Below are 144179 nucleotides of genomic sequence, written 5' to 3' on the forward strand. Positions count from 1 at the left end.
ATAATGTGCAAAACTGATTTCCCTTCCTCATCTTTGTAGTTTTCACAAATGAATTTAATAAGTATTCTATGGACCACAAGGATGGTCATATATCTCCCACCACTTGGATGGCAAATTGGCATGGAAAACTAGGTATCTCTTAGAGAGAGCATGGTACTGGTCTTCCAAGTGAATCATCACATTATTGCCCAATGAAGGCAAGAGGCATAGCATGACTAAACTCATGACCATGAAAAACCCTTATAAGGTCACTAAGAAGAAGTCAAAATCAAAGCTGTGTGCTGAAGAAATCTTAGCCAGGTCCCATCATAGTCATTCTTAAATTTAGAGCTAAATGAGAATCACACCAATTAGCTATTAAACTAACAAATTCCCAAGTCTAGCCTGCAACCATGTTGGAAGAGTCAAAAATAGCTTTTGTTCTTTTTAATTCATGCCACCCTTTCTTCCCCACAGTGTTTTTTTGCTTTTTTTAAAAAAATTTCACTTCCAAGATGATTATTAATAATGGCTTTTAAGTATTTCTATGAGTGATACTGATTCTGATAGTTTGAAATTTAGTTCTGAATATAGAGTGGAGATCCTATTTGGGGCCAATTATTTTCAAGTGCTCACACTATTTTTGATGATGTATGCTATATGACAGGTGACATATGTTGACATATGGGCACAGATTTCATAGGCATCAATTAAATATAATGCTCAGGATATGAGTTTTGCTTAGTTGAAATTCCACATTAACTGAAGTTATTCTGCAATATCTTGTGTACTATTAAGAACTATATGAAAAAAAAGAACTATATGAAAACTAATATTTGTCCCCTTTTTTGCCTTAGCAAACGTAGTTACTGTTAGTGATGCCTGAAGATCTTACAGAACTTTAGAGAGAGCATGAAAAGATTTGTGATTTATGTTGCAGAAAGAAATGAGAGATTGGTCTGAATGTGTATTTACTGATCCTTTACTTATTTCTGTGACTTAATCTGTAATTTTCTCTGCATGCTTGAGACAATTTCAGGTTAATCAATACTTTTCTCTACACAAAATTTTATATATATATTTATATATATACACAAACACAAATACATATATACATACGTACACACATATAAATGTGTATATATATTCTTATTATGTTGCTACATGATCATAGTTTCTATAAGAATCACAAATTCTCATTAAAAATTAATCAATTACTCTGTCAGTTATCCCATGTGATTTTTAAATTTATCTTATAAAACACAAGTCCTCCCAAATTTGAATACTTGAACTCACATATATTTTTGTGTTTGTGTTCACACAATCATGAGAATTCCGTTATGAAAGATTGGTGGAATCTGAGAGGTATGCAGATCAGTGTTCAATTAGAGTTGTTTTTGTTTGTTTGTTTCTCTTCTTAATTTCTTATCCAAGGCTTTAAGAGATTTTGCATCCCCTCCCCTTTTTGTAGAATTACTCACAGAACATTTCTCATACTGTAGTTAAGGGGATGATTTGGGGATAAATTTTTGTGTAGGTAGCACTAAGAGAACTCACAAGTGAGAGTTGAGGGATAAGAAGTGAGAAAAAATTAAATTTGTAGCTTGACTGACTAGAAGAGTGCTGTTGAATAAGATGGGAAACATAGGGAGGTGCAAGTTTTTTTGGTAAAATTTTATTTCCAAATTTCTAAAAGGAACTAGAAAACATTAAAAAAGATTACTGACAAATTTTTATCATATTCCTTGAAAATACTTACAAATTAAACAAAAGCGATGACCTTTCAATATTCCATGTTCTCAAGCTATTCAACTCTCTCTTTCTCCCTTTCTCTCTCCCTTTCTCTCTCTCCCCACCCACAAACATACACAACTAAATTTTTCTCATTGACAGCCCACTACTTGCAAACTTAACATCACAATCTTGACTCTCATAATAGCTTGTGATCCCCAAAAAGAATACAGTTACATGTTTGGTATGAGAAGAGAGTAAAATCAAAATCCAAAAAAAGAAGATATAGAGAAGGCAACATGAAAAACAGAGAGGTTTACCTACTCTATTCCCAGTTAAGAATTGCTATGCAGAAAAACCAAGGGGTCTCTATGTTAATCATTAGAATTCACTCTGGGTATTTCTTCAATATCAATGTAAAAATTCACAGTGACACGTTTTACTCCGTGTAAAGATATTATTTCCACAAGGAGCACAGCAGAGATCCTCAGCAAATTTGCATCCAGTCTACTCTTGGCCAACATTTTAGCACACTGAATATAGTGAGGGCTAAGTGGTGAATAATCTCTTACGTAAATATTTGGTGGGGTTTTGCATTGCAACCAATAACTCCTTCAAAAATAGCCTACAGAAATCAAAGGTACTCACTCTGAAATTCTTTGATGTTTGTAGAGTGTTCATGTTTCCTTCCTAATTCCTCTGAAGATGCACTGTCAGTTCTTAATCAATAAATGAAACTAAATTTTGTTTTTCAATCATCGAGTGCAACTGACCTTTTGTTTGCAATTTTCAACATTATCCCATGTGCTCTGACTGCAGCATATTATCTGTTGGATACTAACTAGTTGGTTCATAGGGTTGTTGCTATATTTAATTAGGTAAACTTAATCAACTCATTTATTTTGGTATAAACCTGTGGCTACCCTCTGGATAATATTGTTGGTTCATGCAAAAGTATAAAGAAAGCTATCTATGAAAAAGCAGATTGCTTCACTGGAAAAAAAGTTAGAAATGTTGTACAAAATATGTTCACTTTATAAAAATGCTTAAAACTTGTTTTAGTTTTTCATTGCTCTATAAGATGAAACCTTTTTACTTTATACATGCTACTTAATTATTAGATCACAAACTTTCCCCCAATAGTTTGCAAATTAAGAAGCATATATTCTTAATTTCTTTTTCAAAACACTGCTTTGTACTCCAGCAGGGGGAGATTTAGTAGAAGCCCCATATAAAGAAAGTATATACAAGAAATTTTAGAAAAATTATGATGGTTGTATATTGGTAAATAAATGAAAAATCTATTCTCCTTGCCATTTTTTATCACTTATATAATATGCTTGCTTGTTTGCTAAATTTAGTATTGATTATTTCTTATCACTTAATAAATATATTTATTTTTATTTAATCAAAGGTTATTAAAGTTATTTAAACTTTTAACTAATTCTCTTTTTCTTTTTTCTCTCCCCAGAAAGGATGGCATAATGAATCCAGTCTGTTAAATTTCCTCTTCTCAATTTTAAACTTTGGTTGCTTAAGACTGAAGCAATTATGGTGAACCTGAGGAAGGCAGTGCACTCGTTCCTGTAAGGATGTTATTACCTATTATTTTTTTAAAATAACTTTTCATAGTAGTTTGCTCAAAAATGTTAAAAAGGTTTTTATATGATTATTCAGCTATATTTGCCTCAATCTGTATAAATGACTTGCATTCCAATAGACTAATATTACTGGTGTTTTCTATTCAAAAACAATAAATGGGAAAAAAACCAATAACTTGAACTCCAATTAAACACAACCACTCATATGTTCAAACAAGTAATATCATTCAAAAATAATTCTGATACTTGTGGTTCCTTTCTGTATGGTTAAAATGTAGAAATAAGAAAGGTTCTTTCCTCTTCCTTCCTGCATGAACTAAACAGCCAAGAGAATAAATGTCTTTACAAGTCTCTGGTTCTATGAAAAATAGTTAAGGTTGCAAAAGAATGAGCGAGAGGTCAGGGAATAGGGGCTGGAGGATGTAGCTGGACAGGATGTAGCCTTGAAACAATGAACCAGTAGTTAAAGTCAATAGAATATAACATAAAAGTGATAAGGAAAGCGTTGAATTCAAGCACTAAGCAATTCAAAACATGATCTAATCCAGGTATATCTTCTTTTTAACTTAGTAAAAGGTTGGGTTGCTTTCTTCTAAACCTACTCTTTGAGGAATGGGGGCATGGAAAACAAGATCCAGGGCTCTGTAAACTCTGATCAGTACAACTGAGAAGCCTTGAATCACCTTGCTCCTGCACAATCTCCTCTGTGATTTCTATAAAAGTGCTCACTGAGGAAACAGTTTACAGAGCAGTGTAGATATAAAGTACATCAGCACTGGATCCTCTGCAATATGCACCATTATAGTCCATCTTGGATGTCATTGTATATTGTAGTGATGATAGTCTCAAGGATACGTGGTTCCAAGAAAACTAGAGCAGAGAGGAAAAGGAAAGGGTGAAGGACAGTGATAAAGAAGGGAAAAAAAGAGCCAGGTCTGGGAAAATGAAAGGACAACTTAGTATATAGGCCTTGATCCATATACCAAATGCAGGGCTACCTTAAAGAGTACCAAATTATTCTGCTATGGAATTAAAGAATTCACATAGAAGTTTTTCCATTACATTAAGAGAAACAAGGGATCATTCATCTCTTCTAATAATGCCCGTTGTCATATGCCATGCAAAAACTCAGTAGATTTAAAATGTACTCAGACTTTTAAATCAAATTATAATTTTGTTTATCGACTAAAAATGTCAGATATTTTCATTCAAAACTTAGTAGCAATTAATAAGTTATTTCAATTGTTCAGATAGAAATTGTGATTTTTGTGCACGTATTTTATGAGACTTCTGTGGGCTTAATAGCAATCAGCATAAGCTTTAGAAACAAGACCTAGATTACTCCTCTTCTGTAAAAGGACTGTATGTTTTCTACTGAACATGTAAATGTTACAAATTAGGTTTAATTAGAATACAGCCAATTCTTGATTATAATACTGTAGAAAATAGGACTGACTGCAGTAAAAATCATACTAATTTGCTCATAAGTAGTGCTCAATAGGAATTTATTAAATTGAATTGAATTGAAACCAGGAAACTGAAGTAAAAACTCTGTCAGGATTTTTCCCAACACCATTACTTTATTTAATAATTCACAAAAGATATATTTAGATTCTACAAGCTTCCTCAATAATTCAGTATTTGTTTCATGGACTCTTTAATAAAAAGTAAAAATATATTTGACCAGCAGAGGTAGGCAAGATGAATGTTTTAAGTGGTTTTCTACCCCAAAGTTCTAAGATACTCAAATCATAAAATTCATAATTGGACATAGTTTTTCGTGTACTTTTGTTATATACAATTTTATTTTGTATTCTTCTACTATTTTTACAGAAATGTGAAAGGATTTAGATGTTTTCACAATTTACTGAGAAAATTTGAAGTTGCATTGCATATCCTGTTAGGACCATATTATCTAGGCTTAAGAATAAATATATTTGTGATTCTGCAACTGAAAATTGAAGATGCAGCATATCACTGTGAGCATAAAGTCTTGTGGGACTACTTGAAATGATCATCAACTAATTTAAACCAGAATTTTTTTTTAATTTCAGAAGAACATGTTTTTCAACAGCTAGGCCAGAAAAGACCTTGGATTTAAAATTACTATCTGAGCCAGTTCTGCATAAATAAGTACCTACTTAAAGTAAAACCAGGACTTAAATTCTTGACAAATTTTGAAGTACATTTAGGATATAGCTACCACAAAATACTTCTGTTTAACTTTGAAGGCAGAAAGAAGGTAAGCTCCAACATTTACTGAGGGCCTATTACGACAAAAGTATTATTTTGAGACTTTACATGTATCATTTAATTTTCACAACAATAATGTGATCATCCTCATTGTAAAGATGAGGAAATTGATCTTCTGAGAGGTTAAGTGACTGGTCAAAAAAAATCATTTAGGTCAAGTAGCCAGGACATTAGCCACATGCCAAATACAACAAATACAGTGACAGAGTAATCAAAGCTGAAAGCAAATACCTTGCTTCTATTTATTTGGTCCTTTATTTCAATAATTTCTATTCACTTTAATCACAAATTAATTATGATACAGATTTTTTGAATCACATATTATTTTAGCTTATTTTTTATGTCTCAGGAAAAAAGAATACATCCAGCATTGGAAAGAATTTAATGATTACTTCTCATGATTTGAAGAAAATTACTATGTATGTCTCCCACCGACATGATGCTTAGGATATCAGGCAGCTTTGACTAATGAGGAAGTAGTTTTAAGCTAAATGTCCGAAGTACTAGTTTTCATCCCTTGTAGAATGAGAAAGTCAAAATATTTTCATGATTTCTTCATTACGTTAAAATACATAAAGTATATTAACAAGGTATTAAGAGAAATAATTTTTAAATGTGGTAGAAAATTATTATAATATTTTACTTAAGTTTAAATAAGGCCAATAATTTTTCAGGTTCAGTGTTCCAGTTCTGGTTCAGAAAGTATGGTGTGTGTGTGTGTGTGTGTGTGTGTGTGTGTGTGTGTGTGTGTGTGTGTGTGTGTGTGTGTGTGTGTGTGTGTATATAATATTATAGATACAATTATGATAATCATAATCATCTAGTGTTACTACTGCAAGTTTCTCTGATGATTGATAATAAGTGATAGTCAATCTAACCACACATATATTTTCCCTGTAGAAATAATATTTTTAGCTCAAAGAACAAGTGAATGAGATAATGAAATCAAAACTTTTACATGGAGAACTCATAGACTCTGGATTTTGTAATGTCATGTGTTCCATCCCCCATGCAATTTTCTTGCATAGAGAATTGGTTAGCACATATTGTACCAGTAGAGGAAATTTTCTTCTCTATAAATAATATCAGGGTTTAACAACTAGTACATATAGTATAGTTGTTGCTTAGTATTCATTAAATAACTATTACTGAACATAGAATACACATAAGACAGTCATTCACAGATAATTCTTGCTTTTAAGCAGGAAATATTGAATATACTTATCTTTCTTGTTTATCTTATTAAGGAAAATAAATATTAGTTTCATGAGACAATTTAGGGACTTACATTAATGTATGAAACCTGAATAAATCTCATATCACCATCAGGGGAAATTAATTTGGAATGTACAAAACATAACCACGTCTGTCTCTTTTGCATTAGTCTGCCACTTGGCCTGAAATTCCTACCAGTAAAAATCTACATAAGTACCATCATGAGAGGTGTACATTTTAAATGACTTAAGAGATTTCTTTTCCAGCATAGGAAAGCAGCAAACCCACAAGAGTTAATTATCACCACAAATCATTTTCTAACCTAGAACAACACCAGAAAACATAGGACAGAAATGGGGAGAGTGTCAGGTAGAAGGAAAATTTACAGGACAGATATTAAGAAATTATGGGCCAGCATAAAGTCACTTAGCAAGTCAAACAATACTGTGGTTTCAGATTGAGTGTAGAGAGTAAAAGTCTAAAACACAGGCTTTGAATTCAACGGGACTTGAGTACGGACCCTGCCCCTGCTACTTACTGCCTATATTTCCTTGAGAAAGTTACTTAACTTCTCTGAACCTCAGTCTCTCCTTATACATAATAGATATAAATCAGTACTGACTTCATGAGGATGCTATATGAGATCAAATGAGATTATACACATATATTTCAGTAAACTAAGTGCCTGACTCATATTAAGCATTCAATAAAAGTATTTGGGGGAGAGAAAGAAGGATACTGAGGTTTAATTGAGAGTAGAAATGATGATGATGATAATAATGATTGTTAAAGGAAAAGCAGTTGATTTATATAAGTAATTTATTAGGTACAAGCAATATAATATATACCTGATTATTTTTTTCTTAATTTTCAGTGTGCACCTGATTGGCCTATTGGTTTGGCAATGTGATATTTCTGTGAGCCCAGTAGCAGCCATAGTAACTGACATTTTCAATACCTCCGATGGTGGACGCTTCAAATTCCCAGACGGGGTACAAAACTGGCCAGCACTTTCAATCGTCATAATAATAATCTTGACAATAGGTGGCAACATTCTCGTTATCATGGCAGTAAGCTTGGAAAAGAAACTGCACAATGCCACCAATTATTTCTTAATGTCCCTAGCCATTGCTGATATGCTAGTGGGACTACTTGTCATGCCACTGTCTCTGCTTGCAATCCTTTATGGTAAGTACAAATTTATTAGTATTTTGATCTCAGATCATGTCATAAATCTGTGGCAGGTATCGTAAAAAATCAGAAAGTTAATTATTCTACTTGTATCATTTGGAAAATAAACAGAAAAGAAAATTGTGTGACAGAAGAAATTGGATGTGTGTATATTTATTAAATAAATCAGTAGCAGACTCTTGAAAAAGCAAAACAAATGTTTTATAATATATTAAAATCATATATAGATACTCTATTGCTCAGTGTCATTTGTAAACAATGACAATTGCCTTCCAATATACAGATTGTGACAGTGAAAGAAACATGTGCCTACCCCTAGGTTCTGGGCAGTACACATACCTAGTACCAGCTTTTATACAAAGAAGATGAAAGAAGTTCATCATCTTCATTTTTTTTTAACATCTTTATTGGAGTATAATTGATTTACAATGGTGTGTTAGTTTCTGCTGTATAACAAAGTGAATCAGATATATGTATAATATATCCCCATATCCCCTCCCTCTTGTGTCTCCCTCCCACTCTCCCTATCCCACCCCTCTAGGTGGTCAAAAAGCACCGAGCTGATCTCCCTGTGCTATGCAGCTGCTTCCCACTAGCTTTCTATTTTACATGTGGTAGATATATACATGTAAAATAGATAGTTATCTATTTTACATGTATACATGTCAATACTACTCTCACTTCGCCCCAGCTTACCCTTCTCCCTCACTGTGTCCTCAAGTCCATTCACTACATCTGTGTCTTTATTCCTGTCCTGCCCCTAGGTTCATCAGAACTTTTTGTTTTTTTAGATTCCATATATATGTGTTAGGATACGGTATTTGTTTTTCTCTTTCTGACTTACTTCACTCTGTATGACAGACTCTAGGTCCATTCAACTCACTACAAATAACTCAATTTTGTTCCTTTTTATGGCTGAGTAATATTCCATTGTATATATGTGTCACATCTTCTTTATCCATTCATCTGTTGATGGATACTTAGGTTACTTCCATGTCCTGGCTATTGTAAATAGAACTGCATGAACATTGTGGTACATGACACTTTTTTGAATTATGGTTTTCTGAGGGTATACGTCCAGTAGTGGGATTGCTGGGTCATATGGTAGTTCTATTTTTAGATTTTTAAGGAACCCCCATACTGTTCTCCATAGTGGCTGTATCAATTTACATTCCCACCAACAGTGCAAGAGTGTTCCCTTTTCTCCACACCCTGTCCAGCATTTATTGTTTCTAGATTTTTTGATGATGGCCATTCTGACTGGTATGAGGTGATACCTCATTGTAGTTTTGACTTACATTTCTCTAATGATTAGTAATGCTGAGCATCCTTGCATGTGTTTGTTGGTAATCTGTATACCTTCTTTGGAGAAATGCCTATTTAGGTCTTCTGCCCATTTTTGGATTGGGTTGTTTTTTGATATTGAGCTGCATGAGCTGACTGTATATTTTGGAGATTAATTCTTTGTCAGTTGCTTCACCTGCAAATATTTTCTCCCATTCTGACAGTTGTCTTTTCATCTTGTTTATGGTTTCCTTTGCTGTGCAAAAGCTTTTAGGTTTCCTTAGGTCCCATTAGTATATTTTTGTTTATATTTCCATTTCTCAATGGATCTTGCTGTGATTTATGTCATAGAGTGTTCTGCCTAATGTTTTCCTCTAAGAGTTTTATAGTGTCTGTCCTTACATTTAGGTCTTTAATCCATTTTGACTTTATTTTTGTATACGGTCTTAGTAAGTGTTCTAATATCATTCTTTAACATGTAGCTGTCCAGTTTTCCCAGTGCCACTTATTGAAGACACTGTCTTTTCTCCATTGTATATTCTTGCCTCCTTTAACAAAGATAAGGTGGCCATATGTGCGTGGGTTTATCTCTGGGAGGTCTATCCTGTTCCATTGATCTATATTTCTGTTTTTGTGCCAGTACCATACTGTCTTGATTACTGTAGCTTTGTAGTATAGTCTGAAGTGTGGGAGCCTGATTCCTCCAGCTCCGTTTTTCTTTCCCAAGATTGCTTTGCCTATTAGGGGTCTTTTGTGTTTCCATACAAATTGTAAAATTTTTGTTCCAGTTCTGTGAAAAATGCCATTGGTAATTTGATAGGGATTGCACTGAATCTGTAGATTGCTTTGGGTAGTATGGTCATTTTCACAATGTTGATTCTTCCAATCCAAGAACATGGTATGTCTCTCCATTTGTTTGTATCATCTTTGATATTTTCATCAGTGTCTTATACTTTTCTGCATACAGGTCTTTTGCCACCTTAGGTAGGTTTATTCCTAGGTATTTTATTCTTTTTGTTGCAAGAGTAAATGTGAGTGTTTCCCTCATTTTCTCTTTCAGATTTTTCATCATTAGTGTATAGGAAGGCAACAGATTTCTGTGCATTAATTTTGTATCCTGCTACTTTACCAAATTCATTGATTAGCTCTAGTAGTTTTCTGGTAGCATCTTAGGATTCTCTATGTATAGTATCATATAAACTGCAAACAGTGACAGTTTTACTTCTTTTCCAACTTGGATTCCTTTTATTTCTTTTTCTTCTCCGAGTGTTGTGGCTAAAACTTCCAAAACTATGATGAATAATAGCAGTGAGAGCAGGCAACCTTGTCTTGTTCCTGATCTTAGAGGAAATGGTTTCAGTTTTTCACCTTTGAGAACAATGTTGGCTGTGTGTTTGTCATATATGGGCTTTATTATGTTAAGGTAAGTTCCCTCTATGTCTACTTTCTGGAGAGTTTTTATCATAAATGGGTGTTGAATTTTGTCAAAAACTTTTTCTGCATCTACTGAGATTATCATATGGTTTTTATCCTTCAATTTGTTAATACGGTGTATCACATTGATTGAATTGTGTATAATGAAGAATCCTTGCATTCCTGGGATAAACTCCACTTGATCATGGTGTATGATCCTTTTAATGTGCTGTTGGATTCTCTTTGCTAGTATTTTGTTGAGAATTTTTGCATCTATGTTCATCAGTGATGTTGACCTGTAGCTTTCATTTTTTATGGCATCTTTGTCTGGTTTTGGTATCAGGGTGATGGTGGCCTCATAGAATGAGTTTGGGAGTGTTCCTTCCTCCGCAACTTTTTGGAAGAGTCTGAGAAGTAGGTGTTCGCTCTTCTCTAAATGCTTGATAGAATTCTCCTGTGAAGCCATCTGGTCCTGGGCTTTTGTTTGTTGGAAGATTTTTAATCACAGTCTCAATTTCAGTGCTTGTGATTGGTCTGTTTATATTTTCTGTTTCTTCCTGGTTCAGTCTCAGAATGTTGTGTTTTTCTAAGAATTTTTCCATTTCCTCCAGGTTGTGCATTTTTTTGGCATATAATTGCTTGTAGCAATCTCTCATGATCCTTTATATTTCTGCAGTGTCAGTTGTTACTTCTCCTTTTTCAGTTCTAATTCTGTTGATTTGAGTCTTCTCCCATTTTTTCTTGATGAGTCTGGTTGTTTATCAGTTTTGTTTATCTTCTCAAAGAACAAGCTTTTGGTTTTATTGATCTTTGCTATTGTTTCCTTCATTTCTTTTACATTTATTTCTGATCTGATCTTTATGATTTCTTTCCTTCTGCTAATTTTGGAGTTTTTTGTTCTTCTTTCTCTAATTGCTTTAGGTGTAAGGTTAGGTTGTTTCTTTGAGATGTTTCTTGTTTCTTGAGGTAGGATTGTATTGCTATAAACATCCCTCTTAGAACTGCTTTTGCTGCATCTCATAGGTTTTGGGTCACCGTGTTTTCATTGTCATTTGTTTCTAGGTATTTTTTGATTTCTTCTTTGATTTCTTCAGTGATCTCTTGGTTATTTAGTAGCATACTGTTTAGACTCCACGTGTTTGTATTTTTTACAGTTTTTTTTCCTGTAATTGATATCTAGTCTCATAGCGTTGTGGTTGGAAAAGATGCTTGATATGATTTCAATTTTCTTAAATTTACCAAGGCTTGATTTGTGACCCAAGATATAATCTTTCCTGGAGAATGTTCCATAAGCACTTGAGAAGAAAGTATATTCTGTTGTTTTTGGATGGAATGTCCTATAAATATCAATTAAGTCTATCTTGTTTAATGTGTCATTTAAAGCTTGTGCTTCCTTATTTATTTTCATTTTGGATAATCTGTCCATTGATGAAAGTGGGGTGTTAAAGTCCCCTACTATTATTGTGTTACTGTTGATTTCCCATTTTATGGCTTTTAGCATTGCCTTATGAATTGAGGTACTCCTATGTTGGGTGCATAAATATTTACAATTCTATATCTTCTTGGATTGATCCCTTGATCATTATGTAGTGTCCTTCTTTGTCTCTTGTAATAGTCTTTATTTTAAAGTCTATTTTGTCTGATATAAGAATTGCTACTCCAGCCTTCTTTTGATTTCCATTTGCATGGAATATCTTTTTCCATCCCCTCACTTTCAGTCTGTATGTGTACCCAAGTCTGAAGTGAGTCCCTTGTAGACAGCTTATATACGAGTCTTGTTTTGTATCCATTCAGCCAGTCTATATCGTTTGGTTGGAGCATTTAAACCATTTACATTTAAGGTAATTATTGATATGTATGTTCCTATTACCATTTTCTTAATTGTTTTGGGTTTGTTTTTGTAGGTCTTTTCCTTCTCTTGTGTTTCCTGCCTAGAGAAATTCCTTTAGCATTTGTTGTAAAGCCAATTTGGTGGTGCTGAATTCTCTTAACTTTTGCTTGTCTTTAATGATTTTAATTTCTCCATCAAATCTGAACGAGATCCTTGGTGGGTAGAGTAATCTTGGTTGTAGGTTTTTCCCTTTTGTCACTTTAACTATGGCCTGCCACTCCTTTCTGGCTTGCAGAGTTTCTGCTGAAAGTTCAGCTGTTAACCTTATGGGAATTCTCCTGTATATTATTTGTTGCTTTTCCCTTGCTGCTTTGAAAATTTTTTCTTTGTACTTAATTTTTGATAGTTTGATTAATATGTGTCTTGGCATGTTTCTCCTTGGATTTATCCTGTCTGGGATTCTCTGTGCTTCCTGGACGTGATTGACTGTTTCCTTTCCCATGTCAGGGAAGTTTTCAACTATAATCTCTTCAAATATTTTCTCAGTCCCTTTTTTTCTCTTTTCTTCTGGAACCCCTATGATTTGAATGTTGATGCCTTTAATATTGTCCCAGAAGTCTCTGAGACTATCTTCAATTCTTTTCATTCTTTTTTCTTTATTCTGCTCTGCAGTAGTTATTTCCACTTTTTTATCTTCCAGGTCACTTATCCGTTCTTCTACCTCATTTATTCTGCTATTGATTCCTTCTAGAGAATTTTTAATTTCATTTACTGTGTTGTTCATCATTGTTTCGTCTTTAGTTCTTCTAGGTCCTTGTTAAACGTTGCTTGTATTTTCTCCATTCTATTTCCAAGACTTTGGATCATCTTTACTATCATTACTCTGAATTCTTTTTCAGGTAGACTGCCTATTTCCTCTTCATTTGTTTGGTCTATTGGGTTTTTACCTTGCTCCTTCATGCTGCATATTTCTCTGTCTTCTCATTTTGTTTAAAATACTGTGTTTGGGGTCTCTTTTTTGCAGGCTCCAGGTTCATAGTTCCCACTGTTTTTGTTGTCTGCCCCCAGTGGGTGAGGTTGTTTCAGTGGCTTGTGTAGGCTTCCTGGTGGAGGGGACTGGTGCCTGTGTTCTGGTGGGTGGGGCTGGATCTTGTCTTTCTGGTGGTCAGGGCTGCATCTGGCAGTGTGTTTTGGGGTGTCTGTGAACTTAGTATGATTTTAGGCAGCCTCTTTGCTAATGGGTGTGGTTGTGTTCCTGTCTTGCTAGTTTTTTGGCATGGCGCATAAAGCACTGGAGCTTGCTGGCCCTTGGGGTGAGCTGGGTCTTAGTGTTGAGATGGAGACCTCTGGGAGAACTCTCGCCAACTGATATTATGTGGGGCTGGGACGTCTCTGGTGGTCCAATGCCCTGAACTCGGCTGTCCCCCCTCAGAGGCTCAGGCCTGACACCAGGCCAGACCACCAAGACCCTGTCAGACACACAGCTCAGAAGAAAAGGGAGAAAAAAAGAAAAAAATAATAATAATAAATAAATAAATAATTATTAAAATAAAATAATAATTTAAAAAAAGAGAGCAACCTAACCACTAAGCAAATCCACCAATGATAACAAGCACTCAGAACTATACTACGATAAACATAAGAAATCAGAAACAAATCAGTCACAGCCAGCAAACCCCAAGTCTACAATTGCTCCCAAAGTCCACCGCCTCAATTTTGGGATGATTCATTGTCCATTCAGGTATTCCACAGATGCAGGGTACATCAAGTTGATTGTGGAGATTTAATCCACTGCTCCTGAGGTTGTACAGAGAAATTTTCCTTTCTCTTCTTTGTTCGCACAGCTCCTGGGGTTTAGCTTTGGTTTTGGCTCCACCTCTGCATGTAGGTCGCCCTCAGCATCTGTTCTGGCCCAGACAGGATGGGGTTAAAGCAGCAGCCTATTAGGGGGCTCTGGCTCACTCATGCCGGGGGGGGTGGGAGGGGTACAGTAGTTATAATTGGAATGTGGGGCAAGCCTGTGGCAGCAGAGGCTGACATGATGTTGCAACAGCCTGAGGCATACCGTGTGTTCTCCCAGGGAAGTTTTCCTTGGATCAGAGGACCCTGGCAGTGGTGGGCTGCACAGGCTCCCAGGGGGCTATGGATAGTGACCTGTGTTTGTACACAGGATTCTTGTTCACTACAGCAGCAGCATTAACGTTTCATGCTGGTCTCCGGGGTCCAAGCTGATACCCACGGCTTGCACCTGTCTCTGGAGCTCGTTTAGGTGGTGCTCTGCCTTCTGTGGGCAGAAAGGGAAAGAATCCCCTCTCCTCGCACATCCTGAAACAATGAATGGTCTCTTGCCTCTTAGGCAGGTCCAGACTTTTTCCCGGACTCCCTCCCGGCTAGCTGTGGTGCACTAGCCCCCTTCAGGCTGTCTTCATGCAGCAAACCCCCGTCCTCTCCCTGGGATCTGACCTCCGAAACCTGAGCCTCAGCTCCCAGCCCCCACCCGCCCCAGCGGGTGAGCAGACAAGCCTCTCAGTCTGGTGTATGTTGGTCAGCACCGATCCTCTGTGCAGGAATCTCTCCACTTTGCCCTCTGCACCCCTGTTGCTGTGCTCTCCTCCATGGCTCCAAAGCTTCCCCCTGCCCACCCACTGTGTCTCCCAGTGAAGGGGCTTCCTAGTGTGTGGAAGCTTTTCCTCCTTCACAGCTCCCTCCCAGAGGTGCAGGTCCCATCCCTATTCTTTTGTCTCTGTTTTTTCTTTTTTCTTTTGCCCTACCCAGGTACACGGGGAGTTTCTTGCCTTTTGGGAAGTCTGAGGTCTTCTGCCAGCGTTCAGTAGGTGTTCTGTAGGACGTGTTCCACATGTAGATGTATTTTTGATGTATCTGTGGGGAGGAAGGTGATCTCCTCGTCTTACTCCTCTGCCATCTTGAAGGTCCCCAAGGCTCATCATCTTTAAAAACATATTTTAAGTAATCTTCTTAAATATTGACAAACTAAGTGCTTGGCACATAATAAGCACTCAATAACAGCTATTCTTCTTCCTAGAGTCTATAATTCATGTTTTTAAAAGGAGACAGTGATAAAAATTAATTACTAATTATATAAGTTCAAGGTCATATTATCACAATAAAAATTCAAGCATTGAAAGTTTTGATATATGACTTTAGAGAGCTTTTAATTTTTCTTTTGGTTTTCTGCCATATCTTTGCCATATTCGTTTTAACCTAACTTTTGTTTCTAGCTAATATTTATTAAGAACAATCAAAACCACTTATACTACACTGCAAAGTTTCTTTCCTAGGGAGTTGGAGAACCCAGTTTGAATTTCATTGCCGATATGCTCATCTCACAAGGCAGTGAAATAGATTCCCTTTTCCCTGGAGTGTATAATGGAATTAGACTGGAAGGACTAATACTGAAAGTGTATCTAGTTCTCAAGTCCTAAAGGAAGATTACTGCATCTAGAAAATAATCTCTCATGGAACTTACAAATTAATTATCCTGTTCTAAATACACAGTGGTAATAAATTGTCTCAATAGGCATTTTATAGTGTTCTCAGGAAATATGCTTTCCTTATATTTACTGAGTTTGAATGATGCATTAATTTCAAAGTATAAGTATTTTACCTTCACTGTGAGCATTTTACCACACTATAGCTCCAAATTATGTAAGAAAAGGTCACTGGAATGAATGTGCTTTAGAAGGTATACTTTGTCTTGTGGTGTCTATTTCATTTTGCCAGTTTCTCCCTTAAAAATATATGAGTGGTCAAAAAATGGCATCAGCCTAAATCCAAATGTCCTAACACATCCATCACCACACCCCCAAGCAATAAAGAACAACAAAAACAAATAAAACTACACAATACCACCACCTAATTTGGAGAACATTCAAATTCCAAATTATCTGTAAGCAGAAAATAAATAAGAGATCACAATGAGCTCTCTATTAGGCTTCCGCCATGTGCTGTTGTGAAGAGGAAGGGCAGTCCAGTAAACACTAGATGAAAGAGAGAGGAGGAAAGCTAGTAGGAAGCCTAAGATTGATCTAAAATCATCATAAGAAAGAAAGTCTACCCCAAGTATGAAAATTCTGAGAAACTTCTCTGGAAGCTCACCCTTTAGAGAATTGACTTAGAAGTGTACATAGGACTCAAGAAAGCAATGTTGGAGAGGAACTCTTTGGAGGTAGAAAAGGGTTAAAAGGGAGAGGTGATTTTTGAAAAAAAATGCACAGTGAAGGTAAAAAGAAACAAGAGGGGAAATTTCATCAACTTACAAGACAAAAAAATGTCAACATGTAAGAACCCATCAACCCTCCCCCCACTGCCCTCCACTGTACCCCAAAAGTCCTCCAATAAAGAAATCATACTTTGTTACATGAAGAGAAAAGGGTGCTCCAGAGCTTGGAATCTTGGAAACTACCCACAAACCACTAGCCATGGAAACCACCCACAAACTGCTAGCCATGTTCATACAAATTCAAAGATGCAACCAACTTTCATCTATACCAAGCTACTATAAAAAGAAAGCAGAACATGAGAATAAAAAAAGCCATTTGATGAAAGTTCCCACAAATAAAGAATGATCAAAAAACAAAAAAGCTGTAGCAAAATACTTCAAGATAAACTAAATTCTCTCAAACATTTAAAGATATATCTATTAAAAAAAAAACCTTGAAGTAGAAATCTAAAAACTAAGAAAAGAAATGGATAAAAAAATTGGTCAACATAAAGCAAAAGTTGATTGAACCCAGGAGAATAAAATAGGAGAAAAAGATAAAATCATATTGGAATGAACATTAAATTAAAAGTGCCTAAAGAAGAATAGATTAATATGAAAACTTAATAAGGGGCACTAAAGAAAAACACGGAAACAACAGAAAGAATGAAAATGAGATGAAGAAAGAAGTAAAAGAGGTCAAAAAGAAAGTGTTTGAGATGGAAGACCATCAAATAAAAGAGCCAATGTGTGTATAATGAGAATCCTTGAAAAGAAAAAAATATAATGGAACAGAATTAATATTTAGAACTATAATCCTGGAAAGTTTTCCAGAAATAAAAGAGGGTCTCAATGTACATATTGATAGGGCCAACCCAGTACCAAAAATTTGACCTGGAACAGTCAACTCTGAGATATATCTGAGACATTAGGTGTTAAATAGAAAGAAAAATCTTCAGGAAAAAATAATTTACAAAAGCAAGAGAATTAGACTGGCTTCATAATTTTAAAAAATAACAAAACAAAGCAACACTGAAGCAATATTTTTATAAAAGTCAACCTCTTATATGATATTCTTTCAAAAGTAAATCTATAAAGACAGAAAACAGATCATTAGTTTCCAGGGTCTGAACATGCAATGCTGACTCCAAAGGGGCATTTACTTTGGTAGTATGGAACTGTTCTATATCTTGATGGTGGTAGTGGTTGTATATATATTTCTCAAATTTTAAAAACTATATATTCTAGTATGCAGTTTTAAAAGGGTGAATTTTACTGTATGTAAGTTATACCTGAAATTTAAAAAAGAAAAATACTCAAAGTTTCAAATCAAGATTTTGTATCCAGACAAGTTGGCCATCAAGCTGTAAAAAGTTTAATATTTTTTAAACCCAGAGAATTCTGAACCCATAAGCCCTTCTTAAGAAATTGAATAATGGATAAGATTCATCTAACAAAGGGATGATTGGGAACTTTTCCTCAAAAAGATGGATCATGAGTGTTTAATATATTTAATTTTAGAGCTAAGACAGAAATAAAGGTGGTATAAGGGAATAAGAATACTGTCATATCTTATATGATATATATTATTTGTTATATAGTCTAACAACTTAGAAGCAATGCACCTAAAAATTGGGAAGAAAAGAGAAAGGGAAAGAGAAAGAAGAAAGTAGAATAATTTCAATGATTTTTCTATAAACAAAAGATGGGTGTTAAGTTATATGACTCCAAAAAATGGCAAGCCAGAAAAACTAGATTTCATAAGAAAACAGAGGTCTAAGAGTATTAAACAGGATGTAAAGAAAACATGATATAAACATGATATAAGGTTAACCACTAGAACAAAAAGACAAACCTATCTAAAACCAAAAGAAATGCAATTAATAGAAGAGTAAAAAAAAAAAAGTCAAGTAGAGGAAGAAACACAAGAAAATAAAACAATACTCTCAACATTGTACCATGATACAATAACAGAGTTGAAAACAAACATACCAGTAATAGCAATACACTTGTATGAACCTAACTTACCATTAAAAATAAAAGATTTTCAAGTTGGCTTACAACAAATTACCCAACTATACTCTCTATATTTAGTGGAACTCATAAACCAGTGAATCACAATGGTTAAAATAAAGGGATGGGCAAAGGTATAGTAAGCAAATAGAAACACTAAGAAAACAGAAATTGTGATGTTGATATCTGACAAAGTAAATTTTAAACAAAAAATTAAAAAACCAGTAAGAGTAAAAAAAAATGATGCTTTTTTTCCCCAAAAGGATGTTAATTATGATTAAAAGCTGTAATTAACAAGTATATAGCAGTTAAGAATATCTATGCCCCCAATAACACAGCAATGCTCTTTTAAAAGCAAAAACTAAAGAACATGGAAGGATAAATTTATGGATACATTCTACTAATGGGAGACTTTAAATATCATACTCAGTACAAAAAAATCGGACGTGTAGGTCTTATGGATGTATATTAAACTTTATACCCTTATCATAGAAAGTATATTTTCTTCACGAGTTCATGGAACACTCACAAAAATTAATTATCCATTAGGCCACAAAGAAAATGTTAGAAAAGTAAAACTATTATGAAAAATACTTTCTGATAAGAACACAATAACGCTTGAAAGTATTAACAACAAAAGTTTAAAGACCATCTGATCTTGACGTTATAACAAATTTTAAACAACTGTTGGTCAAAAGGACAAATGAAAACTGAAATTACAGACTACTTTAGAAATATGATAGAATACACACTACATATCAAAATCTATAGAAGATACTTAAGCAATGATCAAAGGAAAATTCATAGCCCTCATCACCTTTATAAGTAAAAATGAAGGTATACAAATGAATTAAATTCCTAGAAAGCAACCTTGAAAAAGAAGTGCAAAGTAACTCAAAAGAAAGCACAAAGAAACAAACTAAAGATAAAAGCAGAAATTAATTAGGTAGAGAATAGAAAAACAATATACCTAATTAATAAATCAAAATCCTGCTTTTTTAAAAAGCAACTTTTAAACAAAATAAAAGCACTAGCTAACTGAAACAAGGAAAAAGGAAGAAACAAAAATATTCAAAATAAGAAATAACAAGGAAAATAACCATTGAAGCAAAGTAAATTTTAAAAATTAGATTACTTTGTAGGTTTATATGCAAATCAATTGAGAACATAAAAAAAAAAACAGGTAGTTTCCCAGGGAAAATCAGGTTAGCAAAATTAACCTCGTTAGATATAGAAAGAAAGAGAACAATTTCAGTAGAAGAAATAAAGTTATCAAGGACCTACCACACAAAAAAAACATCAGATACAGATAGTTTCACTGGGGAATTCTTTAAAATGTTTGAAGACCAGATAGTTGTAATATTCCATAAATTGTTTAAGACCATTGAATAATTTTTTAAAAACCTTCCTAATTCTTATACAAAGCAAGCATAGGTTTAACACATAAACCAAATAAAGACAAAGCACAAAGAAGGAATATTATAGACTAACATCACTTATGACAAAAATTCTTTATAAACAATTGGCAAACAGAATCCAATGTCACATTAAAAAATATTATACAATGAACTGGGATTAATTCCAGTAACACTATGTTGGCCCAATATTAGGGAATCACTTAATAAAACATATTAATATATAATATCAACATTATTACTAATATTTATTAATAGTTAAAGGTAAAAATATTATCAATATTGATACAATTATAATATTAACACAGCATTATATTTATAACATTAACATTAAAATATAATTTTTAAAGTATGTGATTTAACTCTAAAGACGTTGAGTGAAAAAGCCTTTATCCTAAAACATTCTAGAAAAGCTAGAGTTAATGGAAATAAACATGTGATAAATAGAATCTTTCTGATTTCTTTGAATTGGTTAACAAATAGTAGAAGATAATCTTCTCATGTACCTAACATATATCCAAAATTTGCATACCTGGAGTTCATTCTCAAAATGAAACAATTTTCTTATTTGTGTAAAGGTGGTACCACATTCCTAGATAAATGATGTACTAGGCTCTAGGACATTGGTACTTAGTGTTCACCGAAACCAGATGCCACTATCTTGTAGCTCTTTATCTGACTTCTGCCTGCAGGTGAGTTTTGTTGTACCCTAACCAATGATTTTTTTTTTTTTTTTTTTTTTTTTTGCGGTACACGGGCCTCTCACTGCTGTGGCCTCTCCCGTTGTGGAGCACAGGCTCCGGACGCGCAGGCTCAGCGGCCATGGCTCACGGGCCCAGCCGCTCTGCGGCATGTGGGATCTTCCCGGACCGGGGCACGAACCTGTGTCCCCTGCATCGGCAGGTGGATTCTCAACCACTGCGCCACTAGGGAAGCCCCTAACCAATGATTTTTGAACTTTGTAAATTGAATATCTTTTATTCAATTGTGTATGTGTTCCAACTTTGCTGTGTTTCTACTACTCCCCATTTTCTTACACCTCGCTGCCTTACTCACTGATTATAAACCTACCTTGTCCCTAAAAGCATTTAAGTTTGTGACAGGACTCACAGCTTGTGGGCACAAAAGAAACAACCTTGATATCAATACCCTAAATTCACTGGCTTATTATCCCCATGTGCTAACAAAGTTACTCCAATCCTCTAGAAAGATACACACCTTCCCTCCAAATACTTCTAGAAGTCCCCAAGAGTTATCTCACATGTGATCATGAATAAATCAATTTGCATCACTCACTGTTGCAACCGTTCTGGGCTTTCATCGAGCACGTATGTATCCACCGTCACCTGCCACCATTCACTATATCTGCTGATAATCCAACATCTCTCACTGATCATCCATCATCGCCCACTGGGCATCCATCATCATTTGCTGGGCATCTGCTGAGTACCGCCCTGTCTGTTGGGAATCCACAATCTCCCACCAGGCATTGTGGTCTCTGCTGATGCTCTGCCATTTCACCACCCGTGACTTCCATGAGAATGCTGCTTTACCTGTCTTGGGTACTGTCACCTGGTATAGCCAAACCTACAAACCCTCAAGATACCACATGGTGCTGCATTTGCTTCAGTATTAGTGTTCCCTGCAAAAATTAGGAATATGTAGCACACTTCGTTATCTAAACATGGAAAAAGCAATGCTTGTCCTTGCCCTCTTCACAAAATCCCTCTGTAAAACAACTCTTTTTTTTTTCTTTTTTACTTACTGTAGTTTCCTCAGGGCTTACATTCTATAGGACTGATCTAGAGTATATTTGCTGATGCCTTAATTTCTGTCCTCAAGCATCCACATAAAAACTTCTCCCTGAAAGGCTAAGCAGTGATCTTCTCAGTCTTGTAACCCAGCATTTATCCCTGTATCTGGTATTTTTTAATGGATAAATGAAGGTTTCTTTCCCTCTTGCAAATTAATTCATGAGGTTAGATACTTGGGATAGCCCAGCCCTACACATCTAGAACTGTGAATCTTTACTTTTTGGTTTAAATGTCTACTCCCAATATCCCCTGTCCCAATCCACATAGTCATTTCACTACAGGCTCTTTATCCTGGGGTGAAAATTTTCTTTACCAAGTAAATTTTAATTCCAAGTGTAAACGGGAAGAATGGCATTCAGTATATTTACAGAAAATTACAGTGACATATATTAAAGAACACAGTCCAGAGGTCCTGATTGTTGTTCTTACCTCTAGAGTCTGCTATCTCTAGTAATTCTTTGTACTTTCTTCTTTCCTCCTTAGAACAACTTTTGTAGATTACTTCTTTTATTCTCCAACAAATTCATAATGTAGTTTTAGTTAACATTCCAGTTCTACTTGCAAAAATCACTTCACTTACAGACAGATAGGCAGCACTAAGCTCACTAATAAGTAACACCTGAGTGCTGGCTCAGTGTTGGCCCCTATTCGAAGTGCTATACATTTACTATCCCCATTTAACAGGTAGGGAGATCAAAGCACCAAGAATTTAAGTACTACCAATGATCTATTGCCAAGTTGGGAAAAATCCCCCTATATTTTCTACATTAACAGGAAACTCTCTTCTATCTTCTCAAGTTGGGTTTGGGTTTCCTGGTAGAGTACCCATTGCTGATGTTCTGAAGATTCACTTCATTTTATCCTTTACTTCTATTTGGCTAATCCCAAACACGATTCCTGATATAGGTATTTTTTGAGTTTGGAAAATCTCATTGTTTTTCATGGAAACGTTCACTGGCTTTATATCATGTTATGATGTGCCAATTCCTAGAAAGCTAAATTCTCAGCTCTTATTTCCAAAGACTCTTTCCCCTAATCCGGTATGTGTGATCCAAGAGCCTTTTAACTTGGTTCCATGATGATGTTAAAGAAGATGATGATAACAATAATTATTATAGCTAACTTTAATTGAGCACTGTATGGGAAGGAAAACTTGTCTGGGGTCCTGCAAATTAAATTGACAAAAGCCAGTTTAACAGGAGAAAGGGTTTATTACTTATGCATACTGAGTTCTTCATAGAAAAGAAGTGAAAACCCAAAGAAGCAGTTAGACTCCAAGGGTGTATGTATCATTTTAACAAAGAGCAATAAATTGTGGAGAAGTGACAAGACAAAGGAAAAGCAGTTTGGGCTTCTAGGGGTGGTAAATTGTGGGAAGGTAAATATATGTGGAAAACTAATGGAAGATAAGGGTTACGTTTGTAAGGTTTGTTATGAAGCCTCAATCTTGTGTAGTATGGGGTGATAAGTGTGTCTCCAGTGATTGAGTCATTCTCCTCTTCCTGGTAGAGGTGGGGATGCGGACACCTTCACAAAGGGAAATTTATAACCTGACTTTAGGCAGAAACGGGGAGGGTCAGGAGCTTTTCCTATATTGGCTGTTTCTCATTTGCCTTCAGCTCAAAAGAATCCTTATGCCAAAGCAGCATATTTGGGGGATGGTATAGGTAGAACTTTACATTTTCGCCACTTTACAGATGAGGAAAACTAAAGCACACAATTTACCTGATTTTAGGGCCACGAAAGGCTAATATCCATTCTCACTTAGATCAATGACATTAAGGGCCCCATTCCCCCTGCTACTCAGACTGATATTTTTGCCACTCATCCATGGAAATGTGGAACTTGCTATATCTTCCTGAAAAACCAAATGCTGATTCTTGCTTCTGTCTTGATACAGCTTTAGACACACAGAGTACCATAACTAAGAAAATAATCTCTTGTATATCCAGGAGTAATTTCTCCAAGCCCTACAATGATAACAATAGTTCACAGTTCTTTTACACATATCAGTGCTATACACCATTTTAGCTGATAGACACTCTTTTAGAAACATAGCTTTGCTCAAAGTAATTTCTGTTCAGTACATTTTAGACTCTATTAACATCCCCTTCAGACACAGAGTTTGAAGGCCCAGGTTTCAATACCTTTGTTGCCATGTGATTAGAAAATAGAATTAAGGGGGTGTGGGGGAGGGGCATAATATATCTTCAAATAGTTGAAGGCTCTTCATGGCTCCAAAAGGTAAAACCAAAATAAATGGTAAAAGATACAGAAGGAAGCAGATTAGGGTTCATTAAAATGTTCTTTATCAATGAAAAGTTCTATCTTTCAAAGAAAGGAACCACTCCATTACCGAGGTTATATAAGGAACTTCTGCTTTGAATAGGAAGTTACACTAGATACTTTCTGTGTTTCCTCCTATGTTTTCAGATTGTATCATTAAGTTTCCTACTGATGTCACTTTGAATGAGTTACTTGGAGTCTGAAATTATCATTACGGAAGTAGAAGGAATGACAGGGAGATGAAAAGAAGAATTACTATTTCATACAACAGGGTTACATTTCACATGTGCTTTTAAGAGACCCTGGATGAAAAACCTACTCATTAATTATATATTATTTTAACAACTCAGAAGACATTTTATCTCTTGTTGCCATCTAAGTGAACATAAAAGAAAATTTGCTTAGAATGAATGGACTGTATATCCAAAACCCTCACTTTTAAACATTATGAGATGAATAAGAATAGCCTACTTAGGCTTTATCTCAAAGGGCAGTAATTCAATCTTGAAAGCTGTGTTTCATATGTTAAATAGAATCGCTTACAACGATGAATCTGAATTGTTCTCATTTATATCTATGTATTCCTAACACAGTGCTTGAACTGTGTAGTATCCGGGTTCTTGGACTAATTGTTAAAAGTTGATTTCTTTCTTTTCCTCCTTAGTCAAACTAAATTTCTATATTCTGCAAGTGCTAAAATTTGTTTCATGTTCCAAGTAAAAGATGAGAAATATAAAATCTTTGCACTCTAATTTTCTTTTTTTTTTTTTTTGCGGTACGTGGGCCTCTCACTGCTGTGGCCTCTCCCGTTGCGGAGCACAGGCTCCGGACGCGCAGGCTCAGCGGCCATGGCTCACGGGCCCAGCCGCTCCGCGGCATGTGGGATCCTCCCGGACCGGGGCACGAACCCTTGTCCCCTGCATCGGCAGGCGGACTCTCAACCACTGTGCCACCAGGGAAGCCCTGCACTCTAATTTTTCTGCATTCAAAATATAGCAAATGCAAGCTACTCACCCATTATTCACATAACACTAAGTTCCAAAAATATACTTCATAAATTGTTTTTCCATGACTTGATGCCACTGTTTCTTTTTAATAAGAATATCACCAAGACAGTCAAGGTTAAATGAGATTTTTTTCTAGTATGGATCTTCTCACTGAGAAATATTTCATAAAATAGGTAGTGAAAGCAGAATTTTAATTACCAGCCTATGTATCTTTATTTTTATTCTTTAATTACATGGCAAGAGATATTTGAGGGTCTTTATGGAAGTATACAATTTCAAATGAGCCCAAACCATTGTAGATTATTTATCACTGTTTACTATATAATTATAAGATCAAAGCTACTGTGGATTTTTAACTCTATTCAGAATGAAGCAGGAAAGGAAGTATTCTGAATTAGTAGGTACACATGAGATAACTACATCAGGACACCTTCTGTAGAGCAAAAGTATTCCTTATTCTAGATCAAGATCACTTTGGAGCCCAAAAGAATTCACTAGCTAATAAAAAAAAAAGTTTCTCCTCAAAATTATGTAGCAAAAACCTTGAAGGGGAACTAAAAGAAAGGCATTTAATATTTATTAGGCACTTATTCATTTTTCTATTTTATTTTAACCCCATCTTATATACTCTCAGCTTAAAATTTCCATATTTGTAGGCAGAAAGGACTTTTCTGAGTTTCCTATTTTAGGAACAAGTACAGAAGAGGAAGTTAAATGTGCGCTATTGGACTAATATAGATGAAGCTAACTTTCATGTATTTCATTTCAAATGGAAAATATACTCAAAACAGAGCACAGATAAATAATGAAAAGTAAAATCCTTATGTTCTTTGAAGTATTTCTCATGATGGGAGAGAATGAAGTCTCTAATTTTCAATTCCTCAAAAACCTAGGATTATAATCTCTGTATATACATGAATTTCTCCAGTGGGTGGCATATAAACCATTGTAATCAACCAGGGTGTTCTCTAGGAGGGAAATTGGAGTAAAAAATAAAGATAATTATTTCAAAGATTTGAATTATATTTTGCTTAGTTACCAATAAAAAGGAAACGGTTTAATAGAAAAATTATACAAAAGCCGAACATGAATATAAGTTAATCATATACGTATTTGAATTTTGATAGTTTTATATCCTTAGCTCCAATATTGCCTAAGAAATATTGTGTTTTAACTATATCTTTTTGATCAAATGACTCCAATAATGCCATATTAATATTGTGACTATGAGCAAATCAGTGGATATCTCTAAGAATTAGATTCTCCTTTATGAATGATTAGTTTTTATTGTGTACCTATCATGCTAAGTATTTTAACCTACATTACGTCACTTAGCATATACTTTACAGGTACTTATAACTATTAAAGACCAAAAGTGAAATTATTTAGTGAACTGTAAGCCTCTACACAATTTTAAGATATTATTATTTTTAGTATTACATTAAACCAAGCCTCTATCTAAATTTAAATATAATGTGCATATGAAAATATAAACTATGTATTTCCACATCTACCAAAACAAATGTTCTGGAAGTATTTTCTTGGTTTAACTATAATATAATATAAAATATAAATTTTCTGTTTAATTATAATGAAGTAAGTAAGCTTCTTGTAGTTTAATTAGAGTAGGAAAATTAAAGGATCAGTTAGCCAAAACTTACTTCATTAAAAAATACAAGGCAGGGCTTCCCTGGTGGCACAGTGGTTGGGGGTCTGCCTGCCGATGCAGGGGACGTGGGTTCGTGCCCCGGTCCAGGAGGATCCCGCGTGCCATGGGGTGGCTGGGCCCGTGAGCCATGGCTGCTGAGCCTGTGCGTCTGGAGCCTGTGCTCTGCAACAGGAGAGGCCACAGCGGTGAGAGGTCCGTGTATCGCAAAAAAAAAAAAAAAATACAAGGCAAATTTTGAAGACCAATATTTCATAAATAATTTTTTTAGCATGCAATACTATGACAAATTACTCAATTAACTTTTACCATGGCTTACTCACCTAAAAGTTTAATTTTAGATTAGTCACAATATTATTTTACACGATTAGTGAACTCTAATTAAATTAGTTATATAAATGACTGAACAAAAGAGGGGAAATATAGTGAGAGAATCTGACTGTATTTAATTCTGATGTAAAATATTGTAACACTGTAATTAAGAACTACCCTATTTTTACTGTGAAACAAACAAAAAATGAGTAAAAATATTACACTTGTAGCCTACCTGATGTTCTCTTAGAATTTGTTTTTCAGACGTGTTAGGATTACTTGAAAAAAAAGAGACAATTTAAACAGTACACAAAGGTGATAGTAGAAAAAATAAAAGAATACAGAAAGTAAAAGTGGTAGGTAGACTCACGTTGCTTTCTTACCTATTGCTTTTTTTTAATTCATGCCTAATAAGGCAGAGCTATGGCCTAAGGAAATCATTATATGCTAACAAAACAATAACACAAGTAAGACCAATAATAGTGATAGCTATGTCTATATTGGGGCCCAGCTATATGCCAAGCACTTTATTCAAATCTTATGATTTAACCTAAAAATATTACATAATGTAGGTGTTACAATTCATCTTTTACAGATGAGGAAATCTAGGTTCAGGTTGAACAACTGATTCAACCTCAAAGTTTATGCTCTTTTCAGTCTGCTTTGCTGTGTCACACAAATAATAGTAGTTTCTCAGATTTAATATTTCTACTTATATTATGCACTAAAACATCAAAACAGTCTTTTGTTACAGGTATCATTATCTATACTTAAAGCTGGGGAGAAAAAAAAATGAGTTTGTAGTGATTTCAAAACAGTGTGCTAATAAGTAAAAATTATACAAGTAGTTTAATCATTTTTTCCCTTAAAGAAGAAGCCAACCCCCTCACATATACCACATAAGGAATGACACATATGGAAAAACGTCCAGGTCATTATTTTTCTGCTCAATTTCTTACCACTATGACAATATTTTTCTGGATTTTGAAAGACCAACTACTGCTAGTCACAAAAGATTCTTAATTATCTTTTACCCTTGTCAACTAAATGGAAATGATAGAGATATTTTTTATTGTATCATTTAACTTACTTTGTTGAATTTTTCTACTATGTTTTTTGAATTTTCTTAGAGGTTGCTCCAGGTCTTATAATATGCATCTCTTTATTTTCATTCCTCTTAAAAAATTGAGATATAATTCATATGCCATAAAATTCACCTTTTGAAAGTATACAATTCAGTGGTTTTTAGTATATTCACAAAATTGGGCATTCATCATTATCTAATTCCAGAATATTTTCATCACCTCAAAAAGATGCCCCATACAAATTAGCAGTCACTCCCTATAATATGCATTTTAGCTCAAAGCAATCTTGTTAAGATTAATATTGAATTTCAATAGTATATAGAAACTTTGTGCCAATATACTTCCATTCCTTCCCCCTTCTTTGTGCTATTATTGTCATACATATTGCATCTTATACATTATAACACATCAAAATAGTTTTGTAGTTATTGTTTTATGTAGTTGTCTTTTACATAATTTTTCATGTCTTTCACATTTAGGAGAAAAGTGTTTTAATTCATATGAATTCAAGTTACCATCTAGCCTTTCAATTCACCTGGAGGATTCACTTTAATAGGTATTGTAAGTCAAATATGCTGATGACAAATTCAATTTCTGTTTATCTAGAAATGTCTTTATTTTTCCTTCATATTTGAAGGATAGTTTTACTGGATATAGAATTCTTGGTTGACAGTCTTTTTCTGTCAACACTTTGAATATGTCATCCCAATGCCTTCTGGACTTGTTGGTTTCCAATGAGAAGTCAGCTGTTTATCTTTTTTGGGTCATTTTACATATGTTGAGTCATTTACTTCTTGCTGTATTTAGAATTTGCTCCTTGTCTTTGTCTTTTGACTTTGACTATGAAGTGTCTAGATGTCTTTCTCTAAGTTTATCCTAACTGGTGTTCCTTGAGCTTCTTAGATGTGTAAATTAATGTTTTCCATCAAATTTTCAGCCATTATTGCTTCAAAATTTTTTTCTGCCTTTCTCTCCATCCTCTCCTTCCACATACCTATTCCCATTATGCATACATTTGATGGTGTCCCACAGGCTCTGTTCATTTTTCTTATTCTTTTTTCTTTCTGTTCTTCAGACTGGATAATCTCTTTTGACTTATCTTCAAGTCCACTGATCTTTTCTTCTGCCTGCTAAAATTCACTGTTAAATCCATCTAAAGAATTTATAATTTCAGTTATTATACCTTTTAACTCCAGAATTTCTATTTGTTTTTGGTTTTGTTTTAAATATTAGACTAATTTGTATCCCTCTATTGATTTTCTCTATTTGGTGAGACATTATCATCATAGTTTCCTTTAATTCTTTAAGTATAGTCTCCTTTACTTCTTTAAATATATTTTTATAGTTGATTTAAACACTTTGTCCAATAAGTCCAACAACTGAACCCCCTCCTGGATACTAGAAAATGACTGCTTTTATTCCTGCCTATGGGCCATACCTTCCTATTTCTTTGCTATCTTGTATTTTCTTGTTGAAAACTGGACATTTTAAATAATATATTGTAACAACTTTGGAATTAGACCCCTTGCCTTCTGGTGTTTTCTGTTTTTTTTCTCATTCCTGCTTGCTTTAGTGACTTTCCTAGATTAATCTTATAGATTCTATATTCCTTGCAATGTATGGTTGCTATTTTTTCTGGTGGGTTTTTTTTTTTTAATTCTTGTTGTTATTTTTAAGCCTGGCTTCTTAGGAGTCACCCCTGAATCTGCATAGTGTCTGATCAATGATTGGTCAGAATATTTCATTAAATGTTTTAAGCCAGTTATACTTCCACCCTTTTCCATGGGGATTTTTTGTGTGTGAAGTCATACCTTCAAATTTCTGGGGGGTTACAAGTCAGTGAAGACTTTTACTTTTACTTCTTACTTGAGAAGAGAATCAAGGAAAGCAAGAGATGAACTAGCAGGGGTCCTCTCCAGGCTTTCTTGGGCATATGCACAGCCATGCATGTATGCAGCCTCTTTAGGTCTCCTAGAATATGTTGGAGCTTTTTAAAGTCCTTTATATTTGTCATATTCCTATTACAAAGGCATTCCTTCTAAACTTTTAGCCAGGTTCTTATTTGTTCCAACTGAATTCACAGCCTTACACAACTACAGTGTTGTTGAATCCAACTTATTGCTATTGTTTCAATAATACCCAAGGTATAGGACTTTTTCTGAGGGACTGAATTCAGAGTCATATCAAATAGCCACATGCCCTGGGAATAGAGTGTTTCAAGGAAACTACTGTAAATATTATAAAAATATGTACAGTGCTATGGGGATGGAAATTTACAAGGAACTCCAAAACAAGTCAGGCCCCATTCCACTGGCAGCTGCTCTTCATGGCTACTATGCTCCACTGTTGAGCTGGGAGGAGAATAGGAGCAACCTCAAGGGAAACACAGATGCCACTGTTCTTACCAAATGTAAGTAGGTTGGTTTTGAATGAATGTCTTTTAGGTCAGTTCTGTGCCTTTGTTTAAGAATACAATATCTCACAAGTCAGCTTACAAGTGGAAGTGCCCTACAGCTTTGTGAGTAGGATTTGATTAGCACTTTTGTGTGCAGCATATATGTCTTGGTGGAGTGGGAAATGATCATACATACTTTGTTTTCCCATTCATATATATATCTTTGTTGCCATTTCCATGTTTAAAAAAAAAGTTTGTATCTGTCATTATGAAAACAGAGCCACCTAGATGAAGCTTCCTATATAAGAGACAGTGACGGACCGTCTGGGACATAGATGGAGGGTTGGCTGTATAATAAGGAATCTTTGCTCTCCCACGTCAGGCATGGAAAACTTTAACTTCCAGGCTGGTCATCCAGTTCCCATCCTGATTCTCTTTACTATCTCTTCAAACTCCACATAAACAAAAAAAAGAAAAATGGAGAATAAAAAATATATAGGGCTAAATAATCAAAGAGAATATTAAAAGTTTTGTGTATAAATCCTATATCCTTAATCACAGACTGACTAACCTCCCCAGCATTCCATTTCCAAAGACATTTGATAGAAGATAAAATTGCCTCCTGTTGCAACATTAATTTCCAGTTGTCTACATAGGCCTTTGAGGTAGGGAAGAGTGCACAGGCCCAACACTGGTTCAGTGCTTTGGGTAACTTATGAGGACAGTTGAAGCATAAGCAGCAGAGGTATGTTATCTTGGGTGGAAGACTATAGTTGCTATCTTAAATATTTAACCCATTCATACACATTATTTTTATTTATTCTCAAACAACTTACAAAGTAGATAAAACAGGTAATGTTCTTGAGTTTTCAGAAGGGAAAAAAATCCAACTAAATCCCAAAGTGGATACACACTTATAGATAGTATGTGACAAAGCAAATCTTCTTCCTCCCTTCCTCATTAGAACCATACTCATTAGAACCATAGAATGTTTTCTCCTGTGCCCTGCAGGTTGGAAGGAGAGTTAAGCACCTATTAACAGTAATGCGTAATATCTCCAATGCAGCTTCTTATTTTAGGCAAAAATCCTTTAAACTCAAGCAGGATCACTGCTTCACATGGACAGTGGGGCCCTGAGCTCTTTCAGACTCACAATGCACTACTCTGGAAAGCCACTGGAGGGGCGGGGGTGTCATACTCAAAGATTAGCAGCTATCTCAAATGATAACTCTACATTTCAATAAAAATCTCTCTAGTTCAGAGCTTAGTTTCCCTTTGTGGGACCTCAACTTATTTGTAGGGGAAGTGGAGGCATTAGGTACAAGATGAGACTTTATAAGGTTATTTAGCAATGAGTTCTGTTTTCTGAAATATGGCAGTCTAAGTTTGTTTGAACAACACTACCCAGCAAATATAAGTAAGGAATTATCAAGGCAAAATTTTAGTCAAGAGTGGAACCCAGACATAGGCTCAGGATGTTTACTCTGCAGAAATCTGCTTAAAAAGGAAGCTTGAGAGTATGCAGACAAGAACTCAAGCAGAAGATCATTCCCATTTTAAGCTGGCACCCTAAATGACTATACCTTAATATAAGGGTGATCCAGAGGTAAACCAGAACCACACCCTCACCCCTACGGTCTGCCAGGAAAAGTGACTTGGAATTGAGGGGCAGAGGGAACCTGTCCCTGATAATTTTTAACCATAAGCCAGAACTCACATTTTCAGTGGTCCAAAAAATTCAAGCTATAAATTTAGCTGATAATATTCTTGGAATATAGTGCCCCTGTGCATCAATAAGGAAATAGCAAACAATGCAATTGACAAAAAGACAAAATTGAGGAGGTACTTCACAAAAGAAGTCCAAATGGCCAATAAACATATGTAAAGATGCTCAGGCTTATCAGTAATCAGGGAAATTAAAACTACAATTAAGTACTGGTAAATACTCACCAGATCGGCAAAAATTAAAGTGTGACTATACTTGTGCTGGCAAGCATATGGAACAACATGAAGTCATACACTTGTGATGGGAATGTAAATTGACACAGCTATAATTAAAAACAATATAGCATTATATAGCAATACTAGAAAAGTGTGTACCCTATGATCCAGAAGGTCCATTGCTGGGTATATAGTATAGAGAGAGGCTTACTCCTGAGCATCAAGATATGTGTAAAAGAATTATTTGTAGCAGCATTGCTTGTAATTACCCCAAACTAAAAGGAACTAAATTGTATAAGCAATAATAAAATGGATACTTAAGTTGCTGCCTTTGGTAATATAACCAAATACTATACAGATGAGGAAGCTTAGGCACAGAGAGGTGCAGCTATTTACCCCAAATCACACAAATTTTAAGTGACAGAGTTGGGGTTTGCCTCCACGCAATCTAACCCTAAAGTCTTCAGCTATTACACTATGCTGCCTCTGTTAAATTTGTTTTGCAGGAAATGAATACTATTAGGTTGAACTATATGAAACTGGCATTTTTGCAAGTCAAGAGTTGAGTATTAGCAAATTCATATGGTTCAGCCTAATAGCTCTCCTAAATTCTAAGCCCAGTTGGCCTGAAATCACCTTGCTCGATGTATCAGCCTACTTCTCCTTAGCTCTGTCACTCAAAATGACTTTCTAAGATGTCGTTTATCCGTGAAAAAAGTTTCCTTTGTTCTTTTCCTCTAAAAGCCTTCATTGCTAAAGGGCTGTGGTTGATTCTTTCTTCCAGTTCTCATTTTGTTAAGTGACTGTGGGGCAAAACAATCTGATTAACCATGGGGGATGGAAATGATGAAAGCAATAACAACTGTCAATATCTGCCGAGAAAAACAGTCTTTGGCATACATTTGTACTAGTCATCCACTTCTGGGCAACAGAGTCTTTCCTAACTTAAAAACTCATAAGAATCTTTCTCTGGGTCACCCTATACACAGAATGAGAGTAAACCATCTGTCCCTGCACCTCGTCCCCTAGAGGAGTCTATACAACACAAGCCCACCAAGTTTGAAATATCCTTCCAAAATTTCATGGAAGCAAATAAGAAAACATAATGCATCAATTTATACACACAGAGAAATTTCTCTCAGAATTATAGTTCAAGGTTTTAAGAAGACAGCAGAAGATAAAGGAAGATGACAAGCAAGTCATGAAAAATTTGGTCACAAGAAAGTCTTTATGATTTCACAGACCAGAAATATCTATTTGTTGGTTATGGAAAAAATGAATTAAAATTCACAAATGCTTGAGACAACTTGTCTTAAGTATAAGAGATTGAATTAAATTAAATAATCTGGAAAAAGAAAGCTATAAAATGACAATGTAACTTTGGCCTAAAAGGTAGACCTTTTTCTAATGATTCAAAGCTGGGGTTTTCTTTTCATGCAGAAATAAACACACCAAAGCTAAATTTTAAAATCCCCAAATATTCCCTACAATAATGAGGAAATTCATTTTTATATATATTTTGTGTTTAGGAGGATGAGAACACTCTGTTGAATTTCATAAAAATGAAATTCATTTTTATATATATTTTGTGTTTAGGAGGATGAGAACACTCTATATTTTGTGTTTAGGAGGATGAGAACACTCTGTTAATTAGTCCTGCATTATTCATCCAATAGTATTAATAAAACTAGGAAAAACTAAGGAATTCCCTGTCTCTGCCCTTCCACCCCTTTGCCCCTACCTCCAGACTAGCTGTAAGTCTTTATTAACTAGATAAATTTCAGATTCTAATGAGGTTTTATGCTTCATCAATATAACCTTCCCAATTCAGATGAAATCAGGTTCAGAAATTAGGACAGTGTCAGGGACATTTTGGGAAATTTGTTGTTATATCTCAAATCCAAGTTTTTGTCTTCCTACTTTAACTTATGTCTGGGGAGGAAATGACTTTATTAATGTCAGTCTCCTCAAAGTACACTTGCTCTGGTCTATTCTTAGAAGAAGCATTAGAAAAACTGCAGTTCTCAAGAAAGCTGAGACCTCCCCCCCACTTAGTGATACCAGCTCAAGAAGAAAATAATTTGCTTCAAACTTTTGGCCCAGGGAGAGTTTTGAAGGAAAGATTTTGAAACAGTTTAATTACCCTTTTGTGTTAATCAGAATGGAAAACTGTTTGAGATTCTAATTGTGTCGCAGAATGCCAAGCATTTTGGTGTAGTCATTATTTTGTTACTGTACAAGAGAATTATGATTCATGCTTTACCTTACTTTACACTTACAAGGAACCAAATACCCCAGCATTTCTCATTAATTTCAGGCATACACGCTATACAATGTTGAGTCAAATCCTCCCAGTGCTGCAGCTTCTCATTGGAAATTAAAGCCTTTAAAAATGTCACTTAAGGCTTCCGTGGTGGCGCAGTGGTTGAGAGTCCGCCTGCCGATGCAGGGGACATGGGTTCGAGCCCCGGTCCGGGAAGATCCCACATGCCGCGGAGAGGCTGGGCCCGTGAGCCATGACCGCTGAGCCTGCGCGTCCGGAGCCCGTGCTCTGCAATGGGAGAGGCCACAACAGTGAGAGGCCCGCGTACCGCAAAAAAAAAAAAAAGTCATTTAATTCTTTCTCAGTTGATTCCTGAAAGTAAGCTAACCTTTTACAGGCCTTTCTCAGAAAGAAAATAATTACCAGTAATTATAATTACTAGTGATCTTAATTAGAAGTTATCCTAAATATTAAGGTAAAAAGAAAATTGCCAAGGACCTCTAATAACTCGAAAAGTGAGCTTTGAGCTTAGCAAAAGCATGGAGGCCACAAATGGGAAATACTGCTAACACACGCACAACCAAGGACAATATTGATAAGAAGGGGAAAAAGTAAGAAAGTCTTCTCTTATGTTTAGACAAGAGTTTGGAGGATGAGAAAATGGCTCAGATATACTCCAAATTCCTTATCCATAAAATGGGGATGATAATAGTAAGTACTTTACATGATTTGAGGACTAAGTAAGGTAATAAATAAAACTCCTAGAATAGGGCCTGGTGCATAGTAAGCAACATGTATTACTTACTATTGCTGTAAATAATATGTTTAGTATTCTAAGGATTTTGCTTCCTACCAAGTCTTTATATTATCTATAGGCCCTTAGAGTATCTTTTGAACAATGCTGAGTTATGTTTGTGCATCTAAGTACTTATATTTTGGCTACATTTTGCATAAAATAAATTGCTTTGTTTATTCTAAATAGACAATAACAGATTGGTTGGTCTGTGAAGGACATTACTGCATTTTTTTTGTTCTTTAGTCATGTTTAAAAAAATATCTAAAAATATCTATATAGTACATGTAGTTAGATGTCTGTCCCATTCTTCAAGATATCTAGGAACAAAGATCCTACTATTCTTTTTCAGGATAATCAAAGCCCTCATGATATTCAAAAAAAATTTCCACAATAGGTGTAAATGTGAATATTTACTTCTATGTCTTTCCAAGCCCTTATTTTTTCCACTGGTTCTACTGTCTTAATAATCTATTTGAGATGCAATTGCTTTCCTATCAAATGGATATGTTTAGTAGCATGAATCTCCATAAGTACTGAATTAACTGTTTGAGGCAAATAAAGTCCAAAAGTACCATTATGTTGAAATGTTTTACAAAAACAAAATGATTTCTGAATCTCAGCCAATGAACCACTTAGGTTAGACAATATCAGTTCTTTATAGAAAAAATAATTTTCTGTTTTATGGGAATTCATTGTGATAAGATATATAAAAGATAGATAGATATTCTACTGTACTTATAAAATTTCATTTTAGAAGCTAAGTTGAAAAATAAGCACTCAAACCAATATACATTTTTATTAGAGATATAGAGTAGAAAATGATAACCCTTTCCTTTCTCCAACTTAGAATATAGCACTGCTCACCTTCCCATAAATATATTGTTCTCTATCAAGAGCTCACTGTTCTCGGGACTTCCCCAGCAGTGCAGTAGTTAAGAATCCGCCTGCCAATGCAGGGGACGTGGGTTCAAGCCCTGGTCTGGGAAGATCCCACATGCCACAGAGCAACTAAGCCCGTGCACCACAACTACTGAGCCTGTGCTCTAGAGCCCGCAAGCCACAACTACTGAGCCCACGCACCACAACTACTGAAGCCCGCGCACCTAGAGCCCGTGCTTTGCAACAAGAGAAGCCACCGCAATGAGAAGCCCACACACCGCAACAAAGAGTAGCCCCCACTCGCCGCAACTAGAGAAAGCCTGCGCACAGCAACAAACACCCAACTCAACGAAGAAAAAAGATCTCTCTCACTGTTCTCTATCAAGATCTTTCTTTCAGAAAGACAGTTTCTGCTACTAAGCCCTGTGGTCCGTCCAGACATATGAGAGCAGCAGCACAATAATTTTCTAAGGGTCATTCTGCCTTTTTATCTTCTTGACCAAAGTCCCATACAATAATATATTGACCTCAGCCAATGCAGAGGGAGAGAGAGTATTTGCACAATCTTTAAAAAAAAAACTTATTATTTAACAGTGAGTCTCTTAGGAAGATAGTGATTTTTTGTTTTTTGTTTTTTTCTGTTTTGTTTTGTTTTTTTTTGCGGTACGCGGGCCTCTCACTGCTGTGGCCTCTCCCGTCGCGGAGCACAGGCTCCGGACGTGCAGGTGCAGCGGCCATGGCTCACGGGCCCAGCCGCTCTGCGGCATGTGGGATCATCCCGGACCGGGGCATGAACCCGTGTCCCCTGCATCGGCAGGTGGACTCTCAACCACCGCGCCACCAGGGAAGCCCCGGAAGATAGTGATGTTTAACTGACCTAATCTTTACACTTCCAAATATTGAAGCTAGGTATCACTGGCTTCTCATTGTCCCTTGGACTTAGGACAATTAACGTTTGATAGGAAAAGTTACTTTATAAATCAATAGTCTTCAAATAATCTTCAAAGAATAATCTTTTCATTACACACATTACCTGTACTACCCATGTTCACCTTTCTGTAAGGGGACATTATGGATTTTCATAGTTATCTTTCTCTTCTATTGATCAGCCTCAAGCATGGTGTAATAAAGAGAGTACAGGATTGAAAGTCAGGAGATTTAGGTTCCAGGGCTGGCTGTACTACAGAGCTCAGCTCTGTCTGACTCCAAAGCGTGAGCTCTTTACGCCATTTCATAAGCACAGTGACACAAAGAGGTAGATGGCTGAAGCACTATCATTATTCTCATGTATCAAGATATGGTGGAGAATTGAGTGCCACGTCTGCAACCAAGTGTGTTTTTTTTTTTTCATTCTATTGACAACCAGAGAAGGTGATATGCTTATGACAGTAATTGTTAACACTGGAACCACAAATCATGTGTCACCCTTGACCCTGTTTTCTTTCCACTATACCATTCTTTCTGCCAAATTGTGGCCCTCTTAACTCCAATCCACCTGTAGTTGGCCTAAGGTAAATTCTGGTGAAGGCCATTTAATGTAAGGTTTTCTAATTATTAAGAGTTCAGTTTCACTGATTAGGCAACACTGCGTTTTGAGTTTTTAACCTAAGCTATAGTATATATAAGTTAACCATCCATGGGCATAAAAGTGCCTACAGATTTTACTTCTTACCCTTAAATTAATTAAAGAAGCAATTAGTTGTTGTGCTACCAGGATTAAGTAGTGTTAGTGGCTATAAAAGATCCCATTGTTCCATAAGTGTTCTCACTTGGGAAGTTGGCAATAAGGCTTAATCAAACTAAAGAAAATTTTGCCAAGGCGGACACTGTGTAGCTGAAATACCCCTAGTCAGACTGGATGAGGTCTGTTCTCATAAATGGAGCATCTGGCTGTAGCCCAGAACAGCATATATGAAAAGGGATTTATTTCTGGGATATGGGGACTGAATCATCATCAGTTAGAGAAAGGGAACAAGCAATGTCCCATTGAGACACAGTAGTAAGATTAACCTTGTACTTGTCACCTATACGAGATGTTATGGTATGCATGTGCTAAGATAGGGGTCTTTGGAAATCACATATATGAAATAGCCAAATTTCAGTAAGAATATTTGCTTCCTTCATGTGATTTCACACAGCTCTGAGTGTTAATCTTGCTGTAAATTAATTATATTAGTATTAACATTGTCCTGTTAATATGATTTCAATAAGCCTGAAAGAATGGCTTGGCCATCTCTATATTCCCCAGATAATTAGGAAGACAACCTACTAGTTTATACCCAGAGTCTGAGGACTAAAAGAGACCTTAAAATTCAAACATCTCAGCTTCCCTCCTTTTACTGACTTGGAAACTAAGGTTCAGTGTGGTTAACTGATTACTCTAGACACAAAGGTAAGTAGTTTCAGAGGCAGTAGTAGAGTCTATTGAACCAGACTGCAGTCCTTTAAAACCAAGAGAGCCCTAGGCACTTAGAGCTTCCCAGGCATACCTGGCCTTGGTTACACCAGGAACTGATTAATCTGACCCAGTCACAGTGCTTGGGGTTTTAATGTCAGGAAATGACCTAATTCTTTACTTTTCCTAGTATTTGTGTATTTCAACATGGCCCTTCAATGACTAAAAACTTCACTGCATATTATAATTTTATTAAATGGGAATGTGAACAGAAGGATGCATAACTTAAGGAATTTGACTGATGTGTCAGAACAGTAATATGTTGCCGACACACAAAGAACTTTCAAGTAATGCTTATATTCTTCAGATTACAATTAAAACCCATCATATTTTCTATACAAAGTTAAATATGTTGCGGCATTAGTTATCACATAAAAACACTGCTTAACCGTAATATGCTGTTGTTGGTCATAGTAAAGACAGTGTATTATCATAGCACTAAAAACAACTTTCTCACTGTACATATTTACCTTTTATTTCTAAATCCTTGACTCTGAAAACATTAAGAAACATCTCCTGTGAGTTCCATGGTTAATTATTGAACAAACTATTTTGAGAGTTATTTACATAAAATTAAATAGCCCATAGTAGTGTGTAAATATATATATTATATACAGTATATATGTATTTCTCCCCACAAAAGGAGAACATTGCTCAAGTCTTCAGCACTATATAGCATTGAATTAATTATATTTAAAATTATCTCTTCATTCTAAATTTCAATATTGTCTATATAGTCTAAATTTTACTTAAACTTTGACCATACCAGTTTATGACTATTTCCTTGCTATTAAAAACACAACAGAGAGACAGAGAGAGAGAGCCCCCCCCAATTATTTTCATTCTCCTCCCCTTCAAATGTTTATGTACCTAGGCTCAAGTGACAAAGAGATACAAGACATGATCTCTACCCTTGATGTTTATAGAAAGAGATAAAAAACAATGCAAAGCAGTTTAGACCAAGTGACACATACACAATGTGTCATGTGAGGTGAGAAAAGGGAGGGATGACTAAGGATTAACAGTCAGAGAGGGACTCATTGAGACAATATCAAACTCAAATGATATTTTCTTGAACCTCAAAGTTACTATTAGTGAATTTCAAGGGCTAGAAAACTTTAGTTTCAATGTGTTAATTTCTCCAAGACGATATTCTTGGATAAAGAAGATATGGTATATATATATACAATGGAATGTTACTCAGCTATAAAGAAGAATGAAATAATGCCATTTGCAGCAACATGGATGAATCTAGAGATTATCATATCAAGTGAAGTAAGTCAGACAGAGAAAGACAAATATCATATGGTATCACTTATATGTGGAATCTAAAAAATGATACAAATGAACTTATTTACAAAATAGAAACTTACTTACAAAACAGATATAGAAAACAAACTTATGGTTACCAAAGGGGAATCGGGGAGGAGAGGGGGAGAGGGATAAAGTAGGAGTTTGGGATTATCAGATACAAAATACTATATATAAAATAAACAACAAGGTCCTACTGTATAGCACAGAGAACTATACTCAATATCTTGCAATAACCTATAATGCAAAAGAATCTGAAAAAGAATATATATATTATTCAGTTATTTATATATATATATATATATATATATATATCAGTCACTTTGCTGTACACCAGAAACTAACACAACATTGTAAATCAACTATACTTCAATAAAAAAAAAGATGATATTTTTCAGGTAAACAGTCTCCGCACAGCTCTCTAGTAAGGAATGCCACTCAGAATAATAAAGTGACAATAAGGCAAATTGAAATATTATGCATTCTTTGGCATTTATTAGCATGATTTATATCACCACTCGTGAGTTACAAATGGTTGGCAGGAGCCATAAGGTCAAGAGTCACTCAAAATCCCTCCTCCCTTAAGAATAAAAAGATTTATTTTAATTACAAAGATTCTTTCTTCTTTTTTTGAGGGATATTTGGAAATTTTAGTACATATTCTTTCCCACAATGGGCAGAAAAATGAACTCTTCAATATCTAAAAACAGACTACAAAAAATTCATTAAATGAAAAGATATAACAAGTATTATAGACTTGAATTTATCAGTCATTAAACAAGTTAATACCAAGTATGACACTTACTTTGTATTTTATATATATATATATATATACACACACACACACACACACACACCTGGACATATTTATATATGCACTACGTGAAAGTTTTTTGTGTGTAGGCAACATACTACTGTTCTGACACATCAGTCAAATCCCTTAAGTTATGCATCCTTCTGTTCACATTCCCATTTAATAAAATTATAATATGCAATGAAGTTTTTAGTCATTGAAGAGCCATGTTGAAATACACAAGTACTAGGAAAAGTATATATTTATATATTTATAAATATATCCATATGTTTATATACATTCCACTATGATAATATTTCATAGATGCTAAATTAGAAGTATATACAAACTTCCGATAGGAATATATCAGCTCAGAAGTTTCATTCACTAATTCATTCATTAATTCATTCATTTATTCAATGACTAGTATTCACTCAGGATCTACTGTGTATGAAGCACTATTCCATATGCTGGCCAAGAGAGTTCTTAAAATATGGGATTTTGACAGGCAGAGAAGGAGTAGGGCTTGACATTGTAAGTAGTGGGAATGACATAAAAATGAGTGGTAAATAAGAATACATGATGTGATCAGGGAAGTTAACCCTGTGTGGTAAGAATACTGGGTGTGTCAACATTAGAGTAAGCTAGAAAAGCACCCATTCCATAGGAACAAGTTTTTGTGGCAGTTTATTTAGCCCTCCTATGACTGAGGCAACTCTCACTTCATTATAAGATATGGCTCAATAAGCCTTTCCGTGTGTGTGTCAGCTCATGCTAGTCACAGAGGGACTCAAGGCAGCCTTTCAAGCAGTGGGGAACATAATGCAACAGTAAAGAACACAGGGAGCCCCTATTAGGTAGTTGAGAATGTTCAGCTGTCTTTATTAGGCAGTGGAGAAGAGAAGAGCAGACCTACACATTAACACAGATACCAAGCCCTAATTTATGATTTTTTTCCCTCAAGTGTCATTTCCAGTGTTAATTTTTTCCTCTGGCTTTCCTATGTTGCCCAGACATACAACATTAACCAATAAGCATTTGAAGACATCTGCCTAGATCACAGTAGAGATTCCACTCAGAATCATACAGGCTCTCCCCAAAGTTCATCATCAATGCATCCAAGAAAAAGCAATTTACATGGAATCTAGGATAGAAAGGAATGCAAGATCATTTGTTGCTATGGATAGATGTGATGCCTAGATGCAGTAAAATGAGCTCCAATCAAGATTAGCTTTTCTGCCCTGTTCTTTGCCATCATGGTGACATATTTGCCTCCATGCTAGCAAGGCATACTTTACTTAGATTCGCCTAATTTTATGAGTTAGTTCCTACCAAGTTAAACATCCACTCTCTGATAGAATCTGAGCATTTATGGACAACTATAACCCCTTTGACAAGTTCTAACTGTGCAAAGAACTTTATCATCAGGAAAACCTGGTTGTATACATATATATATATATATATATATATATTTATTCAAATGAATGATTTTAATTTTAAAAGACTACTGCAGTTTCCCTAAATTTGGATGCATTTTCTAAGTCACAAAGCATCTTTGATGAAAGTAGTAGTGCAATGAGGTATAGAGACAATAAAGAATTTCCCCTATTCCAAAAAGGTCCATTTATGAAACTTTTACCATATTCCTGAGAGCCTAATAACTTATTTTAAATTGAGGCATTGTAATTTTGGAATCAGCAATCAGGGATTCTGCAGTAGAATTATGGGAGCTATCTAGTGAATATTTAGCACCAGCTATGAGGTATTCATATACAATTTTATGGAGCTGCATAAAGTTCCAAATACAAGATAATGAGCTTTCTCATCTATCCCTTTTACTTGAGCAAATAGGAGTCTCTATGGAAGCCAACTTCAAAGTCTGGTCTAATGATACTATTAAACACAGAGATGGGAAATCATAGAGTGAGGTCAGGAGCTTTTGCACGGAGTTTCTGTGCTATTTCCTGACACTTCCATTAGGAATATGAGCTAATTAAATACAAAAGGGGGGCAGTCATCTTAGAATGTGCCATAGAGTTTCACAATTTACCTTCTCAGAAATATGCTCCATTATTTCCAAAGAGCCAAATTAATTTCTAGAAACTCCTCTGTCTCCCTAACCAGATGACAATTATTATGTAGCCCATGATGACAATCAGAGATTTTGTTGATAAGGGTCTCTACTTACTTCATCGAGTTTTGCTCAGGATAATGCCTTTTAGCTTTACATTTTCTGGTCTTATTTTACTGACACAGTGTACTTAGGTTCTTTTTATCTACATAGCTGAAAAAAGGTTACCATCCTTCTCTTTTCATTCTTCCTGTAAGAAAAAGATAAATCAAGCCACTTGAGTATTGTCTATTCATCTGTCTTTTCAAACATTAAAAGGAGCACCTACACGTGCTGAGCTCTATGTTGAATAAACATATTCCTTTGCCTGTTAGGAGTCGTAATGAAGGAAACTGACACAGCAGCTGATAATTTTAATACACGGTGGTATAAATGTCAAGTTAGATCTATGTCAGTTTCTTGAGAAGACAAAAAGAAACTAGCTAATGGCTTCATGGAGGTGGTGACACCTAAGCTAGTGAAATTGTGTCTCACACTCAGGTTTGTCTAGTTTCAAAGTCTGTGTTCATTTCACGATAGTGTAAGAGCAGAGGTTGTACAATGCTGAACTAGCAATTAAATGTTGCTGAATCTAAGAATAGCATGCTTTTATTTTATATAAGGTTGTTGAGATAAGAAGAATAAAAATCATTAAGAAATAATTGCTGCCAAAATGATGTAATGTTAAAATTGTATATAATAACTTTCTGATTTTGTAAAACTTTGCAATATCCAAAAGACATTAAAGTGATCAAAAGGAATAAAATAAAAATTTAGAAGCCTTCAGCTTTAGTATATGGATTCTGGAGTAAGCTTTTGTAATCTACATTTTAGAAGGAGAAAATCAGCCTGCAACTGGTATTTCTAGGGACTTGTTGCAGTACCATAATTTCAGGTAAAAAGTAATTCAAAAAGCTATCAAAGTCTTTGGTCCGGTGTCTACTTCCCCTACAGTCTTTCCCTGGACAACACATCTACTTTCATATTCTCAGCTACCATCTGCCGATGACACCCAAATCTAAAATCCAGGCCGCAAGCTTTTTCACCACTTTGAGCTTTTTATCTTCAGATCTTATGAATATTTTTATGCCAAGAGGAAAGCTTATCTGTTTGTGAAAAAGCCATGCCAAAGCAAAAGGAAGCTGATCAGAATCCAGGGAATAAAACATAAAGGTTGAAAGTTAGGAATGTAGCCAGATAGTACATTTAATCTGAGGGAAACAGGCAGGACAAGAACTGGGATTCACCAATGGGTTAAAGGAGACTTTTCCCTGTTTATCCTGCTGAGTCCCATGGGGTGCCGCAATTGCTCCATTTTACTTTCCAGCCATTTCTTCTTGCCTTTTTTCCCTTTTTTTCCCCCTGCCTATCTGATTTTCATACTTTAAAAGATTCATCTATTCCTCAAGGTGTAGACATAACAGCTTCATTTCCTGATTAACCTTTGTTGCCTCCTTAACCAGGGCTCAGGGCCTTCTCTTGTCATATGGTTTCACCATCCATCCACTATTTTCATCCCTGTAACTGTCTCAACACCTTTTCTTTTGCCATTTCATGTCTTCAATTTCAATTTTGAACCAAGACTTTCATCACACACACAAAAAAAGAAAAATTCTTATACTTCACCCCAAAGTGATTATATGATAGTGATGGTTCAGCTAAAATGTATAGTTTCTGTTTTTAAAAACCAATTTATAAAAATATTTTATATATTATATTGAATATTAATCAATAACAGATAAAATGTGACATAGTTAGACTAACAAACTGCTTATATCATAGATAGAATGGCTAAGTGTGTTCTTGGAATTCTTAGAACTTCAGAGTAAGCCTCTTATCAGGTGTAGTTTGAGGGACACTGAGAAAGTTGCTTTGTCCTCCCACACCAGCCAAAATTGTTCCCTGTCACTTTGCCTTCCCTACAATGCCAATCATAGAAATCTAATTTATATTCAAATTGCTTAATTAAAATATAGGTACTATAAATGGGAAAAAGAGGTTTGAAAGTAATGAAAGTGTCCAAGGACCAATTTCATCTTTTCATAATTTTCCCCAGACCCCCCCACTACATATTTTTTAGAGGATTAATATGCTAATGTTTATAGAATCCTTTAAAGTCTTTGGATAATGACATATATTTAAGTAGTACAATGACAATAGAAATATAGCAAAATATCCAAAGAACATACAGATGTCACATATAAATATGGAATACTCATACTGGGGAAAACCTTACATATTTCCTCTTTACCTTTACATGACATTTCTCGTCACTTTAATCATGACAATATCTGCCTTATGGAAAAAAAAGTCATGATAATATTCCCATTGCAGGCATTCATTACGAAGGCTTAATTCACTGAGAAATATATTAGCATATTAAATCTACAGTTTGTCTCTCAAGGCTAAATGTTTTATGTCACTATATTTCTAAATGCATAGTCTGAATAGAAGATAGGAGAGGAGCTATTGCAGGAAGCTTCTTCATGGGAACATTTTTGCTTTCTGGAAAGCTACTACTTGCTCCCAGCATGAGCCTTCATTAGTCATTTACATGGAATCTATTTATTAACAACCACCGGTTCATGCTCCAAACATTCAAGGTTCCTCATGGCAAAACAACCATTTCTTCCTAGGGTCACTTTTTTTCCTACTGTCTCTATGCAGCCACAATTTTGGAGATATTTTTAGTCCCACTACCTTCTCTTATGTCCCTTAGTATTCTGTGAATGGTTATTTACTCACCTAAACTGCTTTTCTGTAGAAATCATTATCTAGAGTGGTAGCCACCCCGAAACTCTATGACTCCTTCCTTGGTTACCCCAATTTTGTTCTCCATCCCTTATATGGGTTATACACTTAACAAACCTACATTATGAAAACCGGGCCATATTCTATGAAGACATTGTCTAGTAGCTAAGATGGATCCAGAATGTTTAAAGAGAATGATGAAAATGCCATCTTAAGCCCAAATAAACTGTTAGTGAATTGAAGTAGCTGATACTAATTTCCAAACTTCCCAAGTAATGCTGGCTTATAAATTGAATTATTATGCTAAAGAGTGGATATTTTGTTAAATAAAAGTAAAAAGCAACAAACAGTATAATAAGTATTTGAATATTTTTACCAGACAAAATGTCCTTTGATATTTAAGTTTATGATTAACTTTTTTAAACATACTGCAGACTTAGGTAGTCAAAAAGGTCTTTATAGTTTCATCTAATTAAATTCTTTGCACTCATAAAAAGTCATGCCACCCCGTAGATGAAAATCTACCCAAAATCCATCATACACATCCAAAATATATTTCACGATCTCCTTTATTAATGCATGCAAACATTAAAACTACAACCTCAATGATTAAATAATGTCAGAAACAGACTCAAGAAATAAGGATTTCGAGAGGGCTCGCGCCAGGGGGTGCTTCCCAGAGCTTCTGCTGCTAGTGTCCTTGTCCTCGCGGTGGGACACAGTCACCGCCCCCCCCCCCCGCCTCTGCAGAACCTCCAACACTAGCAGGAAGCTTACAAGTTCACTACCAGCTAAGCAAGGAAGAAACCCATGTATTCACCATTTATACAGAGAACTTTGCCAAGAGAAGACTGCACCACCTGAAGATTAACTGAGAGGGCAGAGGGCTTACCATTCAGATGGATCAGCAACTCTGACTCAGTTATAACTTCTCCTCAGAGGTTGAGTTCAGGGCTATCAGGTCCCTCACCTTGGGCAAAGTCACAGAGAATCTTGGATTGGATTCTGAAGTTGCTAAAGCAAACACTCTGGGTTTTGTTAGCTGTCTGGCTTCAGTCCAATACAACCACATAGCACCACTGAAGGCAGCCCTGTGCCATGCCACCACCGCACCTGTAACCATCCAAGGGATCTTGACAGAATCCAGCTGTGGCTCAATGATGGATTCGGATGTGAATGCAGTGACCATGGTGCATTCTTCATCAGATCTTTTTGAGAAGACAGATGAACCACCAATGCAGTGCAAAGTGACTCGGCTCTCATCGGAGGAGTAATAGCAGTGGTGATATTCATCATCTTCTCCATCATCGGCACCATGAGCTGCTTCCTTTACCAGCATAAGCAGTCACATCATACCAACCAGATGAAGGACAAGGAATATCCGGAAAATTTGGACAGTTCCTTTAGAAGTGACACTGATTTTCAAAACACAGTGAGCGAGTGTAAGCGGGAATATTTCATCTGAACACCTGCAGGGCCACCTCATACTCTTTCTTTGTTGTTCATTTTTGGTTTCTCCTTCTCCTCTTTCTCCTATTTTTTCATTTTGCTCATTCTCTTTCTCTGTTTTCCTTTTATTTTTGGAACATACCTGCATTCACCACAGCATCTATCCCCTCGAACCAGCCCAGAATACCAGGCAGCTATGGCCACTGCCTTCCTCTGTGACAAACTTATCATGGTGAAAGTGATCGTTCAAGAGACTGATTACTTTATACAAGGAAGAGATACATGTGTGCACATGTCCATATTCAGTTCCGTACTTCCACTTTCTAAGATGCAGCCTTCAGTTCTGCAACCATTCAGTCTTGCAGGCTTTACCTTGAACCTGAGCTCTGTGACTTCAGCATGAAATGGTCATCCTCAACACCCTCCCCCATTTCATGTCCACCCCGACCAGGGAACTCAGGGTACCAAAAGAAGATGCTAGGGCCTGGTTTGTGTCAGTGGCACTTTAAAAGGAACAAGAGAGGTTTGTTGTGTATTAATTTCCCCCCCACAGGAAGCCCATTACCCTAACTCATCATCATCGTTCACTCTAACTCATCCCCTGAGTATTTTCAAATATAGGATTCCTGATAGTCGTGAGCTATTGCTTTGTTCCTTTCTTACCACTCTCTCCCAGGGCTGACACGTTAGAGCAGCACACAATAGCATAAACCTAGGGGAAGCATGGAAAATAGTCACTTGAAACTAGGAGGTAAAAAGAAAGCTGCTAGGAAGTCGAAGTTCTATAACTTAAAAAATGCCTCTTCCAGTTTTGTGGGAAATGCTAGCTAGGTTATTCCTGGGATTATTATACATATATGTATATATATATATATCATTTTATAAATATATATATATATTATAATATATATTATTATACAGTATATACAGTATATATACAGTTCCACACAGAAAATTATATAATAAATAGTATTGTTTTGTAAACAGTCCTTTCCCTAACTAAAATAAAGTTTTACTTATCCTTGCCAGGTTTTCCAGAGAATACAGTCAGCCCTTTGTATCTGCAGGTTCTTCATCTACAGATTCAACCAACCACAGGTCAAAAATTAAAAAAAAAAAAATTCCAGAAAATTCCAAAAAGCAAAACTTGAATTTGCCACACAGCTGCAACTAGTTACATAGCAATTACATTGTACTTATAACTATTTACATAGCAATTACATTGTACTAGGTATTATAAGTAAACTAGATATGATTTATGCATTCGGGAGGATTATATGCAAACACTACACCATTTTATGTAAAGGACTTGAGCATCTACCCAGAGTCCTGGAACCAATCTGAACCCCACCCCCAATACCGAGGGATGACTGTGTTAACTAGCAGAGTGTTTTTCTATAAGTCTTTCATTTTTATCTGCTTCTACTTAATAGCACTGCCCTATTTTGGGCTATTTGACCATAAATTTCCATTCTGTCTCCTTTCAAAATCAATATGTAATGTTTAGGAGGGCTAAAGAGATATTCGGATGATGACTTGAAAAAGATATTCTACATCAGACAATCAGGCTCACCTTTCCCCTTGATACTTTTCCTCAACCCTAAGCTAAAACTAAAAGAATAGCTTTTACCTTAAAGTACCTTAAAGTATCAGAATATGTAAAAATGCTGGAAACTGGTCTTAGCATTTCACACAAGTCCTATAAAATCAAACAAAAAGAAATCTAAAACCCCAGCAGAAATCAATAAAGAGTATTGGATGCATGGCAGAACTTTTAAATGTTTATAAAAACCAGAATGATGTGACTAGAATGAGAAACAATACTAAAGTTTGTCAACCCAAAGGACCACAAACTATAAAGAGTCCAAAAGGTAGTTTATTTGGGGTCTTAGAATTGCTATTCTGGGAACACAGATTCCAGAGGAACACAGAATAGTGTCCCATCAGAGGAAATGGATAGGGGTTTTTACGGGAAAAAGCGGGAAGCTCATGCAGGCTTAGAAAAGTTGTTTCCCAAGAATTTGGATTGGAGGATAAATTTGTTCTATAAATACAATTGGGTTATTGAGCATATCTCATTTGTTACTACGGAAAGGTATGTTTTCTCTAGTTCAGAAAAAGTACAGTTCTCAGCATTTTTTTTTTCCTTTTGGCAACTCAGCAACTATTCAGCAGTTTTATTTAGACTGTTCAGCAAAAGTTCAGCACAAGCAGTGAACATGGAGTTCCTCAGGGCACGTCTCAGTCATTACTGACCTTGCTCCTTTCACATGTTCAACCTAAGTTCTATCTCCTCGGTTAGGATGGAAAAGTGGTAAAAGGAGATCTTGACTCACTCTCAGTCTTGCTTTCCAACTTCCTGATATGACAAGGGAAGCTGGAAGACTAGAAAATCTGCATTAATCTAAAAAACTGGCAGTAGAGAAAGTATAGAATACTATATAGTTGGCGTATATACGCCAAATGTGGGAATAAACATTTTTTAAAGCACGTTACTGTAAATTCACAGAGCCACATAATTTTTATAGCTACTCTTATAATTTGACAAAAATTAAGAGCGGGTCTACTGTAATCAACTTCCTACATCTCAATATAAAGTTCTTCCTTCCAGCCCTTTAACTCCTTCATTCACAAATATTGTGTTCTATGACATCATTGCAGATCTCCTTGACTTTTGTCCAACTCTCTTGCTTCCTCCAAACTTTACTTTCTTCCCTTTCCAGCTTTCTCTGAGAAGACTTATCTTATAAACCTGGGGAGAGTTAAGTTTATCATACTCAGTATTTCCAGAATATCATGTGCACTACCTCTGTCATGGCACTTAACTCATTGTAGGGAAATTTTTGTTTGCATGTTTGTCTCTCCATTATACAGTGAATCCCTAGTTATTAACATAGAAAAATTTTCAATGAAACACAATACAAATTGAATTAACAGGGTGAAGTCATGGCTTTTAATATGTATATTCAAATCCAAATTATCAACTGCATCACTTTCAGTGTTAATATCACCAAACTTCAGGGGTTTTGGGCTTTGATCTGTAACTAATTTATGAGGTTACTGTGATGCATAAATGACATAATCTGTAAAGTTTCCTGGAAAAAAAATATACCTAACTAATGCTAGTTTCTTTTTATCTAATGAATTTAAGGATTTTTAAACATATTATGAAATATATAAATATGGCATTGTGATAGGTTAAACACAATAAACTATAATTAATCCTGGTAGAGCCTGAAAATCATTTAATAAACTTCAATGCATATTTCTAATAAACATTTTTCAAAGACGGAAATAGAAAAGTCATTTCTTAATATATTCTAAGTCAACAGCCAGTATAATAACAATGTGTGGATGTAGGATTAAACATATAAAAACATTTTTTAAAAAGTTAAAAGTACAGCAATAGGTCATACTATTTATGATAGATGAGACATCAAAATCAATGATAAAAGAAAACATGTTAGATAAATTTAGACTCTTGGCCTCATTTCACACACGAAAATAAATTCTAGGAAGATTAAAAAGTTGACTATTTAAAACCTATCCAAGTAAACACAAGAAGAAATTGAAAAGGATATTTAGCCAACTATTGGATATTTACCTAACATCTAAGATGAAGAAACCATAGGTGATTACACAAATGAGAAGACTGAGAGATTTGGCTACATAAAAATATAACATTTCTGACTACAGAAACATTTTTTTAAAATGTAAAGTAGAACATAACTAATTATCAGAGAAATGCAAATCAAAACTACAAGCAGGTATCACCTCACACTGGTCAGAATGGCTATCATCAAAAAGACTACAAACAATAAATGCTGGAGAGGGTGTGGAGAAAAGGGAACCCTCTTGCACTGTTGCTGGGAATGTAAATTGGTACAACCACTAGGGAGAACAGTATGGAGGTTCCTTTAAAAACTAAAAATAGAACTACCATATGACCCAGCAATCCCAATCCTGGGCAGATATCCGGAGAAACCATAAATCGAAAAGATACATGCACCCCAATGTTCACTGCAGCACTATTTACAATAGCCAAGGCATGGTAGCAAACTAAATGTCCTTTGCCAGAGGAATGGATAAAGATGTGGTGTATATATATATATATATATATATATACAATTGAATATTCCTCAGCCATAAAAAAAGAACAGAATAATGCCATTTGCAGCAACATAGATAGACCTAGAGATTATCATATTAAGTGAAGTCAGAAAATGACAAATATATATCAATCATATGTGGAATCTAATTTTAAAAATGATACAAATGAACTTATTTACAAAAGAGAAACAGACTTACAGATATCAAAAACAAACTTAGGCTTACCAAAAGGGAAACATCGTGGGGGGGGGGATAAATCAGGAGCTTGGGATTAACATACACACACCACTATATAAGATAGATAAGGAACAAGGAGCTACTGTATAGCACAAGGAACTATACTCAATATTCTGTGATAACCTATATGAGAAAAGAATATGAAAAAGAATGGATATATGTATAACTGAATCACTTTGCTGTACATTTGAAACTAACACATTGTAAATCAACTATACTCCAATAAAATTTTTTAAAAAACGTAAAGTAGACTGGGATAAAATAATTGCAGCAAGAAACAAACATAAGCAAAATTACAAGATAAAGCAATGACTGACATAAAATATTTGTCTCAAATATTTAACAATTGTGTTAAAATACTATATTATAAAATATACCTATAGGTTTATTTAGAAGAACAGTGTATAATGCATCCCCTAGATACTGGGAAATGAATATGAACATGATGTTTCCATATTCTCATTCATACTTCTGTTCAAAATCACCATTTCCATTCTGTATATTAGTAATACGATCTCAGTGTGCAAAATTTTCTACAATTTCTAAACTGTGTGAGATTATAAAATTTTAAGATGTGTTTACAACACAAAAATTATATGTGGATATAAGTCTTTAGTCCTTCCAAAATTCTCTCTTCCTTAAAAGCAACAAGAAATTTTACAAAAATTGTCAGAATCAACTAATTCAGGACTCTGGAAGTTACTTAAAAGCTCAAAGCAATCCAGGGAGTGTTTATTCAAAAAAATGACTGAATTTTGCTAAGAGCAGCAGTCTCTGTAGCATTTTAACTTGCCCTATTTCATTACCCGTCTCAGGCTCCGGGGTAGCCTTGAAAACCAAGAGCCTGCAATCTCAGTGCAAACTAGCAGCCCAATACCTACCAGAGGGAACAGAGTTAGCACACTCCTTCAGAGCCTCATTTCCAGAGAATTTTCATTATTTGACATGTCTGGTGGTCCCCTGGAAGAATTAACACCAATTCTTCAAAAACTTTTTCAAAAAATTTTTTTAAAAAGAGGAATTCTTCCCTACTCTTTGTATGAGACTGATAATATCCTGATACCAAAACCAGACAAAAATAGCATAAGGGAAAAAATATATAAATCAATATCCTGTATGAATATAGATGCAAACATCCTTAACGAAATACTAGCAAATATATGAAAAAGGTTGGACACCAATATAATGGGTATTATCCCAGAAATGCAAAGTTGGGGCAAGCCGCTCAGGCGGTCCTGCGGATCTGTCTTTTGCTTCAACAGTGTTGGGGCAAAACAGACCGAGGGACGCCCCTTGCTCCAGCCTCCAACCACCCTCCAACCTTTTTTCCAGTCGCAACTTTCGGAATCAGCCACTCAGCCACCCTCAGCTTTCGGGACCAGCCAACGCCATTTTTTGAGCTTAACTCCGTATTACCGATCAACCATGAGCTCCCAGATTCCTCAGAATTATTCCACTGAGGTAGAGGCTGCCATCAACCGCCCAGTTGACATGCATCTGGGTCCTCCTACACCTACCTCTCTCTGGGCTTCTATTTCCACCGCGAGGATGTGGCTCTGGAGAACGTGGGCCACTTTTTCTGTGAATTGGCCAAGGAGAAGCACGAGGGCGCCCAACGTCTCTTGAAGATGCAAAACCAGTGCAGCAGCCGCACCCTCCTCCAGGAGCACAGAAGCCGTCCCAAGATGAGTGGGGTAAAACCCAGGATGCTATGGAAACCGCCATTCTCATGGAGAAGAACCTGAGCCAGGCCCTTGCGGACCCGCAGGCCCTGGGTTCTGCCCGCGCAGACACGCACCCCTGTGACTTCCTGGAGAGCCGCTTCCTGCAGGAGCAGCTGAAACTCATCAAGCAGATGGCGACCACCCGACTAACCTCCACAGGCTGGCTGGTCCCAGGCTGGGCTCAGCCAGTATCTCTTTGAAAGGATCACCCTCAAGCACAACTAGGAGCCTCCAGAGCCCAGAAGCCTTTGAGGAGCCCCCCTGGTGTCAGGGCTTCTGCCTGAAGCCCGTCTCTGCAGCCACTAGGGCTTTGTAACCGCCCTGGGGCCCTCTCCCAAGCCTTGAACCAAATGGAAACAATAAAGCTTTTGGCAGCAAAAAAAAAAAAAGCAAAGTTGGTTCAACCTGTGAAAATCAATCAATATAATGCCCCTTATTAACAGAATAAAGGGAAAAACACTACCTGATTACCTTAATAGACTCAAAAAAGCATTTGACAAAATCCAACCCCTTTTGTGATAAAAACAGATATGTGGAATCTAGAATGATGGTACAGATGAACCGGTTTGCAAGGCAGAAATAGAGACACAGATGTAGAGAACAAATGTATGGACACCAAGGGGGGAAAGCTGGATGGGCGGGGAGCGTTGATGGGATGAATTGGGAGATCGGGATTGACATATATACACTAACACGTATAAAATACATAACTAATAAGAACCTGCTGTATAAAAAAAAAATAAAATTCAAAAAAGTATTTAGCTCTGAAACAAAAAAATGATATTTTAAGAATAAAGTTGTATTACTAAAAAAAAAAATACTGAATCATCTCCATCAACCCTCAACCACACCTCAGTTCCCCCTTCCTAGCCCTTGAGGTCAGGTGTTGGCTAACTACATCCATGTGCCAAATCCTGGTGACTACTGATATTGATAAATAAAGTTTTCTCGGAATACAGTCACACCCATTCTTTCAAGGATCGCCTATGGCTGCTTTCAACCTACAAAAGTAGAGTTGAGTAGCTGCGAAGACTAAAATATATATTACTTAGCCCTTTACAGAAAATGTTTGCCATTCTCTGGTTTAAGATGCCGTTTGAAAATCCCAAGTTTTTCCTTGTTTGTTTTTTGGTTTTGTTTTGTTTTTCCATTGGCTTTCTTCTTTCTTAATTGCTGCATGTGAAAAAAAATAAAATGCCCTTCTACTCCATGTGTGCTTTTCTTTTGTCCAGTTAATTTATTTAATTAGTTTTTCATCTTATAATATTTCTCACTATACTATAAAATCATGAGAACAAGTATAATGTTTGCCTTCTGTATCATTATCTCCATCTACCTACTATATATTAAGAACTTAATATTTATTAAATACATAAATCAATGCCACATCAGTAAAACACCTTAAACTTATTTTGGAACAAGGAAGAGAATAAATCCATAAATTAATAAAATATACCAATTCTCCTAAAATTCATTTCAATATATTTCTATCATATTAACAATTCATACTAATAATTTGAGTAATGTATTACTCTGAAAAGAACATGCCTATTATACAATGTAGTAGTTACTTCAATACTTGGCTCCTGAAACATATTGTCACTGGTTTTGTGGGGTTTTTTGTTTTGTTTATTTTTACATTTAACCTAATTTTATTCATGCTTGCCTTGGGATGGGGAATAGGTCATTCAGTAAAAACATACAATAGAAACAAAATATGTCTTATCATGTACAACTTTTAAACTACAATAATTATGTACCTTAATTACTTCCATGCACACATGTCGAACATTACAGTTTTCTTTTTAAATAAACACAATTAAGACTTCTAGGAGCATTTTATAATAAAGTAATTCCTAATTTTTCTTTGTAGATAGATCAAGTACCTCCAAAATGCAAATTCCTATACACAGTGAGCGCTTTACTTAAAATGAATACTTAAGTAAATTAAGTACATGGACAGCCTTAGGATAAGCTGACATATATTCAGCTAAGTAGACAACAAACCATAGTGCCAAATGGAAAAAGTGTATTTGCAAATAAATTTCAAAAACTAAGTTAACTTTTTAGAATTAAATACAGAAAATATATTGATTTGCTAAAATAAATAAGATGTGATGTAGTAACACTTCACTATAAAGAATGCATACCAGAACATTTATAAACGGTGAGTGAATCTTATTAAGAATACTGCAATAAACGCTGGCTAAATAGAAGTGCATATTGTGAAGCACTATGGGTAGTATATGTTTTGCCACATACTTCTGTTACCTTGAGGTAGATAACACATGTGTACCAAATTCGTCATTCATTTTCAGTTGCTGCTGGTATCATGTGTTTTGAAGAAATGTGTACAGTAGGAAAAACTTGGAAATACTCAAGAATGAAAAATATTTTAAGAAAAAAATATATATTTTCATGCAATTATGTAGTCTCACTGTGTAAATTTCAAGGCAAGATTTTTGTTTCCTGTAAAACAGATCATTGTTCTATGAGAGAATGTTTTTTACTTGTCTTAGTGCATTTCTTTTGTCTCCTCCCGCATTGCATTATTTTGCTCTATTCTTTATTTTTGTGTGCAAATGACATGCCAGTTAAAATGAAAACCATCTCACATGTAGAAAAAAAGTCTGGATTTTAAAAACCAAGAAAAAAATGCTTTCTAAATGACACCATCTGATTCAAGTAAAAAACTGACTTAAACACTAGTAATAACAAAGACAAAACACATTTCATGAAGAATACAAAAAGAAATGCCTGCTGAGTGTTTTAGTTCAGATGTTTCAGAATGCTGCTGTATGTTTTATGAGAAATCTGAGGGGAAGATTTCATAGCAGGAGGTGTTAATGTGGCCTGCATTGACTTAAGTGGTGATCCAGCTGGACTGTGAAACTGTGGGATGCCTATGGATTCAAGCTGCTTGTTAAAGAGGAACTCCCCACTGTTGTTCAGAAATCCTTCCTCACTTCCTCTCTCCTCAAGCTTCCCATCCTCTACCGGCTCAGTTTCTAGCATTTCAATATCTTCTTCCTTGCTAAAGAACTTGTCCAGGTAACTGGGGTAAGTGTTTTCCTTTTCAATTTGCTCATCCTTCCTTACCTCACAACAAAACTGACTTATGAGAAAACAGTCCTCCCCATCACCCACAAACTGGCTATCCCAAGAAGACTGGTACAAGCCTTCTAACTGAGCCAAATTGGCCATTCTTTTTTCCTGTTTTTCTCGGCTTACTGACTTTGATATCAAACTTTTCAATTCTAGTTGGGACACTGAGCTATTCAAGTCATTCAATTTGTCATCAACAGCAGTAGGCTCATGTTGTGAATTAAGTTGAATAGTTCCTGCAATAAAGGAATCAAAATCAAATCCCTGATTCTTTTCCCTTTCTTTTTCAGCAAGTTGCTGTGATGCTATTGGACTTTAACCAATCCATTCCTTTCACATTTTGACTTGCCTTTCTTATCAGATTTTTCTTTGCTTTGTTCTTTCCAATAAGTGTGGGTTCATAGTAATGATTAACTTCACTCTCTCTCCAAACCAAGTTATCTAAGTATGATGATGACCTCGTTTTGTAGTTACCAGTATGGCTACACTCCAGATCACAATATTTGTTTTCATGATGATCTGGGTATTGCCAACAAGGCTCAGTAGAGTAATTGGTCTCAAAAGCAGGATCCTCCAAATACTTTTCACTATCTCCATCCAAATATTTTCGAGATCAACTTGTACTTCTTCTTCATCAGTGACATCAGACAGAGCTCTTGGGTCAAGCTGAACTTCATCAGTATCAAAGTTGTTATGTATAGGCCAATCATGCTCTGAAAATTGACAATCATGGTACCTTTCCCAGTTATAAATGTGACTATGAGTTTCATCCATAAGCAAAATATCATCAACTTCATCTTTAATATGAAAAGGATGACCTGAAATTGGCTCATCCATTGGAAAAGAATAAATGCTCATGTAAGGATGAGAAAGCACTTCTTCTGCTGTCAACCAATCCATGGGGCTAAATGTCAAAATTTGTTCCAGGAAATCCAGTGCTTCTCGACTGATTCCGGGGAGCAGCTGAGTTAAGGGTTTGTGTGGCTCAGTCATGTCATTTCTAATGTAAACTGGAATTATGCTGAGAAGCCCCTGTCAATCTTCCTCATGTACAATAGGAATAGACTCTAAAATCAGCTGCATCTGTTCAAGTTCATGTGCACCTGCAAAGAGGGTTTTACCAGGCAGCATGTCAGCAAAGATGCAGCCTGCAGCCCACATGTCAATGGCTTTAGTATATGTATTAGGACAAAGTAAAAGAGGTGGGGATCTGTACCATTTAGGAACCAATCCTTCAGAAAGATGACCTTAATGGGAATAATGGGGATCCATGATCCATGCAAGACCAAAGTCACCTATCTTCAGCACCAAGTCTTCAGTATTAATGAAAAGATTAGCTGGTTTCAGATCTCTGTGCAGTACGTTTGCTGAGTGAATATATTTGAGCCCACGTAGCAGCTGATACATGAAAAGCCTGGCATGCTCTTCCAGTAACGGGCCCTGCTCCAGCACATTAGCCAAGTCTGCCTCCATGTACTCCTGAACAATGTAAACACTGTTCAATTTGGTAAGAGAGCCCACATCATCTGTTAACAGGCTACCACTAGGACCAAGAATTTCAAACACCTTCACAATGTTATCATGGTCAAGTCTAAGAATTTTGATTTCACGTAGAGCATGTTTGACACTCTGGGGATCAGTAAGGACAATTTTCTTGATGGCTACTCTTTTGTCACAGTCATTGTCTACAGCAGAAAAAACCAAGCCATTGCCTCCACAACCCAATGGTTTTAAGTCCATATAACTAGAGCCCAGATTTCATGAGACTTTTAAATTTCTCTGCCATTTTGAAACCCTTACTATTGCCTCTTCCTTTCAAATTGTTGAACTTGTGTAAATAAGGAAGAAAATTGGCATCAAAAGGAAAGATCTTTCAAAAAGGTAGAAAAAATAATAATTTTGCTTCCACAGCAAGGTGGTTTCATTGCATATGCCAACCAGGCCTGTTGAGTTCCCCTTAGATTTAAAGCTCAAAAAGCTCTACTCATACTGAGAATTAAAAAGATTGCAGTACTCATAGGTGAAGAAAGGGGCAGCAACTCTGTAGACATTTAAAGAAAACACTCAAGAAACTCAAACGGAATGAAGTGACATTCAGATTTACTGTGCTGAAGGATTTAACATTTAACAAAAATGTGAATAAATATGCATACAACAGGCTTCTATGAACATTCTCCTCACAGTGCAGATACATTCAGTGTTGGACTGGTCCTGAGCAGCATCATTCTAAGGTGCTGGCAAGCACTATTTCCGTTTTGCTTCTTTTCTTCCTTTGTTGCTGTATATTTCAACAGGAAGCTCTGGGGGCGGTTGGTTAACAAAATGTCTTTCGTTAGTGACCAGGTGGCTCCAGCTCACCACAATCACAATCACACCTACCGTCCATCTTACTCTGATACAACGGGACTTCTACGATTCATCGAGGGAGTGCGGGGCCCACGGACAGCCCCCAGTGTCGGCTCAGGTCTCCGGCTGTGCTGGCGGTGGCGTCTCCGAGGCACGGTTTTGTTATTTTAAAGCAAATTTGTGAAAGTTTCAGGGAAATTTTTTAAATGGCAATATTTTAATTGTAAACCACAACTTTATAAGTCATATATATGTAAAATATAGTTTGTTTTTAGCTATGGAATTCGATGTCAATATTGCTTTCCTTTCCCCTTTAAGAAGCTTTAGAAGGAGTTTCCGTTTTCTGTTAATTAAAATTTCACAGTAACTTTTTTTTTTTTTTCCGGTACACGGGCCTCTCAGTGTTGTGGCCTTTCCCGTTGCGGAGCACAGGCTCCGGACGCGCAGGCTCAGCGGCCATGGCTCACGGGCCCAGCCACTCCACGGCATGTGGGATCTTCCCGGACCGGGGCACGAACCCGTGTCCCCTGCATCAGCAGGCGGACTCTCAACCACTGCGCCACCAGGGAAGCCCCACAGTAACTTTTAATCTATTCTCATTCTGCAGAGTAAACTGTTTGAACAGGGAATAAATAAAAACCAAAAAGCTTTACTAAAACTTAGGATGTGGGGATGTTTGAAATTGGGCATATGAAAGGCAGTGAATAAGTATTGGTTTCAACCTATGATGTAACAGAAGGGAGGTCATGGGGGCATTCAAGGTTAATACCTGGAGTTCACTTGGAGATGTATTGAATATTTTTAAGCCTTGGGTATTTACTGCAAGTAATCAAAAGGATCACTAACTAGAGAAAGCAGATATGGGTATGGGTTACAAATTCACAAACAGCAGTTACTAGGGTGCTCTAATTAAGGCTGTAGATGGTGTCTCTTTGACATAGCTACTTTGAGTGTTCTAAAATCATGATTGCTACTCCATGCTTTAAGAAATCTGCCTGATACCTGGCAGCATGTTGTTGACACTAGTATCAGTAGCTATTAATTTAGACTTGACTAGATTTTTAGTAAATATTAGTATATAAATTTAAGATAAAAGTAAATTGAGGGGCTTCCCTGGTGGCACAGTGGTTGAGAATCCACCTGCCAGTGCAAGGGACACGGGTTCGAGGCCTGCTCTGGGAGGATCCCACATGCCGCGGAGCAACTGGGCCCATGAGCCACAACTACTGAGCCTGCGCGTCTGGAGACTGTGCTCCGCAACAAGAGAGGCCGTGATAGTGAGAGGCCTGTGCACGGCGATGAAGAGTGGCCCCCACATGCCACAACTAGAGAAAGCCCTCGCACAGAAACGAAGACCCAACACAGCAAAAATAAATATATAAATTAATAAACTCCTACCCCCAACATCTTTTTTTAAAAAAAAAAAGTAAATTGATTTTACAGGTTTTGTCCTATATCTTTAGTTTAAATATATTGTAGAAAATGTATCCTCCCAAATAGTAAATTAACTAGTAGCCACCAAAAATTTAGAAACATTGATCCAAAAATTTCAAATGATAAATTGTTCAGTCAGGGATAAGTTATTCATTACTTGAATACTAATCTTTAATAAAATGTGCATTTTAGTATTTATGAATATGTTATTAGAGATTTAAAGGATTATTATAAAAAAGCATTATTCAAAAGAACATTTTAGGTTTACTTTGGTCTTTAGTGAACATTAGAATGATGGGGTGGTCATCATATTTATCATTCAAGTACCTAGGAGAATTACCAAAATTTAATCCTGCTAGTATCATCAAGACTTGATAAATTATGAATACCAGATACTTTTTTAAAAATATATTTTCTCCTGTTGAGTTAGCAATCACCTTACATAAATGACACAGTCAAATAGGCTTTTTCTTTTCAATATAAAGTACCAGATTATGGGTGTGCTTAATGTATTAAAATGAAACCAAAACCAAAAAATCTAGAGGCATAAATTTAAAGCCACAATAATATCTTATTCTCTTACCTCTATCTTTTCTTTTTCCCACACTACTGTGCTAGGGTAGAGCCACATAGTACAAATAGCAGAATTTTTCATTAATGTATACTTGGTTAGGTAGAAAGCACCAGGAAAACACTCATCATTTCTTCTTTGTCTTTCTCCCTTTCCCACCCAAGATCCATAAAATTGCCGAGTCTTCCATTCTCTGGAGAAAATATAAACAGAGACATGGAAATCATTGCCATATTCCCATAGGGAAAGACTTGAAGCCAACTTGAAAGGAACTAGCTCAATTGCAAATCATAAGGAAAGCTCCAGGGTGGATGGGTTGTGGGACTATTTCAGGGAAACAAATCCAGGGTGTTATTCAAAAAGGTATTATACATCATATTGAGCCTTTCAGGTGTCTGGTCCTGGTGGAACTTCAGGTTCATGAATTTTTACAGGTAGAAAAGTTCTCAGAGCTGAGAGGCTTGAGATAGGAAAGTACATAATGCAAAATTTATTCAGCTGAAAGAACGAGGCCGACAGAATCTGTCTTTAGCTAAGTTTCTTATTTATTTCAGTATGTGGTAGTCAGACTGCATAGCCACAGAGCAGCGAGTCTCAGGATGATGCTTCTAGACCTATGTTTTTGGCAAATAACTTGTGATACATATAAGATGGTTAATTTCAACTGGGATAACCTGGGATAACTGGGATAAATGTATGCAGCCCATCTAGGTTCTTCTAGCAATAGAATTGCCTCTACTGTAATATAAGAAGTCTGTGTTTATATTATTTAGAGTGGCTTATATAATTTAGAGGTTTATGTATTTATTTAGTAAGGGTCGACAAAATTGGAAGTGGAACTGGAGAGTGTTTGTAATCCATGATATATCTTGGCATCTATGTCAAGAGAATTTTCTCTTTTTATTTAAGTTGATGGAAAAGTATATTGTTAGAGATACGGGGTTTAAGTTTGAGTAAGAGGTGGGTTATTAGTTACCAGGCTTCTAGATCATGTAGGCCATTAGTAATCACAGCCAGTTCATCGGGAACAGAAGACCAGCTTGGAAGAGGTCTCCCTGAAATGGTTCACACAAAGACACATCAAGCGACAAGCCCTTTGATAGAAACTGGAAGGAACTTCATGATGCAGCAGTTAACAGTTACATGGGTGGGGAGGTTGAACATCCTGCATAGTGCTGCCAGGAAATCCCTATTTTATACTAAGAGGGGGCTGGCTGGTTGCATATGTAGGATGTCCCATCTCCCCGCCCACATCGTCGAGACATACCAGACCGCCCACATCATCAGGACATATACCAAAAACACCACTCTGCCTCACTGAAGAACCATAAAATCTACGTGTCAAGGAAGTACAGATGCTAAGCTACATCACTAGAAAGGCATTCTGACAACTCTTCATTAGAGGATAGAGTACTGTTTTCTATGACCTTGGCTCATGAGACACAGTGGGTGTATGAGTGGATCTGTAAGCTCAGGGCCAGTAGGAAATTATTGAACAATAGTAGCCAGATGAAGAACCTGCAGAGTTCCCAGCAACTCCACTAGCCATACAAGTAATGCCTCCAGAATTGCACCTCCTCCTTTCAGCACTACACCAAGGTAGGTGAGTTTAGTAGTTGGACATATTTACTTAGGGTGCTCAGAGACAGAGTAGATAGAGGGAGAGAGAATTTAATTCCTACTGCAGAGAGAAGCGAAGGTTATAGCCTAAAAAGCATCCCAGAATTTCAGGTCTGAGTGTCAAGGTAATACTTTTTTAAATGTCTCAACTTCAGAAGCAGGAGATTTGGGTGCAGTGGCCCAGAGAAGATCCAGTAATTCTAAATCAAGTTCAAGTGGGTGCAAACACAGTCTAGTATCAGGGAAGACTCAAGTTGCAAGGGAGTGGGTGTGATTCCAAGGGAGAAAGTTAGTGGCATTCTCCGAAAACATTTAGAAGAAATAATTGATGTAAGATGCAGTATCCAATGATACCCAGGAGACTCCATCAAAGGCAAGGTGATAGGAAACATCAAGAACAGGGCTGAGCCCTTCAAAAACATGGGATAAGGAATAAAATAGTAAAGCAAAATCCAGCTTTACTGAATTTTATGGGCTAGACTCTTCTACTTCTGGATTCTCTAGAGAAGATAATCTCAGAATAAAAATAAGTCCATATATTTATTGGACTAATTTATTTAACTAAAATATATTTAAATGGAATAAATATAGCTTTATTAAAAATACACTGTCATACTTACCTTCTCAGTTTTCTCCATAGACTGAAAATTTCACTATGGACCTGTATATGAAAATTACTGATCTATAGGAGACGCTGCTGATAATCAATTCTGTCGATAGCATCAACCTGAGTGACAGCCTAGGATGCCATTGAGTTTTCCAGACTTTAATTAAGGTCCACATTAACCTGGCCATCTCAAAAGACTTTGGAGTTCTAAAAAGGCTTTATTCACTATGCATTCAAATCTGGGTTAAGTTTCCAGTAAACTGCCCTGGCTTTGGCAGTCTTCAAAGAGTGCAAGTGGGCCAATGTTAGGCTAAGGAAAAGGCTGACTCAGGTTTGGGGATTCAGAGCTCTTGTATCCTTTTAATTTAATTTAATTTAATTTTGTTTTATTTTATTTTATTCTCAGCAGCACACTCTCCACTGAAATTCTGGCCTCGGTTCATGGTTCAGGAAATTTGTGATTTCATGTCTAAGGACCCCAAAATCCCACAAAATTTATGCGCAAACCATTGTTTATAATTATAATTCCCTTATACCTGTCTATGGAGTCTACAGAGATATTTCTTCTTTCATCACTGATAATGATAATTTGTGTCTTCTAGTTTTATTTTTCTCCCTCAGTCTGTTTGGATGTTTATCAATTTTATAAATCTTTTCAAATAACCAATATTTCATTTCATTGAATTTTGTCTGTTATTGTCTTTCCTCAATTTCATTGATTTCTGCTTTTGTATTCATTACCTCCTTTCTTCTGATACTTTGGATTTAATTTTTACCCTTCTTTGTCCATTTAATATGGAAGCTTAGATCATGGATCTGAGATATTTTTTCTTTTCTAAAATAAACCATTAATGTTAGTAATTTCCCTCTGAGTACTGCTTTAACACTGTCACACAAATTTTGATGTTTTAATTTTCATTTAGTTCAAATTATTTTCTAAGTTAATTTATCTTCCTTTTAGAAACATGGATTGTGTAGACCTGTGTTAATTGCCAGATGCTTTGACTTTTTCAAGATATCTTTTTGTTACTGATTTTTAGGTTAATTCTGTTATGGTCAGAGAATATACATTATATGATATCAATTATTTTAATTCCTTAAGATTTAATTTATGGCTCAGGATGTGTTGTTTCCCAATCAATTTCCATGAGCTCTTGAAAAGAATGTGTATACTCCTATTGTTGGTTAGAGTGTTTTGTAAATGCCAATTTGTTGTAGTTTGTTGTTAGTGCTGTTCAGTTCTTTCATATCGTTGGTAATTTTCTGTCTACTTGTTATGTTAATTACTGAGGAAAAGATGTTGAAATCTCAAAGTATAATTGTGATTGTACTTCTTTTCCCCTAGGGAATGCACACTTTATTGATAGAGCTATAAAGAAATGTTAAGTTACTGGTTACTGTAAATGTCAGGACTGTGGTTAATTTGGGGGGGAGAAGGGTTTACAATTGGGTCAGAGCACATGGAAGGGCTTCTAAGGTGGCTGGAAAAGTGCTATTTCCTTTTTTTGGTAAAAGATACATATCATAAAATTCATCATTTTAACCATTTTTAAGTATACAGTTCAGTAACATTAAGTATATTCACACTGCTGTGAAGCCGTTACCACTATCCATTTCCAGAATTTATCATTCCAAACTGAAACTCTGTACCCATTAAACAATAACTCCTATTGCTCCCTTCCCCCAGCCCCTGGTAACTACCATTCTGCTTTCTGTCTCTGTGAATTTGACTATTTTACAAACCTTATATAAGTGGAGTCATCATTCTGTGTCTGGCTTATTTCACTAAGAATGTCTTCAAGGTTCCTCCATGTTGTAGCATGTATCTTAATTTCATTATTTTAAAGATGAAGCAATGGTCCATTGTACATATATGTGTGTGTGTGTGTGTGTATATACATATATATATATAGTGATTGTACTTTTGTTTTCTTTTTTTTTTTTGCTTCATGAAATTTGAATCTCTGTTATTAGGTGCATAAATGTTCACTATGGTTATATTCCCTTGAGGAATTGACACTTTTATCACTATAAAATGGTTTCTGTTATCCCTAGTAATATTCTTTGATCTGAAATTTATTTTGTCTAATATTAATATAGCAACTCCAGCATTCTTTGATTAGTGTTTGCATAGTTTACCTTTTTCCATTCTCTTACTATATAGCTATCCATATTGTATTTAAACTTGTAGGTTTCTTATAGACAGCATATAGTATTATTGTTCTTCTTTTTAATCCAACATGGCTATCTCTTTAAATTGATACAAATTACACCTTATACCATTTACATTTAATGCAATTATTAATTTGTTTGTAATTATGTCTGCTATTTTATTATTTTCTATTTATTCCTTCACTTTTTCATTCCTTTTTTTCTATTTCTGAATTATTTGGTGGGTTCTACATTTCATTTTAGTATTCCATTTTTATTGATCTGTTGAAGTTTTACTATATTTCTCTGTACAATTTTTTAGTGATTGCTTCTTAGATTGAAATATACATATCTAATCTGTCAAAATTTCCTTATAATTAGTACTTTATTCACTTCAAGTGAATATAAAAAACTTACAACCATATCGTCCCCTTGGCGCCTCCCCTTTTTGTTTTAATTGCAATATGGAGTACATCTATATACATTGAGAACCTTCAGATGATTTTATAGTTTTTCTTTTTGACAGTCACATATATTTTAAAGATTTAAGAAAAGAAAAATAATTATTATATTTTCCCAGATTGTTTACCATTTCTGTTGTTCCTCACTTATTCTTTTTTTTAAAATCAGGAACCTTCATTTTTTATTAATTTTTATTGGAGTATAGTTGCTTTACAATGTTGTGTTAATTTCTACTGTACAGCAAAGTGAATCAGTTATACGTATAAACATATCCCCTCTTTTTTAGATTTCCTTCCCATTAAGGTCACCCCAGACCACTGAGTAGAGTTCCCTGTGCTATACAGTAGGTTCTCATCAGTAATCTATTTTATTCATAGTAGTGTATATATGTCAGTCCCAATCTCCCAATTCATCCCATCCCCCCTTCCCCCCTTGGTATCCATAAGTTTCTTCTCTACATCTGTGTTTCCATTTCTGCCTTGCAAACCAGTTCATCTGTACCATTTTTCTATATTCCACATACATGCATTAATACACAATATTTGTTTTTGCCTTTCTGACTTACTTCACTCTGTATGACAGTCTCTAGGTCCATACACGTCTCTACAAATGACCCAATTTCATTCCTTTTTATGGCTAAGTAATATTCCATTGTATATATGTACCACATCATCTTTATCCATCCGTCGATGGGCATTTAGGTTACTTCCATGACCTAGCTACTGTAAATAGTGCTGCAGTGAACATTGGGGTGCAGGTGTCTTTTTGATATATGGTTTTCTCTGGGTATATGCCCAGTAGTGGGATTGTGGGGTCATATGGTAATTCTATTTTAGTTTTTTAAGGAACCTCCATACTGTTCTCCATAGTGGCTGTATCAATTTACATTCCCACCAACAGTGTAAGAGGGTTCCCTTTTCTCCACACCCTCATCAGCAGCTGAGGGTTGTCTTTTCGTCTTGTTTATAGTTTCCTTTGCTGTGCAAAAGCTTTTAAGTTTCATGAGGTCCCATTTGTTTCTTTTTGTTTTTATTTCCATTACTCTAGGAGGTGGGTCAAAAAAGATCTTGCTGTGATTTACGTCAAAGAGTGTTCTTCCTATGTTTTCCTCTAAGAGTTTTATAGTCTTCGGTCTTACATTTAGGTCTCTAATCCATTTTGAGTTTATTTTTGTGTATGGTGTTAGGGAGTGTGCTAATTTCATTCTTTACATGTAGCTGTCCAATTTTCCCAGCACCAGTTACTGAAGAGACTGTCTTTTCTCCATTGCATATCCTTGCCTCCTTTGTCATACATTAGTTGACCATAGATGTGTGGGTTTATCTCTGGGCTTTCTATCCTGTTCCATTGATCTATATTTCTGTTTTTCTGCCAGTACCATATTGTCTTAATTACTGTAGACTTGTAGTATACTGTAAAGTCAGGAAGTCTGATTCTGCCAGCTCTGTTTTTTTGCCTCAAGATTGCTCTGGCTATTCGGGGTCTTTTGTGTTTCCATACAAATTTTAAGATTTTTTGTTCTAGTTCTGTAAAAAATGCCATTGGTCTTTTGATAGGGATTGCATTGAATCTGTAGATCGCTTTGGGTAGTACAGTCATTTTCACAATATTGATTCTTCCAATCCAAGAACATGGTATATCTCTCCATCTCTTTGTGTCATATTTGATTTCTTTCATCAGTGTCTTATAGTTTTCTGAGTACAGGTCTTTTACCTCCTTAGGTAGGTTTATTCCTAGGTATCTTATTCTTTTTGTTGCACTGGTAAATGGGATTGTTTCCTTAATTTCTCTTTCTTATCTTTCGTTGCTAGTGTATAGTGATGCAAGAGATTTCTGTGCATTAATTTTGTATCCTGCAACGTTACCAAATTCATTGATTAGCTCTAGTAGTTTTCTGGTGGCATCTTTCGGATTATCTATGTATAGTATGATACCACCTGTAAACAGTGACAGTTTAACTTCTTCTTTTCCAATTTGTATTCCTTTTATTTCTTTTTCTTCTCTGATTGCCGTGGCTAGGACTTCCAGAACTATGTTGAATAATAGTGGCCAGAGTGGACATCCTTGTCTTGCTCCTGATCTTAGAGGAAATGCTTTCAGTTTTTCACCATTGAGAATGATGTTTGTTGTGGGTTTGTCATATATAGCCTTTATTATGTTGATGAAGCTTCCCTCTATGCCCACTTTCTGGAGAGTTTTTATCATTAATGGGTGTTGAATTTTGTCAAAAGCTTTTTCTGCATCTATTGAGATGATCATATTGTTTTTATTCTTCAATTTGTTAATATGGTGTATCACATTGATTGATTTGTGTATATTGAAGAATCCTTGCATCCCTGGGATAAATCCCACTTGATCATGGTGTATGATCCTTTTAATGTGTTTTATTTATATATATATATATTTTAATATTTTTTTTTTGCGGTATGCGGGCCTCTCACTGTTGTGGTCTCTCCTGTTGTGGAGCACAGGCGCCGGACTCGCAGGCTCAGTGGCCATGGCTCACGGGCCCAGCCACTCCGCGGCACATGGGATCCTCCTGGACCGGGGCATGAACCCGTGTCCCCTGCATCGGCAGGCGGACTCTCAACCACTGCACCACCAGTGAAGCCCTTAATGTGTTTTTGAATTCTGTTTGCTAGTATTATGTTGAGGATTTTTGCATCTATATTCATCAGTGATATTGGTGTGTAATTTTCTTTTTTTGTAGTATCTTTGTCTGGTTTTGGTGTCAAGGTGATGGTGGCCTTGCAGAATGAGTTTGGGAATGTTTCTTCATCTGCAATTTTTTGGAAGAGTTTGAGAACAATGGGTGTAAGCTTTTCTCTAAACGTTTGATAGAATTCACTTGTGAAGCCATCTAGTCCTGGACTTTTGTTTGTTGGGAGATTTTAATCACAGTTTCAGTTTCATTACTTGTAATTGGTCTGTTCATATTTTCTATTTCTTCCTGTTTCAGTCTTGGAGGTTATACCTTTCTAAGAATTTGTCCATTTCTTCCAGGTTGTCCATTTTTTTGGCATAGAGTTGCTTGTAGTAGACTCTTATGATGCTTTGTATTTCTGTGGTGTTCATTGTAACTTCTCCTTTTTCATTTCTAATTTTACTGGTTTGAGTCCTCTCCTTCTTTTTCTTGATGAGTCTGGCTAAAGGTTTATCAATTTTGTTTATCTTCTCAAAAAACCAGCTTTGAGTTTTATTGATCTTTGCTATTGTTTTCTTTGTTTCTATTTCATTTATTTCTACTCTGATCTTTATGATTTCTTTCCTTCTACTAATTTTGGGTTTTGTTTGTTCTCCTTTCTCTAGTTCCTTTTGGTGTAAGGTTAGATTGTTTATTTGAGATTTTTCTTGTTTCTTGAGGTAGGATTTTATTGCCATAAACTTCCCTTTTAGAACTGTTTTTGCTGCATCCCATAGGTTTTGGATTGTCATGTTTTCATTGTCATTTGTCTCTAGGTATTTTCTGATTTCATCTTTGATTTTTTCAGTGATCTCTTGCGTATTTAGTAATGTATTATTTAGCTTCCATGTGTGTTTTTTTTACTTTTTTCCCTGTAATTTATTTCTAATCTCGTAGCGTTGTGATCAGAAAAGATGCTTGATATGATTTCAATTTTCTTAAATTTACTGAGGCTTGACTTGTGACCCAAGATGTGATTTATCCTGGAGAATGTTCTGTGTGCACTTGAGAAGAAAGTGTAATCTGCTGTTTTTGGATGGAATGTCCTATAAATATCAATTAAATCTATCTGGTCTATTGTGTCATAAAGCTTGTGTTTCCTTATTAATTTTCTGTCTGGATTATCTGTCCATTGGTGTAATTGAGGTGTTAAAGTTGCCCACTATTATTGTGTTACTGTCGATTTCTTCTTTTATAGCTGTTAGCATTTGCTTTATGTACTGTGGTGCTCCTATGCTGGGTGCATATATATTTATAATTGCTATATCTTCTTCTTGGATTGATCCCTTGATCATTATGTAGTGTCCTTCCTTGTCTCTTGTAACATTCCTTATTTTAAAATCTGTTTTGTTTGATATGAGTATTGCTACTCCAGCTTTCTTTTGATTTCCATTTTCATGGAATATCTTTTTCCATCCCCTCACTTTCAGTCTGTGTGTGTCCGTAGGTCTGAAGTGGGCCTCTTGTAGACAGCATATATAAGGGCCTTGTTTTTGTATCCATTCAGCAAACCTGTGTCTTTTGATTGGAGCATTTAATCCATTCACATTTAAGGTAATTATTAATATGTATATTCCTATTACCATTTTCTTAATTATTTTGTGTTTGTTTTTGTAAGTCCTTTTCTTCTCTTGTGTTTCCCACTTAGAGAAGTTCCTTTAGCATTTGTTGGACAGCTGGTTTGGTGGTGCTGAGTTCTCTTAGCTTTTGCTTGTCTGTAAAGCTTTTGATTTCTCTGTTGAATCTGAGTGAGATCCTTGCTGGGTAGAGTAATCTTGGTTGTAGTTTCTTCCCTTTCATAATTTTACATATATCGTGCCACTCCCTTCTGGCTTGCAGCACTTCTGCTGAGAAATCAGCATTAACCTTATGGGAGTTCCCTTATACGTTGTCGTTTTTCCCTTGTTGTTTTTAATAATTTTTCTTTGTCTTTATTTTTGTCAATTTGATTACTTTGTGTCTTGGCATATTTCTCTTTGGGTTTATCCTGCCTGGGACTCTCTGTGCTTCCTCGACTTGGGTGGTTATTTCCTTTCCCATGTTAGGGAAATTTTCAACTGTAAACTCTTCAAATATTTTCTCAGGTCCTTTCTCTCTCTCTTCTCCTTCTGGGACCCCTATGATGTGAATGTTGGTAGGTTTATTGTCCCAGAGGTCTCTTAAGCTATCTTCATTTCTTTTCTTTTTTCTTTATTCTGTTCTGTGGAAGTGAATACCAGCATTCTGTTTTCCAGGTCACTTAACCATTCTTCTGCCTCATTTATTCTGCTATTGATTCCTTCTAGTGTATTTTTCATTTCAGTTATTGTATTGTTCACCTCTGTTTGTTTGTTCTTTAATTCTTCTAGTTGTTTGTTCTTTAATTCTTCTAGGTGTTTGTTCTTTAATTCTTCTAGGTCTTTGTTAAACATTTCTTGCATTTCCCGATCTTTGCCTCCATTCTTTTTTCCAAGGTCCTGGATCATCTTCACTATCATTATTCTGAATTCTTTTTTTGGAAGGTTGCCTATCTCCATTTGATTTAGTTGTTTTTCTGGGGTTTTATCTTGTTCTTTCATCTGGTACATAGTCTTCGGCCTTTTCATTTTGTCTATCTTTCTGTGAATGTGGTTTTCATTCCACAGGCTGCAGGACTGTAGTTCTTCTTGCTTCTGCTGTCTGCTTTCAGGGGTGCACGTATCTTTTTGATTTATCGTTTTCTCCAGGTATATGCCCCAGATTGGGATTGCTGGAACATATGGTAGTTCCATTTTTAGTTTTTTGAGGAACCTCCATATTGTTCTCCATAGTGGTTGTACCAATTTACATTCCCACCAGCAGTGTGGGAGGGTTCCCTTTTCTCCACATCCTCTCCAGCATTTATTATGTGTAGACATTTTGATGATGGCCATTCTGACCTGTGTGTAGTTTTGATTTGCATTTCTCTAATAATTAGTGATGTTGAGCATCTTTTCATGAGTTTCTTGGCCATCTGTATGTCTCCCTGGAGAAATGTCTATTTAGGTCTTGTGCCCATTTTTTGATTGGGTTGTTTGTTTTATTGATATTGAGCTGTATGTGCTGTTTGTATATTTTTTTTACAAGTTTTCTTTCTTTCTGAAGAACTTCCTTAAAAATTTTTAAAGTAAGTCTCCTAGCAACCAATCTCTTAGTTTCCCCTCCTATGAAAATCTCTTTCTTTCACATTCATTCTCTGAAGGTATTTTCACTGGATATAAAATTCTGAATTGTGATTATACTGCCTTCTGGCCTCTGATGAAAGAGTTATTTTTCTCAGCTGCTTAAAAAGTTTTTTCTTTATCTTTTGTTTTCACCAGATTATTATGTGTCTAGGCATGATCTTATTTGAGTTTAACCATTTGGGTTCTGCAGAACTTCTTAAATCTGTAAATTTATTTTTCATCAAATATGGAATATTTTAGTTATTTCTTCAAATAGTTTGTTTCTGTATCAGTCTCTCCTCTCCTCAGATTCCAATGGCACAAATGTTAGATGCATACATATGTCCCATAGGTCCCTACTATGTTCATTTATTTTTAATTTTTTCTCATTCTTGTTCAGTTTGGATAATTTCTATTGATCTGCATTTGGTTTTAATGACTCTTCATCTACCATATCCATTCTTCTATTGAGCCCACCTGGTGAGTTTTTTCCTTCAGATATTTTCTGCAGCTCTAAACTCCCCATTTGGCTCTTTTCATAAGTTCTATGTCTTATTCGAGAAGTCCTCTTTCTGTTAATTTCAACAACATCCACCGTTTCTTCACTGAATATGGTTATGGGAGCTGCTTCAAAGGCTTTGTAAAGACTGTACTGTCCAATTTTAAAATTTAATGTAATTGAAATGTAGTTAATGCATTACTGATTACAATAATTGCTGTTGGTTTTTGTAAGTTATCAAATTTAAGGGGATTCCCTTTATCTCTATATAATTAAAGTTTTAGTTAGGAATGGCTCCTGTATTTTATCAAGTTATTCTTAAAATCTATTAAAAGATCATAAAAGTTCTTTACAGATGATAATATAAGGGATTATATTGGTAGATTTTTATAATATTAAATTACCATTGCATTCCTGGAATAAGTTTTGTTTTAATGTAATATATTTTTCATTTTACTCTTTGCTGGATTCTATTTGTGAGTATTTTGTTTGTAATTTTGAATCTATATCAATGAATGCTATTTGTCTCTAGTATTATTCTTTCAGTATTTTGTAAGTTTTGATATTGACACTGTATTATTTTATGAAATGAATTAGAGAATTTTTAAAGCTTTTTTGTGGTTATTCATCCTTTCATATATGTTAACTTAAAGACATCAATTCTAACTTCTTTATTTCCATTCTAGCTTTGGGATGGCTTTACAGTCCAACATTTCCACATTCCTCAATTATATTATCAGAATATTGGAAAATTATTTTTTCTGTGATGGGATTATAATTTTCAGGGTGAGGTTATTCCTTTATACACTTAACAAATATTTTTTGAGTGCCTACTTTGTGCAAGGCAAAACTTGTCTCCATTATTTCATAGAAATAAAGCCCTTGTATTTTTTCATTTGCACAAATGAACTGAAATTTTACAGTGTCTATTATTCAGTCTTTGCCATTATTGTCAATATTGGTGGGGATGCCTGTGATTTTTGGAGTTACTAAGGCTGACGTAATCTGTGAATGAATAAATGAATGACTGAATGTAGGAAAATGTCTTATGAAACACTGCACAATTTTTACCTCTGAAAACAAGATTTAATCTCATTCAACTAATTGACCTCCCCCATGGAAATTATGCTATATGGCCTTTTTGCTATGCAACTTCCACAAAACTTTTCACATATTTCTTGTCTGGAATGTGCCTGATCACATAAATTTATCTAAAGAAAATACACTTTAATTCCATTGAGACAACTAGAAAAATCCATTTGTCTTCTTAACAAGACAAATATGAAAACTAAATTCTAAATATTTTGAATTAACAGGTCTGTAGTGAAATCCAGGAAGGAATATATTTAATAAGAATCTTAGGGGATAATTGTGATCAGCCATAATTGTACATATTGTATGTTTCAAAGTAGACTTCTTGAAAACCCTGTACAAGGAATATTGTCCTCTATTATAAAAGCAATTGAATTTATTATTCAATAAGAAATAGTGTATGGTGATAGGAGGTACCTTAGTGTTCAGGAAAAAGTGTCAGATTTGGAGCAAAATTCTTTACTCACACTGTAGACTTGAACAAGTCTGAAACTTTGAGACACATTTTCCTCACACTGTGGGATAACAGAACTGACACTACAGAATTTTTTGTGTTGTATGGAATATAACTAAAAATGAAGTACCTAACTAACACTGTGCTTGGTATATGACAGGTACTGTACAATAGCTATTGCCATTTTTGCCATTATTAAATATGCAACTGCTGAGAAATGACCAGATAGTGTATTGACTTTGCAGAGTGGACATGTATCCTCATGAGGCTATATATTGGCATATGGTGAAGTTGGGTTTAGAGTGAGGTTATGATCTGTTGAGAGGGATGTATTCTTTTATACATTTAACAAATATTTATTTAGTGCCTACTTTGTGCCATGCATTGACCTAAGCATTATGAATAAAACAGTAGAAAAATAAAACAGATAACAATATTGACCCAATGCATCTTATATTCCAGTGGTTATGGCAACAAAGTTTTCCACATAATGGCAGTGAGGTAATACTTGTGTATTTGAAACACAATTTGAAAAATAATTTTTGAATGTCAAACAGTTTGAGAATACCCAAACCCTCAACACAATCAACTTCTAGATGGATACAATCTGAGGAGATTACAAGATAATGATGAACAGAAATGGACATTCATAAACATTTTTGTTTAGAAGAATTTTAAATAATGTCTTTGATTTCTTTGTTGTGCTCCTTGAATTCCAATGGTTGTTAGTTACACCTCTGCAGATAAAAACTATTAACTCTATTAACTCTAAACATAATACAAAAACAACTATCTAAAGGTACTGGAGAAAAACCTAAAACAGAAAGATTCTGGAGGGTCTCAAGACTTGGAAGAAGAGAACAGCACTGGTTGAGTTTCCAAATTTCATGACTTACAGTCGAAGAGGAAGATGCAGTCTATGTCAGGTCAAGTGCCTAAACCTCCAAAAAATCTGCAGTTATTGTAGCCCAAAGAAACTGAGGACAGAGTTTGAGGAAATCTCAAAGCTGAAAGTTGAGGGAGCATATAGGAAAGGGTAGAGATAGAGGGAACCATAGATTCTTCTCTGGGGAACCATAAACTTGGCTTAAATCTCTAGCTAACCTCTGAACCATACATGTCTGGGGCAAAATCAAATTTCCTGAGTTGCCAAATTATAAAATTCAAAATATTCAAGTTTCATCAAAGGTAAGAGGAATGCAAATAAACTAGAAAGTATGGCCCATTCACAGGAAAAAAAAATTAATAGAAAATGATCCTGAGGAAGCCTAGGCATTAGACTTACTAGACAAAGACTTTAAATCAACTCTCTCAAAAATGCTCAGATAGCCAAAGGAAACCATGGACAAAGAACTAAAGGAAACCAGAATTTGTCTCAACAAATCAAGAATAGCAATAAAGGGATATAAATTATAAAAAGAAATCAAATAGAAATTTGGGGGATGAAATGTACAAAAATTCAATTAAAAATTTACTAGACCAATTCAACTGCAGAATTGAGCAGAAAGAAGAAGAATTAAGGAACTTGGAGATAGGTCAATTTAGATTATCCAGTTTGAGGAGAAGAAAGAAAAAAATGAAGAAAAATGAACAGCACCCGAGAGAAACAAGATACTATAAAGTTTACTAAGCTCAATGAATGCTAAGCATATATTACTCCAAGAGATCCACACCAAGACATTATGGTCAAAATTACAAAGGATCTTTAAAAAATTAATAATGAATTTTCTTTAGAAACCATGGAGGTCAGAAGGCAGTGGGATGACATATTTAAAGTGCTCAACAGGGGCTTTCCTGGTGGCACAGTGGTTAAGAATCTGCCTGCCAATGCAGGGGACATGGGTTCGAGCACTGGCCCGGGAATATCCCACATGCCACAGAGCAACTAAGCCCGTGCACCCCAACTACTGAGCCTGTGCTCTAGAGCCCAAGAGCCACAACTACTGAGCCTGCGTGCCTAGAGCCCATGCTCTGCAACAAGAGAAGCCACCACAATGAGAAGCCCGCACACCACAACTAGAGAAAGCCCGCATGCAGCAAAGAAGACCCAGCGCAGCCAAAAATAAATAAATTGGAAAAAATAAATAAATAAACAAAAATAAATAAATAAAGTGTTCAACAGCAACAACAACAATTCTGTCAACCAAGAATTCTGCATATGGCAAAACTCTAAACTATCCTTCAAAAAATGGAGAAATTGAGATCTAAGGCACAGTAAAGTCAACAAAGTTGATAAACCTTTAGCTAGAAATACTAAGAAAAAAAGAGAGAGAAGACACAAATTTCTAAAATTATAAATGAAAGCGGGGAAGGGCATTATTACTGACCTTACAGAAATTAAAAGGATTATAAAAGAATAAATGAATAATTGTACTCCAACAAATCACATAACCTAAATAAAATGGACAAATGACAAATTCCTAAAAGCATGCAAGCTACTAAAAGTGACTCAAGGGACTTCCCTGGTGGCACAGTGGTTAAGAATCCACCTGCCAATACAGGGGACTCGGGTTCGAGCCCTGATCTGGGAAGATCCCACATGCTGCGGAGCAGCTAAATCCATGCGCCACAATTACTGAGCCTGTGCTCTAGAGTCCACGAGCCACAATTACTGAGTCTGCGTGCCACAACTACTGAAGTTCGTGTGCCTAGAGCCCATGCTCCACAACAAAGAGTAGCCCCCACTCGCTGCAACTAGAGAAAGCCTGTGCGCAGCAATGAAGACCCAACACAGCCAAAATAAATAAATTAAATAAATTAATTTTTTTTTAAGTGACTTAAGAAGAAATAAAGACTCTGATTAGACTTTATAACAAGTAAAGACATTGCATCAGTAATCAAAAAACCTTCCAACAAGACAAGTCCTGGACCAGATGGCTTCACTGGTCAAATTTTATCCATTATTTAAAGAAGAACTAATACCAATACTTTTCAAACTCCTACAAAATAAAAGATTAGGGAACATTTGTAACTCATTCTATGAGACCAGCATTATCCAGATACCAAAGCCAGATAATGACATCACAGGAAAAGACAATTATAGACCAATATCACTTATGAATATAGATGCAAAAATCCTCAACAAAATGCTAGCAAACTAAATTCGGCATCATATTATACACCGTGACCAAGTATGACTTATCCCAAGAATGAAAGGTGGTTCAGCACATAAAAAATCAATTAATGCAATGCATCACATTAATAGAATGAAGGTAAGAAAACCACGTGATCATCTCAAATTATGTAGAAAAAGCATTTAACAAAATCTCTCTTTCATCATTAAAAACACAGAACATACTAGGAATAAAAGGAAACTTCCTCAACATGATAAAAGGCATGTATGAAAAACCCACAGCTAACATATCCTATTCAATAATGAAATAATGAAAGATTATTCTTTAAGATAAGGAGAAAGACAAGATATCTGCTTTCACTACTTATATTCAACATTGTACTGGAAATTCTATCTAGAGAAATCAAGTGAAAGAAAAATAAAGGCAGAGGAAAATTGGAAAAGAAAAAATAAAATTACCTCTCTTTGCAGATGATGTGATCTTACATATGGAATACCCTAAAGAACCCACACACAAAAATATAGATCTAATAAATGAATTCAGCAGAGTTGAAGGTTTCAAGATTAATACATGAAAATTAGGTATAGTTCTAAACAAGAGCAATGAGCAATCCATAAAGGAAATTAAGAAAAGTTCATTTATGAGAGCATGCAAAAAAATTTCAACTGATAAGAGCATCAGCCATAGAAAAGAATGAAGTACTGATAGAAGCTACAAAATGGATGAACCTCAAAAAGAAAGAAACCAGACACAAAAGGTCGCCTATTGTATGATTCCACTTACATAAAATAACCAGATTAGCTAAATTCAAGAGACAAAAGGCAGATAAGAAATTGTCAGGGGCTGGGGGCGGTGGCGAAAATGGAGAGTGACTGCCTAATGGGTAGTGGTTTCCTTTTGCAATGATGAAATGTTTTGGAACCAGAAAAAGGTGATGGTTGCATAATGTTGTGAATGGACTAAATGCCTCTAGATTGTACACTTTAAAGTGATTAATTTTATAATATGTAAATTTTATCTCAATAAAAAATAATGTATGTAACACTGAATGCATTATCATCATCATCGTCATATCATTACTATGGAAAACAATGTTTACCAAATTTTACTTTCTTTTATAAACTTAGATAATGAGAAGAAAAAATACGTAGACTAAATTTAAAACTACAGTTGGTATAATTTACATAACATGTTCTTGTCTTCTCTCTGTTCTCTTTCAGATTATGTCTGGCCATTACCTAGATATTTGTGCCCCGTCTGGATTTCTTTAGATGTTTTATTTTCTACAGCGTCCATCATGCACCTCTGCGCTATTTCGCTGGATCGGTATGTAGCAATACGTAATCCTATTGAGCATAGCCGTTTCAATTCACGGACTAAGGCCATCATGAAGATTGCTATTGTTTGGGCAATTTCTTTAGGTAATTAACTTTCTTGGCCAGTAGAATTGCAGCGGCTATGCTCAATACTTTCGGATTATGTACTGTGAACAACGTACAGACGTCGACTGGTAACATTTGCGTTTAATCGGGATTCTTCTATTTAATAATTATTCTTAACCTATTTATCTGATATTTAGGTTAACAATAATGTAAGAAATGTAAAGTATATAAATATGCAAATGTAAAGTTTCCATTTATCCTGCTAAATTATTTTATGTGTCAAAAATGCCAATGAATTCTGCAACACAGACACATAACCTTTGAGATAATTAAAACGATTTGAAGATGACAAAGATACATGGTAAAATCTAAATTTTTAAAATGCAGCTTTTAAATCTTAGAAGAGATCAATCTATCCCAGAATATTAATCTTAATATTTTTATTCTAATTCTATATCTTCAGTGGAAAACTTTATAGTGCAAGATGAATCTTCACAAAGTAAACATGTCAAAATTTATGCTGTTAATCAACCTAAAATATACTATTTCCCCTTCACTTTTAAATATCTCCTTGAATTCTGGTTATACAGAAACAAAAACATCTATTGGTTTCTTTAAAGATTTCGGGGAGGTTAAAGGGAGAGAAATGATCATCTTACTGCTTTTATTTAAAATATTCATGCTCAACAATACTAATATTCAAGTCACAAAATTTAACCAATTGGAATATAAGGGATTTTACAATCCATATTTTCCTTTTTTTTCTCCTCCAGTTGGAACGTACATTTAGTGTCTCATTAAATAATTCCTCTTCAAAGTTATGTTTCTGTAAAAGATTCTGATAAATTTTACAATATCAAGATATCTTTACTGATATCATCTAAAGATCTTGACTCTGGGTTCATTGATAAAATAAATTTAAGTTTTAAGATTGTTCTATTATAGGTGAATGCACACACACACACACACACACACACACACACACACACACACACCCCTTCAGATAAAAAACAATGAAATTTCTCCAAGAAAAAAAGTGAATCTATATACACAATTTGACCTACATATTCAAGGACTTATACATTTTACCCTCTCCATCATCAAGACCTTCTCTAGAAAGATGCCAGTTCTTACAGCGCTTACAAAGGAAATACACAGCTAAATTAAATCAGAATATTAAAAGCATCACCTTCTAACAGTTGCAGACTGGGTAATTTGGGCTGACTCTTGTGCTAAATACAACAAAAATATGGGGAAAATACTATAAGCATTGAGAAGCTAATAAGAAAATCTACAAACAATAAATGCTGGAGAGGGTGTGCAGAAAAGGGAACCCTCTTGCACTGTTGGTGGGAATGTAAACTGATAGAGCCACTATGGAGAACAGTATGGAGGTTCCTTAAAGAAATAAAAATAAAACTACCATACAACCCAGCAATCCCACTACTGGGCATACACCCTAAGAAAACCATAATTCAAAAAGAGTCATGTACAACAATGTTCATTGCAGCTCTATTTACAATAGCCAGGACATGGAAACAACCTAAGTGTCCATCGACAGATGAATGGATAAAGAAGATGTGGCACATATATATAATGGAATACTACTCAGCCATGAAAAGAAATGAAAATGAATTATTTGTAGTGAGGTGGATGGACCTAGAGTCTGTCATATAGAGTGAAGTAAGTCAGCAAGAGAAAAACAAATACCGTATGCTAACACATATATATGGAATCTAAAAAAAAAATGGTTCTGAAGAACTTAGGGGCAGCGCAGGAATAAAGACGCAGACGTAGAGAATGGACTTGAGGACACGGGGAGGGGGAAGGGTAAGTTGGGACAAAGTGAGAGAGTGGCATGGACATATATACACTACCAAATGTAAAATAGATAGCTAGTGGGAAACAGCCACATAGCACAGGGAGATCAGCTCTGTGCTTTGTGACCACCTAGAGGGGTGGGATAGGGAGGGTGGGAGGAAGACACAAGAGGGAGAAGATATGGGGATATATGCATATGTATAGTTGATTCACTTTGTTATAAAGCAGAAACTAACACACCATTGTAAAGCGATTATACTCCAATAAAGATGTTAAAAAATATATAGTGAGATATCCATAAAAAGACAGAAATCCAGGAAAAATGATTATGACTTTTGGGTCACGTCTGCTAATGAGGCATTTGCAAACCTGAAGATGTGATGACAGGTTGAGAAGCTCATTCAAGTCTCACGAGCCTGGCAAGGGTCAACGAACTTGGGCTTAGTTTGGGATCCCAAAGGACTGTACACTAGAAGTAAGGATGAACAAGGGTTAAACCACCCTTGGCATGGAGTTCAGGCCTGGTTCAAGCCACTCATCTAAGCAAAATAATCTTGAGCCTGGAAATTGGATTAAGGTGATTTCATAGTCTTCACCTTTCCAATTTTCTTGGTATAAACAAAAAAATCCTTATCATCCTAGGCTTCAAATGACTTCTTTCAATAATTTTCAATTCCTGTAACTGAAATACAATGATAAACAGACACATGAAGAAGCAAGACAAATGAACTAGATATAACACAATAAAAGATAATACAAATGAACCCACAGGCACTCAAGATAGTTGAATTACCTGACATAGACTTTAAACAACTATTTGTAGTGTGAACATGGAAATTACAAGCTGAACTTACATATTTCAGCAAGAAACTGCAAGCTGTAAAGGGTGACATTTAAGATATAAGAAACAACGAGAAAACCTGGAGCTCAAACATATGAAAACCTTAGAACTCAAAGACAGATTAGACATGGCTAAAGAGAGCATTACCGGAGGTCAGTCAGAAGAAACTGTGATGAATGAAGCAAGGAAAATCAGAAGGATATAAAAGAGAAAATAAGAAGATAATGGACATACAGTACAAAGTGAGAAGAATTCCATAAGGTGAGAAAAGAATGGCAGAAAAGCAATATTTGAAGAAATAATGGCTTTTCAAATTGATGAAAAACACCAATTCTCTCATTTAAAGAGCTCAACAAGTCTCAAGCAGAATGAATAAAAAACAATCAACATTTAGACCCATCATTGTGACATTGCAGAAGAAGAGAAAACATATATCAACCTTAAAAAAAAAAGATCAAGTTAGTTCAGTAGAGCAACGATAAGATGGATGAATGCCTTCTCAACAGCAACAGTGAAAACTAGAAGATATTAAAATGATAGTGTCAGTGTGCTGATGAAAAGTGAATGCTGGGACTTCCTGGGCAGTCCAGTGGTTAAGACTCACACTTGCACTGCAGAGGGCGCATGTTTGATCCCTGGTCTGGGAACTAGGATCCCACATGGCACAGGGAGTGGTGAAAAAAAATTTTTTTTTAAGTGAATGCTAAATTAGAATCATATATTCAGCAAAATTATACCTCAAGAATCAAAGTGAAATAAAGACATTATCAAGCAAAAACTAAGAGAACGTGACAAAAGCAGTCTCCTGCTTAACAAAATACTAAAGGGTGTTCTTCAAACAAAGGAAAATGGCCACAAAAGGAAGGTTGGAGATGCAGGAAGCAATTAAGTGCAATGAAAATGGTAAATGTGTAGTTAAATATAAATAAACATTGACTGTATAAAACAATAATGATAATGTCTTATGGCATTCAGTATATTAATGGAACTAAAATGCACAAAACAATAGCATATAAGAACAGAGGGTTGAAAGTAAACTTTTATCATTGTCCAGGAGAAAAATAAAAATGATATTTAGTATTAAGCTTTGATGAATAAAGTATAACTGTCTATTCAACGGTAATCACTAATAGAAAGGAAACGTTTACCTTCCAAATTTTTAGAAGAATATTAGAGAATAATATAACAAATCCAAAAGGAGGCAATAAGAGATAAAAAATAGTAACACAGATCAGGTGGGAAAATAGAAAATAGAAACACATACTAAGATGGCAAAATTAAAACCAAATATATCCATAATTATATTAATTGTAAATGGGACTAAATATTCTAAGACTGTCAGATAAGATTTGAAAAAATAATCCAACTATGTGTTTATAAGACACATATATATCATAAGGAAAGTAAGGGATTAAAAAGGTACTCCACACAAACACTAACCAACAGAAAGATTGTATAGCTATAGCAGTAATCTATCAGAATAGATTTTTCAGCAAAATCAATTATTTTAAAGAAAGAAGGTTACTTCATGATTATGAAGGAGTTAATTCATTTGGAAGACAAAGAATAATGAATGTATGTATATAATATTATGGCCTCAACATTACTAAATTAAACATGGACAGAATTGTAAGGACAAATAGGCAAGTCTACAATAATGGTGTAAAATTTTAACACACCCTTTTCAGTGATTGTATGAGGACAATGAAAAAAGCTGAACTCATGGACAAGTGAAAATACATATTCCTATCATTTGCATAAGAAATATTTATCATAATTGACCATATATTCGGCCATAAATTAATTCTCAATAAATTTCAAGTGTTGGAATCATAAAGTAATTCAAATTCAAATGAAATAGAAATGTTTACCAAAAGGTAACTAGAAAAATCTACATATATTTGGAAATTAAGAAATTATTTTCCAATAAACTATGACCCAATGGATTTAGAATCCACTGATGACTCTTCTCTGAACCATTTATTATTATGTGATTGTAAACTAATGATTTTTTCTCACTTTATTATTCTTTCTTCCTTTATTAGTTGGCATTGTACTGTAAGGAAGGTTTTCCCTCCCACTTTGTTATTCATTTATTCATATTAGTAAATACTCTTGAATTCTTTTGTAATCAATATAACTTAATTCATTACTGTCCTTAATTATTTTGACGCTCAAATTGTCCCAGATTTGTCCAATAGCTCCTTTTGTTATGTCCCATCAGCACATTAAGCACTTTCTTACTTTCTGTCGTTGATTTTGCCAGATTTACCCTTTATTTTCCATGTCCCAGTGCTGAAATCAGTTATTTCATACAAGGAACCCTTGGGTTTTTTTAGTGGTCAGAGGTTTTACAAACAGATATGGTATCTAGGTACACTCATTGCTATATCTATGCCTTTAATTCCAATCCAGTAACACAGGATTCTTCTGCTACCTCCCCAATTCCTTGTTATTCCTCACCTTTCTCACAATGAGTAACTTGATCCTCAAAACCATCAAGATATTTATTTAATATTTATATTTTCTAAATCCTACAATATGAAAATTCATTTCAGAATTGCTATCCTCATACCACTAAATAAATAAAATGCTATGTTTAAAATTGTATTGCAATTGGTTTTTTTTGGTTTTTGGGTTTTTTTTTTTTTTTTTTTTTTGCCTTTAGAATGTTTCCCACTGAGGTTATATGTCAAAGCATTCTGTTCAAAATATTACAATTAATATGTATATTTTCTTCTGTGTGGTTCTGTTACCAATTCTTTAAAGTTAGGGATTTTTTTGGTTTCTGTATGCATTCAGTATTGATTTACCCTACCTTGCTGCCTTTATTTTTTAATATGTAAGACCTTAATATTATGTTCCAAAGTATGCAAATAGTATACTCAGAGAAGTGTCACTCTTTCTTCTCTCCCTTGGTTAACCCATTCAATAATTTCTAGACTACACTTCGAAGTTTATTTTTTCAAAAAACTATATATATTCTTGTTTCTCCTTTCTTAGATAAAAGATAAAATACTACATACATGTTAACACTTTGCTGTTCTTTACTTTGTAATATGTCCTGGGAATCCCTCTCTATCCATTCATAGTAAGATGGTAGATGTAAACCCAAATATCATGTAAATGACCTAAACACTCTGTTTAAAAGCCAAATTCCTTTTTTAAATGCTCATTAGTACTGCATTTTATAAATATATTGTAATTTATTTAACCAGTCTCCTGTGTAGTATGAGCGTTTGTTTCTAATATTTTGTAATTACCAATAATTCCACCAGAAATAATCATTCTCTCACTCTGTGTGTGTGTTTCATATTTTTGAAAGTTTAATTTCACCAAAAATTCCTCTTTCAGTCTTTCATAATGAAGTAAGATATTAGCTGTAGGGCTTCCCTGGTGGCACAGTGGTTGAGAGTCTGCCTGCTGATGCAAGGGACATGGGTTCATGCCCCGGTCCAGGAAGATCCCACATGCTGCGGAAGATGTTAGCTGTAGGTGTTTTACAGATGTCCTCTATGAGGTTGAGAAAGTTCCCTTCTATTTTTTGTATGGTCACTATTTTATCATAAAAACACATTGCATTTTGTCCTTTATTCTATTAATATCACGTTACATTGATAGATTTTCACATGCTGATACAACCTTGCATTCTTTGGATAAATTCCCCTGGGTCTTGATGTATACTTATTTTTATATGTTGCTGGATTTGGTTGGCTAGTATGTTGTTGAGGATTTTTGTACTTATATTAAGAAAAAGTACTGGTCTGTGGTTTTTCTTTTTATATGACATCTTTGTCTTTTTTTTGGTATCAGGAGTAATACCAGCCCCATAAAATGAGATGGGAAATATTCTTTCTTTTTCTATTTTTTGGAAGAGTTTTTGAATGATTGGTGTTAATTCTTTAGATATTTGATAGAATTCACCAGTGAAGCCATTTGGGCCTGAGCAGTACTTAGTGGAGTTTTTTTAATGTCAAATGGAATCTCTTTACTGTAACAGGTCTATTCATATTTTCTTTTTCTTTGTGAATTAGTCTCCATAGCTTGTGTATTTTTTTTTAATTCATGTATTTCCATACAAATTGTAAAGTTTTTGTTCTAATTCTGTGAAAAATGCCTTGGTAATTTGATAGGTATTGCATTGAATCTGTAGATTGCTTTGGGTAGTATAGTCATTTTGACAATTTTGATTCTTCCAATCCAAGAACATGGTATATCTCTGCATCGACCCCAAATAGCCAAAGCAATCTTGAGAAAGAAAAATGGAACTGGAGGAATCAGGCTCCCTGACTTCAGACTATACTACAAAGCTACAGTAATCAAAACAGCATGGTATTGGCAGAAAAACAGACATACAGATCAATGGAACAGAATAGAGAGTCCAGAAATAAACCCACACACCTATGGTCAACTAATCTATGACAAAGGAGGTAAGAATATACAATGTAGAAAAGACAGTCTCTTCAGTAAGTGGTGCTGGGAAAACTGGAGAGCTACATGTAAAAGAATGAAATTAGAACATTCCCTAACACCATACACAAAAATAAACTCAAAATGGATTAAAAGCCTAACTGTAAGGCCAGATACTATAAAACTCTTAGCATAGGCAGAACACTCTCTGACATAAATTGCAGCAATATCTTTTTTGATCCATCTCCTAAAGAAAATAAAATCAAAAGTAAATAAATGGGACCTAATTAAACTTAAAAGCTTTTGCACAGAAAAGGAAACCATAAACAAAACAAAAAGACAACCCATAGAATGGGAGAGGATATTGGCAAATGAAGCGACTGACAAGGGATTAATCTCCAAAATATACAAATAGCTCATGCAGCTCAATATCAAAAAAACAAACAACCCAGTCCAAAAATGGGTGGAAGATCTAAATAGACATTTCTCCAATAAAGACATACAGGTAGCCAAAAAGTACATGAAAAGATGCTCAACATCACTAATTATTAGAGAAATGCAAATCAAAACTACAATGAGGTACCATGTTACACCAGTCAGACTGGCCATCATAAAAAAATCTAAAAACAATAAATGCTGGAGAGGGTGTTGAGAAAAGGGAACCTTCCTACACTGTTGGTGGGAATGTAAATTGGTACAACCATTATGGAGAACAGTATAGAGGTTCCCTAAAATACAAAAAATAGAGCTACCATATGATCCAGCAATCCCACTCTTGGGCATATATCTGGAGAAAACAATAATTCAAAAGGATACATCCACCCCAATGTTCATCACAGCACTATTTACAATAGCCAAGACATGGAAGCAACCTAAATGTCCATTGGCAGAGGAGTGGATAAAGAAGATGTGGTACATATATACAATGGAAAATTACTCAGCCATAAAAAAGAATGAAATAATTCCATTTGCAGCAACATGGCTGGACCTAGAGATTATCTTACTGAGTGAAGTAAGTCAGACAGAGAAAGACAAATATCATATGATATCACTTATATGTGGATTCTAAAAAAAAATGGTACAAATTTTGAATGAAAGAATGAGAATAAGGCAAGTTCAAATTCCACAAAACACTGTTCTTATGGAAGTAGAGCTTTCTTCTTGAATAAATACTCCCCGAATTACTGAAAGACTTTGGCATATTTCTGGAGTTCTGATAGGTTGATTTTGACAATATTTTCCAGTGTTCTCATTGTTTTTATAGATAAGAGCATTTTTATGTCTTTATCACCATTTCCACTAATGTCACCTTCAGTTGTATCATCATTCTTTACTTTAACCTCCTTTTGTCTTTATAATTAAGCTAGGTTTCTTATAGATAAAATATAGTTGTCTTGTTTATTTATCTAATCTTGCAATCTCCACTGCTCATATTTATATCTTTTATATATAATGTGATTATTGGTATAGTTGGGTTTAAAACTAATCTTTTGCTGTTTATTATTTGTCCCTTTTTTATTGTTGTTATTTTCTGTCTTTTTTTTTTCTTATTCTTTTTTCAATACTCAATCACCTCAGGGTCTCTTTCATTAACTCTTTCATCTTCAGTTACTGCTTCAATGTTCTTTGCATATCTAGTACTTTTAATTGTATGCCCAGCATTGCGGGTATTATATTATAAAAGCCCTTGATTTTGTCATCTTTCTCTCGTAAGTGTTAAATTTTATTCTAACTGAAAGTTAAATTATCAGCATATCACCTGGATACTGTATTAGATTCCTAGCGCATAGCCTTACTTCAGTCCCAACTAAAGGCCCTGAGTATTTTCCAAAGACGGTCCACTATGCGTATATGATCTCTAAAATCTCAACTTTGCTTTCCAGCCTTCCAGTGTCTGTTATATGCTAGGACCCCAAGAGGCTTACCTAGGTCATTTGCATCTCAGGAGTTGGCCAAAATCATGAGAAGAAATTTTATGCAAGTTTCAGAGAATCCCCTGTGTGTCTGTCCATTCTCTCCTGGCATAACACCCAAATTTAAGTCTCCATTCAGCTCTGAAATGTTATTTATGTCTCAACTTCCCAGCAAAAGTGCTACACTTTGACTGGGCTCTATTTCCTTAAAACAAAGTTTCAGAATTGCTCATCAGGAGGAAGCTTGTGTAAATGGGAGCTCAAACATGGGCTTCCTGTCTCTTAAAGATTGTAGCTTTGCACTTTAGCTTATCCAGTAAATAGAAACAATTGTATAATGTATTTGGTGCAGCCTTGTTTTTTGTTGCCAAGATATAATTTACATACAATAAAATGTACAGATCTTTATGCATAGTGATTGATGAGTAAGAAAAAATGATAATTTCTATGTAACCATCAGAAATAAAACAAGATTTAAAGTAATTCTACCGCTCAATAATTGTCCCCATTCACTTTCCAGGCAATACACCTGTAATGGGACAACCATTGTTCTTTATTACTAATATTTAGTTTTAACTTTCCCAGATATTCAAATAAATGAAAATAAACATTGCATTCTTTTATGTGTCTATCATCTTTTTTCAATATAGTGATTTTGAGATACATCCATTTTGTTGCGCTTATCATTAACTTGCTCTTTTTTATTGCTAAGTAACTATCATTGCATGAATATACTACCAGTTGTTTATTCAATTATCTCCAGATGGATATTTACATTATTTTCAGTTTGGGACTATTAGGAATAAAATTGGTATGAGAATTATTTTTCAAAGTCTATTTTAGTTTCTCTGTTTTTATTTCTCTTGGGTAAATACTTAGGAATGGAATTGCTGGGTCAAAACAAAGTTGTAGGTTTATCTTTATTTAGAAGAAACAAACAAACAAACTACCAAACCAGTTTTCAAAGTGGCAGTACTACTCTGTATTCCCACCAGCAACATATGTGAGTTCTAGTTGATCCATGATTTCATTGCCACTTGGTAATGCCAGTTTTTATTATTTTTTTAGCTAATTGTAGACTTACAGAAAAGCTGCAGGATAGCACAGAGAGTCCCCTTACATCCCTCATCCTACTTCACTGAATATTAACATTTTGTATACCCATAGTACAATGATCAAAAACAGGAAATCATCATGTCGTACAGTATTATTAACTAAAGTACAGATTTTGTTCAAATTTCACAACATTTTCTGCTAGTGTCCATTATTTGTTTTTATACCTTATTCAGGATTTCACATTGTATTTAGTTGCATTGAGCAGCTTCAGCTGCATCCAACAAATTCTGATAAATTCTCTTTTCATTTTTATTCGGTTCCAAATATTTTCTAATTTTCCTTGTTATGGCTTCTTAGATACACCCATCATATAAAAGTGGACATTTAATTTCCAAATATATGGGGGGGGTTAAGTATCTTTTGATATTAATTTCTCATTTTGATATTAATTTCTAATTTAAATGCTTTCTTCTCTGCAATCACCCTCTGTGTTTTTTTCAGTCTTTTAACTTTATTGACGCTTTCAATAGCTAAGTCAAAGATCTCTCTTGGTAAATGTCACATTGCACTTGAAAATATGTGGGTTACTTCCAAATACCTTTTGATAGTGATTTCTAACAAAATTCCACAGTAATAAGAGAACAGACCCTGTATGATATCAATACCTTTAGACTGTGAAATTTTTGCACCTTGTTTTATGTCCCTGGATATGTTCCAGTGTGTCCTGGTTTATAGTCTATAGGCACTTGAATAGAATTTGTATCTTGCTGTTGTGTCAAAGTTGTATAAATCTTAATTATGTTGAATTGGTTCATAGTGCTTTTCAGGTCTACTATATCCTTCTACTTTTCTATTCATCCTATTAATTTTTGAGAGTTTGATATTGAAACTCCAACTAAAAGTCTTAATTTATCTACTTCTCCTTTCAATTCTGTTGATTTTGCTTCATGTATTTTGGAACTGTGTTATTAGGTGCATATATTTTTTTAAATTATTATATCATCCTGCTATATTAACCCATTTTTAGTTATGCAATCTCCCTCTTTGCCTCTAATACTAATCATATTATTAAGTATATGTTATCTGAAATTAATATGTACTATAGTGTTTTATGCATATCATTTCATGTAGTATATATTTCAATTCTTTACTTTCAACTTATATGTATGTTCATAATCAAAATATATCTCATGTTAGCAGCAAAAAATTTAATCTCTCTTTTCTTTTTAAAACTTTTTATTCAATCTGATTACCTTTAACTTTTGATTAGAGGGTTTAGTCAATTTACATTTAATGTGATTATTGATATTGCTTTTGGCATTTGTTTTCTATTCATCTTTTATCTTTATTGTTGCTCCATTCCACCTTTCTGTTTACTTTTTTCTTATCATGATATAGTTAATATGCCTAAAATTTACCATTTTAAGTGTACAACTCAATAGTTTTTAGTGTATTCACAAGGTTGTACAACCATCACCATTATTTAATTATAGAGCATCTTCATGACACCAAAAAAAAAGTATTTAAAAGAGTCATTTCCCAATCCCTCTCACCCCAGACCTTAGAAATCACTAATTTACTTTTTATTTCTATGGATTGGCCTACTCTGGACATTTTCTATAAATAGAGTCATACAATATGTGACCTTCTCTATCTGCCTTCTTTCAAACATCATAATGTTTTTCAATTCTTCCTTGTTGTAGCATACATTAGTACTTCGTTTACCTTTTTCCTTTCTTTGTTAGATTTTAGCAGTTGATTGAGAAATAATTCAGATGTAATTCACCTAGTTAAAGTATACAATTCAATGTTTTTTAATATTTCATAGATTGTGCAACCATCACCTCTATTAGTTTTAAAACACTTCTGTCACCACAAAAAAAAAAAAACTTATAAGTATCACCACCCCTACCTACCCATCCCCCATGACTAGGCAAGAACTAATCAATTACCTGTCTCTATAGGTGTGCCTACTCTGGCAATAGATGGGATATCATGTAGTTATGATCATATAATATGTGGTCTTATGTGACTGGCTTTTTCACTCAGTAATCTTTTAAGTGTGAATAAGATTCTGTTGTATGTATATACCACCACTTATTTTTTCACTCTTCTGCTGATGGGCATTTGGGTTATTTCCAGTCTTTTTTAATCATGAATAATGCTGCTGTGAACATTCACAGAGCAATTTTTCTTTGAACACCTGTTTTTAAATCTCTTGCGTATATAACTAAGGAATTCCTTGATCACATTGTAACTGCCAAATTATTTCCAAAGCTGATGTACCATTTTAAATTCCCATCACCCTTATAGGAGGACTCCAATTTCTTCACATTGTTACCTACATTTTTTGCTGTTTATATATATGATTATACCTGTCCTAGTATGTATAAAGTGGTATCTCATTGTGATTTTGATTTGCACTTCCTTAATAGCTAATGATGACGAACATATTTTCATGTACATATTGGTCATTTGTATATCTTCTTTGGAAAGATACATATTCATATCATTTGCCCAATTTTAATTGAGTTTTCTATCTGTTACTATTGAATTGCAAGCATTTTCATATATTCTGGATGAAAGACACACAGAAGACATATGACTTCTAAGTATTTTCTACCACTGTGTGAGTTGTCCTTTCACTTTCTTGATGGCATCATTTGCAGTACAAAAGTTTTTAATTTTGATGAAGTTCAATTTATCTATTTTTCTCTTGTTGCTTGTGCTCTTAGTGTCACATTTAGTAAAACATTCTTAACACTAGAATTATAAGGGTGTATCCCTATGTTTTCTTCTAAAAGTTGTATAATTTTTACCTGTTACATTTAGGTCTTTGATTCATTTTGAGTTAATTTTTGTAAATGGTGAAAGGTAAGGATCCAACTTCCTCCTTCTGTATGTTGACATCCAGTTATCCCAGCACCATTTAAAAAGACTATTCTTTCCCCCTCGAATGGTTGTCTTAGTTTTTACAGGCTATTGTAACAAAATACCATAAACTAAGTGGCTTATAAACGAAAAAATATTTATTTCTCACAGTTCTGGAGGCTGGGACATCCAAGATCATGGCACTGACAGATTGGGTGTCTGGTGAAGTCCCACTTCCTAGATGGCCATCTTTTCACTATGACCTCACATCTCAGAAAGGCAAGGGAGCTTTATCTAGCCTCTTTTATAGGGCACTAATATCATTCATGAGCACTCTGCTTTCGTGACTTAATCATTTCCCAAAAGCCCCACCTCCTAATAGCACCTTGGGGGTTAGGATGTCAACATATGAAGTTTGAGAGGGACACAATCATTCAGACCATAGCAATGGTCCTGGCACCTTTGTTGAAAATTAGCTGATTATGGATACATAGGTCTACTTGAGCACTCTCAATTCTATTCTGTATGTCTATTTTTACGTCTGTACCACATGGTCTTGATTATCATTATTTTGTAGTAAGTTTTAAAATCAGAAAGTGTGAGTTCTCATACTATGTTCTATTTCAAAATTATTTTGGTTATTCTGGGTCCTTTGCAATTCCATGTGAATTTTAGAATTGGCTTGTCAATTTCTACATACAAAGAAGTCAGCTGGGATGCTGAAAGGAATTGCGTTGACTCTTTTGATCACTTTGGAGAGTACTGCCATCTCAACAATTTTAAATCTTCTAATCCATAGACATATGCTTTTTTCCATTCATTTAAATTCTTTACTTTCATTCAACAGTTTTGTACTCTTCAATTTAAAAGTTTTAGATTTCCTTTGTTAAATTTATTCCTAAGTACTTTATTCTTTTCAGTGCTATTATAAATTGCATTGGGTTTTTTCTTTGAATTTTATTTTATTTTTTTATACAACAGGTTCTTATTAGTTATCTATTTTATACATATTAGTGTATATACGTCAAGCCCAGTCTCCCAGTTCATCCCACCAACTGCTCCCTGCCCGCTTTCTCCCCTTGGTTGCATTGTTTACTTAATTTCATTTATTGGATTGTTCATTGCTAGTGTATAGAAATATAATTGAATACCAAAATAATAGCACACTGAATGTGGCAACATTTTAAAAAATTACATACCATGATCAAGCAGAATTTATCCCAGATATGAAAGATTGATTTAACCTCAATAGAATAAAAACAAAAAACACATGATCATCTCAATATATGCATAAATAGCATTTGAAAAAGAAATGTCCATTTTTTAAAATTGAAATATTATCGATGTATAAAATTGTTTAAGATGCACAGCATGTTGGTTTGATACATTTATATATTGCAGTATGATTGCCACTATAGTGTTAGCTAACACCTCTATCACATCATATAACAGTCATTACTTTTTTCGTTTTAAGAACAATTAAGATCTAGTCTCTTAGCTACTTTGAAGTTTATAATAGAGTATTGTTGACTATAATCACAATGCTGTATGTTAGCTCTCCAGGACATATGTAGCTACTAGCTCCAAGTCTGTACCTTTAAAAAACATATCCCCAATTCCCTCACCCACCAGCCTCTGGTAACCACCATTCTGCTCTCTGTTTTTACAGGTTTGGCTTTTTTAGATCCCACATATAAGTGACATGATATAATATTTGTCTTTCTCTGTCTTACTTACCTCACTTAGCTTAAAGCCTTCAAGGTCCATCCATGTTGTTGCAAATGGCAGGATTTCCTTCTTTCTCATGGCTTAATAATACTCCATTATATCATATATATCATCCATTGATGGACACACAAGTTGTTCTCATTTTTTGGCTATTGTGAATAATACAAAAATAAACACTGTAGTGAATAGATCTCTTTAAAATCCTGTTTTCATTTCCTTTGGATATATATACCCAGAAGGGGAATTGCTGGATCACATGACAGTTCTATTTTTAATTATTTGAACAACTTCCATATTGTTTTCCATAGTGGCTGCAACAATTTAAATTTCCTCCAACAATGTGCAAGAGTTCTCTTTTCACCACATCCTCTCCAACACTTATTATCTATTGTCTTCTTGATGATAGCCATTCTAACAAGTGTGAGGTGATATCTTATTTTGTGGTTTTTTTTAATATATATTTATTTATTAGGTTGCACCTGGTCTTAGTTGTGGCAGGTGGACTCCTTAGTTGTGTCTCCAGGGCTCCTTAGTTGTGGCTCACCAGCTCCCTGGTTGTGGCATGAGAACTCTTAGTTGCAGCATGCATGTGGGATCTAGTTCCCTGACCAGGGATTGAACCCGGGAACCCTGCATTGGGGGCACGGAGTGTTATCCACTGCACCACCAGGGAAGTCCCTCTTATTGTGGTTTTGATTTACATTTTCCTGATGATTAGTAATGCTGAACATCTTTTTATGTACCTAATGGCTATTTATATGCCTTTTTTTGAAAAAAAAAAGTCTACTTGGTTCCTGAGCCCATTTTTTATTGCGTTATTTGTTTTTATAAAATTCAGTTGTATGAGTTCTTTATATATTTTGAATATTAACCCCTTATCTGATATATTGTTTGCAAATATTCTCTCCCATTTCACAGGTTGCCTTTTCATTTTATGATTTATTTTTTGCTGTGCAGAATCTTTTTTTAGTTTGATGTAATCCTAGTTGTTGATTTTAGCTTTTGTTGTTTGTGTTTTTGGTATCATATCAAAAAAATTATTGCCCAGTCCAATGTCAAGGAGCTTCTTCCTCCTTTTCTTCTAGGAGTTTTATGGTATCAAGTCTTATGTTTAAGTCTTTAATTCACTTCTAGTTAACTTTTTGATTGATGTAAGATAGGGGTGCAATTTTATTTTTCTGCATGTGGTTATGCAATTTTTCCAACACTATTTGTTGAAGAGACTATCTTTTCCCCATTGAGTGTTCTTGGCTCCACATCAAATATTAGTTGACCATATATGTAGGAGTTAATTTGGGGGCTTTCTATCCTGTTCCATTGGTCTATGTGTCTATTTTTATGCCAGTACCATACCATTTAAATTACTTTGCAGTATATCTTGAAGTGTGATGTCTCCAGTTCTGTTCTTCTTTCTCATGATTCTTTGGCTATTTAGGGCCTTTTGTGGATCCATACAAATTTTAGGATTGCTTTTTCTATTTATGTGAGAAATGCCAATGGAATTGTATAGGGATTACATTGAATCTATAAATGGGTTTGGTAGTATGGACATTTTAGCAATATTAATTCTTCCAATCCATGAACATGGGGTAACTTTCCATTTGTTTGTGTCCTTTTAAATTTCTTTCATCAAGGTCTTATAGTTTATATTGAACACATCTTTCACTTACTTGATTAAATTTATTCCTAAGTATTTTATTGTTTTTGAAGCTATTGTGAATGGGATAGTTTTCTTTATTTCTTTTTCAGATGTTTTGTTGTTTGTGTATAGAAATGCAATTGATTTCTTTTTTTCCCCCTCTTTTTTGGATTTCCTTCCCATTTAGGTCACCACAGAGCACTGAGTAGAGTTCCCTGTGCTATACAGGAGGTTCTCATTAGTTATCTAGTTTATACATAGTAGTGTATATATGTCAATCCTAATCCCCCAGTTCATCCCACCCTCCCCTTCTAAATCCAATATCTGTGACCAATAAATATAGTTTACTTATATTGACTTCTCTTTTCACTGATTGTGGTTCCCACCTTTCTATTCCTTTGGATAGCTAATAACTTTTGATTTAAAACTGGACATTTTTATACTTTGTGATATTCTGGAGTTTGTTTTCTCTTGTGAAGATTATTGTTTTTGCCTTATAGTAGGCAGTTACCCTTCTGTACTCAAACTATAAAACTTGTGTCCTTCACATTATGCAGCATCTAATGCCTCTGCTCAGTTTTCTTGGCTTCCAGCTTCTACTTTTTTAGTGTATTCCTCCTATATTTCTTCTGTGCCTGCATAATTTAAAGATCAGTCAATAATTGAGGTAGAGTTTATATACAGATTTACAGGTGTTATTGAGGAATTCTGCATCTATGTATATAAATGATATTGTTCTATAAAAGTCCTATCAGATAAAGTCATCAGGTTTTCATATCAGGGTTATGCTGGCCTCATAACATTAGTGAGGGGTATTTCTTACTTTTCCATTTGTGTAAATTTGATGTTTCTCTCTTAAATGTTTGAAAGAATTAATCAATGAAGCCATTTGGATTTGGAGAAGTTTTTAAATATTAGTTCAATTACTTTAATAGATGAAGAGAATTTTCAATTTTCTATTTCTTTCCATTTTGACTCACTTTAGTTCATAGCCAGTGAATAAGGCAAATATAAATAATAGAGATAACAAAGATTGGGAGAATGGTGGTGCAGTGGTTAAAAATCTGCCTGCCAATGCAGGGGACATAGGTCTGAGCCTGGTCTGGGAAGATCCCACATGCTGCGGAGTAACAAAGACCGTGCACCACAACTAGTGAGCCTGTGCTCTAGGGCCCGTGAGCCACAACTACCGAGCCCATGTGTCACAACTGCTGAAGCCTGCATTCCTAGAGCCTGTGCTCCACAACAAGAGAAGCCACTGCAGTGAGAAGCCCACACACCGCAACGAAGAGTAGCCCCCACTCACCACAACTAGAGAAAGCCCACGTGCAGCAACAAAGACCCAACGCAGCCAAAAATAAATAAAATTAAATAAAATGTTCCCAGGTGACGCCAATGCCACCGGCCACAGACCATACATTAAAGAGCAAGGGGTAACATAGTCATTTAGGTTAATAAATAAATAAATTTATAAAAAAAAGAAAAAGATTGGGGGAAAAGTTAAAACTTTTTAACTTGAAGATAACAATTGTCTATGTGGAAACTCTTAAGGAATCTATTATACTAAAAAGAAAACTAATATAAATAAATAAATTTAGCAAGATATGACTGTATGTGTCTTCATATTTAAAGTTCATCTATTTTAGACAGTGATAGTCTTGCTTTTTTATCCTACTATAAAAAGTGCTGTCTTCTAACTGGAGTATTTGGTCCAATTACATTTTATATAATTATTGATATGACTGGATTTAAGTCTGACATCTTGTTCTTTGCTTTCTATTTGTTTCATTTGATTTTTGTTCCTCTGTTCTTCTTTTCTTGCTTTCTCTTCTGTTTATCAAATATTATTAACTTACATTTCAGTTCCTATATTGTTTTTTTAACCACACATCTTTTAAATTATATTTAGTTGATCTAGGTTAATCTAGGAATTACCACATGCTTTCTTAGCTCATAACCATCCTTAAATTCAGTAATATATCACTTTCCCACTTCAGACTTCAGAAATGTAAGAAATTTAAAATAGTATAATTTCATTTACCAAGCCTTTTCTTTTTGTTCTTGTTTTCATGTATGCTACTTCTACATATATTACTGACATAACCTTAAATTTAAATTATTTTTGCTTCAAAACCTCATTTATACATTCTAAGAAATTAGGATAAAACAAAAGTTAGTCTTTCACATTTACTTATGTATTTACCATTTCACATGCTCCTCTTTCCTTTTGTAGATCTGAACTTCCACCTGGTATCATTTCCATCAACCTCTAAAGACCTTCCTTTAGCATTTCTTTTAATGAAGATCTATTAGCAACAAATTCTTCCAGCTTTAGTTTAGCTGAAAAACGCCTTAATTTTACCCTTATTTTTGAAGGATCTGTTCACTGAACATAAAATTCTGGTTTGACGGCTATGAGTTTGTATCATTTATATTTATTCTCTTAAAAGAAAGTTTTATTATCTTCCATTCTCTATGGAATCTGATGTGAAAGTCCTTGGATATTTCTATATTAATCTTCTCCATGAAATGTGTCATTTTTCTCTGGCTACCTTTTAGATTTCTTATTTATACTGGTTATAAGTACTTTGATTATAATATTCTTATGTTTTGTTTCCTTTGGGTTTATCCTACTAGAGATTTGTTGAGCTTCATAGAGCTATAGGTTAATGCTTTTCACCAAATTTGAGAAGTTTTTACCACTATTTCTTCAAATGTTTGCCTGCCCCATTATTTATCCTCTTCTTAGACTCCAGTTTACGTGTGTGTCAGAGTGATTTATATTGTCCCACAGGTCACTGAAACTCTATTTTTAAATTTTTTTTCTTTTTGTTCTTCTGATTAATTTGTATAAATATCTTCAAGTTCATGGTTCCTTTCTTCTGCCATCTCCACTTGTCTGTTAAACTTATGCAGTTTATTTTTCATTCAAATATTTAACCTTGTAATTCCAAAACTTCCATCCTGTTCATTTTACAACTTACAGTTCTCTGCTGAGAGTTAGCATCCCTTAACTCATTAGGACCACATTTGCCTTTAAGTCCTTGAACATCTTAATAATATTTGCTATAAATTCCTTATCTGATCATTCCAATATTAAGTGGTACAGGGAATCTTTTTTCATTGACTGCTTTTTTGTGTAATTAATATCTTAATTTCTTATTTCTTAGCCTATCTATATTTTTGTAATTTTATGCAGGGCACTGTAAATGATACATTGAAAAGAGTCTGGAATGTGTTATTTCTTTTAAAGAGTGTTCAATTTGGGGGTGGCATGCTATTTTCTTTTCTTTATTATGGGTCACATTTTTCTGTTTCTTTGTATATTTAGTAATTTTATACACATACTCTTATGGAGGTCTTGTTTTTGCTTTGTTATGGTGGGTTCCAGGTTTGCTTTTATTCCTAGGTCAAATCCTTTATTCTCAAGAAATTGGCTTTTTTCCTAAGGCATGCTCCTTCTGAGTATAGATGAAAAGGCCAGGGTGTTTACTAAGCTTTCCTGACTTGGTGTGATGCAAACTCCCAACTCTGTTTCCTTTTCGGTAGAAAACTGTTGAGATCTCTATTAAATATTTTCAACCTCTCAAATGTTGCTTGCTCCATGAGTTCCTTGGAGAGTCACAAATAAAGGACTCAGGTGTCAAACAAGAATGTGAGGGAAGTCTGTACAGAAATTTTAAACCCCCTCCTGCCTATAGCTTGTCCTCTTTCTGATTGCACAGTCCCCTGTAGTTTCTACCTGCTTTTTGTTCACTCTCAAGTATCTTCGCATGTTGGGTGTTTTAAATTTTGTTCAAGCTTTTGATTGTTGTCAGCAGGAGACCTAGTCTTCTATAAACTATTCCACCATTATTAGAAAATGATAGTATTTACTTACAAGTTCTTATAGATTTTTGTGGCAGGAAGTTAAATCTGACTCTGATACCAGCTATTGAATCATGACTATAGCTGGGAGTTTGTACGTTTTTTTTTTTAATTTTTTTTTTTTTTTTCCGGTACGCGGGCCTCTCACTGTTGTGGCCTCTCCCGTTGCGGAGCCTCCGGACGCCCAGGCTCAGTGGCCATGGCTCACAGGCCCAGCCGCTCCGCGGCATGTGGGATCTTCCCGGACCGGGGCACGAACCCGTGTCCCCTGCATCAGCAGGCGGACTCTCAACCGCTGCGCCACCAGGGAAGCCCTGTACATTTTGATGGTGAAAAAAATTTGCATTTTTTCTTCTAGTTTTATTGAGATATAATTGACATACAGCACTGTATAAATTTAAGGTATACAGCATAATTGTTTGACTTACATGCACCATGAAAAGATTACCAAAATAAGTTTAGTGGATATCCATCATCTCATATAGATAAAAAATTTAAAAAATAAAAGTTTTTTTCCTTGAGATGAGAACCCCTTCCCTCTTAATAACTTTCATATATAACATACAGCAGAGTTAATTATATTTATCATGCTGTACATTGTGCCCCTAGTACTTATTTGTCTTATAAGTGGAAGTTTGTACCTTTTGACTGTCTTCATCCAATTCCCCCTCCTCCCACCTCCCGCCTCTGGTAACCACAAATATGATCTCTTTTTCTATGAGTTTGTTTATTTATACATTATACATTTCAAATTGGTCACCATGAGAAGTCTAGTTACAGTATGTCACCATACAAAGATATTACTTAATTGTTGACTATATACACCACACTGTACATTTTATACTCATGACTCATTTATTTTGTAACTGGAAGTTTGTACCTCTTAATCTCCCTCACCAATCCTCTCCTTCCCTACTCCCCTCCCCTCTGGATACAACCTGTTTGGTCTCTGTATCTATGACTCTGTTTCTGTTTTGCTATGTTTGTTCATTTTGTTTTTTAGATTCCACATGTAAGTGAAATCATACAGTATTTTGTCTTTCTCTGACATTTCACTTAGCAAAATACCCTCTATGTCCATCCATGTTGTCATAAATGACAAGATTTCATTCTTTTTTATGGCTGAGTAATGTTCTTTTGTGTGTGTGTGTGTGTGTGTGTGTGTGTGTGTGTGTGTGTGTGTACCACATCTTCTTTATCCTTTCATTTACTGATGGGCAGTTGGGTTGCTTCCATATCTTGGCTATTATAAATAACACTGCCATGAACCGGGAGGGCATATATCTTTTCAAATTAGTGTTTTTGTTTTCTTTGAATAAATACCCAGGGGTAGAATTGCTGGATTATACAGTTCTATTTTTAAATTTCTTGAGAAATCTCCATACTGTTTTCCATAGTGGCTGCACCAATTTACATTCCCACCAACAGTACACAATTGTTCCCTTTTCTTCACATCCTCACCAACAATTATTTGTTGTCATTTTGGTAACAGCCATTCTGACAGGTGTGAGGTGATAGCTCATTGTGGTTTTGGCTTGCATTTCCCTAGTGATTAGTGATATTGAGGATCTTTTCATGTGCCTGTTGGCCATCTGTATATCTTCTTCGGAAAAATGTCTACTCAGGTCCTCTGCCAATTATTTTAATGGGATATTTACTTTTTATGTGAGTTGTGTGAGTTCTTTGTATATTTTGCAGATAACCCCTTATTAGTTACATCATTTATCTTCTCCCATTCAGTAGGAAGCCTTTTCACTTTGTTGATAATTTCCTTTGTTCTGCAAAAGCTTTTTAGTTTGATGTAGTTCCATTTGTTTATTTTTGCCTTGTTGGCCTTGCCCGAGGAGACTTATTCAAAAAAAATATTGCTAAGACCAATGTTAAGGAGCACACTGCATACATTTCCTTCTAGGAGTTTTATGGTTTCAGGTCTTACATTTAAGTCTTCAATCCATTTTGAGTTTATTTTCATACAAGGTATGAAAGTAGTCCAGTTTGATTCTTCTACATGTAGCTGTCCAGTTTTACTGACACCATTTATTGAAGAGGCTGTCTTTTCTCCATTGTATATTCTTGCCTCCTCTATCATAGATAAATTGACCATATAACTGTGAATTCATTCCTAGGTTCTCTATTCTCTTCCGTTGACCTAAGTGTATGTTTTTTGAGCCAGTATCATACTGTTTTGATTACTGTAGATTTGTAGTGTAGTTAGAAATCAGGGAGCATGATACCACCAGCTTTGTTCTTTTTTCTCAAGATAGTTTTGGCTCTTCAGGGTCTTTTGTGTTTCCAGACAAATTGGGAAATTTTTTGTTCTAGTTCTGTGGGAAATGCCTTTTGGTATTTTTATAGGGATTGCATTGAATATGTAGATTGCCTTGGGTAGTATGGTCATTTTAACAATATTAATTCCTCCAGTTCATGAACACAGTATATCTTTCCATCTGTTTGTTTCATCTTCAATTTCTTTCATCAGTGTCTTATAGTTTTCCAATACAGGTCTTTTATCTCCTTAGTTAGACTTAATGTTAGGTATTTTATTCTTTTTGGTGCTATTATAAATGTAATTGTTTCCTTAATTTCTCTTTCTGATAGTTTGCTGTTAGTGTATAGAAATGCAACAGATTTCTGCATATTAATTTTGTATCCCACAACTTTACCAAATTCGTTGATGAGTTCTAGTAGTTTTTGTAGAAATCTTTATGCATCTATATATAATATCATGTCATCTGCAAACAGTGACAGTTTTACCTTTTCCATTCCGATTTGGATTCCTTTTATTTATTTTTCTTGTCTGATTGCTGTGGCTAGGAATTCCAATACTATGCTGAATAAAAGTGGTGAGAGTGGGGCATCATTCTGTTTCTGATCTTAGAGGAAATGCTTTCAGCTTTTAACCACTGAGTATGTTGTTAGCTGTGGGCTTGTCATATATGGCCTTTTATGTTGATTTATGTTCCCTCTATACTCACTTTCTGGAGAGTTTTTTATCATAAATCAATGTTGAATTTTGTCAAAAGCTTTTTCTGTATCTATTGAGAGGATCATATGATTTTTATTCTTCAATTTGTTAATATGGTGTATGACATGATTGATGTTTGAATATTGAACCATCCTTGCATCCCTGGGATAAACCCTATTTCAGCACAGTCTATTATTCTTTTAATGTATTGTTGAATTCAGCTTGCTAATATTTTGTTAAGGATGTTTTTGTATCTATGTTCATCAGTACTATTGGTCTGTAATTTTCTTTTTTGTGATATCTTTTCTGGTTTGGGCAGCAGGACGATGCTGGCCTTTTGGAATGAACTTGAAAACATTCCTTCCTCTTCAAGTTTCTGGAATAGTCTGAGAAGGACAGACATTAACTCTTTTCTAAATATTTGGTGGAATTCCCCTTTGTCACCATCTGTTCCTGGAATTTTTTTTTATTACTGATTCAATTTTATTACTCAAAATTGGTCTGTTCATATTTTCTATTTCTTCCTGATTCAGTCTTGGGAGGTACATTTCTAGGAATTTGTCCATTTCTTCTAAGTTGTCCATTTTATTGGTATAGACTTGTTCATAGTAATATTTTATGATCCTTTGTAGTTCTGTGATGTTGACTTAACTCCCCATTTTTCATTTCTGAATTTATAGTTTTGAACCCTCTCTCATTTTTTTCTTTATGAGTCTGGCTAAAGGTTCATCAATTTTGTTTATCTTTTTAAAGAACAAGCTCTTAGTTTTATTGATCTTTTCTATTTTTTTAGTCTCTATTTTATTTATTTCTACTCTGATATTTATGATTTCTTTCCTTCTACTAACTTGGGGTTTTGTTCTATTTCTAGTTCATTTAGTGTAAGGTTTGGTTGTATATTTGAGATTTTCTGGTTTCCTGAGGCAGGCTTGTATCACTATAAACTTCCCTTCTAGAACTGTTTTTGCTGCATCACATAGATTTTGGATCATTGTGCTTTCATTTTCATTTGTCTCCATGTATTTTTTGATCTCCTCTTTGATTTATTCAGAGACCTATTGGTTATTTAGCAGCATATTGTTTAGCCTCCATGTGTTTATGATTTTTGAAGTTTTTATCTTGCAGTTGATTTCTGATCTCATAGTGTTGCAATGTGATGTTTAATATGATTTCAATCTTCTTCAATTTACTAAGATTTGTTTTGTAGCTTAGCATGGGATCTACTCTGGAGAATGTTCCATGTGCACTTGAAAAGAATGTGTATTCTGCTGCTTTGGATGGAATGTTCTATATAAATCTATTAGGTCCATCCAGTATAATGTATCATTTAAGGCCAGTGTTTCCTTATTGATTTTTGGTCTGGATGATCTGTCCATTGATGTAAGTGGAGTGTTAAAATCCCCTACTATTATTGTGTTCCTGTCAATTCCTCCCTTTATCTGTTAATATTCACTTTACACATTTAGGTGCTCCTATGTCGGGTGCATACATATTTACAATTGTTATATCTTCTTTTGGATTGATCCCTTGATCCTTATGTAATGTCCTTCTTTGTCTCTTGTAACAGTTTTTATTTTAAAGTTTATTTTTTTGTGGTATAAGTATTTCTGTGCTGGCTTTCTTTTCATTTCTATTTGCATGGAATAACTTCTTCCATTCCCTCAGTTTCATTCTCTTGTCTTTAGATCTCAAGTAAGTCTCTTGTAGGCAGCATAGTGATAGGGCTTGTTTTTGTATCTGTTCAGCCACTCTATGTCTTTTGATTGGAACATTAATTCATTTACATTTAAGTAATTATTGATAGGTATGTACTTATTGCCATTTTGTTCATTGTTTTGGGGCTGTTTTGTAGTTCTATTTTTTCATTTATACTTCTTTTGTTCTCTTCCCTTGTGATTTGATAACTATCTTTAGTGTTATGTTTGGACTTCTTTCTCTTTTTGTGTGTATTTCTATTATAGATTTTGTTTGTGGTTACAATGAACTTTATATATATCTATATAAATATATGATTATTTTAAGTTGCTATCTCTTAAGTTCAAATGCATTTTAACAAACCTGAATTTTTATGTCCTTCCCCACTTTTAATGTTTTGGACATCATAGTTTACAACCTTTTTGTTTTGTGTATCCCTTAACTACTTACTGTGGATATAGATGATTTTACTACTTTTGTCTTTTAAGCTTCTTACTAATTTCATAAGTGATTGATCTACTACCTTCACTATATATTTGTCTTTAGCAATGAGATTTTCTTTTGTAATTTTCATTTTTCTGGTTGTGGAGTTGTGGTCTTTCTTTTCCAATTAGAGTAGTACCTTTAATATTTCTTCTGAAACTGATTTCATGGTTCTGAATTCTTTTAGCTTTTGCTCGTCTGCAAAATTCTTGATCTCTCCTTTAATTCTGAGTGACAGCCCCGTTAGGTAGAGTATTCTTGGTAGTAGGTTTTTTCCTTTCATCACTTTTAATATATCATGCCACTCTTTCTGACCTGCAGAGTTTCTGCTGAAAAGTCAACTGATAGCCTCATGGGAGTTCCCTCGTACATAACTTGCTGCTTTTCCTTTGGTGCTTTTAATATTCTCTTTTTATCTTTAATTTTTGCCATTTTAATTACAATGTGTCTTGGCCTGTTCCTCTTTGAGTTTATCCTGTTTGAGACTCTCTGTGATTCCTGGACCTGGATGGCTGTTTTCTTTCCCAGGTTAGAAAAGTTTTCAGCTATTATGACTTCAAATAAGTTCCCTGCACATTTTTCTCTCTCTTCTCTTTCTGGGATCCCTACAATGCAAGTGTTAATAGGCTTGATGTTGTCCCAGAGGTCTCTTAAACTGTTCTGATATTTAAAAAAAAAAAAATTTTCTGTTCTGCCTGAGTGATTTCCACTGCTCTGCTTTCCAGTTCCCTGATCTCTTCCTTTGTATCATCTAATCTACTGTTGATTCCTTCTGGTTTATTTTTTATTTGTTATTGTATTCTTCAGCTTTGCTTGGTTCTTATTTATATTTTCTAACTCTTTGTTTAAAAACTTCTAACGTCTAACTGTGTTTATCCATCCTTCTCCTGAGTTATTTGAGCACCTTCATGATCATTACCTTGAACTCTTTATCAGATAGACTGTTTATCTCCATTTAGTTCTTCTGGGGCTTTATCTTGTTCCTCCTTTAAGCACATATTTCTCTGCTGCCTCATTTTGCCTAATTTGCTGTTTTTATTTCTATGTTTCTGGTAGATGGGTTACATTTCCTGACCTTGGAGAAGTGGCCTTATGTAGGAGACTTCCTATGCCTTTCAGCAGTGCACTCCCCTCTGGTCACCAGAGCTACATGCTCTAGTGGTGTCATCTATGTGAGCTGCATGGGCCCTTCTTTTGTGGTGGGCTGACTACTATAGGCATGCTTGTAGGTAAGGCTGGCCCCCAGTCTGGTTGGCTGCTGGGCCCTGCCTATTGTGAAGATTGCTGGTTGCTGGTGGGCAGGGCTGTGTCCCATCATGTCTGGTGGCACAGTCCAGGGGTTCCTGAGGCTAATGCTGGCCTGCTGGTGGGCAGGGTAGGGTCCTGTGATCTCTGGTGCTAGAATTGGCACTTGCCAGCACCATTGTCCTCATGGTAGAATGAGCTCCCCAAAATGGCTACTGCTAGCATGTATGTCCCCAGGGTGGATCCAAGTTTTCTCCTGCCTCTCCAGGAGGCTAAGATAGCAAGTGGTTATGACCCAGGCTCCTTTCATATTACTGCCTCTGCCCTGGGTCTCAGAGCTTGTGAGGCTTTGTGTGTGCCAAGAGTAGAGTCTCTTTTTCCTACAGCCCTCCCCAAAAGTAAGCCCCACTGGCCTTCAAAGCCAAACATTCTGGGGACTTGTCTTCCTGGTGCAAGCCCCCTGGGCGAGGAGCCCAACGTGGGGCTTGGACCACTCATTCCTTAGGAAGAACCCTTGCAATTGTAATATCCTCTCATTTGTGGGTTACCTACCCAGGGGGATGGGTCTTGACTATATTGTGTCTCTACCCCTCCAACCTGTCTCATTTTGGTTCCTTCTTTACATTTTTAGTTGTAAAAGATCTTTACTATCAGTCTTCAGGTTGTCCTCATTGATGGTTGTTCTGTAAATAGTTGTAATTTTGATGTTCCTATGAGAGGAGGTGAACTCAGGGTCTTTCTACTTTACCATCTTGGCCACTCCCTCCCTGCATCTTTATTTTAACTAACTTATAACTGAAATTTGGGATTTACTTCAATTACAAATGTAAGCAATAAACCAAAATAGTAATTTGCAATATCTGTAACAGTATCACCAATAGTCATTACAAATACTTGAAAATCATATTCGGTTGTGGCAGATATCTTGCCATATGATAGATGCTCATCACTATTTCAAATTTCAGGAGCTGTTAGGCCCATTACTAGATTTTGTTATTTAATGTGCTAATTAAAACCTGCATATATTACTGTTTCTAAATTTTATCTTTAATATTTTGATAGCAGAATGTCAAAATAATTTATTTCCTTTGCAATATCCTGTATGTTATTTTATATATTAAAAACATTATTCTAAAAAAAAAATTATTCTAAGAAGAGATCCTTAGGTACAAAAAGGTTTGGAACCCTTTCCCTAGATTTTTGTATGACTTCTTTTCACCAAAGTTCTCCCTAAAAGATCATGACCTTGAAGTTTCCCTTTATAAGAAAGATCCTGTTCCCAACCGCACCTGTCTCCTGAGTTTTAAACAACTATATTCACAGAGAATTCCATATTGATACTCACAAACATCTCTAACTTTACACAATCCAACGTGAGTCCATTACTTTCACTGCCAAAATCCTGCTCCTTCATCTATGTTCTTGTGCTTAATGGCATCCCCATCTACCTAATGACACAAAACAGAAAATTTTCATTTACTTATTAACTCTTGCCTCTCCCTCACATGCCACATCCTATCAATCACCATATCCTATCAATGGAACTTCTAAATGGCTCAAAAAATCTGTCTATTCTCCCAATCCCCTCTACTCTTCCCTTAATTCTTTCCCTTGTATAATAATCTTTTTTTTTTTAACCTGTTACAAGAGAATTGAGGCCACCCTCTACCCAAGTCTTGACTTTCTTCCTGGAACCCATGAGTCTATTTTTTCTCAAGTTCTCAGGGTCTGGCTCCATTACTCAATGTCTTTTTCTCCACATCTTCAAACTCCCTCTCCTGAATATTTTTCCAATAGCATGTAAGGGTGTTCAACTGTCTGATTTTATCTTTAAGAAAGCTGACTATCCACACTCATCTATCTGCATTTACTCTCCTTATTTCTCACTGCTTTGTGGAATCAACAGATATACATTTAAATCACTTTGTGCATCCAGTTAACAACTCTGTTCTTTTGCCGTTTAACACTTTCTTCTCATCTCTCTTCTACCTTTTTGTATAAGGCCCAATAATTTCTGCCACCCATTCATACTACTATGTCTTCTAATAGAAAGGAACAACCAGTCTTTAGACCTAGTGTAATTTTTCCAACTGTTTCCAACTTTGCCTCCTCAGGGACCTTTATCTAACATCTTAGCCTTTCTTTTCTGTATCTTTAAGCTCTTCCATTCTATTGGCCTTCACCTTTAATGTGTAAGCATATTATTGTACCTTAAATATAATCTTAGTTTCCTCAATCTTCATTAGCTTGTGAGCAATGTAGGGGAGGAAAAATAATTTTCCCTCTACCCTTCTGAGTTTTGGGCTTAGACTCCTATAATAAAACACAGTTTAAAAAGAGAAAACAAATATGTTTATTAACATGTATATGTTATGTATACATGGGAGATACCCAGAAAAACTAAGTAACTACCCCAAATGGTGTAAGCCATCACCTTAAATACCATCTTCAGCTAAAGACAAATAAAGATGTGGGGTGGGGGAAACCAGTTATAAGAGGCGACCAGGAAAAGCTAGGTAAACAAGGGTTAGGTTTGTTATGCAGAATTAAGTGGGCTTCTTCTCCATTGATAAGATTCTCTTATGATTTAGTCATCCTTCTCTTCCAGGTACAGAGAGGAAAATGTTTACGAATGGAGATTTCCTTTGTAAATGCAAATTTCTCTTAGGCTGTTTTCAGAGCTTCTCTTGTGTCTGTCATTTCTCAAAATAACTCAAAATAATCCTTACGCCAAAGACGCATATTTTGGTGTGGCATATTCTGCTACCCATCAGTAGTAATGTTGCCATATTTCGATGTTATCTCAAATTTCACTTCCTCATGCACTCAGCCATATTATAGTTGGACCTCCCTAGGACCTCCCTCACTGTTTAAAAAATAAAATTCAACTGAGTAAATTGTAAGATCTAATTGGCTTTATTCAATGATTCATGAATTGGGTAGCATCCCTTCTAGTGAATAAATAAGGACTTCAAAGGAAGTCCTTCAAATGGAAGGTTTTTACAGGCAGAAGGAGAGTGGGGCAAGGAAGTTATTAGCAAAAGAAAATAATTATTTCAGGTTAGGTCATCTTCTTTTGAGGGAAAAGGTAATGGAAGGGGTCATTATGCAGATTACCTCATTAGTGCTGACCAGGAAATTTCAGATTGCTTAAAAGTCACATTATTGGGAGAAGTTGAGACTATTAAGCCTTAGTTTGCTGTCATGGAGGCAGATGACTCCATTTGGTGCTTGCTATTTCTTTTTAACACCCAGCTGTCCAGAAACTCTTACACAGGTTTATCTTACAAACCCTGGGCATTCCTTTTGTCACCTCATGAACTGTCTTCTCATGCTTTCCTGCTTACGAAGAATCTTCTTCTTTTAGTTCCACTTCCCTCAAAGTCATTTAAGGTCTTTTCCTTACTCGATATCCTTCATTCATGCATGCCTAGGTTCCTACTCTTCTCAAAGCTAAAAACTCCTTAAGTTCAAAGTTGACTCTCAACCTGATTCTGACTTCCTTAAAATTCCCACTGCATCATCACAATACTGATTTATCTGCCAAAGTATGCAAAATATTTCTCCAACTCTCAGTCACACTTTGTCACCTGAGAACTAAGGCAGCACTGCTTGTGTTTGTTTTGTCTTCTATGTTCTTCTCTGAAAATAGTTCCTTCATCTTCTGCTGTCAATTCCCATTGTCAAGGGACTCACTTATTACTCTGTGAGGCAAGGGACCATTCCCATCAGCCTGACATTGTGTCATCCTCCTAGGTGTCCTTGAAAAAATTCCTCTCCATGAAAAACTCATGAAAATAGATACCTAGGAGATAGCCCTGCAGTTCAGTAAAAAATTCCCTTAATCTATGTTTTCATTTTGATGTTGGTCAATCTGCTCCAGGAAATGTATTTTATAATCTCTCTTTCCTCTATCTAATTACCATTTATTATTCATCTCTTGGCAATCTGTTTCCTGTCTTCACTACTCCACTATAATTGTTCTCTCTATAATCACCAGTGACCTCATTTTCAAAGACAGAGGAAATGTTTCAAATTCTAGACCCTTCTGTGACATTTGATGCTGTTGAGGATGCCTTGTTCAGAACACTCCCTCTTTTTGCCTGTTATGACATAATTTTTCGTTCACAGTGAACTATTACCATGCTGCTGATAGCCACTTTGCAAATTTTGCTACTGGTAATTTTGATCTTACCAGAAGATGTCAAAAGAAGTTTATCAGACCAGGCTCACACATACGCTGACAATGTAACGCTATGTAATGACTACTGTCTGGCCAACACTGATTGTAAGATACTATCAATTGTAAGATGCATCACACATTAGAAGATGTTAAAATCTAAAAGAAATGTACATCTAAGAATGATTGGCATATGGTATTATTATCTGATTGAAGAGAATTGATCTGTGTTGCTTGAATTCAAGGCTTCAAGAAATAATGCGAACATCTTTATACATTCTCTGAACTTACTTGCCTTATCTGAAGTAAAATAACTGCACCAAGTTATTTTATGGCTTTTATGAGGCTAGAATAAAATAATGCATATAAAGTATATACTGCAGATACAGTACCAAAGTTAGTAAGCACTCAATAAATGATAGTAGTCGTGGTAGTCATAGTAACACATATTTTCAATAAAAACTTGAACTATAACTATTACTGAATTCAGTGTTCCTAAAATGCTAAGACTCCACATGTTTATTGAAAGTATTTTTTTCTCTCTGAGTTTAAGTAACCTTAATGAATAATAATCACTTTCACAGGATTTTCTGAGAACTAAATGAGATAATGCATGCAAAATATTTGACTGTTTATTGGTTGAAGTAGTACCTGATATTTTCAGCCGAATGTGAATTATAACTTATCTTTGTTCTTTCTAAAATTCTAAAGATGATGTAGATTAATTGAAGTTAATTTCAGAAAGACTTAGTAATTCTAGTTAATAATTCCTTCTTTTTATGTTTTTTGTCTGGATTAAATAATATATGAAAGTATGTAATAATTATAAAACACATGACTCAGCGTGTGACAAATAAAAAGCACTCAGTAAAAAGTAGTTATTATTATTGCAATTGTTATTTATACCTGGCATTTTCTTTCTTTTTTTTTTTTTTAACGTTTTTATTGGAGTATAATTGCTTTACAATGGTGTGTTAGTTTCTGCTTTATAACAAAGTGAATCAGTTATACATATACATATGTTCCCATATCTCTTTCCTCTTGCATCTCCCTCCCTCCCACCCTCCCTATCCCACCCTTCTAGCTGGTCACAAAACACTGAGCTGATCTCCCTATGCTATGCAACTGCTTCCCACTAGTTACCTATTTTATTTTTGGTAGTGTATATATATCCATATATACACTACCACTCTCTCACTTTGTCCCAGCTTATCCTTCCCCTTCCTGGTGTCCTCAAGTCCATTCTCTAGTAGGTCTGCGTCTTTATTCCCATCTTGCCCCTAGGTTCTTCATGACCTTTTTTTTTTTTTTTTTTTTTAAGGTTCCATATATATGTGTTAATATACGGTATTTGTTTTTTTCTTTCTGCCTTAGTTCACTCTGTATGACAGACTCTAGGTCCATCCACCTCACTACAAATAACTCAATTTCATTTCTTTTTATAGCTGAGTAATATTCCATTTATATATGTGCCACATCTTCTTTATCCATTCATCTGTCGATGGACACTTAGGTTGCTTCCATGTCCTGGCTATTGTAAATAGAGCTGCAATGAACGTTGTGGTACATGACTCCTTTTGAATTATGGTTTTCTCAGGGTATATGCCCAGTAGTGGGGTTGCTGGGTCGTATGGTAGTTTTATTTTTACTTTTTTAAGGAACCTCCATACTGTTCTCCATAGTGGCTGTATCAGTTTACATTCCCACCAACGGTGTCGGAGGGTTCCCTTTTCTCCACATCCTCTCCAGCATTTATTGTTTGTAGATTTTTTTAAATTAATTAATTTATTTTGGGCTGTGTTAGGTCTTCGTTTCTGTGCGAGGGCTTTCTCTAGTTGTGGCAAGTGGGGGCCACTCTTCATTGCGATGCACAGGCCTCTCACTATCGCAGCCTCTCTTGTTGCGGAGCACAGGCTCCAGACGCGCAGGCTCAGTAGTTGTGGCACACAGGCCTAGTTGCTCCGCGGCATGTGGGATCTTCATAGACCAGGGTGTGAACCCGTGTCCCCTGCATTAGCAGGCAGATTCTCAACCACTGCGCCACCAGGGAAGCCCCTGTTTGTAGATTTTTTGATGATGGCCATTCTGACCGGTGTGAGATGATATCGCATCGTAGTTTTGATTTGCATTTCTCTAATGATTAATGATGTTGAGCATTCTTTCATGTGTTTGTTGGCAATCTGTATATCTTCTTTGGAGTTCATTTTCACTTTTTCTCCTTGGACATATCAAAGGTTTAAAAATATCAAAGACTGCTTCATTATACTTGCTAAATTAATTTAACTTTTCTGAAGTTAACTTCACCAAATAACATGCGCCTTTCATAATTTTTACGACAATGAGTGAGATGATGCATGTAAAATATTTAGTTGCTATTACTGATGTTGTTTATGTTTACCCTGACATAACATCACCTGAATTTCTACTAGCTGACAAATTTAAAATACTGAGAAAGACTTCATAAATTTGCTGAATTTAACTCTCCAGGGCTTAAGTAACTTCATCCATTAATATAGAACAGCAGCTCTCAAACTCTTTGGTGTCAGGACCTATTTATACTTTTCGAAATAATTGAAGACCTCAAAGAGCTTTTGTTTGTGTGGATTATATCTATTGATATTTATTATAATATAACTTAAAACTGAGAAATATTTAACATATTTATGAATCATTTCATTTTAAATAACAGTAATGAATCCATTTAATGTCAATGTAAATACTTTTTATAAAAATAAACTATATTTCCCAAAAATAATTGAGAGAAGGCCGACATTGTTTTACAGTTTTAAAATCTCTTTAATATTTAGTTTTAGGGAAATATAGTTGGATTCTCATTTATGTATCTGCATTCAACCTGTTTTATGTTATTAGGTTGAAGTTTATAAAGAAAATGCAGTTTTAAAGATAAATAGCTGGAAAAGGGAAACATAGCAAACTCTCTAAAAGAGTATCAGAGGCCCCCCAGGGTCCTTGAACCACACTTTGAAAACTGCTGACATATACTTTTAATTGTTTTTTAAGTATTGATTAAGATAATCTGTACAATAGGTACTGCTATTAATGCTGCTTTAGCTGCTATTATTTACATTTCATTTCCAGATACTGACAAAAGAACTTAAGTTTCTTGTTTTGTTGACTGCATTCACAGTTTCTGAAAAACCAAAAACAAATAAAACTAGTGATGATATAGATTTGGTAAAACGGTTAAGCTCCTTCACCAAATAATATCTGTATTTTAGGAGTTTTAACCAAATTGAGATAATACATTTTATATCTTTAATGTCAGTAATATGCATGGCTCAATGCCTGGCATACAAGATAGACTCAATAAAAGGCAGCCTTAGAATCAGTCTTTGTTCAATGTACATAAAATTATACAAATAGATGCCAGGGATAAAATTGGCGTCACATACCCAATAACTCCTTTAGCTCATCTGGGATCACTCTGCTACCCTCTCTTGTTGTCTCTCAACAGGCTTACTTTTAGGCCCAAGAATCCTTTAGGAAAGTGAATAAATCTTTTAACAGAAACAAGCTAATACCAGTTCAGAGCTGGGCTCTGAGTAATGCTGACTTCCACTGACCTTCTGATCAGAGTGTGAGGCCTTCCCTAGAAACTTCAGATATCTAGAAATACCTAAAATATTGTGCAGCATTTCCTTGGGAATTGAATCTCCACTCCAGCACTTGTTTCCTGAGTGTAGATATGTCTACCCTTGTCAGGATTCCTCCAGAATGAATGCAAACTCCCCAGATCAAGTTTCTAGCCTCAGGCTCTGGTTCTCACATTGCTAGAGGGCAGGGGAGGGGGGCAGTTTGGAAGGGGAGCCATTCCACTATACCCCTCCTCTGGTCTTGCTATAGGATCCTGAGAAAGTATAACATAGTTTTCTACCAACATTTTGTCAGAAAACCGCCTTCTTCTCTATATTTATATGAAAATGTTGAGCGTTTCCACTCAGGAGGCCAAGACTTTTGCTCTAGAAATAATCACTTCCAAAGTTAGCAGTGGTAGTAAATCTTAGAGACTTTTATGATCTGAGGTCTAATAGCCATTTCTTTCTCTGTTCCAGAAAGGACTTCTATGTCTTCTTTTAATTTCTTCAATTTTAAAATATTAAACTTTTGTTACAGACACTTCCAAAGATTGTAAAGTTAGATAGAATTATATAGTAAAGACCCATGTACTCATTACCCAGCTCCAAGATTTATCAGTTTATGGACTGCCTTCTTTCATCCATACTTCCATCCACTTCTCCCTCCCATATTATTTTGAAATAAACCTCAGAATCGTAATACTTTATCCTTAAATACTTCAGTCTCTATATCTAAAAATATAAGATTTTTTCTACAGAACCACAATATCAACATCACGTTTAAAAATTAATGAACAAAAATTATTTAATATCATCAAAAGGCCATTGTTCAAAATTTCCACCTGTGTCATGAATATTTTTTAAAATTTATTTGCATCAAGATCCCAAGAAGGTCCACATATTATAATGCTTGATAGGTCTTTTAAGTCTCTCTTAATCTTAGGTTCTCTCTCTAATTTTTTCTCTTGTAAATGATTTGTGTTTAAGTAACCCGTCCCTCTTTTCTTAATCTCATATTAGCTTCCTTAACTCCAGAAAACTTCCTGCAGCCTAATCCTCACTAAAACATTTCATGAAGGATAAAGTCAATACTGACTTTTTTCAGGCAAGCTGGATCTACACTCTTTCTAGATATTCCCTCATATTTATAACTTTTGGAATAAAGATCCTAACAGTACAAACCGACCACATTCTTACCTGTCATTTTATAACTCTTAAGAAATGTAATCTGCGTGGTTCATCAAACTGGGTGAATATTACCTTCTGATACTTGCCACTCTTCCCATCCAGAGTTCAAAGTTCACCGGATCCTGCACTGTATTACCTGAGGACACTTTCTGTTTGCAGTGTCTCCTAGTTTTCACAGCCGTTTTTACTTTCTTGAATGGCATGCCCAGGTTCAGGGTTGCAGGCATATACCAATACCCCAAGAAGTCTTGTCACATCTATCACTGGTTCTCATACCATCACTTGGCCTCTTTCTCTAGAAAAAACAACAAACAAAAAAAAACGGTCATTTAAGAAATTCAGGGTCTGAGTTAGAAGGCTTAAAGATCACTTTCCAAAGACTCTTTCTTCCTCATGTCTTCCTAGAAATTAATTACCAATCAATATCCTCAGCGAGCTCTTAGCAAAGAAACATTTATCATTTATTTCCTTCTTGATCATCCAGCCAAACACTGTATACCTGACAAAGTGTGTTAAGACTCCTGTAGGGGAGTTCCCTGGTGGCCTAGCGGTTGGGATTCTGGGTTCAATCCCTGGTCAGGAAACTGAGATCCCATCACCCACGCTGTGCGGCAAAAAAAAAAAAAAAGAATCTATAGGGACTTTCAGTTTCAGATTTGTCACTGTTCCCTAAAGCCAACAATGATCTTTGAGAGTGCGCTTCTATCCCCTCTCACAGTTCATAGTGCAGATATCCACCAGCTCAGGATTCCTCATAATAATCTCTGATGGAATCCTAAAAATGCAGTCTGAATTTTCCCAGGCTTCAAGTTCCTGTGGACACAAGAGAGAATAAATTAACATTAAAATTTGAATTTCACTTGCAAGTTATCCCTACTTATTAATGTAGGACCTCTTCGAGATCTACCATAATGATTTCTAAAAATTTCTAGGTTTCTTACTTATGCTCAGGCATAAGAGCACCTTCTGCTCCCACCTCCTTGTTGATATCTTCTGCCTGTGAGCTTCTTTATTAATGGAAGTGCTTACCAAATTACTACCTCTCAGTATTCTTAAAAAACAAAAGAGTTCAAAACTCCACACAGAAATGGGAGGACTGTATCTTTCCCAACTCAGCATTTCTATCTGTCTCTTGACCCTGCTTAAGCACAGAGTCTCAGGAAAATGCTTACTAAAAAGACAATCCTTTCAGTTTCTGCATAGATTATGTCCACACTGTGGTCAGATCTAATTCCTGTTTGGGGGACATACTATCCTCTCCATCTCCAGTAACTCCAGAGCTCCTAGGCCCTGTCTCCAAAGGACACACACACAGAAGTTCCTCTTCTTGACCACTTTCCTCAGGAAAAGATATCCTTGGCTAAAAGCTCAGCCAACCCTGATATGCTATAATTACTCTTGTAGGTGGCATACACATCATTTTTATTGCATTTGGAAGCTGCTTAAAAATGAACAGTTGATAACAAACGTAGTAAGGTAGATAGCTAGTGGGAAGCAGCCGCATGGCACAGGGATATTGGCTCGGTGCTTTGTGACAGCCTGGAGGGGTGGGATAGGGAGGGTGGGAGGGAGGGAGACGCAAGAGGGAAGACATATGGGAACATATGTATATGTATAACTGATTCACTTTGTTATAAAGCAGAAACTAACACACCATTGTAAAGCAATTATACCCCAATAAAGATGTTAAAAAAAAAAAATGAACAGTTGAATTTATTGACGTCATTGAGTATAGATGTGAAGTTATTCACTCATTCAACAAATATTTATTGAGTGCTTTCTATGAGCCAGGACAGTTCTAGGAATTGGAGATAAAACAAAAAAGACACGAACCACTCTTATGCACAACCATACCTATAATTATCTCAATAATGATAATTCCACATCTTCTACAGGAAATTTGGCGAGAAGGCATTCCTAACTTGAAAAAAGCTGTCATTTTCTGATATCATACTGCTACTCTTTCATGTGACTACCCATTTATGCTGTGAATAGCCTTCAACAGATAGATCTAAATTTTCTTCAGTGAAATGCAATTAAATGCATCCCACTGTACAAATCTGTGCGACCCTTCAATATGTTGTAACAATGTCCTACCTTCTTTTCTGTTCCTGTAGGTGTATCAGTTCCTATCCCAGTGATTGGACTGAGGGATGAAGACAAGGTGTTCATCAACAACACCACCTGCGTGCTGAATGACCCAAATTTCGTTCTTATTGGGTCCTTCGTAGCTTTCTTCATACCGCTGACGATCATGGTGATTACATACTGTCTAACGATCCACGTCCTTCGCCGACAAGCTCTGATGTTACTGCACGGCCACACGGAGGAACCGCCCGGAATTAGCCTGGATTTCCTGAAGTGCTGCAAGAGGAATACTGATGAAGAGAACTCTGCAAACCCTAACCAAGATTTGAACCCACGCCGAAGGAAGAAGAAGGAAAGACGGCCAAGGGGCACCATGCAAGCTATCAACAATGAACGAAAAGCCTCGAAAGTCCTTGGCATTGTTTTCTTTGTGTTTCTGATCATGTGGTGCCCGTTTTTTATTACTAATATCCTGTCGGTTCTTTGTGGGAAGGCTTGTAATCAAAAGCTAATGGAAAAACTTCTGAATGTGTTTGTTTGGATTGGCTATGTTTGTTCAGGAATTAATCCTCTGGTGTACACTCTTTTCAACAAAGTTTACCGAAGGGCTTTCTCCAACTATTTGCGCTGCAATTATAAGGCAGATAAAAAGCCTCCGATCAGACAAATACCGAGAGTTGCTGCCACTGCTTTGTCTGGGAGGGAGCTTAATGTTAACATTTACCGGCACACCAATGAACCAGTGATTAAGAAAGCTGATGACCAGGAGGCCGGTATAGAGATGCAAATGGAGAATTTGGAGCTACCAGTTAATCCCTCCAATGTGGTTAGTGAAAGGATTAGTAGTGTGTAAGAAAGAGCGGTGCAGTCTTTTCCTACAGTAAAGCTACAAATGTAGGAAACTGTTCTATAATTCTTCTGTCGGTCATAACCTAATGTAAATATTGCTGTCTGAAAAAGTTGTTTTTATATATAGCTTTGCAATCCTGTACTTTACAATCATGCTTACAGTAGTGAGATTTAGGGTTCTGTATTTACTGTTTATAATAGATTGAGAATAATTTACTTTGGTTGTTTGATGCAAACATGTTGATTTTTTCCCCCTTCCTTCCTTCCTTCCTCCTTCCCTCCCTCTCTTTCTTGCTTTCCTTCTTTCCCTCTTCTCTCTCTCTCTTTTTCTTTTTCACATACGGAAGTGTTGATCTTCATCTCAGGTGACATTTGCAGGAGACCAGAATGATGCACAGGACAGTGGTTACACTTCAACCACGCCAAAATTGAACAAATTCAGTGAAATCTATTTTCTGGGTTAACAGTAAATATACACTTTAAATTCTTGCTCAGCTCATCTACACACATAAACACAGTAAGATAGGTTCTGCCTTCTGATAATCTATCATAACTATTAGTGAGTCAAAGGCAGAACTTAGCCTTGTTGTCACACATAGGGGAAATTTTGACATTGTCAGAATGTTCTGTTGATATTTTACTGCAATGTCTGTCACCAGACATAGTGGTATTTTAACATAGCAGCTGGTTAACCAGGACTACAGAAGTGGAAGGATGATACAAGATATATACACCAATAACAGCTTTTCACTTCTTACAGACAATGTTCAAATTCTGATTATAATGACAAGCAAACTGGAATTAGTGTTTTCATTCTGGTCCTTAGTAAATACCTAATTCCATGATTAAACTGGGAAACAAAATCCCAGAGTTATTTCCCAATCCAGGATTCATCATCAATTGGGTTTTGATCTCAGGATCCTGGAAGTTTGTGTGCTACACACAAAATGAAATTAGCATTTTGAGCCTTATTAAAATAGTATATTAATTATGGTACCTCTATCTATAGGACCTAATTTAGCAGTCCATTTTTGAGTAAAACTTGCATTGGAAGCATAGATGATCAAAAGCTTGGAAGTTTTGCTTGATTAAGGACTACAGAACTGGGCCCTTAGAATGTGAAAAAAAAGTAATTAAAAAGAAGCTTTTACTGAACTTTGGGAAAAACAGAAATACAGAGTTTCCATTTGGATTTTAAACAAAATGTATCTCATTTACAGATCCTTCCAAACTCTCTAGTGCAGGCAAGGCTGCAGCTAATTTGTAAAAGTGGCAAGCTCTTCATTGTACTGCAATTATGTACCAGAAGTTTAAATCTTTGTTAAAATATAGTGTTGCGTTACAGTAAGTGTTGGCCATTGTTTCATTCTTGGGCCTGCTGCTCTCTAAGAGTTCAGTACCATTTTACTAGTTTGTTAACCGTGAAAGGTTTTCAAACATTGCTAAAGTCAGACCATTAAGTCTATGCTGTGTGCAGAGTGTACAAGGGTTTCCAGTAACTGTATTTCCATGTGTGTCCATGTCACACAACTGTGGATCAATTTCTGAAGAGTTCATGATGCTATTTCTTATGCCTGACAGTTACTTACACACCTTAGAGTATCTTGAAATTGGTGAAGGCAGAATCTGAATTTCTAAAATCCCTGGTGTGTGTCCTCAACACACAGCATAGATAAATCCAACAGTCTGCCACAAGGGTGGTGGGAGAGCCAACGGACGTATTTGAGGACACTCATACAGTCCCTACGTGATTTGCAACACTGCCAAATGCCGGTCAATTGCTTGAGCATGCCCAATTATGACATGAAAGTAAAGTCTACCTGCCTGTTGGCTCTGTTGAACTGCATGTTAAAACAGTTATATGAAATTGAGTGAGATCTAATTCTTACTGAAATGAAAATGTCTGAAGAAACACACCATGCACTGAGCATGAGTTCTGCACATACAGATGGTGTCCTGCATGTATGCCGTGTATGATGCATAAATCCATCGATTTGTATTAATGTAAGGCAGAGTAGGTGATATAAGAAGGACTGAAGCAAATCCTTCAGCAGTCTTTAAAAAGACCACGCAATCAGATCTGAAGTATGGTGAGTATTAGAGAAAATTGGAAACATCTGATTTCTTTCCTGAACCATCGGAGCAAGCTCATAGCACATGTTTTACAAAGAAATAAAATATAAACCACAGATTTTCAAAAGCACTAGCAATAAGTTGAACGATAATAGCTTACAGCACATTTGTTAATAATTCTTATGCCATCAAGTAGTAGTACTTAATAGTACCCAACACAGTAATTATTCTCAAATTGTGTGCTATTCATAAGTTCTGTGCAGTTCGGTATGAAACAAGTACACTCATTTGGATATAAACCTTACAGTTCAATGTTAAACCTACACCTTTTATAAATGTTTTAAAGTCCATGTGATAAGTGTAAACGTGGTGAATTTACTGTCAAACAGATCATTTTGATGTTCTATTATGTATGTATATCTGTTTAAGACATGTGCAACAGACTGCCTTATATTATTTCCTGTAAGTCTTCTTTCAACAAGTGGTACTTTTTGTGAGTGGTTTCAAAGTGTTGTCTTATTCCTGGTTCCTGTATGTTATCCATTCCAGGTTTTTGTGATACTTCCTATTAATTTATTAAATTTATTAAATGTTGCCTAATATGTCACCTTTTTTCCCCCTGCATCTTTTGAGGGAAAAATACACCACTTCATTTCTTGGAAAATTAAACTGTAACCTGTTAAATAAGTTCATAAAGACAAATACAACCAGAAAATATTACTCTTCTCTATGTACTCAAAGACTGTGACACTTGAGGAAAGACAAGAGGTGTAAACAACAAACGCAATATTAATAACAACATCACTGATGCCTGGTAAGCAGAATAACTGCAGTCTCAAATTATCCTACTTTCCTTAACCTGAGCAGGGGCCTGGGGTGGCTCATATGCTCTCTTTGCTATAGGTATCATTGCTATCTTATTCCCATCAAACTCTAAGCTCCCCTAGAGAGGACCATGTTTACCTTATTGATGGTTTTATCCCCAGTTGATAGCGGCCACTCTATGTTCAACAGACACATATTGAGCGTCAGTATTTGTGGGCATTGTATTATCTGTTCCTGTTGCCAGAAGGAGTCTTACAACTCCCCACTATTCAGTCATGTGGTGTGACTTGATCACCTTAACTGACCCCTATCCCAAATGGCTTTGGATACCTGTGCAATCATCAGGGTCACCATACTAAGCTGCTCTGTTCCTCCATACCTGAAGCCATGGGTGACAAAATACACTGGCCTTTTCTTTCAACATTTGTACCTTCCTGACGCTGAGTGAGCCCACTGGCATGAGTTCAGTTCCCTGAGAAGAAAGCAGGAATACCTCATTCCTTTGCAACCATGACTAGGTTGAGTCCTAGGAATGGGTCAAAGGATAAAGGTTGAACTGCCACTTTGAAACAACAGCGTCACTGCTGCCCATGGCTAGAAATATCTTGTACCACTGAAGCTAGGGACTACTCTTCCCCAACAGCAAGGCAACGGAGAGAGGTTGAAATTTCTGATGGCACAGACCTGGAGTTGTTACTACCAATGAAAGGGAAGGAGGGGCAGAGGAAGACTGGAGTGCCACATCCCATTGTACAGGAAGGTCTTCATGGTCTGAGGAAAGAAAGATGCTCCTTGCCATCAGGCAGCAGTACATTTCTGCTTACAGCAGAAACACACAGTTTCCACACAGTTAATCAGCTCCCCCTTAAGTCAATGCAATCTCCATGGTTGAGGCCCATTTCTCCTTGTATATTCCCCTAGACATATATTAACATATCACACAGAAAGCTGAATATATTAGAAAGAGGTATTTTTATAGGCAATGCCAACAGGAGTAGGTGACAGCATAGTGGCTCTCAAATATTATGTGACCCATAGCACACACTTTTTTTTTTTTTTTTTTTTGCGGTACGCGGGCCTCTCACTGCTGTGGCCTCTCCCGTTGCGGAGCACAGGCTCCGGACGCGCAGTCTCAGCGGCCATGGCTCACGGGCCCAGCCGCTCCGCGGCATGTGGGATCCTCCCGGACCGGGGCAGGAACCCATGTCCCCTGCATCGGCAGGCGGACTGTCAACCACTGCGCCACCAGGGAAGCCCATATAGCACACACTTTTAAACATAAATAGCTCTAAGATGGGTCCTCTGGGATATAAATTCTGAGATGGAAATAAGTGTGCAGGATGTTTATTAGGAAGTGATCTTGGGACCCATCTGCACGGGGAAAGGCAAAAAAGGATGACTGGGCAGAGGGAAAAGTTGGGCTGTGATGTAGTTACAATAAGGACTTACTCCCCCTTCATCTTTGGTAGGGAAAATATACCACTTCACCTCATTTTCTTTGAAAGTTAAATTGAATTCTATAAAATAAGTTCAAAAAGACATACTTAACCAAAAAGTATCACCTTTCCTGACTAATTCTGCATGTATTCAAAGACTATAACACCAGGGGAAAGACAATTGAGAGGTGTGAACAACAAAAACAATATCACACTTAGATGACTCTCATGGGAAGCTTCAGAGTTGTTCCAAGTTGAAGCACCGCTATAGCACCACTGTCCCCAAGAGAGATATATGACTTTATGCCAGGTCACTCTCTTCAACAGAGGCAACTCCCCAAGAGGGCTTATACCTGAAAGTTGTCAAGTCCACAATCTCCCATCACCTGGGGAATAAACCCTTCAGCCCTGAAGGTAGGATCTGGTCAGTGTAGCATAGCATCTGTAACAAATAGTACATTTATTGAGTAGAAAAGATTCACCACCTAATTCAAAAAGATTCACCACCTAGTTCAGCACCTATACAAATAACATGAAAGAACCTGGCTGCCTGTTACTTAAGCCAAAATCAAGGCAAATGGAGGTGAAAATAAATATATGTTTTTATATGAGATTTCTTTTCATGCTAAAGGTGTTCTCAATCAACAGATTTCTGAACCCATCTGGATAGCTCAGGCTAAGATGCAGTAAAAAACAATCCCGAAGTCTCAATGGCTTAACAAAACAAACACTCATTTTGCTCTCACACTCCATGTCTAACGTGGGTTGCCAGGAAACCTCTTCTCATCATAGTTACTCTGGGAAAAAATGGTGATAAAGGCTTCATCCTTCACACTTGCTTCCATGTAGCAGAGGGACAGAAATTTAGTGAACCTATTTCTTAAACCAAAACTAACCCTACCGTTTACTTTCCATTTAATCCTAACTCTATCCATACCCTCATGTCTTACCTATAACATTATTTCTGTTCTTAACTTTATCCTTAAAGCTATCTCATTATTTCTGTTCTTAACTTTATCCTTAAAGCTATCTCTATGTGTATCCTGTCCTGCTCTTAACTTTATAATTAATTCTAACCCTGACTCTTGTTTCTAAATTAACTCTAACCATGATCCTGCCTTCTGCGAACTCTAACCTTACTCAAAACTCTAACCTCACACTTACTATTAACTCCAATGCTTCCTTTGTCTTTACCCCTCCCTTAGGGCTAACTATAAACTTTCTTCTAACCTTACATCTAAGCTCCAGGTCTAGCTCTAATTATTTCTATTTTATTCTAAAAAAAATTTCTTTTTGTTAAGAGTCTGAGAAGCTGGACTGGAAGACACAGAAGGAAACTTTATGCTTGATCCTTTTGTACTTCTCTGTCTTAAAACCTCACAAGGGGCCAAACACAGACGTGCTTTGTTTTATGTAAACAGGTGGTTCATACATTTAAAAATCTCCACTTTGCTATAATGGAAACCAAGGTCAGTGAGGTAAAGGGTCTTCCCCTAAATCACACTGCTGGAAAGAGCAGAGACTGAACTATCTGGTTTCTAAGGCTGTGCTGTTCCCAATATACCATATGACTCCTCTTTACTGTCCCATAGGCAAAACTGGCTTCCCCAGGGCAGGAAGCACAACCCATATTAAAGTGCATCTTTCCAAGTGTTACCACTTCAAAATGGGGTAAAGAAGTAGATGAGTGCAAGTTAGGAATAGCCTTTTTAAAATTCATTCACTCCTGCCGTTAAAATTAATAAGGATGGCCATGTATAGTCCACTGTGAATCCCTATTATGAGAGAGTTTTACCCTGAATAGGTTGGAAAAGGGGACAAGGATTGAACAAACAACGACTAACATGAGATTCATAGTGACAAAGACAACTCTCTCAGAAGTGACTTGTTTATGCTTAAGATGAAAGGGGTGCTTGAAACACAATAAAATAATTTTGATGATGAAGATAATGTTGCCGATGACATTCTAACATCAAAGAAAATACAATTACTATTTCAACAGGGGATTCATTCTAAGACTAGTGTCTTAGCCCATTCAGGCTGCTATAACAAAATACCACACACTTGGTGGTCTGTAAACAATAGAAATTTATTTCTCACAGTTCTGGACACTGGGAAGTCCAAGATCATGGTGTCAGCACGGTTCTATTCTGGTGAAGGCCCTCTCCTAGGTTGCAGACTGCCTGTGTCCTGCCATGTCTTCACATGGTGGAAGGGGTGAGGGAGCTTTCTGAAGCCTCTTTTATAAGGGCATTAATCCCATTCGTGAGGGCTCCAGCCTCATGCCTAAGCATCTTCCAAAGACCCACCTCCAAATACCATCATGTTGAGCATTAGAACTTCAATATATGAATGGGGAGGGGGGACACAAATATTCAGGCCATAGCAAGTAGTTTAATTTTACTAGGCAAAAAGGCTAAAATTTTATTTCAATGTTTAATTCAGAAATTACCCATATGCTTTTTATGGAAAAACCTAGCTTAGCTCTTCCCAGCTGAAGTAATCTTTCTGTGTAAGACGGTCTAACAGAGACAGTCAACAAAAAGGCTCAAAGGGAAAAAAAACAAGAGAGACATTCAATTCCAAAACCTACTAGGGTATGTTTTTAACAGAACTGGCAATAACTTACATGAAAGCTGCTCCTGGATGGTAATATAATTTAATATCCCCACTGCATGATTCTAAGGAGAATTTTGCAGGCCTTTGAGCATCAAGGGTATGGGTTCTCAGTAAATCACTGAAGTGTGGAGCTGCTCTAGTTTCAAGTGTCTCCGGACCCCATCATTAAGTACTTTTCCTCTACTGTTCACTCCTTTCCTCTTTCATATCTGTATAATTTTTTTCAGTTTTACAAATATTTTATTTTTTAACAATAAATACAATTAATATTACAAGAAGCAATACATGATAAGATTTTATTTGCATTATTTTTTAACACAGTTCTATTGAGGTACAATCTACAAGTCTGGGACTGGTAGTAGGAGTAGAGATTTACTGCAAATAGGCATGAAGGAAGTTTTGTGGGTGATGAAAATGTCCTAAAACTAGATTGTGGGGATGGTAGCACAATTCTATCAATCTACTAAAAATTATTGAATTATACACTAAGTGTCTGTATTCTTTTGAATGGATGCTCTGTGAAAAATGCATTCAAGCAGGTAATGAATTCAAAGATACCACCACAGTTAGTTTGGCAACCTCTGGACAAACCATAGCCTACGTTGCCACTGGAGCTTCATGACAGCCTGGATCTCTTACCTAGGTGGAAACTAAGGACTTTGGTGATTCTATTGGTTTCTTCAGAACACTTTGACCTTTTACACTGCCATTGCTGTGCTATATAGCTTACTGGGCCTTGAGAATAATCTAAACCACCCAGATGCCTCCTGATCCTGATGCCCCAATTCAGATGGTACCTCAGGAATATGTCATCTTTAAAAATTAGAGTGTGGGAGTTCCCTAGTGGTCCAGTGGTTAAGACTCTGCGCTTCCAATGCAGGGGGTGTGGGTTCCATCCCTGGTTTGGGAACTAAGATCCCACATGCCCCGTGATGTGGCCAAATTAAAAAAACAATTAGAGTGGGAGCCAAGTGCCCTGAAAGTACCTTCACTAAAAGCAACTGAGAAGCACATACATTAACCTATACACCTTCTCAGTCACTCCTCCTGGTCTTCTGAAATGATACCATGATAACAGACCAGAGGCTGTTTCAAAGAGATAGTGTCTTAAGGGAAAGATACTGGTCCTTCATTTTATTGTAGGAACCACCCTTCGGTTCAATTTTGGAAACTCTTGGTTCATTTCTCTGTTACGATTCAATCAATAGATCTTCTGCCCTCCAAATGTACACTATTTTCCCTTAGGTGATTAAAGAAGAATAGAAAATAGCATATTACATATTACTTACTACTTCAAGTCACTGTAAAGCCAGTAAGTAAACACATAATCCTTTACTTTGTTAGTGGTCAGCAGTTCAGAGAAAGCTAATAACGCAATGAAACTAGTAGCAACAAAACCGGAGAGGAGTTTAACAGAGAGAACCAGCAAAAGAAAGGGCCAAAAAGGGCCTTGTTAACAGTATACTCACTGCTGGAGGTCTAGAAAGCTGTGCACACATGCTAGGCTGCACCCACTCAGGAGGGACTAGAGTGGACATTTTAGACATGGGACAGATCTGAAAGCCTTCCCCAAGCCACACACAGATTTATCTGCAAAGGATGGAAGTTTTACTGCCTCATGGGAATCAAGAACCAATTATGCCAAATCACTAGCAGAACACTAAGCAGTGCTAACTTTAAGGATGACGTCTAGGAAGCCAGACTTTAAAAATAAACACAAGGAGGGGCTTCCCCTGGTGGCACAGTGGTTAAGAATCCGCCTGCCAATGCAGGAGACACGGGTTCAAGCCCTCGTCCAGGAAAATCCCACATGCCACGGGGCAACTGAGCCCGTGCACCACAACTACTGAAGCCTGCACACCTAGAGCCCGTGCTCCATAACAAGAGAAGCCACTGCAATGAGAAGCCCACACACCGCAACGAAGAGTAGCCCCAGCTCGCCACATCTAGAGAAAGCCCGCACACAGCGACGAGCGACAAAGGCCCAACGCAGCCAAAAATAAATAAATAATACATTTTTATATATATAAATAAAATAAACTCAAGGAGAAAAAATAGAGTTGCACCATCAGAGGCCTGCATACTGTGTGGGAAATAGATTTTGCAGAATTAGTTTATACAAGTCATTGAGAAACAAACAAAAATAAAAAGCCTAGCCCTAGTGGGTAATCAGAATCCAGACTTGCTACAGTATATGATCTAAAATATCTAGTTATCCATTTAAAAAATTAGACAAGCAAAGAGACAAAATAGTGTGAACCATGTTCAGGAAAAACAGAAGGCAATAGAATTTGATTCTGATGGGGTCCAGGAGTTAAACTCAGCAGAAAAAGACTTCAAAGCTGCTATTAAATCATAAATAAGAAAGAATGACAACATCTCACTAAAGAGAGAATATCAATCAAGAGGTAGAAATTATCAATAAGAACCAAATAGAAATCCTATAGCTCTAAAAAGTACAATAATTGAAATGAACCTTTGCTAAGGGCAGTTTGGCAGGTCCTCAAAAGATTAAACAAAGAATTACCATATGATCCAACAATTCTACCCACAGGTACATACTCAAGAGAATTGAAAAAATATGTCTACATAAAAACTTGTACATAGCAACATTATTCATAATAGCCAAAAGGTGGAAACAACCCAGATGTCCATCAACTGATGAATGAATAAATTGTGGTAGATTCAGGAAATGGAATATTATTTGGCAATTTAAAAAATGTAGTTCTGATAGCTGCTACAAATGAATAAAGCTTGCAAACATTATGTGGAGTGAAAGAAGTCAGTATTTTCACTTCACATATTTCATAAATATGATTATGTTTATATGAAATGTCCAGAATATTGACAATTCACCTACAGAATGTGTATTAATGATTGTCTAGGGCTAAGGATAGGAACATGGATTAACTGTAAATGGGCAGCAGAGATCTTATTGGGTCAAATGAAACATTCTAAAATTAAGTTGTACACTTAAAACAGGTGAATGAAGAAATTCCCTGGAGGTCCAGTGGTTAGGACTCAGCTCTTTTACTGCCAGAGCCCCAGTTTGATCCCTGCTCGGGGAGCTAATATCCTGCAAGCCACACAGCACGGCCAAAAAAGAAAAACAAAAGAAAAAAAAAAAAACAGGTGAATGATGAATTTTATGGTATATAATGAAAATTCAAAAGAACTATTTATATATATATTTATGTTACATATATACATACATACATATACATATATACACATGTGTGTGTGTTGTTGTGAGCCTATAAAAGTTGTGATTCAGCCATGTCAAAGAAATCAGAGACAAAGAAATAATATAGTTACTTACATTATTATAATCTTTCTCAATGTTGATTAACAGTATTTCATAAAATGAGTTTGGAAGCTTTCCTCCTGATCCACACCTCTAAAATAGTTTGAATTTGAGTAAAAAAGTTTGATCTTTTCTTGAAGCTTAGAAAGACTCCACCTGTAAAACCTGGGTCCTGGGGCTACAAAATCTTGCCCTGGGGATTTTCTTTGGGGATAGAGGGAAATCTCATTGACAACTTTCTCAATTTCTTCCATACTAATTGATCTCTTCTTATTCTCTATCTCTTCTCCAAGGAATTTTGATTTCAAATCACTAATTTTATCTTACTTTCAAATATATTTTTGGAGATATGATAAAGTACTATCTAATTCTTTTAGGTTTTTATCAGTGATTATGTCCACATTCTTAGTTCGAATTAAGTGCATTTATGCTTTCTAAATAACTTTCTTGATTATTTTAGGCAACTTGTTACTTCCATACTTGACGAATTGTATTTCTTTGATATATTACATTTCACCAGCTCTTTTTCAGTATTTACATGAATTGGTTTAATTTCCAACACGAATGTAAAAATATTTATTCCCTTCTCATATGTAACATGAGATATGGATAATGGTTTTAGACCCTCATTTGTATTTTCCTTGTACCTAGTTTTTGTTAATAATCTCAGCAACTGATATTCACATTATTGATTTATTTTGTACATTACTTAGATTCTATATTGAAGAGTTTTTGCCATTAATATTGATTTTATAACCTTTATACATCATCCATTAATTTCAAAGCTTACTGGTTTCAGTGATGGCTCTGATAACTTGTCCCTATTTCTTAAACTCTTGATTTATTTCCATTTTCAGTTTTCTAAAACTATTTAAACAATATTTTTCCAGGAAGAGTAATTATTAGTATATTTTCTGAGTTTTTGCAAATCTGAGACTATCTCTTTATTACCCTTGCACATAAATGATAGCTTAGTTGGGCATAGAATTCGTAGGTAAAAATATTCTCCCCTCAAACCTACATATCTGCTACCCAAATTTCCTGACAGGTTATTTTTTTAATGCTTGTAGAATTTTACTTCATTATTAAAATTCAATACTGTATACATGTAGATCTCTTTTCCTTAATTTTTTATAGTACTTGGTAGGTTTTTTGAGTTTGAAAAGACTTTATATAGCTATAGGGAAATTTTTTCTATAATTTCTTATTGTTTGTTCTGAGCCATGTACTCTGTTTTATGCTTCTAGGATCCTATGATATACATTTTAGATGTTTTTTATCATTTTTTTCATGTCTCATCCTTTTATTCATGATAGTCATTTACACATCCCTTTTTTCCAAGTGCTAGCATAATTTCTTAAACTGAATTTTTTTTTCTTTTGGCTTTGTTGGGTCTTCATTGCTGCGTGTGGGCTTTCTCTAGTTGTGGTGAGCAGGGTCTACTTTTCGTTGCAATGCATGGGCTTCTCATCGCGGTGGGTTCTCTTGTTGTGGAGCACGGGCTCTAGGCATGTGGGCTTCAGTAGTTGCAGGATGCAGGCCCTAGAGCACGCAGGCCTCAGTAGTTGCAGCTCGCGGGCTCTAGAGCCCAGGCTCAGTAGTTGTGGCACACGGGCTTAGTTGCTCTATGGCATGTGGGATCTTCCCAGACCAGGAATCAAACCCATGTCTCCTGCATTGGCAGGCGGATTCTTAACCACTGTGCCACCAAGGAAGTCCCTTAAACTGAACTTTGATTTACTGATTTCATGTTCTGAAATACTCAACATTTTATTAACTGAGCATATATTTTAATTTTTTAATCTGAATATTATTATTTCTGATCTCAAATTCTTTCCTTTTTATGGATGCGATATCCTCTTGAGCACTTTAACTGTGGTACTATCTTGGTTAGAATTGTTATTGTTTTTAGGGAATTCCCTGGCAGTCCAATGGTTAGGACTCTGCACTTCTACTGCAGGGGGCATGGGTTCAATCCCTGGTCAGGGAACTAAGATCCTGCATGCTGTGTGGCCAAAAAAAATAAAAAATTGTTATTGTTTTTGTTAGTGCACTAGTTACAAAGTTGCATATGTTTTGAATCACCTGCTTCAAACTTATTTTCCAATAAACCTTGTTATTTTTAGTGAAAGATTGCATGATATGAGATTTATTTTTCTAGAATGCATGTAACATATTATAACAAAATGTATATTCTGTAATTGATTTTAACTGGGTTAGCCCTAAATTACCTGGGACATCACCCCGGGCCACGGAGTTGCGTGACTCTGGCAGTGTAAGTGTATAGCACCTCGCAAAATCTGCCCAGCCATATATGATGGCCATGGCACTACACTTCTTTAATTGTCATGCTTGTTCTCATTAGGAATCCACTGTAACTAAGGATCTCATTTTAGTTATTACGCATTCCCTTAGTTGAGTATCCTGTCAAAATCTGGACTGCCTCCTTCTCTATGTTCCCCTCCATCTAATTCATTGACTATTTATAAAATGAATAAGATAAAAATCTCAAGACACCAAGAAACAGAGAAATATCAAACTTTTTATACAACTCCCTTATCTTTTAGCCTAATATAATATTAATGGTCAGATATTATTTTCAATGCTTTTCAGATCTCTGTTAGTGAGTTTTCTTCTTTCCTTCCTTTCCTTCCTTCCCTTCCTTCCTTCCTTCTTTCCTTTCTTTCTTTCTTTCTTTCTTTCTTTCTTTCTTCAGAAGTCACAGTAGTGTTTTATGTGCTCCAAATTGAAGGAATGGACAAAGAGAAAGCCAAGCCCAAAGTCAAGCTTCATAGTCATATTCTGTAACTGCTTAGAAAGGGAAAAGTGTCTGGATCTCAGCTTTTATTTATAAACTTTCCTGAGTAGTATTAATTCACAATAATGAAATTCAACTTTTACATTTTACATTTCATCTCCATTCAAGGCACTGAAAGACAGATTTCTTTTTCCTATTCTATAATAGAATCATTAAAATGTTGTATGCATATATGCTTTCTGGACAATGAGATACATAAGAATTTTGTAGATTAATATATATGTCCATTTCCAGCCCTTGTTTACAACCTGTGTAAATCATCTCTTGGGATGGAATGGACAGAGACTTCTAGTATTATGCTCTAGGAACACTAGTGACAGTGCATCAATCCCTTCTCTTTCCAAGAGGAATGACTTACGTGGCCAATTTCCCAAAACCCGTTAGCCTGCAAGCAGGATTATCTAAGGGTCTTCTGAAAGATTAAGTCTTAAAGTGAAGGACATGGCCAACTCCTCATTGTGCTGATGCTAGTAGGTTTGCTATCTACTCTTCCAACCCATTAGCTCCTATTTTTCTTTTCCCTGGAATAACCTCCTTTGGAGATTTTTTTCTTTGCATACTCTGGATATCAAAGTAATGGCAATACTCCTATATTTTGATCATGTCTTTTATTATCTTTTAGAAATTTGAGCTTGTTGCTGGCAACCTTCCCTACTTCTAGTACTGATCCAGGGTTTACTGAAATTATTATATTCCTTTAATTACAAGAACTAGGGCAGAAGGAGTGATAAATATGTGGGATATAATTGCCATCTTGAATAAGAAGTCCAAAGTAGTTTTTATTAAAACTGTAAAGTCAGCAAGAAATAAACTACAGAAATAAAAATCATTAAATTATTAAAATTATAAATTATTAAATACCAGAGTTTGCAAATGAATTATATCCCAAATATATTCATGCCAATCAATACCACTGGGAAAAAACTCACCACAAAACATTATATATTTTGTCATATTTTGTATTATAATAAATAAACAATTAGAGCAGTTACAGGAAATATAATTATATCTTCTTAGATAAGCACAATAAATATAACCCATTTGGAGTAATGTTATAAAAACGAAATAAACAAAAGAGATAAGCACAAGACTGTACAGTCATAAATTTTGAACCCAAATGATAACTTTGTATTCATTTTTTTATGTTTCTCAAATTTTTATCAATCTTATTATGCAAAGTTGCCAATTCAAAATAGTGTTACTAAAATATACTTGACATGAGAAACAGCATAGGCTTCTATTCCCTTTATTGACTGAACTGCTGGAATTCCTGATAGAGTTTGTCTGAATTATCTTCAGACTACTTTAAGGCTTTCATTGGTAAGTAGGAGTTGATTACAATAAACTCTGTAATTGTCCCAACATCTTCCATATGAGGCCATAGGAAAATTGATAGAGACAAGTAACAATTCAAATTTAATATTATAAGCACTTTTTTTTAACATAATCAAATCCACCTTGTAACAGTCCTAAAGCAGTGTATGGGATTTGTATGCTGACAATTAAGTTCTCACAAATATTGCAGTTTCACGTTCTATGAAGTAATACAGCTTCATCATACTTGACAAGAGTTTACATAATTTACCTGACTTCATATACAACAGTGAGACTGCATTTAAAGTGCTTTTGGCACAGCTTGCCTGATCACCCTTGGTTCCACTAAGATAGACAGACCTGCTGTTGAGAAGCCTAAGTGCCCTGAGGGGCCTCTGGGGCTTCTAGGGGTCTCTTCAGGTGTGAGCTGCCTTACAACCTCTCTATCTCTGCCTACCAATTTCCTCTTATGAACTATTCCTGGTATTTGAGGCAAAGTGGTTATTTTCTACTTACCATGACACATCTGAATGCAATCAACTTTAAAAAACAACTTCACATTTGGCTTACAATCAATAATCATTCATTTATTTATTATTTTATTCAACTAATATTTGTCGAACAGCTACTACTTACCAGGCATTTCTTTAGGTACTGGGGATGAAGTGTGAACAAAACAGCCCCCAAAAATCTCTGTACTCATACAGTTTACATTCCATTCAGGGGAGACATATTTTTAGCTAAGTTATAAGTAGGTTATATGATGTAAAGTGTGAGCAGTATGAAAAAACCTAGAGTCTATCATACAGAGTGAAGTAAGTCAGAAAGAGAAAAACAAATACTGTATGCTAACACATATATATGGAATCTAAAAGAAAAAAGAAAAAATGGTTCTGAAGAACCTAGGGGCAGGACAGGAATAAAGACAGATGTAGAGAATAGACTTGTGAGGACACGGGGAGGGGGAAGGGTAAGCTGGGACGAAGTGAGAGAGTAGCATGGACATATATACACTACCAAATGTAAAATAGATAGCTAGTGGGAAGCAGCTGCATAGCACAGGGAGATCAGCTCAGTGCTTTGTGACCACCTAGAGGGGTGGGATAGGGAGGGTGGGAGGGAGATGCAAGAGGGAGGGGATATGGGGGTATATGTATACATATAGCTGATTCACTTTGTTATACAGCAGAAACTAACACAACATTGTAAAGCAATTATACTCCAATGTAGATGTTAAATTTTAAAAAAAACAGGCTATCTTATCATTCAAAACATTCTACTGCAAAATATACTACAAAATTATTGACATATGAAGAGGTTATCAAATATATGCAGCCCAAAATACACACTAAAAAAGTTTATGGTGTTCAGGATATGCTACCCCAAAATATGTTACCTTGACATATTACATTTGTGCTAAAGAAGTCTTCTCTAGAAAGCTGCCTGCTCCTCCATAAAACTATTCTCCTGTTATGATTTCTAAGAATTCTAAACATACATAAATGAACTACAGACATACCTCAGAAATGCTGCAGGTTCAGTTCCGGATCACTGTAAGAAAGCAAATATCATAATAAAGCAAGTCACACAAATGTTTTGGTTTCCTAGTGCGCATAAAAGTTATGTTTACACTATACTGTAGTCAATTAAGTGTGCAACAGCATTGTGTCTAAAAAAATGTAAAGGACTCCCTGGCAGTCCATTTGTTAAGACTCTGCGCTTCCACTGCAGGGGGTGCCGGTTCGGTTCGATCTCTGGTCGGGGAACAAAGATCCCACATGCCACGTGGCATGGCCAAAATAAATAAATAAAATTTTTTAAATGTACATATTTAATTTAAAATACTTTATTGCTAAAAATGCTAGTCATCAACCCATATGTTCAACCTTCTGAATATGTCTAACATGTCTCTTAATCTGTCATCTGTTTTTATCCATTTTATTTTCCTCTTTTTACTTCAGTTTATGTATTTTCTATTAACCTAGCTCCTATTTAACCATTTCTGGAATTGATGTCCAATCTGCTGTTAAACTCATCCATTGAGTTATTAATTTCAGGTATTGTATTTATCAGTTTCAGAATGCCTATTTAATTATTTTTATAGATTCCAATTCTAAGATGAAATAATCCAGTCATTTATTTGTTTGTTCATTTTCTCTATTAAACTCAACATTCTAGTCATAGTTATTTATTTATTTATTTTTGCTGTACGAGGGCCTCTCACTGTTGTGGCCTCTCCCGTTGCGGAGCACAGGCTCCGGACGCGCAGGCTCAGCATCCACGGCTCACAGGCCCAGCCGCTCCACGGCATGTGAGATCTTCCTGGACCGGGGCACGAACCCGCATCCCCTGCATCGGCAGGCGGACTCTCAACCACTGCACCACCAGGGAAGCCCTAGTCATAGTTATTTTCAAGTATTTTCTATTAACTTCAGTATCTTGATCACCTGTGAGGGTGCTTGACATCTTTTATTTTCTTTCTTGACATCTGTCACATCATCTTGCGTCTTTATATGTGTCATAATTTTTATTGTTTACCCAACATTATTAATTAAAGAACCACAGAAACTCCAAATGAGGCCACCTTCTACCACAGGTGGCCTACCTTTTGTCTATTAAGCTAATAGTATATGATGTGGGGGGAAAGGGATGGTCATGACAATCTAATCAGGGATTGAGTTAATTTTTACTGGATTTAAATTTTCATAAGGTTGTTTACCTCTACATTGTCAGTGATTTTATGGCATTGTCCCTCCATTGTTTTCAGCTGAAACCTTGGTAGAGCTTTGTCTCCTTGGCCTGGAAGATTGTTAAAGATTCAATTCTGCCCTTTAGAAATTTTCAGCTTCAAAATTTGGTAAACGTCTTGAGCAGGAAATAGCAATGTTTTTTGGAGGCCTTTCAAATTTCCAGTTTTGTCATTGTAGCCTCACATGAATGCCAAAATCTCTGCAGATCTTTGCCCCCAACAGTGGCCTTCTAAACGAGGTCCAACCTACATTTGTAAACTCTAGATGAATCCAGCATTAATAAATGCCCCCAGGTTAAAAGGGACCATACAGCCTCAGTGTTAACTCATCACTCCTTTTAGAGCTTTCATTTCTTTTCTGTTTTGATTTTGCAGGCCCTTCCTCCTCGCTAGTCTCTTTTTCCTAAATACTCTGAGCCCACGGGACATTTTACTTTGCCCTTCTGAAGCTTTTAGCTTGGCTATTTACCTTCCTACATAGGATCATAATAAAGCCTCTGTATTTGAGGCCTAATTTCCAGTTTTGTCACACCAGAACCATGTAATAAATAAAAGCTCTGCTGGTTTCTCTTTCTCCAGACGTGGCCCTTCCTTTATGCCCAGAAACAGCAAATGCCCACAGTGGAAAAATAGTGACCAATAATCTGCTCAGTTCTTCAATCTCCGAATTTTAGTCAATTTAGTGATTGTTGCTTCCATAGTTTTCTGATGCCTTTAAAATATGATTTTGTAAAATATCCAATTTTTTTTAGTCATGGTCAGTGGAAGCTTTAACCTGCCATATTTATTATGTAATACCTAGAAGTAAAAGGACCTTTGTTGCTTTTCAAAGAGTGATTATGAGAATAAAACTTGCTCTGGGTAAAAATTCTTATTGTACATATATTCAGTAAAGGAAAAGGCTCCCTCTAACTAGTTCCATACTCCATAATCCTGTATTTTAGAGGTAAACATTATCACAGTTGTCTTGTTTGTCCTTTCAAAAATCTTCCAGACATATACATACATATGTATATCAGTACTGTGTGTCTCTTATTTATAAAAGGCATTATTCTGCATTTGAGAGTTTCTCACTCAACTTTATATTCCAAAAGGTTTTTAACTCAACTATGAAATGTTTTGCACTCAAAATCAGGAGATGCAAAACTACTTCATTCAGTTGCAGAAAAATGCTAAAATGTATTTAAATAGACTCTTTCTGATGTAAATTTAGAGTTTCTTCAGTGTCTTGATAATACAGTTCTGCAGTAGGCGGTCTTTTATATATGCTGTGAATATATGAGGTAGTAGAGATGGAGGACTCATTAGACAAAAATGAAATCTCTGAATCACAGTGTATGCATTTTATGTGTTGACAGGTATTATTTGTCCTCTATAGAGATTTTACCAATTTTTCTTTTTCCTCCAGTTTCTTCTTGAAGGGGACTAGGATTTGTCATCCCAAAATATGCCACTTTGGCATGAGGATTATTTTGAGATGAAGAAAAGACAGATTAAAACCCAGCAGATTCAGGAAAAGCTCTTCACCTCCCCCTCAACTGCCTAAATTTACATTGGAAAGGGGCCTGTACCAGGAAGAGAGCTATTACCAGTGTTAAAAAACAAAATTCAAACAAGTTAATTTGAAGATCTAATTGGCTTTACTAAGTGATTCATAAATCAGGCAGCATCTCACCTAGGAAAGTAGAAAGGCCCTCTGAGGAGCTGTACAAAATGGAAGGTTTTTATAGGCAGAAAGGAGGTGGTGTAGGGAAGTTAAAAGAGTGGATTATTTCAGGCAAAGTTACCTTCCATTAGGGGAAGGCAGGGGGTCTCAAGCAGATTAGCTCACTAGTGATGGCCAGGAAATTCCAGACTGATTAGTTTAAAATTCCACTCCTGAAAGGGGCTGAAACTACAATTAAGTCTTGGTTTGCTCTTCTCGGAGCAAATGACTCCACCTTGGGCCTGTTGTTTCTTTTTTTAACACCAGAGATACCTTTTTACCTATGAAACTTATCTGCATAACAGGGCAAACTTTGTTTTCTAAACATCTCCTCTGAGGTGCCTTTTCTCCTCTTTGCATCCCCAGACCCCTACTCCTTTCCTTAACTCAGGATGTTATATAAGCTTCAGTTACCTGGTTGCCATTTGTGTGTTCATATCTTTATGCGGCTTCTGTATGTATGTAATTTTGTTTGTTTTTCTCCTGTTAATCTGTCATATCAATTTCATTATTGTACCAGCTAAAGAACCTAAAAGGGAAGAAGGGGAAATGTTTCCACTCCTACATTGTGATGGGATTCAGGAGATGCTACCACAAATTATAGCACCTTGGGATATTGAATATTTTAAGCTGAAGGAGTTTGAGAAAACAGGTGTCAACTACAAATTGGCCCTCGCCATTGGCACTTGCCATCTACCTCTACAAGGATTAAATCATGTGCTGCTGCAGCTGCTGACTTTCAACACCCCCTGAAAGGAGTTCAGGGGGGGAGAGCAGAAATGAGGCACTCTGTGCCCTGGGAAAAACTGGCAGAATAGGTCTTCAGATAGTTAGATATTTTCAGAAGCCGACTTTATGAGCCCAATTCTTTTATCTCCTCATATCCAGAAAAACACTAAAATCCTTCATGGTGATGTCTGCTCCTCTTGACTAGCAGTAACTTTCACGAGACTAGCAGAAACCTTCTGCAAAAAATATGTGCTCGATTGCATGTACTCCCCCTTCACCAAAATCACATATATACTGACCTTCCCCCCTGCCTCTCAGGAGCAGTTTCTTAGAGCTATCTGAAATGCTGTCTCCTGGGCTATCATCCTCATTTTGCCCCAAATAAAACTTAACTCTCAACTCTCATGTTGTGCATTTTTTTTAAGCCAACACAGTAAAATCAGGAAGGTCACGCTGACCTTCCTCACCTCTCCCCGCAACTCCAACCCAGCCCTTCTAGCTCTTCTCTCCAGAAACAGGTCATAAAACCCTCATGTGAGAGGTGCTCTCCCTATACTTGGAGGAAAGGAGCATCCTTATCTCTGAAGACAGGGGACACCTAGAAGAATCCTAACAAACAGGCCTTGCTAAGTTTTCCCCAGTTTACTACAGTTTCCTCATAGTCCTTAACTTCCCATATTGCTGCACAGCTGCACACTCTATCAAACCTAGCATAAAAATACTTAGGTCTAACTGTTTCCTGGGGTCTTCATTTCCCTATGAATGCTCTTGTATCCCATAAACAAATTTGTATGTTTTTCTCCTGTTAATCTTTGTCAGTTTTATTTTCAGACCCAGCTAGGAACCATAAGAGGGTCAAGGACAATTTTTCCTCCCCTACACATGCCAACATTGTGACAGTGACAGTGTGAAGTCAATCTTTTCACCATTACTAATGTGATAAAGGAATATTTACTTCCTTTCTGTTTTATTTGAATTATTCTTATTTGGAGATAAGACTTTTTTTGTCACTTGAACATTTCATTTTTTTGTATCAAGATATTAGTCTATAATTATTTGTAAGAGAGTCACTCCATTTCTATTGTGTGCTCCAAATACTTTTCTCAATTTTACATTTAAACTGTAATTTGTTTATGGAATTTTTAATCCACAGAAATTTTCAACTTTTCTGATTGTTGGGACCCAGGGCTGGCTGCCCCAAAATATGCTTTAATGGCATATTGATTTTTTTGAATTAAAGTTACTTGAAAAGCAGCTGGTTCAGAAAGAACACTTTGACCCTCCTTTGTCTCCCTGAATGAAGGAAATAAATCTCCCATGTGTGAAGGGTACCCTTCTTACACTAGGAAGCTAACAAGAGACACCGTTATCACTAGAGATAGGGAATTCAGGCTGAGAAGCCTGTATAAACAAACCATGTTTCTTCTTTAATATACTACCCCAAGCCCAAACTTTGCTTAAATTCCTCACTAATTAGGCACACAAACCTAAGCTTCTTTGTGCTGTCTAATCCTCACAGACTTAACATTTCTTTATGTAAAAAGATATCAAAGCTGCCTACTTTTGGTAACTCTCTGAACATGATTTTCATGATCTTTCTGTATATACAAAATTAAATTGGTTTTTCACCTATTACTCTATCTCACATCATTTTAATTCTTAGACCAACCATAAGAACTTAGGAGGGTAGAGGAAAATTTTTTTCCTCCCCAACATGACAAAAGATATTTTTCCCAGAATTCCCTGGTAGTCCAGTGGTCAGGACTCGGTGCTCTCACTGCCAGGGGCCCAGGTTCAATTCCTGGTCGGGGAAACTAAGATCCCGCAAGCTTAGCAGCACAGCCAAAAACAAAAAAAAAAAGAAAGACAGAACTGCTGTGGGTTGTTGGGTGCTGCAGAAGCTCAAAGTAATGAAAAGCAAGGCCTTCTCAATTGACTATTTAAAAAAAGATATTCTTCCATTACTCAATAGCTTTTAAGATTTCAGTGTTTCAGCAAAAGCTATCTACACTCTAAAATTCTTTGAATATATACACTGCCCAGAACTTCTAGTCAGATTTTAAGGTTACAGTTTTTAAAACATGAAACTTAGATTTAACTAATATTTCTTGCAAAATGGCACAGTCATTTAAAACAAAAAACCACCTTTATGCAGCATATAAATATCTTGGATTAAAGATAATAAGTGTTTTTTAAATATGCAGTTTTTAAAGCTCCCCAAGTGGTTATGTTACCAGTCCAAGCTCACTCTGCTCGCCACGTGACAGGCCAATGAATCGGAGATGATGTGTTGAGGCAAGGAATATGACTTTATGGAAAGCCAGCAGACCAAGAAGACGGCAGACTAGGGTCCCCAAAAAACATCTTATCTTATCGGGGTCTGGATGCCAGTTTCTTTTATAGAATCAGAGAGGGAGAGGCGGTGAGGAAGTAAGGTAAAAGGGCCATCAGTCTTGCAAAACAACCCCTGGAATGGCTAGCCTCCGTGAGGGGATGTGTTAATTTCTTCTTTTCTGCAGCCCTTCACAGGAAGGTGAGGTCAGATTGTCTCCCTGTGAGCTGAACAGAGGCACTTTAGTTTAACATTCAGGCAGAAGGGCAGGGTTCCCTGAGGTCGGCCATTATGTATGATTCTAATAACAAAAGCAACGAAAATCAAACGTTAAAGTCAAAGAAAGAGATTGAACATGGAGTCCGATTTAGCTCTTCCCTGTTACAGTTATAATGGCAGCTAGGTTCTCAAACTTAGCAGTTCTCAAACCTAGCTGCCATTATAACAACTTGGGGAGCTTATGAAATACCAATGCCAGGATATCAGCCCCAGAGATTTGGATTTAATTATTTTGTGTTGGAGGTTCATCGGTACTTTTAAAAGCTCACCACATGATGCAAAACATGCTATCTGGGTTAAAAACAGCTGTTTCAAATTCATAATAGTACTCAAAACAAACGATAGGATATCCCCAAGGGCGAAAAACAAAGAAGCAGCAGGAAACCAGAGAGTTAAGTTACAGTGGAATCTATGGCTGCCCTGGAATCATTCTCTCATTACTGTAATGATGAGACCTGAATGTTAAATGACCAGCGGCCCAAGGATAGGAGATGATGCCTTTGTGTAACACAAGTTAGGGAGACAAGAAAAATTTGAATGTAAAAATAAAAAGATTCACCAAGCATTTACTAACCAAAACACACAGACAGACACACACACACACACCCCCATACAAACACACACACACACACATACACATACTGTTAAAACAATTATTCAATGACATTTGTATAAAGACAGTAAGACTTTATTTAAGGTGGGACTATTGTGATAAGTAGAAGACCAGTGAAATGGAGTCTTGCTGTAGGGGAGAGAAATTGGGCACAACTCTGAATACAGCATAGGAAAATGGGAATTTAAAGCCAAGAAGCAGGATGGGGGTCACTGAATGGAACATTACTAAGAGGAAACATCAGAGGTAAGGGAGGATTCTGGCTAAGCCAACCTAATAGGATTCTTGCTTAAGACAGGCCAGGGTAATCAGACATCACCTGGGGGACAGGAGCGGATGAGTAACCCAACAGATATCAAGGACCAGATATGGACTACAGGGGATTCTACCTAAGCAGATTAAGTAGGATTCTTGCTAAAATTGGGCAATACAGAGAGGAATACAGAAGTACAAAAGTCAAGGCCTAGTTGAAAAAAGTTCAGAGGAGCTTGAGTAGAGTTTGCTCAAGGACAGAATTTTGGTCAACACACACACACACGCACATGCACACACACAAATCCACCTTGGGTAGTTATATTAGTATATATCAACATATACCTTAAAATATGATGCATTATAAGAGATACAGAGGGCTACTACATAATGATAAAATGTTCAGGTGACTCAGAAAATATAATATAAGGATCCTAAGTAGTATAAATCAAAAGATGTTGACTCAAAATATAAGCAAAATTGACAGAGCTATGGAGAAAATTTAATAAATTTACACTCTTGGTGGGAGACTTCAAAATGATTTTCTAGGGCTTCCCTGGTGGCGCAGTGGTTGAGAGTCCGCCTGCTGATGCAGGTGACATGGGTTCATGCCCCGGTCCAGGAAGATCCCACATGCCGCAGAGTGGCTGGGCCTGTGAGCCATGGCTGCTGAGCCTGTGTATCCGGAGCCTGTGCTCTGCAACGGGAGAGGCAACAGCAGTGAGAGGCCCGCGTACCACCAAAAAAAAGATTTTCTAGGGTTTCCCTGGTTGCGCAGTGGTTGGGAGTCTGCCTGCCGATGCAGGGGACACGGGTTCGTGCCCTGGTCCGGGAAGATCCCACATGCCGCAGAGTGGCTAGGCCCGTGAGCCATGGCTGCTGAGCCTGCGCATCCAGAGCCTGTGCTCCACAATGGGAGAGGCCACAACAGTGAGAGGCCCACGTACCGAGAAAAAAAAAAAAAAAAAAAGATTTTCTAAATTGCTGATCAGTCAAGTAAAAAATATTTAGTAAGAATAGAGTAGATTTAAACAACACAGTTAACAATCTTGATTCAGTGGTCATATATAGAATTTGCAGGTGATCAAAATATGCCACCCCCAAATATGCCACTCTTAAATAAGGATAATTTTGAGCTGAAGACATTTGAGAATCAATGAATTTAAGAAGAGGCTTTCTCTGAAATTACCTTCTCTGCTTAAAAACAGATCCTCCAAAAAAAAAAGAAAGAAGCAATTGTCATAAATCTTCTCCTTCAGAGATTAATCAACCAGGGAAGACTGACTCTTATCACAAAAGAGGAGAGAAGTCAGTACCATGCTCAAACAGACACTGTCAAAAATTATCTCCCATCCATTCTCCTAAGGGCTCATTTATCTTTCCTAAAAATCGTTTGCTCTCCCATAAGTGGCCTTTCATCCCCTCCCCTGCTTTTCCCCTATAAACTCTCAAATCTCACTGCTGATTTGGGCATTAATTTCTTTCTGTGATACCCCCATGCACATAAAATAAAAAATTAATATATTTGTGAGGAGATTGGTTCAAGATCGCAGAGTAGAAGGACATGCCCTCACTCCCTCTTGCAAGAGCACCAGAACCATAATTAACTGTCGAACAATCATCAAAAGGAAGACACTGGAACTCACCAAAAAAGATACCCCACATCCAGAGACAAAGGAGAAGCCACAGTGAGATGGTAGGAGGGGTGCAATCACAATAAAATCAAATCCCATAACAGCTAGGTGTGTGACTCACAAACTGGAGAATAATTTTACCACAGAAGCCCACCCACTGAAGAGAAGGTTCTGAGCTCCCCATCGGGCTTCCCAACCTGGGGGTCCAGCAATGGGAGGAGGAATTCCCAGAAAATCAGACGTTGAAGGCTAGTAGGATTTGATTGCAGGACTTTGACAGAACTTGGGGAAACAGAGACTGCACGCATGGAGGCCACACACAAAAGTAGTGTGTGCATCAGGACGCAGGGGGAAGGAGCAGTGACACCGAAGGAGACTGAACCACATTTACCAGCTAGTGTTGAAGGGTCTCCTGCAGAGACAGGGGGTGGCTGTGGCTCACGGCAGGGACAATGACACTGGCAGAAGAAACTCAGGGAAGTACTCCTTGGCATGAGCCCTCCCAAAGTCCACCATTTGCCCCACCAAAGAGCCTGTAGCCTCCAGTGCTGGGTCGCCTCAGGACAAAAAACCAATGGAGGGAACTCAGCCCCACCCATCAGCAGACAAGCCGATTAAAATTTTACTCAGTTCTGCCCACCAGAGCAACACCCAGCTTTACCACCACCAGTCTCTCTCATCAGGAAGCTTGCACAAACCTCATAGATAGCCTCATCCACCAGAGGGTAGACAGTAGAAGCAAGAAGAACTACAATCCTGAAGCCTGTGGAATGAAAACCACATTCACAGAAAGATAGACAAAATGAGAAGGCAGAGGACTATGTACCAGATGAAGGAACAAGATAAAACCCCAGGAAAACAACTAAATGAAGTGGACATAGGCAACCTTCCAGAAAAAGAATTCAGAATAATGATAGTGAAGATGATCCAGGGCCTTGGAAAAAGAATGGAGACAAAGATCAAGAAGATGCAAGAAATGTTTAACAAAGACCTACAGGAATTAAAGAACAAACAGAGATGAACAATACAATAACTGAAATGAAAACTACACTAGAAGGAATCAAAGCAGAATAACTGAGGCAAAAGAACGGATAAGTGATGTGGAAGACAGAATGGTGGAATTCACTGCTGCGGAACAGAATTAAGAAAAAAGAATGAAAAGAAATGAAGACAACCTAAGAGACCTCTGGGACAACATGCAACAACATTCACATTATAGGGGTCCCAGAAGGAGAAGAGAGAGAGAAAGGACACAAGAAAATATTTGAAGAGATTATAGTCGAAAACTTCCCTAACATGGGAAACGAAATAGCCACCCAAGTCCAGGAAGTGCAGAGAGTCCCATACAGGATAAACCCAAGGAGAAACACTCCCAGACACATAGTAATCAAATTGCCAAAAATTAAAGACAAAGAAAAAATATTAAAAGCAACGAGGGAAAAATGACAAATAACATACCAGGGAACTCCTATAAGGTTAACAGCTGATTTCTCAGCAGAAACTCTACAAGCCAGAAGGGAGTGGCATGATATACTTAAAGTGATGAAAGGGAAGAACCTACAACCAAGATTACTCTACCCACAAGGATCTCATTCAGATTCCATGGAGAAGTCAAAAGCTTTACAGACAAGCAAAAGCTAAGAGAATTCAGCACTACCAAACCAGCCCTACAACAAATGCTAATGGAACTTATCTAAGTGGGAAACATGAGAGAAGAAAAGGACCTACAAAAACAAACCTGAAACAACTAAGAATATGGTCACAGGAACATACATATCGATAATTACTCTAAATGTGAATGGATTAAATGCTCCAACCAAAAGACACAGGCTTGCTGAATGGATACAAAAACAAGACCCATACGTATGCTGTCTACAAGAGACCCACTTCAGACCTAGGGACACATTCAGACTGAAAGTGAGGGGATGGAAAATTATGTTCCATGCAAATGGAAATCAAAAGAAAGCTGGAGTAGCAATACTCATATCAGATAAAATAGACTTTAAAATAAAGAATGTTACAAGAGACAAGGAAGGACACTACAGACTGATCAGGGGATCAATTCAAGAAGAAGATATAACAATTATAAATATATATGCACCCAACATAGGAGCACCCCAATACATAAGGCAACTGCTAACAGCTATAAAAGAGGAAATCGACAGTAACTCAATAATAGTGGTGGACTTTAACGCCTCACTTACACCAATGGACAGATCATCCAAAATGAAAATAAATAAGGAAACAGAAGCTTTAAATGACACAATAGACCAGATAGATTTAATGATATTTATAGGATATTCCATCCAAAAACAGCAGATTACACTTTCTTCTCAAGTGCGCACGGAACAATCTACAGGATAGATCACAACTTGGGTCACAAATCAAGCCTCAGTAAATTTAAGAAAATCGAAATCATATCAAGCATCTCTTTTCTGACCACAATGCTATGAGATTAGAAATGAATTACAGGGGAAAAAAGGTAAAAAACACAAACACATGGAGGCTAAACAATACGTTACTAAATAACCAAGAGATCACTGAGTAAATCAAAAAATACCTAGAGATAAATGACAATGAAAACACGATGATCCAAAACCTATGGGATGCCGCAAAAGCAGTTCTAAGAGGGAAGTTTATAGCTATAGAAGCCTACCTCAAGAAGCAAGAAAAATCTTAAATAAACAATCTAACCTTACACCTAAAGGAACTAGAGAAAGAAGAACAAACAAAACCCAAAGTTAGCAGAAGGAAAGAAATCATAAAGATCAGAGCAGAAATCAATGAAATAGAAACAAAGAAAACAATAGCAAAGATCAATAAAACTAAAAGCTGGTTCTTTGAGAAGATAAACAAAAGTGATAAACCATCAGCCAAACTCATCAAGAAAAA

At 35.9% G+C, this 144179-nt stretch overlaps 1 protein-coding gene and 2 pseudogenes across 4 annotated transcripts; 2 read left to right on the top strand and 1 right to left on the bottom strand.

Annotated features, from left to right (window-relative positions):
• Positions 1-3261: 3261 nt before the first annotated feature.
• On the top strand, positions 3262-116609 carry HTR2C (5-hydroxytryptamine receptor 2C; the record flags this gene model as incomplete). 2 transcript variants are annotated; one of them, XM_082681603.1, is made up of 4 exons in its annotated part: positions 3262-3296; positions 7654-7967; positions 78009-78209; positions 115786-116609. In XM_082681603.1, 4 exons carry the CDS (start codon positions 3262-3264, stop codon positions 116607-116609), a joined length of 1374 nt encoding a protein of 457 aa, XP_082537729.1. The 2 variants fall into 2 exon arrangements, with proteins under 2 accessions (XP_082537729.1, XP_082537730.1); XM_082681604.1 differs by having other exon boundaries at positions 78009-78114; positions 115786-115825.
• On the top strand, positions 53231-53754 carry LOC309839442 (ferritin light chain-like; annotated as a pseudogene). Its single transcript has one exon. The product of its transcript is annotated as a ferritin light chain-like (transcript).
• LOC309839275 (mitogen-activated protein kinase 6-like) lies at positions 56299-58420 on the bottom strand (annotated as a pseudogene). The gene has a single exon. The product of its transcript is annotated as a mitogen-activated protein kinase 6-like (transcript).
• Positions 116610-144179: the final 27570 nt, after the last annotated feature.

Source organism: Grampus griseus (assembly GCF_964374135.1).
Source record: "Grampus griseus genome assembly, chromosome: X".
Classification (NCBI taxonomy): domain Eukaryota; kingdom Metazoa; phylum Chordata; class Mammalia; order Artiodactyla; family Delphinidae; genus Grampus; species Grampus griseus.